At 37.9% G+C, this 144,179-nt stretch overlaps 1 protein-coding gene across 1 annotated transcript; it reads right to left on the reverse strand.

Moving 5' to 3' along the window:
* Window positions 1–9,383: 9,383 nt before the first annotated feature.
* LOC134587161 (CUB and zona pellucida-like domain-containing protein 1) lies at window positions 9,384–120,273 on the reverse strand. The gene is made up of 11 exons (XM_063443348.1): window positions 120,223–120,273; window positions 101,190–101,222; window positions 99,711–99,743; window positions 98,223–98,255; window positions 90,878–90,910; window positions 78,644–78,700; window positions 76,502–76,643; window positions 47,928–48,151; window positions 23,035–23,210; window positions 12,848–13,233; window positions 9,384–9,820 (listed from the first exon to the last, which is right to left on the reverse strand). The coding sequence occupies exons 9-11, from the start codon at window positions 23,182–23,184 to the stop codon at window positions 9,574–9,576; spliced, it is 783 nt and encodes a 260-aa protein (XP_063299418.1). The 5' UTR covers window positions 23,185–23,210; window positions 47,928–48,151; window positions 76,502–76,643; window positions 78,644–78,700; window positions 90,878–90,910; window positions 98,223–98,255; window positions 99,711–99,743; window positions 101,190–101,222; window positions 120,223–120,273; the 3' UTR covers window positions 9,384–9,573.
* Between the last annotated feature and the right edge of the window lie 23,906 nt (window positions 120,274–144,179).

A 144,179-nucleotide genomic window follows, 5' to 3' on the forward strand; every position in this document is an offset into this window, starting at 1 on the left:
AAAATCTAAAAACAAAAATACATGGTCCTAATACGTAATGTAATCGTCAAATAGTGGCTATAAAGTGTATACATTTGTCAAAAGTTTTCCCATCAGGACAGAAACTTAATAACAAAATGTATCTCAAAGCGTGATAATGTCCGTATAAAAAAGCAAAAGGGAGGAAATGCTAGTTTATAAGACTCAAGATAAAACTTGAACTTAAAGTCCATGTATGAAACAAAAACATATGAGAAAGTATAGAAACTCATGTTGGTTCTGCTACTAATTTCAAAAAACTTTGTACATATAAGTGATGTAAAATCTGAAACTTAATGCACATATTCATAATATGTAATATAATTGTCAACCGGTGACTGTAAAGTGTATACATTTGTCTAAAGTTTTCCCCTTGGGACAAAAGCTTAATAACAAATTGAATTTAACATAATAGTAACCATAAAAAAGCAAAAAGGAGGAAATATAAGTTTATAGGATTCGAGCTTTAAATTGAACTTTACTTACATTTGTAAAGCAAAAATCGTATAAGAAAGTTTGGGGACTCATGTTTCTTTTACTGCTCAATGATAAAGCTTTTTACGTATGGACCATAACTTAAATATGTACGTGTAATAATGCATGTACATTAGAAGTGAGTAAATTGTCTTTTGTGGGTATATACGGAGGTGAAGCAATATTATTTAAGGGTTCCCTGTTGGTTGGAAATATGAATCTCTATTGTTTTCTAAACATTGGGAAAGTTGGATAAATTGGTGAACAATTATGTATCATGGTATATGTTATACGCTAGTGCTGATTCTGCTCCTATGTTATAATATGTCCCGCATTGAGACCCAAAGGGATCAAGGTCTTAAGGGTATAGATCCAGAACATTTCCCGGTATGTTAGGGTTTTGCTTAATTTGCCTCCTCTCCATGGTACTTCCACCTTTTCTATCCCACAATATGAGAGGAGTGTAGGATCCCCATTGTGATGTGTTCTGAAGTGATTGGAGAGAGAATGTTGCTCGAAACCCCTTTTGATGTTATAAACATGTTCTCTGAGTCTGATCTTGAGTGTCCTTTTAGTTTGACCCACGTATTGGAGGCCGCAAGGCCACTCCAACTTGTAGATAACTTGCTTGGTATTGCAAGTAATGCAATGTTTAATATCATACGTTTCTTTTGTAGCTGAGGACTGGAAGGTGGTATGGTTTTTCCCTTTAGAGCTCGATTTGCATATATTGCAGTTTCCACACTTATAGAATCCCTTTTGGCCTGTTAAAAAATGGTTAGGTCTCGTGTAGTAACTATGTACTAATCTGTCCTGCAGTGTGGGGGCCCCCCTAAATATTATCCTTGGTCGTGTAGGTAAAAGTGTAGCTAAAACTGGGTCCTGCCGAAGCAGATGCCAGTGTTTTTGTACACTCGCTTTTATGCAATTTGCTTGTGCACTATAGTTGAATACTACAGGGCACATATTTTCCGTATCTTTGTCCCCATTGGCTTTCTCCTGCTTGGTTTGTAAAAGGGTAGTGCGTTCTATGGTTTTTACTTTCTGGAGAGCTAGTTCCAGTGTTTTCTCATTGTAGTCTTTCTCCGCAAACTGTTGTTTTACTTTTTGTGCTTGTGATTCATATACCTCAGGGTCTGTGCAGTTTTTTTTTACCCTTAAAAATTGGCCAAATGGAACCAAGTGACAGCTTGAAGTCCAAATGTAGCTGTTTACGTCCACACTTTTAAAAAAGGTCTTTGACTTTAAAGTGTTCTGTGCATCAATATAGAGGATCAAATCCAAAAAGTCTATGTCTGTAGAGCTGTATTTATATGTAAACGATAAATTATATGTATTCTTGTTAATATATGCCAAAAAATTGATGAGCTCTGTCTCTTCCCCCTTCCACACAAAAAAGCAATCATCAATGTACCGTCTATAGAAGACCAGATTCGCCCCCCACTGGTGTCCTTGCCAGACAAACAAGCTCTCCCAGTGGGCCATGAAGATGTTAGCGTAGCTGGGGGCGAACCTGGTCCCCATAGCGTTACCATTGGTTTGTAGGTATATGTCGCTGCCATACCAAAAAAAATTGTTATTTAAAATGAAGTCAATGCACTCAATTAAAAATTCCACTTGTTCCATTAACATCGTAGGTTCCTCATATAGCGTTTTTCTTATTGCCTCTAGTCCCTGGTCATGTTTAATGACAGTATACAAAGATGTGACATCACAGGTCACCATAAAATAGTCCTGGTCCCACTTTAGGCCTTCTATATTTCTTAAAAGGTCTCCACTATCTTTTAGGTAGGATCTTGCTTTTTTAACAAATGGTTGCAATATGACGTCAATATACTGTGATAAATTGCATGTGAGTGATCCTATCCCGGAGATAATGGGTCTGCCCGGAGGATTTGAGAGGCTTGTATGCATTTTTGGTAACTGATAAAATACTGATTTTTTAGGATATGTAACCATCACAAACTCCAGTTCTTTTTTAGTTAAAATATTTTGGAACTTTCCCTTCTCCAATATATGGAACAGGCGTTGTTTAGTGTCCAGTGTGGGGTCCCCGTTGATCAGTTTATTTTCTATACTTGCGCTCTCTTTTTTATTTTTTATTATAGTTCTGTATCTAATTTACTCCATTTTGTATTAACTTCCAATTGAGTGAAAGCTGTAGACACCTTTGTGGAGAATGATCTATGATATTCATAGAATGCCATACCTCTATATTTATGCCCTAAATCCATCAGCTTGTGCATGTACAAATCGAACTCCTCTCTCCTATTTGGATAAACAGACCATATCACATCCCTATATATTCCAAAAGCTAAGACAAATTCTAGAATGGACAGTTTCATGTTTAGCCTTGGGTGCCTAGCTTTTATCACCACTGGCAAGTCACCATAAGCATAAGTCTTATTGTCCACGATATCCTGGGAGGCAATTAGGAGTGACACCAGGTTTACGTCTTTGCCTTCCAGGATATCTTTCTTAATGTTAGCCGGGATCATATGGGCTGGATTAATATATTTTTGTAACTCCAAAGTGGACAATAAATTACCCTGTTGAGCCCCAGTAGGTTCCGACTGAACTGAAGTGGAAGGCTCGGTTGGTGACAAAGCAAGAGTGACCGATTCTAAATTTTCCAATCGGTCATTGATTTTTTCCATGGAGGCCATGAATGATGACAACATGGAGTGAATATCAGCCAAATTAGAACCACTCTGGCATTCACCTGCATCAGAATTATCCGTAGAGGTGAGCAGTAACTTAAATAGTTCGGCTTTCCTAGCAGTTGCTGGGTACGGAATATAAAGTTTTGGTAATTTAGCTGTGATGCGAGGGATAGTCCAGCTTCTAATAGCTCATGCAGAGAGCCATGTCCCTTCTGCATGAAGGTGTACCGGATCTAGCCGTTCTGCATGCTAAATGATATAAGGTTACTATTAGTATATATATATACTTGTGGTCGGTTAATATCGTATAGTGAAATACCTTGTGATTGGAATTAAGTCGGTGTGGTGTGCCGGAACCGACGTAGGGGGTAGGCCTGTAAAAGAGGGCCTCCCCGAATGAATTGTATAAGAGGGAGAGGTGGGTGGGGTGAACAGCGTGCGTACGGCAGGTAGGAAGGGGGGAGTAGCGTTTATATAGGAACGCTAACTCCTCCCACAAATACAGGCCTTACGGCCTTAAACTTGTGCTCGGTTAATATCGTATAGTGAAATACCTTGTGATTGGAATTAAGTCGGTGTGGTGTGCCGGAACCGACGTAGGGGGTAGGCCTGTAAAAGAGGGCAAAAGGAAATGCAAGAAAACACACTTATTGCACTATAATTATCATATAAAATCTGTTTGCCTTACTTCTTATCCGTTAGGAATGTTCCTGTATAATGTAGCTGATTCCTAGTGACTCTAATTATGTGTACCGGCGTACTGCTACTGGATGCCGTGCTTATTGAAAGGATGTGCTAAATAGGAGCCAGTGGTCCTAACCTACTCTAATGCCAGGAGTATGAATGTAGAATCGTATTTAGAAGTAGTTAGGGAATGATTAGTAGGTCAAGTGTCTTGATTGTCTGGTTTGAATGTTGGCGTGACACGATGTAGTCTTTGTACCTTCTTAAATCTTCCTTGAGGAGACATGATTTGCCAGTCTGATTAGTTGTGATCGTGGAGTTGTAGGGTTCCAGAACCCTTGTACGGTTGCAGGCACATAGATTTAAGACCTGGTTGTGTGGTGCGAATGCTGTTTAGGGAGTCTGATACTGCCCAGAATTCCCATCTGTGGACGTACGTTCCTGTAGAGTGATAAACCAATTATTTATCTTTTGATATCTTATGTTAAGATGGGGTATGGTTTGAAAGGCTTGTCAGAACGTGTATGTCAGTTCGGTATAGTGCGATCGTGTTGTATGAAGGTTTGAATAAAAGGTGGCAAAAAGGCAGAATAGACTACAATTATACAGTATGCCTGTGAATGTTGTGTTCCACTGAGTCTTGTAATAATGTCACGTTCTGTCATACGTATTCTTAGTGCAATTGAAAAACGCTATAGGTGATTACTTGTTGTCGAGTCCCAATAGCCGGGCGACCGAATTAGGATGTTAAAATGCCGATTATGAAATGCGGAAAGTAACCGTGATGACAAGGAAGAGGATGCAACTGAAAGTGGAGCAGACAGAATAATGCTGAGGCGATGTTTATTAGTATATCCGGTGGCGCACATTAAATAATACGTGATTAGCTGAGGAGATATGGACATTTTAGGGTGCACAGTGTGAGTCACCCCCACCTAGTGTAGAACCTGTGTGATGAATATACCACCAAGTGCCGGGCGGACGTGACTCCCGAAAATGTTAAGTTGAAAGTTTTGAACTCATGATCTTCGATACAACGTGTATGGTCAGACGGTCTTGACATAAGCCCCGAGGCATATAGCACATACGTGAAGTAACCCACAGTTGGCAGACCAACATATGCGCAGGTTAAAATCATTGCAAATAAGCGGGTGAGTACCCAGACCGTGAGGGGGTGTGAAAGGTGATGCGGGGGGCCAACTCTGTGGGGTGGAGGGAATGAGCGTGTGTGGAGGGCCTATATGAGTCGGGCTGGTGTTATCTAAGACGGAAAGTCTATTATTGAGCGACTGAATATTGGCCAGAATGGTGTTTAGACTTCCTATTGTGGCAGAAATTTCTCCTTGTGAGACGATCCCCAACACAGAATCCTCCAGGTTCGGTTCAGTAGTCGTACAAGGGAGGAATGGTTTGTCTCCCATATTACCTTCTTGGGATGTGCTAAAAAAAACATCACAACAACAAAGAATTGATTAATAACAAAACGGTTAAATAAGCGTAGAACTGGCTGGCTAACTAGTGCCGAAGTGAAAAGCTCTCTACCCCGTGACAGGTGAGGCCCTGCTAGTTGCCAAGCGGCTGGTGAGAGGCTCTACCTATGATTTGGGCGTGGGGCTCGTGCCACTAGCGTGGTGGCGGGGTGTTGGCCTCTCGGTGACAGTAAAGATCCAAATACCTGTGGCTGTGTCAGGTGAGGCTAATGCGAGGCTCTAACTATGATTTGGGCCGAGGGGCAAAATCTCCGTGTTGAGATTGGGGAGTTGGCCTCGCGGGACCAGATCCGTAGTACAACTAAGGCCAGCAACCTAACCCTAAACAGCCAGTTCTCTAACCCTAGATGGGGGCTTGATGAGGGTGGAACGTAATGTATTCAGCAAACCGAGTCGAGGTTGATAGGAACCGTGAGGTTCAAATTACAGGGAGGTAAAAAAAAGAGATAGGAAGAAGAGGAGGGACTGAGGATGTGGGATAGAAGAGAGAGAAAAGTATGAGCAGCCCAGTGTAGTTGTTGGAGATGTGGATAATAGCATAGTAACCATAGACCCTTAGTGTACTGTAGAAACTCAGGATATCACCCTGAAGGGAGATTTTCAGGAAGGCATTGTGCCAAGAAAAGCATGATAGTATCAGAGGGGGAGATGAGGTTGATAAGAGTGAGGCTTGTGTGAAACAGGACGACTGTCCATAGATAGCGAGTTTGAGTAAACGTATAGCGAGTTATCGAGTAGAACCGTGGCCTGTCGAGGCAAGGCGGTAAATCAAGCCCCCGTAGCACAATACCCCAACGTGTAAATTCGTGGCCTTGATGAGGCAGTAAATGAACGAAAAGTATTTGTACCTGATTGAAACCTGTAGACAAAACAAGACAGTAATTGACTGGTAATAGAATGTTGTCTTGGACCTGAAATCAAGGTGCAGTTTAAAAAAGGAAAAAAGACAACCCTAAAATAGAAGTGGCTTCTAAACAGTATTAGAATATGCTGACATGTAGAAGGGCAACACAGTTGGTTGTACTGGTAGACAATAGTAGGTAATCTATTTAGTGAATTCCGTGATATTGCCTATAGAATTATAATCATAGGTCCTGAGTGTGCTGAAGAGACTAAGGATAGTAATTATTCCCCTATAAGGTTACCCTTGAGGATATTGTGCTAAAGCGTGGTAGGATTTAATGGATGACAATGGTGAAGAAATAAAAGGAGTTAAGGGAGTCTAGGATGGTTATAGTGAGATGTTGGTACCGCATGACGAGTAGTAGTGTGGAGCCGTGGCCTGACGAGGCAAGGTGAGAAATCAAGCCCCTTATGTTAAGAACCCCTATAATGATGCGTGGTCTTACAGGCAGTAAATAGAGACGTGAATTAGGATAGACTAGTACCTGAAAAGCACGAAACCTACGGGAGTAATGGCTTGTAGTAAATGCCTTGTGAAATCTGTAATTGAGGTAGCAGAAAAGGAGGAAAGGAACTTGTGGGTAGTATTGTTCCTATGCAAAATAACCCTAAGATGATACGAAAAATAATATATTTGCCCAATCAATATACAGTGCAGTGTCAGACATTGAGTATTATTACATGGGATGCGCCAATTGTAGATACACCTTTAATAAACCTGAAAACAGGATGTGATGTTAGGCAAATTTAAAAAGGAATGCTCTCCCGCCAACATAGTAATTGCATTATGTCAAAACTTATGCGAAGGAAATAGGCAATAGAGCTGTCAGCTGGGAAGCCTTGATCGCTGTAAAAGAAAGCATTTGCAGGAAACTTGGAAGCAAATCAAATAAAGTTGTATTGAATAAATATAAAATGTAATGGTTTCATGTATGCATAGCTGAATCTTCAGCTTATGGCATTACTTTAAAATCCAAAGCATTGCTGTACATATATGAATTACTGACCCTTATACTCAACCAACAGAGCTGTATGTATATATATTTTATATATGTATGGCAGGCATTGATTAAATAAACAAACAGACAATGAAAGATGTCCTTAATAAACCTCTGGGCAACTTAGCAAGAATATGATATCTAATACAATACATATTATATATTGATTAAAGCAGAACATAGCTTGTGTAAATTATTATTGTAACTGCGTTCGCCTGTTTAATTCGTTCGAGTGTTTTGTTCGTGTGAACAAGAAGAGGGAAAAACGTACAATATGATTTGAAATTGTCGAACGGCAAATAGCCCGAACGTGGCTATTTGCCGATTACCTTGGTGTTTGCATGAAAGGAGGAGCGGAAGAACGGAGAGGACGCCGGGACCGGAAGATAGGGGAACGAGGACCGGAAGTTCGGCTGTCACGGAGACGAGGTGAACAGCGTGCGTACGGCAGGTAGGAAGGGGGAGTAGCATTTATATAGGAACGCTAACTCCTCCCACAAATACAGGCCTTACGGCCTTAAACATATATATATATATATATACGTATATATATATATATATATATATATATATACACCTTATAGATGTACTGGCTTGCTAGCTGATGCCAAGTGGCAAAACAATTATGCTAGGTTGGTGACAGGCTAGATGCCAAACGGCTTGAGAGGCTCTATCTATGAGTTGGCGCAAGGGGATTTCGTGGCCACGAAACATTGTGGTGGGGTGTTGGCCTCTCGGTGACATGACAAGAATCACAAAAATGTGATTCTTTGTTAAACTAATTTGCATATGAGGTATTTTTGTAGATATTTATGAATTTGTGACTGGACACCAGGTATTTATTTTTTCACTGTTGGAGTGCAAATGTTTGGACTTGAGTGCGTGTATGTATGTATAAGTGTGTATGTGTGTGTGTGTGTGTGTGTATATATATATAAAAAATGAAAGCATTTAATATATTATGCATACATTATATATATATATATATATATATATATATATATATATGTGTGTGTGTGTGTATTTATCTATTATTTTTACATAATTAAGTGATTTTAATAATTAGAATTTGAGGGACCTGCCAGACAACTAGGGATGTGCATGGGCAAAAAAATAGGTTTCATTCAGAAATTCAGGTAAGCAAAACAATTTGTTTGCTTCTGCAAATCAGACCAATGGCATTCGGTTCAATTCGTCAATTCAGAACTTTGACAATTTGGATCTTTGGCAATTTGGAACTTCAGTAATTTGGACCCTAACCCCTAACCCAATAACCCCTAACCCTAAACTCTAACCCTAACCCCTAACCATTTGTTTTGACATTTTTCAGAAACCTGAAGCACTTCAGAATTTTGGCACTTTGGAATTTGGGCACTTTGGCACTTTGACAATTCGGAACTTCGACAATTTGGTTTGGCAATTCGAACTTCGGACATTCGTAAGAATCCAAATGTCCGAATTTCACGAAATTCGTCCGAATGTACATTCAGAATGAAATGAATTGTACATGCCTACAGACAACCCAGTCAGAAAGTCCAGCGAATTTAATTTGCAAACCCTATATTTGGCCTTCATTTTTTTCTAATTCTTCACCACAATTCACTGTTTAATATGATTATTTAACTAATAAGCAGCAATTTGTACCACATTATTGCGATTGTTAAAATAATCTAATTAAATTAGTCAATAATGTTAATACAGTCATTAAATGTTTTCAAATATTAAATATTTTAATGCAACATTTTCAGTCATCATAATGCAATTACATATTAATAAACACATATCAGCTATTAATATTCTCACTCAATATTGTTTATATTGTATATCTTCCTTAATATATATATGTGTATATATATACTACTGTTATGCATTAACATGTATATCTCTAGATTTCCCAGCTTGATATGCAAATGACCGTAGACAGGCATTGTATTTTGGACTTTATATCAATAGACACAGTTTAATACACAGTTGTTTATTTTTTTAAATTAAAATAAAGCATGTACTTTAATCCCAAAGGGTCACTGACGAAGAGCCAGCCATGAGATGCAGCATATTGCAAGGTACCAAAGAGACACTATATTTGTATTTGCAAATTTTTTTATTTTTTTATTTCAGCACAAACTCTTTTGATAGATATATATGACCCCTGAGTGCACTCATCTTTCTTGCATATAGTGTGGCACCGGGGCACACACAAGACCTGGGAACCTGAGTGCTATATATATTAATTTAACTGAAAGATAATCAAAATAGAACACAATAGAATTAACAGAATTAACAATAATGCTATATCATAATATGTTTGTGGAATTATTTCAACATTTTTTATACATTTTTGTATTATTGTTCCTTTATTTTAAATGGCCCAACTAAGACATTAGTTTGATCATGTACAGATAACAGATCCCTCTTGCGTCTTGTGAGGCAGCTCTGGGAACACTGATTATTATCCTTTTGACAGACAGTCAATGTGCACTGAAGATATACTGTGGGGTAGAAATTAAAAAATGGCAATGCTCTGAATCCAAATCGAACTTGGTTTGCATGTGGAGAAGGATATATTGAATATGTGGAATCTTTGATACACCTGAAAATATAAAGCAAGTATGATGTATTCTTACAATGTTTCTGAAAACATACTGTTAGTATAGCATTACACATTTAAAGACAATTGTTTAATCAAGTTTTATGTTGACTGGGGTAATGTTTCAGTAGATTTTTTTTTAAAAGATGTAATCATATTATTTTATCTTATGTGTTGCTGCAAAATACAGCAATACTACATTGTGGGATCAATTTCTTAAAGTCAAATTGCCTCCAAACCAATTGGTGCAAAACCATTCAGTACAGTACTGGGCCATGAGACTGCAAAGTCTAGATATTGTTCACAGTATTTAACAATGTCCAGATTTTGCAGAGCATACCCCAAATGAGTCTGAATTCAGTCCAGATTTTAGCCGTACCAAAAGCTGTTGGACTGCTAAAATCTGGACCCAAATGGTTACTATCTGGGCTTAGATTCTTAAAATCTGTGCAATAATTTAAAAAATCCCCAAATTTGCCCTCCCACAGTGCTTGCAGCCAGCAGGCAAGTAGTTAAAAACAATCCTCAGTAAAAAAAAAAAATACCAGCCATGCTAACTTGCATAATAATTTATATATGTGTGATATCTCAGGACACAATGTACATAAGAGAATGAGAACATTTGGAAGGAGAAAATTATCTAAATCACTACTAAACTACTTACAATATGCGTACTTTTATGTATCGTATGACACTGTGTATGTGAGACAGTGTTTATATATACTGTCTGAATGAGTGTGTGTATATTAGTGTTTGTATAGCAGTGTGTCATTATCTAAATGTGTGCATAATGTTGTCTGAAAGTGTGTCAGTATAGTGTGTGTCTGTGTATGTTATTGTCTGTATAAAGTACATACAAATGTGTGTACATGCCATTTATAACAAAGGTTAATATTTTCTGGATCTATTTTGCTTACCTTTCCCCTATCAGACTGCTGAATACTTATACATCCTGCTAAAACACACACAGACTGCTGAATACAAACACAGAGACTGCTAAACGCATACAAACAGATTGCTGAATACAAAAACTCAGACTGCTAAATGCATACAGATTGCTGAATGCACACACACAGAATACTGAATACACACACACAGACTGCTGAATACGTACAAAGACTGATGAATAAACACACAGACTGCTGAATGCACACACACAGATTGTTCAATACTGTCAGGATCCTATCCTGACAAACAATACTTTTTGTTCTGTTTATTCTGTTCCTTTAAAAACCAAGTTCCTACACTGATTTTATTTGCCAATAGTGGCCTCCCTAACCACTAGCACAGATATTTCTATCTCATCCTCACCTGCCTAGACTAATTCAGATCCTATAAAAGGTTATACCCAACTCACCACATGGTATTGACATTGATGATTTGCCTGAAAGGCTTCAAATCCTTGCTCCTGTGTTATAACCTGTGAACTTACCTTATTGGGTTCAAAACCTGCTTTACTCACCAACCTGCTTCAGACTTTCCTGAACAACTCTACATTCCTGCTTGACTTCCAATTTGCTTAATTCTATACTGGACTTTAATGTATTATTACTTTGTGGCTACCTATGTTACTCCTACATTGGATTTACAAACATTCCAGATAATATTGGCTTCTATCATAAAAGACCTGTTATTGCAGTACAACCTCTAATCCAAAGAGACGGAAGAACTAAAACCCTATATAATGTAATCTTTATATATCTGTCTAGTTCTGTTTAATTGTTATTTGTTTTCCTGTAACTTATTATTTCATTAATATGTTTTCATTCTCTTGCTTTACCTCTCTCTCTCTTATAGGTTCCCCTGTTTCTTTATATCCTGTTCTGGGGCATATTGCTTAAATCCTGTTTTCTGTATTCACTCAAGATTCGTACCTATAATTTCTCTTTTAGGTTTATCTTCAATCTCCTACCTATAACTTCTTTTAAAGGTTTACCTATTTTCAACTTTGGGCTTTTTGTCTAAACCCTTTATTTCATAGCCTAGTTATTCTCACCTGTAATCTGTTATTCGGTTCTGTTTTCTCTCTTATTCCTATAATTTCTATTATAGGATATCCTGTTCATACTATGTCTAAGATCACAAATAAAGACCCTGAAGTTAACCCCAGTTTCAGTCTCATCCCTGACCTGCACAAGATCATGACAAAAATACACACACACTCTACTGAATACACACATAGACTGCCCAATACACAAACACAGGCTATAGAATACACACACATACAGCTGCATACACACACCACATAGTGGGTCAGTGGGTGGAGCTTTCATTATTTGGGGGCTAACTCCAGGTGTTTTTTCACCTTAGCAATGCCCCTGTGTTATGTACAGACATTGAAAATATATATATAGTGCCTTTGTTTTGACACTGGGAATGTCTCATATGTCTTGGATCTTTGATTATTTTTTATGTTATGGATACTTTATTAAATGTGCATTATTGATTTAAACATAGGTTTCAATTTAATATTTTTTGGAGGAACGTTTGCAAATGATCACAATCTGTTAGAAAATATTTTCAAATGATAATTTTCTATAAAAGTCACAATTTACATCTATGGGAATTGTTGTGAACTAATCTTCTAATAACCTTTTATAACAGAGTGTGATCATTGATAACCCTATCCAAAAATATTAAATCGTGACCATAGTGTTGTACAAATTGACATATTTATGTATTTCTATTTTTAGAAATTAGACAAAAGACCTTTTTCATGTGGTCATTTTGCTTTCCAGTTGAGTATGGTTTCCTCATCGCGGTAATTATATAAAATATCAACACAACGACCTTGTAATTTAAATACATTGGTAAATTAAATCACAGTACATTATGTTCACCAATTGCAAGATGTGTATATGACCATGCAGATGCTAAATTATTAGCTTTTTAAAAGTTTTCAGTGATGACTAATTAGTAATTATTTCATGATGGTTATGGTAGCTAAGGGAAAATAGAATCAAAGCATTATAATGGCATTTGAAACTCATGAACAGTATGTAGAAGTTGAAATGAAAATCAAACTATTACCTGTTGCGTATTAGAACATAACTCTTTGTATCATGAGAGTTAGGAAATAGCATGCAAGTATCCACAACTAAACTGAGCTCTGGATCTGCACTCTGCAAGGTGGCTTGAACGTACAATGTCTGGTTAAGTTTGATATAATATGGTGTTTGGTACACCAGATCGTTGTAGGCTGGGGATTCGTAAATAAAAAGATTTGCAGAATATAGCCCATATTGAGTTAGACTGTGGGGCACAGTCTCATCACCAGAGTGATACTTGATATCCACCATTGTATTCTGGAACATTTGACAATGCAGATTCAATTTGAGGTGTGTGCTTCGTTCAATGACCTGACCAAAATGGTAACCATGTACAGTGTTTGAATAACTAATTGTGCTACCTTCACCCTGTTAGGAGAAAAAAAAAAAACTAAGTTTTGTAAAATGTTTTCAGAAATAGAAGTCTGCAATAAAAATACAGCTGTGATCTATTATCAAAGTTTGTTGTATTATACCGCTATTTAATGTGCTTTACTGATATTCAGGACACCAAATTGACTATGTGCTAGTCCTCACAAAACAATACGCCATGTATTCATTTACACCCTTTTTGTATGATCTTCATGGTTATCTAAAGTATTTTATATTTCGTGGAACACTTTGATGTTTAAAAAAGAAATATATTTATTTTTAATGTTTGAAGCTTTTTTATTATTATTTTAACGCCATGACACTGCACTTTTAAATATAAAAAGCATGTAAAGGGTTCTCTAATTTAGTTCCAGGACAGTATCCTTTTGGTAGGATGGAATTAATAACAGATATTAGCCTGTCAAATAGCTCTTGACAATTCTTTCACCCACTGGTTGGTGAGGTGAAGGGTAAAATAAAATAGGAGTATCCCAAGCCCCTACCCCAAGACTAACAAAAAGCTCAGTAGGTGCCAAGTAGCTTAGACCAATCTGTCTTGTTATTTAGTAAGTGACTATGAATCCAGAGGGTGCCTGGGAGAGAACCCTGGGTCCCTGGACTTTATATTTCTCCCCATATGCCTGGATTTTATATTCCCCATTGTATGTTCATTAATTTGTTCAGTTAATTTCACTTTCCCTATCACCAGTATAATTCAGTTCAAATATCTGAACAATTTGCACAACGACCGACCACCCTGCATGTGGAGTGTGTTGCTTGTTAAGATCCCAGAAGCTGTGGTTAACCGCAGCTTAATTGACGAATGGCTGGGTGGTTGTCGATCGTATGAATGAACACGTGGCGGCGGCCATCTTAAACTGACGAACGGCCAGCAGTGTTTTGTCATCGAACGCGTGGAACTGTTTTCGGACACTATTTCACACGAACACCACTGGGACTTCCAGACTTCCAGCAATTTGTCTCTTTTCATACTAACGCAGCAGCGTTCGGCACTTTTAAACACACGAACAAGAGATACTGGAGAATCATAGGCACGAACAGTCCTTTTGTTATTTTAATGCATTTCCCTTCCCCTGAAATAGATCAGCCGACCCAGCTGAACTTATGGAACTATTCTGGGTAGTAGCCTCTTGTGTGTGGCCGGGCAGAAATGTGACCTCCAGCTAACTTTTGAACCCCTGAACCGATCTGGATGATTTTTGAGCATGTCATTCCCCCAGATCAGGGCTATCAGGAAATATATATTTTATGGGGGTCTCTTCTGTTTTGGGGGTATTTCTAAAAATGTGTAAAATAGTTGTATTTTTCACTTGGAGATAATTGAGTTGAAACAGTAATTAACTCAATTATCTCCTAAGCAGAGGGGAGGGATTGTGTACACTGTATGGGAGTGACTGAATGTAAAATACTGTTTTGATTGGCTTGTTGTTCCTGTGTCCCTGTGCCCCACAAGGTCCACCTGGGTGGTAACCTTGTGGGTAAAACTGTATAAAAGGCAGTGTGCCACAATAAACCTTTAATTCCTGATTTACCCTCAACACAGAGCCTTGCATCGTGCTTGTAGGGAAAAGCTTCACCTGCTGCAATCCCTGCCTTGGGATTGCTCTATAATCACTAGCTCTTCTAATAGCTGCTCCTGCTTCTATTCTACATCCTCCCTCTCACAACAGGGGAGAAAGGACATCTCCTGGTGGCAAAAATCCCTCACTCTACCAGGGTGCATCTACAGTGCCCAATCCCTTTAGTTCTAATAAAAATTCTAGAAGAGGTCTCCAGTTAATCACTAAAGAGAGAACTTTCCTACCAACCCCCATGTCACTAGCAGTCCCCAAGCTCTTGGCTAACTCCAAGTATATCCTTTAAAAAATAACCCACATTGCACAAGGCATTTTGATACAGCCCCCAACTTTGCGATATAGATGTCACCCTGGAACAAACCTATTGGCTGAGATTTGCATTTTTTTTTATTTAAAGTATAATTTTCTCAAAGGACAGAAAAAACATGTAGAAACATAGAAAATGTAATACAAAAACACTTTCAGCCTGTAGTAAAGAGAAGTATGCTTCTAAAAACTGAAATAAAGTAAAGGTAGGAAAATATCAGGTCAGGGCAATAAATATTTTTTTATATCAGTATGAACAGGGGAGGGGGCGTGACGGGAGAGATGTGAGCGCGCACGCACCGTGAGGAGGAGCTTGTGGGGAGTCGCGAGGCTGGAAGAGGGGATGCCACGAGGAAATGGCGTCCGGGTATAATACATGGATTTGGATTGACTTAACCCGATATACAAGCTGAGTCTGTACGCTGAATTTTCCCTGAGCTGCACGGCGGTATTGGGAGTATTCTCTGTCTGGGCAGGGTCGAACTACAAACTACAAATACGCAAGTATTCTAAAGTCTGTTCGAAGTATATGGGGGCACATAACTAAAGTGTGACCATTTAACAGCGATTCAGAAGGCGATTGTTATTTATGTTTTTTCTCCTAAATACAACCTGCTTGTGCTAGGGAACTTCCCGCTCAGCAGTGACTTAGACGCTGCTAAAAATTTGTTTTTCTTTTTTTTTTGGAACTAGTTAGACTTTGCGAACTGCTAGTTTTTATAACAAGGCTGTAATAAATTATTACTTCGACAAAATATTCAGACGAACACGCAAAACTGAATAGCAAGCTGAATAACAAGGCTTGAGAAGGCAAGTCTGATAATACCCGGACGCCCCACGATATACAAGCAATGATTTAATATATGCCTGTCTGAATCGAGGCACAAATGGGGTTTGCTTAGCAGTGCATAAATACTCAAGTTGTATTGGTGGGCTGAAAAAAGTCCAGCACAGAATCTGCAAAAGTAACAAGCTATAAATTCAGACTGGGCTAAGGAGAAGAAGAAAGAAAAAAGAAGAAGAAAAGGAGAAAGGGAAGGAAAAGAGAGAGGGAGAAAAAAAAAAAAAAAAAAGAGACAGAGATCATTCGAAGTCGGTGAATTGAAGGAGATAAGAGATCTTTCCTCTTTATGGATTATCAGGACTATCTGAATGGGGACATCTTATGGTCCTTAACAGAATAATAATTTCAAACTAATTATAATCTCCAGCGGAAAGAAGAGAGGGGAAGAGAGGAAGGAAAATAAGAAAGGGAAGGAAGAGACACAATAAAAAGTCAACACAAATAAGAGTTATAAGAAACATAAGGGGCTATATCTCTTGGAGTCTAATACCTGTAGAATCAGAAATAAAGGAAAAGAGAAAAAGAAGGAATAAGGGAAAAAGAAGAGAAAAAGGGAAGGAAAAACATAAGAGATAAGAAAATAGTAAAGAAGAAAATGGCTATGCCAAGGATACAAAAAAAAACCAAGGAGACCAAAAAAGAAAAAGTAAATGAAAAATTCCCAACAAACTTTTTCTCTCCTCAAAACAAACAAGGAGGAGAAATGTCTTTCTCAGATGAATCCATACCTGAAGATAAAAGAAGCTCCATGACTAACTTTCAAGATTTTATAAAAATGAGTCTAGACAGCCAAACTGAAATCTTTAAAAAGGAGATGGAGAATATCATGATCCAAATGACAAAGAGTATGGAAGAAATTAATAAAAGGATAACTAAAGTAGAAGAAATGCAAGAACAAGTAACCAACTATTGTAAAACAATTAAAGAGGTACAAAACAAGATGAAATTGGAATTGGAGACAATGGATGATCGATTAAATATGCTGGAAGAAAAAGCGAGAGCTAAAAATATCAGGATAAAGAATATTCCAGAAACAATTACCCAGGACAAAATAAAAGCCTATCTAAATGACCTGTTCCTAACTCTGAATTTGCAAGATAAAGACCTGGTTACAAGTATGGAAAATATATACAGAATTAAAAAACCGCAAGAAATCCAAAACACTGTCCCTAGAGACCTGATAGTCTCTCTCCACTCATTGACCTTCAAGCAACAACTAATTCAAGCTATGCGAATTAAAAGCTTCTCAGAAGACGATAAATTTAAGGACATTCAAATATATCAAGATCTTTCTAAAGCTGTAAGATTGGAGAGAAAGAAATATTTTGACGCGTTGAAACCACTTAAAGAAAGAAAAATAGCTTACAGATGGGGCCCAGGCAAAGCCATCACAATACAGTGGAATGATAAGAAGAAAGTCTTTCTAAATCCAAAAGAATTACAAGAATGGACAAATTATTCCTTGAGATAAGAGTCTAAAGGGGGGGGAGAGAGTGGGTGGAAGAAAAGGGGTTATTATTAATATTTATATATATAAGTATATATATGTGTTTTTTTTTTTTTTTTTTTTTTTTCTTTTTTTCTTTTTTTTTTTTTTGATGGGCAAACTGAAGATGAATATTTTATGCAATTGGTTGGTGGGTTAGGAAATGGTAAAGTTATTATTTTGGTGATAAATACACGTCATGAATATGGCAATCTATGAATAGATGGTGGTAGGAAAGTAATATCAATAAATAGGATGTAACCTAATGTGAAAAATGAGTAAAAGTAGGAAACCCACATAGAATAAATAGAAGGGAGATAAGAATTCCAAGGGGATCGACATAAATGGTATATATGCTCACTGAGTTAGAATGGGGGGTATAATCACGCACTAAGAAGTAGCAGGATTAAAAGGTTAATTCAAGAAATTGATTATAATATAGGTGAATATTAATATTGGAAAATGGTTGATATTGTTGGAAAGGAAAGTAAAGTGGATATCATATGGTTAAACACAGCACGACATACTTAAGGTTGAACAAAGGGAGTTAAATAATAGACAATGAGGGATAAGAGGAGGAAAATCAATTTTATCACAATAATAATGAGACACTGAATATGGTTAAACCCAAACGAAAATGATATATGGAGAATAATATATGGAGATAAGATAATACTGATCTACTATAGGATGCTCAATTAAGCACTAAGGGGTAAATAGATTAAAAGGTTAATAATAGAACGTGTTTAGAACACTGAGGAATATTTTTTTTTTTTTTTTCTGGCTAAGTTTCCTTTTAAAAGCAGGAGATGCTTGGAATTTATAAGGTTATCATAGCACAATAGTTTTAAGAAATAACATTATGATGGGTTGACCCATAAGATAAAATAAGTAAAATAAGTAAAGGTTTTTTTTTTTTTTTTTTTTTTTTTTTTCTTCTTCCTTTGTCCCATCCCTCTTTCCGGCTCTTCCTCTCCTGGGCTTCCTTTTCCCCCTTAGGTTAGAATTAATATGGAGAGACGAGGGGATAGGGGGGAAGACAGGGGGAGGACGGCAGGGAGCAGGGATCAGATAATAATAACCTAGCCTCGTGGGTCCCCTAACGGGTTACCACTTTAGGGTCTGACCTAGACCTTAGCCCTAGACATCTCATGAGAGTTTTTCTAGGCTTACAGACTGAAGAGACGGTTGTAGATATACTGTCTTATCAGCTTGTAAGAATGAGTGTGTATGAGTTTCTCTGTATTATGAGAACTCAGATGTGTGTGAATGAAGTGGGTAGGAAGACAGCTCAGAAAGGAGTTACTTGATACAGGAAAACAATATGAAGTGTATTTCACTTAATGTACAGGGGCTCAACACCCCTTATAAAAGAATTATGATGAAGGAATTACTCAAGAAAAAACAAATAGACCTGGCGATGTTGCAGGAGACACACTGGAACACAGAAGATAGGAGATGGGCATATGAGGGATATGAGATAATTTCACAAGCGTCCTTAAAAAAAAAAAAGAAAAGAGGAGTGGCTATAATCCTATCGAAAAAAATTAATAAAGAAATAATATATGAGGAAACAGATACAGAAGGAAGATTTCAAATATTAATATGTAAGCTAGATGAGAAAATATACACTCTGGTCAATGTATACCTCCCGAATATACTCCCAACTAAATACTTTAGAATGATAATGGGAAAAGTTGATAAGATAAAAGTGGGACTTTTGGTAGTCTCGGGAGATTTCAACTGTATAATGGATCCTGTCCTAGATAAAAAAATCAGAGATAGTAAACCAATATCCAAGCACCTGAACAATCAAGCCAGAATACTTAGAAATATATTATTAGAACATAACCTATTAGATATATGGAGAGTATATAATCCAGAAGTAAGGGAATACACACACATATCAAAAGTTCATTTGTCTCTCGCAAGAATAGATTTAATCCTGGGAGAGGCAAATCTAGTAGAACAAATAACAAACATAAGGATAGAAGAAAATATATGGTCAGATCATAGCTACATGGTCTTTAATATAAAAACAGAAATTAAAAAAAGATCTAACACGACATGGCGGCTAGATGACTATATTTTGAATAACAAAAATGATCAAGAACAAATAAGACAATTAATCACACTGTATTTTAGAGAGAATTGTTCAGAAGAACTTTCAGCAGCCACAATATGGTGTGCTTTCAAAGCGGTCGTTCGGGGATATTTGATTAAGCTAAAAAATAAGATCCAGAGAGAAAAAGGTCTGAGCAGGGAAAGACTTTATATTGAATATTACCAATTAGCAAGGAAAAATACAACTGTATTAAACACAGAGTCAGCTAGACAACTATCAGAGCTTAGAATGAAGATAGAAAAAATAGAAAAGGAAAGAATAGAAAAAAAATTAGATCGGATGAAAGCAAACTTCTATTATGAAAATAATAAGATCAATAAATGGCTAACTAGAAAACTGAAAAAAACAGAAGGAAAAAAAAGGATACATAGTATTAGGAAGGAAAAAACTCTACTAAAGAAACCAGAAGAGATAGCAAAGGCTTTTCAAATATATTACGAAGAATTGTATAATATTCCAAATCAACCAAAAGATCAAATAATAAATGACTATCTGAAGGAAATATGTTTCCCCAAGATTGCAGAAGACCAAAAAGGAAAGCTCAATGCTCCCTTGCAAGTAATAGAATTTCGTACAGCTATAAAAAAATTATTGAGCTATAAGACTCCTGGTCCGGATGGCCTGACTAATAGATTTTATAAAATCTATGGAGATATCTTGGTGGAACATCTGGCCAAAACATATAATTAAATAACAATCAATGGCAGGGGCCCAAAAGAACTTTTACAAGCCAATATAATTCCTATTTTTAAAAAGGACAAAGATCCCCTAGAATTAAAAAACTATCGTCCTATTTCTCTTATCAATGTGGATTCTAAATTATTTTCTTCTATTTTGGCAGAAAGGCTGAAAGGGATAGTAGGAGATCTAGTACACAGCGATCAGATAGGATTTGTCCCCGCAAGACAGGCAAGCACTAACACAAGGAGAATGATTTACGTCCTGGATTGGAGCGATGGCTCAGGGATTCCCCTCCTGACCCTGTCATTGGATGCAGAAAAGGCCTTTGACAGGGTCGGGTGGGGATTTATGATGGGGGTATTGAAGGCAATGGGAATGGATGGCTGGATGCTTTCAGCAATTGGTTCTATTTACCAAAACCCGACGGCAAGAGTGGTAGGAATGGATTTGTGTTCAGAGTGGTTTCATTTAAAAAATGGCACTCGTCAAGGGTGTCCATTGTCACCTATTTTATATATATTGTCTATGGAAGCATTGGCGATTAGAATAAGAAATAACCCCAATATTCGGGGGGTCCCTTCTCTAGACAGAGAATTGAAAATTAGTATGTACGCCGATGATACCATTCTGACCCTTACAGACCCAGCCGAATCAATTAAGAACCTGATGAAAGAGATAGAACTCTATAGTATAGTCTCGAATTATAAGATAAATATAGAAAAAACGATAGTGATGTTCAAAAATTGCAATAAAAACTGGAAAGAGGAATTTCTTAAGACTTATGGCTTTTCAGATGCCAACGGCAGCTTTGAATATCTAGGCATACTTATAGCAGATGATATTGACAAAATAGTGGAGATTAACTATAAGAAGCTATTGAAGTCCACTGGAATAACATTAAAAAAATGGAATTGCCTAATTTTTAGTTGGTTGGGAAGGATAAATATAATCAATTCGTATATAATTCCTAGATGGACCTACTTTTTTAGAATGGTTCCTTTAAAAATTCCCTTGCCCTGGATTGAGATTATACAAAGGTTAATTAAAAATTTTATTTGGAAGGGGAAAAGACCGCGGATCAGTCTAGATCAATTAACTAACACTATAGGACAGGGAGGGGTAAATTTCCCAGACATGATAAATCATTACGAAGCCACTATTGTTTATCATACCCAGTTACTAACAAAAATAGACTCCAGAAAATTGGCTTGGTACTGTTTAGAGACCCAAACATTGAATGGGATAAAACTAACAAGGGCTATTTGGCAACCAAAAAAGCAAGGAGAAGCAATTAGTAATAAAATCCTTTCCCATCTATTGAATGAATGGTTTTTGATTAAAAAAAAACTAAAAATTTTGGGAAACCTATATGGGTTTATGGAGATAGGTTTATTAGAGGTTTTCATAAATGACTTAAAAATTGACTCTTGGAGGGGAAGGAACATCTTAATACTAGACGACATATTATTGAGAGATAAAATGAAAGATTTCCTAACCTTGTCAGAAGTATTTGGTCTCCCGCAGACAGAGATTTTTCGATATCTAAGGATAAAATCATGTCTGGGGAAGAACCTCGCAAGTAGTAACAATAACAGGAACAGTCTTATAATACAGATTTTTGGAAATGAAAATCCAAACAAAAATATGGCTAAATGCTATGCCTTGATAAGATCACCCCCTAAAATTAATTCATCTAAACAGATAAAGAGCTGGGAACAAGAATGTAATCTAAAAATAGACTTATTAGAATGGGGCAATATGTTGACACAAGTCAAAAAAAATATTCATAATACAATTTTATTTGAGACACATTATAAAATCTGCTATCGGTGGTATTTGGTACCAAGCAGATTAAACAGAATCGATCAAAGGGAGTCCAGCCAATGTTGGAGATGTGGATCAGCAGTTGGTAGTTTTATACATATATGGTGGAACTGCAAAATAATAAAAAAAATATGGGTGGAAGTCTTTAGAAAATTATATATTTGGGATACAATTTGGATAGAACAATCCCCAATCACTGCTCTACTTCATTTACATTGGCCGGACCTTTGTCCATACCAACAATATTTAGTGAACCACGCTTTTGTAGCAGTTAAAATACTAATAGCCAGAAAATGGAAAAACTCCACAACAATTGAGTATAAAACCTGGGAAAACCAATTGGTTTTACAGCTTAAAAATGAGAAAACACTATTTAGAACTAAGGAGAATGAACGAAAATATGAATTGAGTAAAAAATGTCTACAGCTGTTAGAAAGGAATCAGTAGCTCCCAAAGACCCTAATTTAGGGCTTCATCTTATTGAATTGATATATACTTAATCATATTTAATGCAACCCAACTAGGCTGTTACCTTACCCTACTATGTCTTATGTTTGTATATGTGTGATGTGCTAGTACGTATAAATGAGAATCCGCAAAACAGAAGAATTATATATGTGTATAATTTTCTATATATATATTTATATTTTTTATATGAGATAACTGTATGTTATATGTCAAAAACCAAATAAAGAAATTTTAAGAATTATATCAGTATGAACATTTTTGCACACTGTGCCAAGTATTATACTAACATTTATTGTTTAACTTTATTCTACCGCACTATCTTTTTCACATGTGTTTTGTGATATTCGGGAGTTGACTGATCAAGTGAGGACTTTCATATTAAAGAAGCATTTTATTGATTATGTGTATTTTTCCACTTGTGATGCTCAATTTTTATTAACAATATGCATTATTCTTATTGTCTTACCTGTCTTAATGTTCCACATTTATTGTACTGGATGTAAAAAGTCAACCAGTTACCCAAATTCTGAGGACGGCATTGTGGGTCATTCAAAAAAATCTCATTTTCTAAATACCCTAATGACTTAAGGTACCAGACTGAAATCTGAACTTCCATGTAGCTTGAGGAACATGAGAGGGTCACTGGATGAATACATAAAATATATATTTGTTAAAATATTAAAAATATAAACAAAATTGTTCCATAACACAGGTTATAATTGTCAATATCTGAAATAAGCAAGAACATAGAGAATGATATTCCATTAAAGAATGATTATAGCACTAAAAACACAAACCAGTATTCTTAATATTATAGTGTCCCTGTCCCTACTTAAGGTTCCCGCCATGCATTAAAATTAAAAATATTTACCAAGGCTCCCCTAGCACTGCTGGCCTCTCTGTCTCACCTGATGTCATGGAGGAGGTGTGGCCAAAGCACAGGTTATAAACATAAATGTAGCAGAGTAGAGATATAATCCACGATATATCCGCTGGTAGTCGTAGTCAGCATACAAATCCAAGGTAGCGTAATAATCCCAATCCCATTTCCCTATAACTGGACGAAACACAGTTTGGGAGTCAACTGAACTTTTATTGAACCACAGCCGATTTTATACACATCCCCATACAAGGGGTTTCTTTAATTACATTCCAGGGGTTTTCCACTGGTACACAAAGTTTTCCACACAGTCTACAATAACATTTCCCATCATCCTTTTCTGTACTGGAGAGATAATTGTGTAAGAGTACACCTTTAATTACATTATCTCTCCGTACAGAAATCACACAATATTGTTTAAAAATACATCATTCAAAAAATATGTGTCTGAACTCCACGAATAGATGGGATCTGAGCGCACAATCTGTCGAATTACCGCTCAGATCCATTCTTTAGAATAGAAAAGCCATTCAAATGAAGTTCTGGACCGGTCTGCCACGAGCCCCAAAATAGTTCCAGGCCATTGCAAGCTTTGACCAGTCTTCTTTCGGGAGTTCATACGAATTAGCAATTGAAAATACACATTAATATACTGCATAGTTGTGTGTAGGAAGATCGTGGGTTTCAATTAGCCGAACGCCGTTCCATTTAGACAAACGGGGCTATCTGCCCGAACAGCATGGAAGACGAGCGGTGTTCGCAAGTTTGAGTATTTTAGTTCCATGCACTCGATGACCAAACACTGCTCGGCGTTTGTGCGCAAAGATCGCCGCCGCCACGTGTTCGATCATACGAACGGCAACCACCCATTAAACCATTAGGGTTTTGCGGTTTTCACTATGTTGCCAGTTGTTAATTGGGGTCACACGACTCCCTTGTGTGGCCCTCCATTTGACAGATTATTCATTTTCACGAACAGTACATCCTTATTCTGTTAGTGAAGTTAATATACAAATGCATATAGTTTTTACATGGGAGAAATAGGCGAATGACCCCAGTTATTGCACAATGAAGTGGCTAGGTTTGCCACAATAAACATGAAGCTTGTTTTTCCATTAACCTCTTAACCCCTTAAGGATGGCGGGCGTGCTATGCCGTCCTTAGGGGCCTGGCTCTAAATGCCGGGGGGCGGCATAGCACATCCCAGCCATCCTTTCTACTTACCCGGTCGCCGGCGATCCAATGCCAGCGATCGCGGTATGGGGATTTACCTGGGAGCCCAGGGAGTCCCCCTCCTTCCTCTTCGGCCCCCCTGGGCCATGTGATCGCGAGGTCCTCACAAGGACAACATAGCCGTCCATGTCAGTGTCAGCAGGGGGAGTGCCTGTAATAACAGGTACGCCCCCTGCTGCCTGTGAAAATAAATGTTTTAAACAGTGTAAAATTAAATAATATATACTTAGATCATATATATTAATATTAAAATACACTTAGACAGTGTATGTGTGTGTATATATATATATAATGATAATTACATATATTTAATCAATATCATTGTACATGTACTTTGATATTAATATATATAATTATATATATATATATATTAATATTAAAATACACTTAGACAGTGTGTGTGTGTGTGTATATATATATATATATATGTATATGTGTGTATATATATATATATATGTGTGTGCATATATATATATATATATATATATATATATATATATATACACATACACACATACACTAAGTGTATTTTAATATTATTATATATATAATTATTATATATATAATATAAAATAAATACGTAAATACGTTAAAAATAATAAAAAAGAAATAAAAAATATATATGTGTAATTTCATTCTAACTGTATTTTAAAATTAATATATATATAAATATAAATTTATATATAGATATTAAAATACACGTAGAACGAAATAATTGATATATATATATATATACACACACACATATATACATACACATACACATAAGTATGTACGTATATACTGTTGCAAGAAAAATTATGTGAACCCTTTGGAATGATATGAATTTCTGCACAAATTGGTCATAAAATGTGATCTGATCATCATCTAAGTCACAACAATAGACAATCACAGTCTGCTTAAACTAATAGCACACAAAGAATGAAATGTCGCCATGTTTTTATTGAACACAACATGTAAACATTCACAGTGCAGGTGGAAAAAGTATGTGAACCATTGGATTTAATAACTGGTTGAACCTCCTTTGGCAGCAATAACTTCAATCAAACGTTTCCTGTAGTTGCAGATCAGACTTGCACAACGGTCAGGAGTAATTCTTGATCATTCCTCTTTACAGAACTACAGTTTCAGTTCAGCAATATTCTTGGGATGTCTGGCGTGAATCACTTTCTTGAGGTCATGCCACAGCATCTCAATTGGGTTGAGGTCAGGACTCTGACTGGGCTACTTCAGAAGGCGTATTTTCTTCTGATTAAGCCATTCTGTTGTTGATTTACTTCTATGTTTTGGGTCATTGCCCTGTTGCAACACCCAACTTCTGTTGAGCTTCAGCTGGTAGACAGATGGCCTTAAGTTCTCCTGCAAAATGTCTTGATAAACTTGGGAATTCATTTTTCCTTTGATGATAGCAATCCGTCCAGGCCCTGACGCAGCAAAGCAGCCCCAAACCATGATGCCCCCACCACCATACTTCACAGTTGTGATGAGGTTTTGATGTTGGTGTGCTGTGCCTCTTTTTCACCACACAGTGTTGTGTGTTTCTTCCAAACAACTCAACTTTGGTTTCATCTGTCCACAGAATATTTTGCCAGTACTGCTGTGGAACATCCAGGTGCTCTTGTGCAAACTGTAACGTGCAGCAATGTTTTGTTTAGACAGCAGTGGCTTCCTCTGTGGTATCCACCCATGAAATCCATTCTTGTTTAGTGTTTTACATATTGTAGATTCGCTAACAGGGATGTTAGCATTTGCCAGTGACTTTTGTAAGTCTTTAGATGACACTCTAGGATTCTTCTTCATCTCATTGAGCAGTCTGCGCTGTGCTCTTGCAGTCATCTTAACAGGACGGCCACTCCTAGGGAGAGTAGCAGCAGTGCTGAACTTTCTCCATTCATAGCCAATTTGTCTTACTGTGGACTGATGAACAGCAAGGCTTTTGGAAATACTTGTATAACCGTTTCCAGCTTTATGCAAGTCAACAATTCTTAATTGTAGGTCTTCTGAGAGCTCTTTTGTGTGAGGCATCATTCACATCAGGCAATGCTTCTTGTGAAAAGCAAACCCAGAACTGGTGTCTATTTTTTATAGGGCAGGGCAGCTGTAACCAACACCTCTAATCTCATCTCATTGATTGGACTCCAGTTGGCTGGCATCTCACTCCAATTAGCTCTTGGAGATGTCATTAGTCTAGGGGTTCACATACTTTTTCCACCTGCACTGTGAATGTTTACATGGTGTGCTCAATAAAAACATGGCAACATTTCATTCTTTGTGTGTTATTAGTTTAAGCAGACTGTGATTGTCTATTGTTGTGACTTAGATGATAATCAGATCACATTTTATGACCAATTTGTGCAGAAATCCATATCATTCCAAAGGGTTCACATACTTTTTCTTGCAACTGTATCACTATATATATATATATATATAAATAATTTAAAAAAATTATATATATATATATATATATATATATATATATATATATAATATTTGGGAGTCCCAGGCCAACTCCTTGGTTTTGCACCCCTCCCTGTTACAGGTGGCTCATTCCAGGACCCTATTTAGCCTTGACTTGCAGAGAGTCCCAGTAAGGAAGTATTTCCCAAGTAAGTGGATTAATCTCATAAGAGCAAACATTAGGCTGCTACTAGGATAGGACCTGCTGAAGATGGGGTACTTTGACGTAGTTTGCAGGCTTATGCAATGTATGATCATATAATAACTAAACCCCCCATCATTTTCTGCCTAGGTGAGATGTTTTTAAATAAAACTATTACAATCTCTAAGATTTGAAATCATTGTTTAGTGAATAAGCGAGTACGCTGGATTCTGTATTATATATATATATATATATATATATATATATATATATATATATATAATAATTCTATGTTTAATTTTCTAGCACTATATTTAACCCTGTAACTTTCCAAGACAACATAAAACCTGTACTTAGGGGTACTGTTTTACAAGACTTCGCTGAACACAAATATTAGTGTTTCAAAACAATAAAATGTATTACAACGATGATATCGTCAGTGAAAGTGAATTTTTTTGCAAATTGGCGTTCAAATTTGTTTTTTGCATTTTACACACACAAACAAATATTAACAATGACTTTAGCTAGTGTTTGTGACCAAGTGGCTACTAAAAAAGACTGGACATACCCCATTTGCAATACCTTGGTTTGTCTTCTTTTGCAAATGGTATGCAATCATGGGGGTAATTCTCCTGGGCTATCATACAGTCTCAAAGGCAACGTAACCAATCTGAAAAATGTAACATGCTATATTTGACCCTGCAACTTCCCAAAACACCATAAAACCTGTACATAGGGGGTACTGTTTTACACGTAAGACATCGCTGAATACAAATATGTGTATTTTATTGCAGTAAAAGCAAACTGTATTATGACATTCACAGTTAGAATGTCACATAGAACAAAAAGCAATTTCTCCTATATATATTTGAAAACCCCATAAAACCTGTACATGAGGGATACTGTTATACTCAGGAGACTTCTCTGAACACAAATATTAGTGTTTCAAAACAGTAAAATATATCACAATCATTTTATCGTCCGTGTAAGTGCCATTTGTGTGTAAAAAATGCAAAAAATGTCACTTTGACGATATCATCATGGAAATACATTTTACTGTTTCGAAACACTAATATTTGTGTTCAGCGAAGTCTTCCGAGTAAAACAGTGTCTTTTTGGACTTTTATTTGAAAAATCTAGACAAGCTAATGAAAAAAAATGCTAAATAGATTAAAAATTTTGTCTTGAGTTTAAAAACACCCAGTGTTTACATGCTTTTTTGCTTTCTATTGCAAGTTATAGGGCTATAAGTACAAGTAGGAAATTGCTGTTTCAAAATATATATAATTTTAAATGTATCAATAGTGATATTGTAACACTGTTATCTGTCATAAATCTCTGAATCACACTTCACATGTACATATTGTTTAAGTAGGGTAACCCAGGGTATTCAATATGAGATATGTCCATTCTTTTTTTTACTAGCCAGTTAGTCACAAACACTGGCCAAAGTTAGCATTTATATTTGTTTGTGTTTTAATGCAAAAAACGAATATAAACTGTCGCCAGTGTTTGTGACTAAGTGGCTACTAAAAAAAAAAGGCTGAACATACCCTATTTGCAATACCTTAGGTTCATTTGCAAATGGTATGCCATCATGGGGGTAATTCTCATTCCTGGGCTACCATACACTCTCAAAGGCAACATAACCTGGCAAATTTCAATGTAAAAAAAAAAAAAGGAAAATCAAGCCTTATATTTGACCCTGTAACTTTCAAAGACACTATAAAACCTCTACATGGAGGTTACTGTTATACTCAGGAGACTTCGCTGAACATGAATATTAGTGTTTCAAAAAAGTAAAATGCATCATAACAATAATATCATCAGTGAAAGTGCCGTTTGTGTGTGAAAAATGCTAATATTTTCACTTTCACTGACAATATCGTCACTGTGATATGTTTTACTGTTTTGAAACACTAATATTTGTATTCAGCAAAGCCTCCCGAGTAAAACAGTACCCCCCATGTACAGGTTTTAGGGTGTTATAGAAAGTTACAGGGTTAAACACAGTGCTGGCAAATTAAATTCCCTGGACTTTCGGCCTGGGTTGTCAGGCAGGTCCTTCAAATTGCAAACAATAAAATTACTTAATTATGTAAAAATATTACATAAATATGCACATAGAATTTAAATATATATACGTATATTTATGTCATTTTGCATATGGACATATGTATATTTCGTATTGTATTTTTATTTATTTATATATATATATATATCATTTCATTCTAATCATATTTTGAGATATATACATATTAATATCAAAATACAGTTAGAATAAAATTATGACTGAAACGTCGACTTGATATGCATTTATTTGCTTAAATAAATCACTTATTTGAATTTGAATTTAAGTCCTTCGAGTGCACTCTTTGTGGATTATATATATATATATATATATATACAAAACAAGAACGGAACCTCTTGCACTCCTACTCAATATATATAACCAGGTGCCAGGTCCCAAATATATAAAAATCAAAAGAAATATTACCGGCACTCTTGGAGTAGATTCATTCAATTTATTTGTTAGTAGAACCAGTCAACGTTTCAGCTCCCGATCGGAGCTTTCATCAGGACACACAAGGCCTTGTGTGTCCTGATGAAAGCTCCGATCGGGAGCTGAAACGTTGACTGGTTCTACTAACAAATAAATTGAATGAATCTACTCCAAGAGTGCCGGTAATATTTCTTTTGATTTTTATATATATATATATATATATATATATATATATATATATATATACACACACACACACACAAATGTAATTTAATTATAAGTGTATTTTTTTATTAATATACAAATATAAAAATACACTTAGTTTGACATTATGTATATAAGATATATATATATATCTTTATGCTTTTTTTAACCTTTTTTAACCTTTTTTTTTACTTTACACATGCACGAAGACTGCCTGTCAGCACAGACAGTCCCGCTGCAGGCAGACACCTATTTCGCCCATGTGACCACTCTGTTAGAGCGATCACGTTGCCGCGGGGTCCTTATTCGCCCCCAGGGAGACTGTTTGGGCTGACAGGCAGTCCCCCCGGACTGGGAGCAACTCCAGTATGACAGTTCAGGACCATCACCTGCCCTCAAGGGGACGTTTCCAGTGACAGTCCTGAACCGTCACTGGTCCTTAAGGGGTTAAAAGAACACTGTAGCGCTAAGAACATAAATATGTATTACTAGTTGTAACGGATCACCTGGCACCCCGATTGGGTACCTCCGTTGATGGATGCTCCTAGTGCTTCCCGAGGGCTCCAAGCACTACACTTGACACCATAAGCACTGCAGACCCCACAAACTGCCGCAGCTTGGTGGGGTCTCACTGTCTCCTACCCACCCTGGACCTACGACAAGGCTCCAGGTTCCAGTGGGTGAACCTCTCTTTCCCCAGAGAGTGAAACAGGAACAGAAACAAGCTCTTACAAGAGCTTAGTGATTATTCAAGGGAGTATGAAGAGAATAGAAATTCCTCGTAGCAGATTCCCCCAATAAGAGACAGGACTCTAGATTGAGGGTGAAGTAGAATTCAATTAACTCACAGCAGAAAAAAAACATACATTTTAACAAACCCCAAAAAGTACCCCAAAATACAGCACATCCCCTAAAAGCCCAGATCTGGGTGAACAATATATCCAAAAATCACCCAGATCGGTTCAGGGGTTCAGGAATTTCCTGGAAGTCTTATTTTTGCCCCACAGTGCACATGGCCCCATGCCCAAAACATATCCATACACTTGACGGCAAAACACTGCTGGACAATTTAAGATGGCCACCGCCAAATGTTTGAATCTGTTCCAGTTAAAAGTCCAAGGGGCAGAAACTGTACTTTTGAACATGGGTTATCACAGTGTCCAAAGTCCCAGGGTAGGAGGCTGGCAAGCAGGCACCTCCAAAAACTCATGGCAAACTCTTTTAAAAAGGGAGTTTGTCACACTAATGATATAGTGTCCCTGTCTGTTCTTGTACTAAGGTCCCTCCCCTGTGCAAATTACATAATTTAATAATTAAGTTTTGCTTTGCATTTAATAATACAGTTTTGCTTAGTTTTTTTTTTCCAGCACAGAGGCTTCCCCGGTGCTTCTGACCTCTCTATCTCACCTGACGTCACAGATTTGACATGACCTCCTCTGCGATGGTCCAATCCAAGGCTTCTCATAGATGAGCATTGGAGACCTTATCAACATGTGCAATGAGCACCATACGGTGCCTTGAAAAAGTATTCAACCCCATTGGCATTTTTCATGTTTTGTTGCCTCACAACCTGGAATTAACATGGATTGTTTGAGGATTTGCATAATTTAATTTACAGAACAAGCCCACAGCTTTGACAAAAAAAACCAGAAAAAGTAAATGTGCATAACTATTCACCCCCTAAAGTCAATACTTCACAGCTCCAAGTCACTTTGGATAAGTCTCTATGAGCTTACCACATCTTACTTGTGGGATTTTTGCCCAATCCTCCTTGCAAAACTGCTCCAGCTCCTTCAAGTTGGATTGTTTGCGCTTGCAAAAAGCAATCTTTAAGTCTGACCACAGATTTAAAATTGGATTAAGGTCTGGGCATTGACTAGGCCATTCCAACACATTTACATGTTTCCCCTTAAACCACTCAATTGTTGCTTTAGCAGTGTGTTTGGGGTCATTGTCCTGCTGGAGTGGTACAGGTTTTGCTCAAGAATATCCCTGTATTTAGCACCATCCATCTTTCCCTCAACTCTGACCAGTTTCCCAGTCCCAGCTGCTGAAAAACATCCCCACAGCATGATGCTGCCACCACCATGTTTCGCTGTGGGGATGGTGTTCTTTGGGTGATGTGATGTGTTGGGTTTACGCCAGACATAGCATTTTCTTTGATAGCCGAAAAAATTCAATTTTAGTCTCATCAGACCAGAGCACCTTCCTCCATACATTTTGGGAGTCTCCCACATGCCTTTTCGAAAACTCAAAATGTGCCATTTTGTTTTTTTGCTGAAAGTAATGGCTTTCTTCTGGCCACTCTGCCATAAAGCCCAACTCTATGGAGCGTATAGGTTTATTGTCGTCCTATGTATAGATACTCCAGTCTCTGCAGTGGAACTCTGCAGCTCCTCCAGGTTTACCTTAGTCTTAGTCTCTGTGCTGCCTCTCTGATTAATGCCCTCCTTGCCCGGTCTGTGAGTTTTGGTGGGCGGCCGTCTCTTGGCAGGTTTGCTGTTGTGCCATGTTCTTTCCATTTGGTTATGATAGATTTGATGGTGCTCCTGGGGATCATCAAAGATTTGGATATTTTTTTATAACCTAACCCTGACTTGTACTTCTCAACAACATTGTTCCTTACTTGTTTGAAGAGTTTCTTGGTCTTCATGGCAGTGTTTGATTAGTGGTGCCTCTTGCTTAGGTGTTGCAGCCTCTGGGGCCTTTCAAAAAAAGGTGTGTGTATATGTAATGACATATCATGTGACACTTAGATTTCACACAGGTGGACATCATTTCACTAATTATGTGATTTCTAAAGGTAATTGGTTGCACCAGAGCGTTTTTTGGGCTTCATAACAAAGGGGGTCAATACATACGCATATGCCAATTTTCTGTTTTCTATTTCTAAAAAATAGTTTTATGTATATATTTTTCTCATTTCACTTCACCAACTTAGACTATTGTGTTCTGATCCATCACATACAATTCAGATTAATAAAACATTGAACTTAAGGCTTTAATGTAACAAAATAGGTAAAAAGTCAAGGGGGTGAATACTTTTGCAAGGCACACTACACGCATTAACATTTTTGCCATAGGAAAGTATTAAATTAACGTATTTAACCCTGCAATGTAAACATTGAAATGAAGTGGCCTGGGTGATGATAGAGTCACTTTAAAATAAGCTTGGCCAGTGAATTGTAGAAGTCCTGATTATTGTAGAACTCACAAATTATTCACAATAAAAAAAAAAAATATATATATATATATATATATATATATATATATATATATTATATATATATTCTACAATTCTGGTTTTGTGAAAAGAAGAAAATGCGCTGAATTTGCTCATCCAAAATAATCAGACCTTTTTGCTGATCATAACTGTATCAACAATGAATTGTCTTAGAGTTGGCACTTTCTGTAGCATATTCAGTGATTTCTGGCTAACACATTTCTGCAAGCAAGAGGAGCAGAAAGTTGCAATGTTGGTTGCATGTGTATTAACATTTATATTTACATTTAGGAACTGTTAGGAACTGTACATGTTTTTTTTTTTAGCTGTTCCTGAGCTATTAGATGCTCTTTCAGGGTAATTTTGAGTATAACATTGAGCTTATACACTTAAAAGGGATTATAGTATAGTCATTATATATACATACTACACAAACACACACACACACATACTTGCTCTGTACAGATGACTAAATAAACATTAGGATGTCTGATTATCTTTATATCTTTATCTGATCAGTGCTAAGTCAATGTTTTTTTAATTAATATTAGTCATGTTACAGATATGATAATTGCACTGGGCATCTTTAGCTGACTAAATAAAAAAACTAATAAAGTACTATTTTGGGACTGTGAATTCTTAGAGATTTCATGATCTCAATCAATACTCTAGCCAACTATAATGTCTTCATATTTCTTTAATTGTCTTCATTCTTTGGCCTCACACAATTAACTTACTCTGCAAATGATTCTCTATCCTCTCTAATATGAAACATCAAATTGACCATTACCCCTTCTAAACACAGTTATGCTACTGCAGTCTTGCAGTACTCTTTTGTTACTTGATCAGCACCAATTACATATAGACATCGTCACTTCTCTGTATCGGTTGGACTAATCTAACCAACTCAAGAACTTCTCTGCAAATTTCCATAATTTTAGCAATATTATAGAATTTTCCATCTAACACCAACACTTATAACATATTGATTCATCCCACATTTGCAACTTCCACCAATCTTGAAGATTCTGACTTTTCAGCTTACTTCTGCTTACTTTCAGCTCAACTCATACCACCCTGATCACACATTTCACCATTTACACACATAACCCCTACTACATTTTGCCTCTAAGCTCCTTGAAACATATATTCCTGATGGTATAGTGTTAAAACCACCATTTAGATGGCTTGCCCCACTTAAAGGGTAAGAAAAATGCACCTTTTTTCAGATCTGCACAGGTTCGCCAGCGCTGACCCTGCCCCCAATCTGCCTCCTTGGCTTACTGCATTAGAATTGATGATCTTGCCAATCCAATGCTTTACCATAGCAAAAGCATTGGATTGTCCAAGATCAAGAAGGAGGCAGGGTGGGGCAGTGCCAAATGTCAGCCTGGCAAATCAGCATCTCCTCATAGAGATGCAATAAATCATGGAAATGCTAAACATCAGTGCTGCACACTGTGCAGCACTGCCCCAGGACGCACCTCTAGTTGTTGTCTGAGGAGTAGGTACTGGAGGCGTTCCTAGAGAGCAATGCAAACACTGCCTTTTCTCTGAATGGTGACAATTTGGGTGGGTAGACAATGGCATGTCCACTCTCCCTTCTATACATAATTGTGGAGGCTGGGGGGCAGGTTATAATAAATAATAGAGCCCCACCCACTGTTCATGGGTTGGGGGCCTGGAGTAGACAAAATGTCCCCCATTTATTTTATTTACAGGTGGAACCAGAGGACACTAAGTCCCCCTTTTTATTATTTAATGAATTGCTCCCGCCCACCAGTACAATAGCTACCCAGTCACTAGATTATTATTATTGTGGGCAGCTTCCATTCACTGATACTAATAAGGGGTCATGCTGATTATTTCTTTATTTTGGTAACTAGAAGGATTAGTCATTAAAAAGGACAATAAATGTGCTTTAGGCACACCTTTTATTGGATGATTTTTCCTTTAGATTCAGCAACTATAATTTTAGCTGGCATTAAGTTCAATTGAACTGCAATAAAAATATGCAATAAAATATCAGCTGATATGATTAAATTGAGACCATAGTGAGATGTCGTAACCAGTTTCTTTAAGTTTTAAGATATTGTTCATTTCAAAACACTAGCACTACTGTCTGTTCATCTATTAGTTTTATTTTTTCTACCCAAGTTAACCAGTGACAAAGCATGAAAGCCAGGGCAGGGATCATTAATTTAGCAACATTACGCAGGTGCAGGGATAATTAACTTAGCGACATTAAGCAGGTGTTTAGATAAGATTATGTTATATTTGAAAATAGAGAGCTTGGTTAAATGTAGCATCATGTCGGATGAAATGGCACATTTTCATCAGCCACAGTATTAATGGTTTTATATACTTATTTGCAGATTGGTCATATAATCTGGCATTCTCAAAGCATATATGTAAAAATAAGATACACCTAAATATATGAACAGAAAAAAGAAAAAAACACATAGTGAAATACCATATAACAACAATTGGCCCCTTCTAACAATATTGCACTTACAGACTGAATGAATTGTTCAGGCCCATCAGTATTGCTTTAGATTTGTCAGGGTGGCAGTCCTGTGCCCGGGACCCAGACAGTGTCCGGGCTGCGGTGCGTGGACCGGGACCCAGTGTCCGGGCGGCGTTGCGTGGACCGGGACCCAGTATGCCTGATGTTCAGAGTACGAGTCACATTGTGGAGGTGGATTAGCAGGGTCTGGTGCAGGGTAACCGCACGCCCCCTGGTGTTGAGCACCAGCGTTTGTGCAGCCACATACCAAGACCCTGAATTAGATTAAGCGCATACCAGGAACTAGGAGCTTGGAAATTAAGCAGACCTCCCAGGAGCTGAATAGGGAGGCTCTGCAGCAAGATTGTATCCAGTACTAGAAACAAGACAAAACAAGGAGAACCCAGAACCAGAGAAGGATAGTAAGCTAAACCCAGAACATATACACAAGACATAAGGAAAACATGAACATGACATGGGCAAGACTGGACAGGACTGTACATGGACTGGGTATACAAACTAAAACAAGACAAGATAACATAGGCAAAACAAGAGGAGAAATAACTAAGTACTACATATGGAAATCATGGGGATTTAGTCACACTATATGATCATACATTGAATAAGCCTGCCAACAACGCCAATGTACCCCATATCTGGCAGGTCCTACACTGCCTAATGTATGCTAAAACAACCAAAAGACATATATAGCACTTACCTGCAAGAAAGGGCAGAAGCCTCGAGGAACTGCCTGCAGGAACACTGAAACAGAGTGAATGATGGAAAACAAACGGGTGTGGCAACATAAAACAAACATTTAAATGAAACCTGGAGACTGGGAATCCCAGGGATGGATTACAGGAATGAACCCAGAAATCCCAGCATAAAGAAAACCCGACATAGAATAGAAAACCAAAAAACCAAGAAAAACTAAACAAGGATAGTAAAAAGAGTACTGGATACCAGAAGCCAAAGCCAGACATCTCCACAGAACAGAGCAGGACGTGACAAGATTTTCATGGATTCACCATCTCTCAGATGTCCATGGATGCATGAAAGAAATATATAAGTGGACATAGTACAGCGCTGTTTGAAAATGGAAATCACACGCTTCAGGTACGCTTTCAGGTACACTTACAATATACAAGGAGTTAAAAAGCCCATCAGTACATCTCTGCATTCCCTCTGCCCAAGTGATTTGAGGTAGAGGTTTCCACACAGGCAAAAGCTTATTAAAATAATTAAACATTTTAATAAAATAACAAACTCTATGTGTTTCATCTACTGCGGTACAATTGAATAGTACACAAATAAGGTGCTGTATTAAGTCTAGAAACGGAACTCTATTTAAAAGTCCCTCCCATTGATGTTAAGATCCACTTGGTCTATGCGCTGTCTTCAAAACACCTGCTTTCGGTTGATCGTCCTTTACTTTCCTTATATGGATTTTCGGCAGACGTCCGTGAAACGCACATGCATTTCACTGATCAGGAAGTTGTCTGTCTTTTTCTTCAATGGGGTTGACGTCATTTTCATGCGACTGGGATGCATATGCGTTCCACTTCGTTCTTCGTTCTCATCAAAGTCTTTACACAGTCAATCCTCATTAAATCGTTAAATGTAAAATAATGGCATGCAAATAAAAAATAAATTAAAAGGGTTAATACTTCATTATCTTATTGGTATTTCACTATGAACAATAATATATTTAATCAGTGTTTTAACAATCAAACACATACGGACAAAGAGTTCAGGAGAACAATATATACAATCAAATAAATGTGAATAAATTTCAGGTTTTACAATAGGTGTTTTTCAAGAACCCAGATGTATCAGAATGTAGTATTAACCCCTTAAGGACACATAACAGAAATATTCCGTCATGATTCCCTTTTATTCCAGAAGTTGTGTCCTTAAAGGGTTAAGTAAAGGGAAGGATTCATATAAGGAAATCCATATAAGGAAAGTAAAGGACGATCAACCGAAAGCAGGTGTTTTGAAGACAGCGCATAGACCAAGTGGATCTAAACATCAATGGGAGGGACTTTTAAATAGAGTTCCATTTCTAGACTTAATACAGCACCTCATTTGTGTACTGTTCAGTTTTATTTCTCCTGAGGAAGTCTACCGCAGTAGATAAAATGCATAGCGTTTATTTGTTTTTTTATTTTATTTTAAAATATTTTAATAAGCTTTTGCCTGATACTCCTGTGTGGAAACCTCTAACTGATATTACTTGGATGGAGGGAATGCAGAGATGTACTGATAGGCTTTTTAACTCCTTGTATATTGTAAGTGTACCTGAATAAAGCGTGTGATTTCCATTTTCAAACAGTGCTGTACTATGTTCACTTATATATTTCTTTCATGCATCCATGGACATCTGAGAGATGGTGAATCCATGAAAATCAAAAGCAATACTGGTGGGTCTGTGAGTGCAATATTCAGTCTGTGAGTGCAATATTGTAGTATGGGGCCAATTGTTGTTATATTGTATTTCCCTATGAGTTTTTTCTTTTCTCTGTTCATATATTTAGGTGTATCTTATTTTTACATTTATCCTTGAGGATTGAGAGGAATCCTTTGTTACAACCTACTAAAAAGGAAATAATTATCTTTTTTTGTTTATTATATATAACTGCACCTGGGTGGTCTAAATTTGTTTGTTTATTGGTATATAATCTCAAAGCATATGTAAGACAAGATCAGCATTGAACCAATATACTCAATTTCTGGGGTGTCATACAAGTATGACACAATTTTATAATCAGTTTTTTGGAGTTTTGTGCACAGAGAATTTGGTTGCAGAGACTCAACATTTTGATCTTTATTCATCAGTGTATGTTCTCTCTAATTATTTCTCCCACCTGAACATGAATTTAGGGGGCTATGGGATACCAGAAGAAATATTTGGTCTAACGTTGAAATGATTCTGGATAGGGGTTCTGCTTGGTACCACAACTTCTCATTTGCTTTGAGTCTAAACACTAGTAGAATTGCCTAAGTTGTTGGTATTTAAAGGGTTCTACATTTAATGTATTTATTAGGTGAAGTAGACCAGCAGAATTTCTAGCAGAAATTGCATGTAGGAGGTCTCATTTCCCCAAGAACTGACATGTCCTAAGGTTGAGACTAGCTGGAAAGTTTGCCTTTGAGTGGATAAAGAAGGCTGGTTAAAATCAAAAAGTGAGTGCATACTTAGCTATCAATAAGTATGTACAGTCACCTCTAGGTATATCTTGCCTATCTAACCATACTGCTGAGGGGATTTTCTGCACTATGAGCCTGGTTTCTAGTAGCAGATAGTGATGTCGCGAACCGCCATAGACTTCAATAGGCAGGCGAATTTTAAAACCCACAGGAACTCTTTCTGGCCACAATAGTGATTGAAGGGGGGGGAGGAGACCTACTCTCCTTACCCCCGGCCCCCACCCCTGGGCGGCGGGTGGGGGCCATAAAGATAATGAGGGGAGGACCTACTGTCCTCCCCCTCTTTGGCCCCCACCCCTGTGCGATGGGTGGGGGCCCTAAAAATAACAATAAGGGGGGGACCTACTGCCCCCCCCAAGGCCCCCACCCCTGTGCGGCGGGTGGGGGCCCTAAAAAGAACAATAAGGGGGGACCTACTGTCCCCCCCTGGCCCCCACCCCTGAGCGGCGGATGGGGGCCCTAAAAATAACAATAAGGGGGGACCTATTGTCCCCCCCGGCCCCCACCCCTGAGCGCTGGGTGGGGGCCCTAAAAATAACAATAAGGGGGGGACCTTCTGTCCCCCCAGCCCCCACCCCTGAGCAGTGGGTGGGGGCCCTAAAATAACAATAAGGGGGGACCTACTGTCCCCCCCAGCTCCCACCCCTGAGCGGTGGGTGGGGGCCCTAAAAATAACAATAAGGGGGACCTACTGTCCCCCCCGGCTCCCACCCCTGAGCGGTGGGTGGGGGCCCTAAAAATAACAATAAGGGGGGACCTGAGCAGTGGGTGGGGGCCCTAAATACAAAGGGGGGGACCCTAGTCACCCCTTCCCCCCAAAAAAAAAATATCCCCCTACCTACCCCCTCACCCTAAAAATAATGAGGGGGGACCTTTAACTAAAAACCTGTAAAAAAAATTAGATAAAAACAACTTACCATTCGATGTTTTCTTTCTTCTAAAATCTTCTCTTTTCAGCCCCAAAAAAGGCCAAATAAAAAAACATAATAACCGACGCAATTAAAAAAAAAAAAAACGAGCGCAAAAAAAAAAATCCATCTTCACCCATGGAGGGCTCCGCGCAGACTGAGCTCTGCAGGGCGGAGGAAGCCTTGCCATGCCCTGCAATTAGGCTAAGAACACTCTGATTGGCTGGTTTAAGCCAATCAGAGTGCTCTGTGTCATTTTACCAGCCTCTAGCGTTGAAGGAGTCCGTTTTTTCAATATCAGAAAACAAGTTATCAGCATACTTAATTCCCTTGAATTAAGAAACCAGAATTTCTGAAATGAATTGAGAAGAGACTCCAAACAAATATTTGGTAGACTTGAGTCAGCTATTCAGCTGAATTCTATGTCTTCAAAGAACCATATGGGTGTATAACTGAGCAAGCAACTAGCCCAATGGCCAACTATGTTAACTTGATCTGATATTCAGAGTTTACATGGTGACAAAAAAAATTAAAAAAAATAAAATAATGATTGATGGGAGAAAAAGAGTATTAGTTGCTAGGGGATAGCCACTAAATGTTGATTTTATACACATATCAAGTAAGAAGTGACAAATATAAAAAATCGATATTTAGAAGTTATATAACGTCAAAAGATCAGTAATCACGGGGGCGTGTCTGACTTCCGGTGAGAGCGGTCGCATGGCTTAGGAGCTCCGCCAACACCCCGACCTAAAAGCGACTTTATTCACAGCATTTAGCAATAAACCTTACTAAAACTCACCTTACATGCATCGAAGAGGGCACAGATATACAATGCCCTCGTCTAAACAATTAAAGCTCTCTGAAACGTCCAGAATGAAGAGATCGGAACGCCGCAAAGACACCCAAGATGGCGACGATGCGCCTAACATGTCGGACGGCCAATCTGACTATGAGTCACACAATACCAAGTACTCAGAGGCCCCTGTCACGGAGCGCAGCCTTCACAAGATGCTGCAGGAACTCCGGGCGACAATAACAGCCGACTTTCATCGTATTAATGGAGAACTACACAGAGAAATCTCCAGCATAGGTGAGAGAACAAATAACCTAGAAAACAAAACAGACGAATTATGTGCGGCCCACAACGACATAGCGGACAAACTCCAGGTGCTTTCGGAAGAAAACGCATTGTTAAAACTCAAAATGGTGGACATAGAGGACAGGTCTAGAAGACAAAATGTCCGCTTTAGGGGCATACCGGATGATGTATCCCGCGATGCGCTGCCAGCTTACATTCTTTCCCTATGCAAGTCTTTAGTCCCGAGCCTGCCCGACTCAGCGTGGGCCTACGACCGCATGCATAGGCTACCACGCCCGGCTCGCTTGGCAAACGAAGTCCCAAAGGATGTTATTGTCAGGTTCCACTATTATGCGCATAAAGAAACGCTACTGCAGGCAGCGAGAAAAATCTCAACTCTGCCAGAACCTCACCAACACATCGCTTTATACGCAGATCTATCAGCGACCACGATGGCGAAAAGGAAGGAGTTCATTACGATCACTAAGACTTTACGAAACAACAACGTAATCTACAAATGGGGATACCCCACAAAACTGGTTATATGGCGACAAGGTCGGAACTATGTGGCGAATGATCCGAAAGAAGGTATGAAGTTGATCACATCCTGGGGCCTATGGACCGGGTCGCCCAAAGGACCAGAACCTGTAGAAGCCGCATCAACTAAGAGGTTCCAAGCAGATTGGCACATGGCTCATTCTCCAGCCAAGGACCCTTGAACTCTCTAAGCATATTTATCTACATGCAGGTTATGTTATTATAAGGTTGCATTGGTGATATTAATTGTCAGTTTGCACATTATGCTTATATCTTTGCCCTAACTGATCACTAACTTAGAGAGCTGGCCCCGCAATACTGTACGCCACATGGGCCATGCCCAGGCCACGTGGTGCCCCCTTAGAGATCGTTAGCATCAAAAATGCGCTCTCTCTCTAGGTAGTGCTATAGTAGCCTGCATTTCCTTTACTTAGTGTGCAACCTCACCATCTCCTGGTGCACCATATTGAATCATTATCACCTGTGAACATACTGTAAACTGTATCTCAATGCTATTTTGATGCTTTAGCAAACCTTTGACAATTCGCTCACCGAGCTCATACCACTTGTGTATCGCAATGTGGTACTCTACAATACCCCATACGTTCCTAGTTTACGTTCATATACGAACGATGTTTACGTCCCACCTGGGTGCTCTTTAAGAGCAGGTTCATACAAGTTGAGGTTATTCAAATTCCACATATGTGGTTATTGTTGGTATTATGTAAAATTAAGGTTGCGAACCATAGGTCGGGAGGAGCCTAAAAGCCCCTCGTCGAGCCACTCATGGGTATATTAGTTTCTACCATGAGTATGGCTACGTTTGTTAACCTTATTAAGGGTTATGTATGTACATACTTTCGTTATTGCTGTTTTTTCTCTTTTGTTTTTGCCCTCCCCTCTCCCCCTCATGTTCTTCACCTAGATGGTTCCCAGGAAACCCCATTGCAGGAAAGGCGTGCTTACTGCCGTCCCCCCGTGACCACTCGTTCTGTCATCACGAACTCAGTGACACTGAATGACCCAAATCTCTCATGGCTCAAGGTACTCAGAGTTCACAATACACCTCTCATCAGACTAGATCACCCCTTAGCATTATTAATACTCACCCTTTATGGCTCCTAAATCAATGACAATCCTCTCCATAAACGCCAAAGGCCTCAACAGCCCTTATAAAAGAAAGCAATTACTGCAAGAAATGCATAAATCGAAGGCAGCCATTGTATGTGTGCAAGAAACTCACTTTGCTAGTAGAAACCCACCCCAAATTCGCTCCCCGAACTACCACACAGCGTATTTTGCACACTCGCAAACTAAATCCAAAGGAGTTGCAATAATATTCAACACGGACTGGGTATTCACATTGCGCAAACAATATACTGATAAGGAAGGCAGGCTACTTATACTGGTAGGTGAATTGAATGGAATACTGTTGACAGTAGCCTCCCTTTACGCCCCCAATGAGGCACAAGTTTCATTTCTAGGCAAGGCATTCAAAAAAATTGAATCCATCAAACAAGGACACTTAATCGTATGCGGTGATTGTAATTGCACCCTAGACCCCTCTTTGGACATCAAACGCACAAACAACAAGTCCCCCATTAAATCCTCCGCACATAATAGCAAATTGCTCTCGCAACTCATTCATAAACACGACCTCTATGATACATGGAGGAATTTATTTCCAAAAGCCCAAGACTACACTTACTTCTCGCCCGTCCACCTGACATATACGCGCATTGACATGTGTTTCATTGACAAATCTACACTTCCCCATCTTTTAGATCAAACCATTGGTCTTAGAACATGGTCAGACCATGCTCCTATACTGATCACACTTGAGGTACCATATTCCCCAAGAGGAAGAGGAAAGTGGCGTCTAAATGAGGCCATTCTGGACGACCCGCAAATAGCCAACAGATTTCCACAACCCTTGATAGCTACTTTTCCCTCAACTCCACCGCAGACACCTCAGTGGAAACCCAATGGCTTGCACACAAGGCGGTTGTCAGGGGGGAATTCATTAAATTAGGCTCCATTGCCAAAAAACAAATCATTTCCAAAGACGCCACTCTCCGTCAAAACCTCCTCACACTGGAAACTTCCAATAAAACATCTCCATCAAAATCTACCTCCAAACAAATCGCTAAGCTGCAAGGTGAAATTCAAAACCTCCAGGCCCAGATGTACACCAGACGCCTACTCAAGACACGCCAATCCTATTACATTCAGGGCAACAAAGCAGGGAAACTTTTAGCTAATCAATTAAAAGTTAAGTACTTGCAGACTAAAATCCCGTATATTCTCTCTAAAGACAACACCAGAATTTACAACCCTAACGATATTGTGGATGAACTGTCCCATTATTATGAGGGTCTATATAATTTGGCCGCCAACAAGACCACGCACATACCGAACTCTCTAGAGATATCACACTATCTATCCCAAATTACGTTGCCACAAACTACAGGACCCCAAAACGATCTCCTAGATGCACCATTCACGGAGGAGGAAGTAGCACAGGCGATACACTCCCTACCCAAGTATAAAGCCCCAGGACCTGATGGCCTCTCCAATTATTATTATATTAAAATGTCTTCATCCCTAACACCGCATATCACTAAACTATTTAATGAAATCAGATTGGTAGGCAAATTTCCCAACGAAATGCTGGAAGCCTACATCATCACCCTGCCTAAACCTAATAAACCACCAACTATTTGCAGCAACCTACGCCCAATCTCCCTACTTAATGCAGATGTCAAATTATACGCTAAACTAATTGCCAACAGACTTAAACCCCTCTTACATACTCTAATCTCGGAGGAACAAGCAGGGTTTGTTCCTGGGAGACAAGTAGGCGACAATACCAGATATTGTATGGACTTGATTGATTGGGCCAATAAACAACACGGGAAAGGCGTCTTAATGGCGCTAGACGCAGAAAAGGCATTTGACCGCCTAAATTGGGAATACATGACTGCAACTCTATCGGCATTCGGATTCTCACAAGCCTTTCAGACCAGTGTTCTGGCCCTTTACTCCGCACCATCTGCCAAAGTTTTCAATTCTGGCTTCACATCCAGAAGTTTCCAAATATCAAATGGAACAAGACAGGGGTGTCCCCTGTCTCCGCTGATATTCATCCTGTGTCTAGAGCCCCTGATTAAAACGATAAAACTTGACACGAATTTACCTGGCCTTGCCACTCCAACAGGAGAGAAAAAATTGGCTCTCTTTGCGGACGATATTGTGCTTTTCCTTGCAAACCCGACTGACTCCATTCCACAGCTTTTAAGTACTTTATCTAATTATGGCTCCATATCATATTACAAAAACAACGTCAGGAAAACACAAATACTCCCTATAGGCATCAGCAAACAAGTAACACAGGATTTGAAAGATAAATACTCCTTTGACTGGAAAACGAAGGCTCTTTCTTACCTAGGGATAAGACTAACACACTCTAGGGCACAGACAATAAAAGAAAACCATATAGCGGTCCTCACAAAAATCACTACACAAATGAACGCGTGGGAAAAGCTTTACACATCATGGATAGGTAGGATTAACTCAGTAAAAATGATGATTCTTCCCCATATACTTTATTTGTTCAGAACACTGCCCATAGCTCTGCCTACTTCTCTTATCAAAAGATTCCAAGCAGCAATTAACGCCCACATCTGGAAAAGAAAGCCACCAAGAGTGGCCTTTCGGTCACTATGGCGTCCACTCCGACAAGGTGGGCTCAGTGTACCAAACATAGCACATTACTACAGGGCTACATTATTGGCGCAAGGCCTCAACCTCCTATTGGGCACGACAAAGCCGGTGTGGGTAAAACTTGAATCCGCCTGTGGTAACTTAGTCTCCCTCCCAAATATCTTGTGGACCTCCGATTCCCCGTCACATCCCTCCATGCTCCCAACAACTCGCTTTTTCCTAAATTCTTGGCAAAAGTGGAGCAAATCACTGTGGCATGCAGGGGAGTCACTGTATCTGGCACCTCTATCAGCCCTCTCCAGTATTTCACCTGACCTCCCAACACACAAATGGATGACACTAGGCATCACCCATGTTCACAATTTATTTGATAAGAATGGGTTACACCCGTTTCAAATACTACAGGCGACATACAATTTACCACCAAGAGATATATTTTTGTATATCCGAGTGAAAAACATACTTCACTCCAACTCAATCAAATATATTAACCCGATGGCATTTAGCCGCTTGGGGAGGAAATGTTACAATGCAACAATTTCACGTCACTCTTGTAAATTTCTCTCCCTATGCTACTTAATGCAAAATGACATCAGCAAAACTGCAAAATTGCCTTATATGCTTAAATGGGAAGAAACATTGAGTATGGCCCCCACTATAGCTGAATGGGAACATACTATTTCATGCACTCAAAAATCATCTAAATGTGCCACACTGTGGGAAGCATATGCCAAAATGCTGATGAGGTGGTATTTGATCCCGAGCAAACTCCACAAAATGTATCCTACCTCCTCTCCATTATGCTGGAGATGTAACAAGGCGGAAGGATCTCTGGAACACATATTTTGGTACTGTGATGACATATGTAATTTTTGGCGAGACATACAAAACTCCATCCACTCACTTTGCAAAATTAAGATACCACTCACGCCCAAGAGTTACTTGCTTCACTTTATTGATGACTTGCAGAGTTTCCCTGCAAGAGATGCGGTAATCAACATACTCTTAGCTGCCAAAATTAGCATAGCATCCCACTGGAAAAGTTCCACCTGTCCAACAGTAACAGAGGTCCTTCGTAGAACCGACACCACGTATTACCATGAAAAAGAATGGGCAAAGCAAGGTCGCTCGGCCAAATTTCTAACCAATTGGCAAAATTGGGAAACATTCAGGGAAACGGTCCTCTAAGAACTGTAATTGTATTAATATTTTACTGTGTTGGGGTATAAAATGACCTTCACAACCCGCCCCTCTGTCTCCCCCCTTTTTGTACCACACTATCCTGAACTCTCACTTTCGCTTTATTCCCCTTGACTACTCATCTTTGCGCATTAAAAAAGGTTCGCAACACTCAAGTGGGAATTTAAGCTTGATATGGTATGTTTTGTGTTTAATGTGCAAGTTCGCAGGCTGAACTGCGCCTGGTTTCTCGGTTATTAATATCAAACGCCAAGGTACCGTTTTTCGTACATGTGATTTTGGCCGATATAGTATAAAGCATTTGGATCACAGCCGCATACACTCATGCACCTTGTAACAAGATAAGATGATGCCACCTCGTAGATGCCCGAAGTAAAGTATCCATGTAGAACAAAGTAGAGGTAATGCGTTGATGCTTAACCTTGCTGGTGCTTATTGATACATGTGTCGTTGACCACAACATTTACCCCAGGCATTGTAACATCATGGTCGAACCTACTAACCTTGCACATTTTCTTCTTCTGTTATTGTACTGTATTATTTTCCCCCTGTCTGTAAAATTGTTATTATTTGTAAAACCTAATAAAACATATACATTGAAAAAAAAAAAGATCAGTAATCACTAAATAAGCTATATCAAATTTGGAGCTATCAATAAATGTCATAGTTACTTTGATGTTGGCTATGTGCCATGTGCTATTATAGAAATTAATATTCTAACACTTCTCCTGGTCTGTTTCATGTTATCTATCCAGATCTCCAGTTACCAGATCTTTGGTTTAATAAATTGACTTTGATACTGTACCTCCAGTCCTGACTTGTTGGCTATTTTGACAACATCTCCATGATTGGTACCAAAAGAGAAAAGAGAAAAGAGGGTTGCATTCAATCATAAAAATCACAGGGTGTTGACTGAGTATGAGTCAGCGTACCCCATAAAACAGGTATCAAAGAAAAAATCTCAGGCACTCACTGTGATAAGTTTAAGCAGGTTTAATGGACACTGCAACATTTCAGCTTGTAACCAGGTATCAAGCTTGATAATGACCTGGGTACAGGTCGAAACATTGCAGTGTCCATTACACCTACTTAAACTTCTCACAGTGCGTGTCTGAGATTTTTTCTTTAACATCTCCATGATTGTCTGCACTATGTTCACCATGTAGGACAGTGGTAGACAACCTTTGGTACTCTAGATGTTATGGGCTATATCTCCTCTGATGCTTTGCCAGCATTACGACTGTAACATCATTATTGGATTAGAGCAGATGTAGCCCAGAACATATGGAGTACTGAAGATTGCCTACCACTGATGTCTGTTTCTATTTTGTCCAGTGCTCTTTTTATGGGTGTGCTTCTCCTTGCTCTGGGATTCCAGCCTAATAACCTATTATAAAAACCTGTTCTAGACTGAATCTAAAAGACTTAAAGAGAAGGGAACTTCAGTGCCCTAAAAAAATTAACATCATCCCCAAATGCAGCCACATTGTAGATAGTCCATTGTACTTATGTTGTTCTATATGTTTATTTTTTTGCATACATGTATACATACCATTTGGATCATTTTGAGATATGGAGATGTAGCTGGCATGAAATCCTCCTGCAAAATCGCTATTACATTCTCTATTGGAATAGACAATGCTTAAACTGTTTGATGAGGAAATAAATGAAAGATCTGATTCTGTTCCACAGATGTTTCCTAGCAATGGAGAACTCAGGGGTGGTCCATCATATACCAACACAAAACCACATGTACAAAATGGGAAATTTTTCAACCTATTTAGAAACAAAAATTCAGATGCTAATAAATACACAAAAATCATACATAACAATGAGATAAAGTAAGGTCAAAGAGGCAATAGTCTCCCTCTGCTCTGGTGGTAGAAAAACACCACTCAATAACATTTATAGGAGACAGCACTAATATTATTAAATTTGGGCTAACCACTGAAAACAATTATGACAGACACTCAACATTAAAAATCATCTCTTGGTTGTTTGGGGGCAATCCCATACTGCCAAAAAGTTTCCTACAGCTTAATGAAACCCCAATTTTGCAGACTCTGAAACTTCCATCTTGGCCCCTAATCCCTTAATTTGGGGAAGTAAAGAGGAATCTATAGGCAAAGGCTATGCTCCTCTGAACATTGTGTTCTTGTAACCTCCCATGATAGCACCCAGAACACTTGTCTTAGCACTGCCGGTACTTCATTGACCCAGTATGGGAAAGCCCGCAAACAACTGGAACATTTACATTCGCAATGATTTGTTTTTTTAAGTTCAGGGTCTGTTTTTTTTTTTTCAATCATCAGGAAAACACATATGTCCTGTGGAAAACACACAAAAAAAGCAGAAAATAGTAGAAAACAATAGTAAAAAGCAGTGGTCAACAATCTATGGTCACACAAGGCTGCCATACCTAAATGTGCTCAATGGGGAGTTCAGAGGATCTCCCCAGCTGGCCAAGAGTGCCTCAGCACATGATGAGCAAAAAAGCCTGTGGTCTGCATGACAGGGCATGCAGACACCACAGGTAACTCTGACACTTCTCAATGATTCAGAGCATTGATGCAAGTTACCATGACAATGCTGTGACTGACAGGTAAAGCACTAGCTTGGAGGGAGAAGCAGAAGGGATCTGCACCCATGGAAAGTGCAGATCTCACATTCCACCCTCCCTGGCCAAAGGTTGTTTAGAGAGTGGGGGCAAAGCATCATAGACAAAACAACCACCACATACACAGATACATGCAAGCAAACCACATGCATACACTTAACATCATAGACAGCACACACACAAACTATCTACAAACATACCACAGGCGGTTAACACACATATACCATAGACAGCCTGCATCAAACACAAAATATTACAAGCAACCTACATACACGCATTATTTTACATCACAGACAGCACACACATAGACACACACGGTGGCCACATAAATGACAACAGAGGTCAGTCTGACTCCCCCAGATTATGTGTAGGAAAACCCAGGTGACATGCCAATGGAACAGGATTTTAAACATTTGTAAATACAAAAATGAGAGGGAGATCCAGACTCTAGGCTCTACAGATAAATCCAACAGTAGAAAAGCTGCCACTCATAATAGGCACACCCCAAAAAGCCTATAAACAAAAACTAGGAAATAGAGGAGGGGAGAGTATCAGTCTCCCCTATTGAGGGCGCTAATCACTGGGACAAAAAGAATATAGTGTAAAAAAATTACAAATTTATTAATAACAATTCATATAAAATTCATGATTGTAAAACAGTACAATTACAAGACCAATATTAAAAGCCACAATCACCAACCACTAGCTCACAAGTATAAAGATGTTACCAAAAAGCCCTAGGTCGCGACTCTATGGGCTGAATATACTTGCTGCTTATTAGTGTAATCGTGATGGTGAAGTGGGCGGTCTCTGGACTGCAGTAAAAACGAAAAACAGGCTCAACGCGTTTCGTCCCGCGCCTTTCGGGACTTCCTCAGGAGCTGTGGATGCTGCTACTTCTCAGCCGGCTTCTCTTTTAAATCTTCGGAAATCTTCTATCTTCGCGCCAAAAACGCCGTCGCGCATGCGCACAACGACACGGAGTTCCGTTCAGCTACGGGTACCCTCGAGGACCAGTAGCTTTCGGGAAGTCATCGATGCGCATGCGTGGCAGATCTTGATCGCACAAAACTTTATTGGCACTGAGTATTCGGACACAATGTAACATAGCTGAAGTTACAAGTGATCCTAAACTCATCACATGTGTGCCTAATTTGCAACATTATAGGGAACCTAGAGATTACCACAAATTTGACAAATAAAATAGATTTAGCAAATAAAGTGGGAGACTAATATCTTAGTCATTAACTACAAAGACTATTTGGATGTTGGGTGTATATTGCATTTGCAGTAATCTTTACAGCCTAGATGAAATGGTATACATAAATCAATCTAACAAATTGTGAGATGCAATAAGTAAGATAAAACAATTTTGATTCCGTTAACCCCTTAGTGGTTACACAAACATAATATGGACCAAAGATAAATGTACTTATAAGAGAGGTTATTTCTCGTAGTGTGAATTAATGAAACACTAATCTTAATAACGTCATTTACATAACGAATACATATAACAAATGCATAAGTAGAAAATTAAAAATAAAAATAAACAACAGTGTATGAAAAAATATATATATGAAAGAAATTAAAATGTGATTAAATAAAATAAAGTAAAAATAAAAATAAAAAATAAAAATAAATAGAAATAGAAGTAAAAATAAATATAAATATAAATATAAAAATAAAAATAAAAATAAAAATAAAAATAAAAATAAAAATAAAAATAATAAAAATAAAAATAAAAATAAAAATAAATATAAAATTAAATGTAAAAAAAATGTAAACGATCATATTGTTAGTACGGTGTATCACATAAAAGCCAGAATATCTAGGTCTGTGTTCAGACCCAGGGGGGTAGAAGACTTCATTTTATAGATCCACTCTGTTTCTTTTCTGGCCAAAGTTTTAGTAGTATCTCCGCCTCTCCAATGTGGAACGACTAGGTCAATACCTATACAGATAAAATTATTCAAAGAAAAAACAGAACAAACATTACAATGTCGGGGTACACTGTGTTTTTCGCTTCTTTTCTTTATACCATTTACGTGCTCTAAGAGTCTTTCATGCAATTTGCGGATAGTTCGACCTATATATTGCATTCCGCATACTAGAATGTGTATGCGGAATGCAATATATAGGTCGAACTATCCGCAAATTGCATGAAAGACTCTTAGAGCACGTAAATGGTATAAAGAAAAGAAGCGAAAAACACAGTGTACCCCGACATTGTAATGTTTGTTCTGTTTTTTCTTTGAATAATTTTATCTGTATAGGTATTGACCTAGTCGTTCCACATTGGAGAGGCGGAGATACTACTAAAACTTTGGCCAGAAAAGAAACAGAGTGGATCTATAAAATGAAGTCTTCTACCCCCCTGGGTCTGAACACAGACCTAGATATTCTGGCTTTTATGTGATACACCGTACTAACAATATGATCGTTTACATTTTTTTACATTTAATTTTATATTTATTTTTATTTTTATTTTTATTTTTATTATTTTTATTTTTATTTTTATTTTTATTTTTATTTTTATTTTTATATTTATATTTATATTTATATTTATTTTTACTTCTATTTCTATTTATTTTTATTTTTTATTTTTATTTTTACTTTATTTTATTTAATCACATTTTAATTTCTTTCATATATATATTTTTTCATACACTGTTGTTTATTTTTATTTTTAATTTTCTACTTATGCATTTGTTATATGTATTCGTTATGTAAATGACGTTATTAAGATTAGTGTTTCATTAATTCACACTACGAGAAATAACCTCTCTTATAAGTACATTTATCTTTGGTCCATATTATGTTTGTGTAACCACTAAGGGGTTAACGGAATCAAAATTGTTTTATCTTACTTATTGCATCTCACAATTTGTTAGATTGATTTATGTATACCATTTCATCTAGGCTGTAAAGATTACTGCAAATGCAATATACACCCAACATCCAAATAGTCTTTGTAGTTAATGACTAAGATATTAGTCTCCCACTTTATTTGCTAAATCTATTTTATTTGTCAAATTTGTGGTAATCTCTAGGTTCCCTATAATGTTGCAAATTAGGCACACATGTGATGAGTTTAGGATCACTTGTAACTTCAGCTATGTTACATTGTGTCCGAATACTCAGTGCCAATAAAGTTTTGTGCGATCAAGATCTGCCACGCATGCGCATCGATGACTTCCCGAAAGCTACTGGTCCTCGAGGGTACCCGTAGCTGAACGGAACTCCGTGTCGTTGTGCGCATGCGCGACGGCGTTTTTGGCGCGAAGATAGAAGATTTCCGAAGATTTAAAAGAGAAGCCGGCTGAGAAGTAGCAGCATCCACAGCTCCTGAGGAAGTCCCGAAAGGCGCGGGACGAAACGCGTTGAGCCTGTTTTTCGTTTTTACTGCAGTCCAGAGACCGCCCACTTCACCATCACGATTACACTAATAAGCAGCAAGTATATTCAGCCCATAGAGTCGCGACCTAGGGCTTTTTGGTAACATCTTTATACTTGTGAGCTAGTGGTTGGTGATTGTGGCTTTTAATATTGGTCTTGTAATTGTACTGTTTTACAATCATGAATTTTATATGAATTGTTATTAATAAATTTGTAATTTTTTTACACTATATTCTTTTTGTCCCAGTGATTAGCGCCCTCAATAGGGGAGACTGATACTCTCCCCTCCTCTATTTCCTAGTTTTAAACATTTGTTCCTGAGATGAAACACATACAGGAATGAGATCTTTTGATATTTTTCTACACATTCAAATGTTGTGTGGAGAGCTGCTGGATCCTCTTTGGCTGCTAAAAGGGTCTTAGCGGCGGGTGGGAATGGAGATGGAGGCGTCCTCATTAAAATATGTAATACCCAAAATTGAAGACAACTGTGTTGTGGATGAAGTAACTTATAAAGTCAGGCACACGTTGGCGAGATCATAAGCTCAATGGGAAGGAGAAGGATACTCCTATCTTGTTTGCAATGAATGGGATATCTGGTGAACCTGCAGAAAAAGCCACATTTACACAGGAAAACTTTGGACCTGGTGAGCTCTCCTCTCTCTCCCTTAATATGTTTTTGGCTAGTTTGGGTGATTACCCCTTCTAACATATGTTGCTGTGGGTCTCAGTATTTTAATATGCCTAAACCTCCAATGAGCTGCTCAGATATAGCGTCCTTGGATGACGTAGGTACGGATGCACGTACCAAAGGGCGGAGTTAAGGAGGGCGGGTGGAGGTCGAGAAAAGGTGCGGCGTGGTCAGAAGCAAGAGATCCCGGTTTGTTCCGAGATGATAAGCGGCGGTTGTAAGCCGAAGAAGTGAAGAGGTGAACAGCAGTGGAAGACGCGAACCCACCCGAGGAGATAAGTGCACTAAAAGTCCCTTTTTTCTTTCTCTATACATGCTGAATATTGCTGTTTAGTTGTTTGACTGGCTTGAAAGCCTGGGCTTTTTCTTCTTTGGTTCCTTTATTTTTTTTTTTTTTTTTTTTTATTGTTTTAAGTGAATGTGGCTGTGGCTATTTAATTAATTAATATCTAACTCTCAACTAAAACGAGAGGCCAAAAACTGTCATAACAGCCTGTTTGCTGCTGGTGCTTTGATTTCTCTCCTCTCCCTTCACTGTGAAATCTGGGTTATAATCTGTGTCAGATAAACTGGTATTATAAATAAATCATAAAATACATCATTAAAGGAGATAATTAAGATAAAATAGGAGGAATAGACAAAAGAGAGAGGAGGAGAGAGGATGAAAAAAGAAAAAGAAGAATAAATAATAAAATAAAGAAGGGGAGAGATTAATGAGAACAAAAAAATAAGGAATAATCAAATTTTAGCAAAGTTTAAGTTTACACGGATAGAGAAATGGCCTCTAGATCCCAGGATAAAACTACTTCAAAAAAGGAGAAGAAAAATTCCAAACCAGAAAGAGAAACTTTTTTTCACCTTCCAATAAATTAACCAAAGAGAAAAAGACAGAAAATACATCTTTATTGACCTCAAGAATAGAAGAATCACCAAGCAGTCAGGAGAGTATATCCAGTACGCAGATAACTGCGGAATTCTTAGAAAGATGCCTAGAATCTCAATCAAAAACTCTAATGAAACACATTAATCAGAATTCGGGAGAGATCCTTGACCAGATAAAGTAAATATGGCAGAAGAAAAAAATTATATCTATGGAATTTCAAGAAAAACTATTAAAATAGCAAAATAAAGAAATGACAAAAAGAATCAATGAATTGGAGACAAAACTGGGAGATTTAGAGGATCGTTCAAGACGGAATAATCTGAGAATAAGAAATGTCCCAGAATCGATCAGTCAAGAGAGTATTCCAGATTATGTAATCAACCTTTGAAAAGCCTGGGGGATTGAATTGGAAAAAATTCAACCAGAACCTGGAAAGATACCACAGGGTGTTTAAACCCAAAAATATACCGGACAACAAGGCAAGATATATAATTAGCTGCTTTCCATCATTTCAATTTAAAGAAATAATATTGAAAACAAGCAGAAAAAAAGAGCCACAAGGAGAAGAATTTAAGAATATAACAATTTTCCCAGATCTGTCTTTTTTTACCAGATCACAAAGGAAAAAATATGGCCCAGCAACAGCTACATTAAGAAAATACAATATAAAATATACGTGGGGCTTTCCAATAGCCATACAAGTTTTCACTGAAGATCACCTAGAGGTTTTTGACTCAGTTGATAAAATAACATCCTGGTTAAAAGAGAAACAGCTAACATAAAGCAACCTGGATAAGAGGCAGAAGGAAAAAATGAAAAGCCTCTTTCATTTTTTATTTTTTTTAACCCCTTAAGGACACATGACATGTGTGACATGTCATGATTCCCTTTTATTCCAGAAGTTTGGTCCTTAAGGGGTTAAACTTGGGTGAAAGATATAAAGGTCTATAGGATGTAAACAAGGCACAGCACTGAAATAAAAAAAAAAGAATAAAACCATTAAAAGATAAGTTATAGTTAAAAATAATAAAAGAGGTAGCACTTATAAAAAGTCAGTAATTGATTTTAGAGCAACTCATAGAGCATTTGAATATAGAACAATAAGAAAGATGTAGGATGAAAAGAATTGAAGAATGACTAGGGTTTTTTTTGTTTTTTTGTGAATGGTAAATAAGGATTTAATCATAGTATTCATAAAGAATAGAATCACCAAATAATAATGCAATATATGACACTATATATAAATAAAAGAAGCAGCACTTGTATAAAATTATAATAGAGGTTAGATTGGATCACGAAAGAGAGAAGAAAAATGGAAGGGAACAGACACAAGAATATAGTAGGATAAATATTTAATAGCAATCTGTATATATATTTTTTCACAGTATTTATAAAGAATAGAATCAATTTAAAAAAGGGGGAAAAAGAAGAAAGAGGCAATCTATGACACTATACACAACTAAAGGAAACAAAAAAGGCAGCACTTGTATACAATTATAAAAGAGGTTGGATTAGAGATCCAAGAAAAGAAGAGAAAAGAAAAGAAAAGTGGAATGGGATAGACACAAGGATATAATATGAGAAATATTGAAGAGTAATCTGTAAATTTATCTATTTATTTATTTATGTGTTTATTTTTTCTGGAAGCCTAAGTACTAAAGAGAGAAGTTAGTAAAAAAAAAAAAAAAAAAAAAAAAGATAGGCAATATCAATAAATGAAAGCACAAAAGGAATTAGAAAAATAAAAATAAAGTAAACAACAGTTATAAAGTTACAGAAATTATCTCCACCTCCACAACATCTGTGGCGAAACCGACCTCGCCACGTGTCCTTGGAGGGGGCTGCTTGCCCGCCTCTTGCCTTTGGACTATGGACCAGACTTTATGTGAATGTGTTAACCCAGATAGCTATGCCATGGAGCCCATTCGTGTAGTTAAAGACTTCGGTTCCATTGCAATTGAACTGTGTGAATAGGATCTGCGCGCTATTCGGTAGTTTTGTGCGCTCACATCCCAGCTATCTGGGGATATGTGAAATGTCTGTGTGTTATGTGTAAAAGGTGAATTTATGTATTTTAAAGTGTTTTACTGTCTTTGTGTCCCCATGTGCTCAATGGAGTCTGTCTCTGGCCTGGGAGGTAATTGGATTACTTCTCCAGGAGAGAAGGCTCTGTAAAACCGGTCTGAGCTGGAAAGCTAGGGGTTTTAAAAGATACTTTACTAACTTTTGAACCCCTGGTCTGATTCATGCCATTTTTTAATATGTTGTTCCCCTGAATGGATTGATTGTGGATATGTATTTTTATGTGAATGTGATGTATGGTTTTGAAGTTATACATATTGTGTAAAAAGTATATTTTAGACTGTATGAATAATGGGATTATGTGTCACACTAAGGGGAGGGGATGTGTGGGTTGCACCCGTGATGCTATTGGATATTTTACACCTCCCCTGTGGGCGGTCTTATATGTGTGAGATGGAAATAAAAGCCAGGCTGGATGTGTCAGTCCAGAGTTCCTGTTTTACCCTCAAAGTGAAGTGTCGTCTCATTATTGGGGGAAGGATTTATTGCATGCTGTTCCAGTTGACTGCTAGGAGTGTAAGCCTATTCGCATGGTTTTTCCTATTCATATGCTAGAGAGGATTCCAATGCTTCTCAGATTCGGTGGTTGTGGTGTCTCCTGCAGTGCTTGACGTCCTCAGGAGCGCTAGGAGCATCCTTTAACGGAGGTACCCAGTCGGGGTGCCAGGCGATCCGTTACAACGTCCAAATTACTCCGCCCATGAGTTCTTAATAGAACTTAGAGATTGCCTAGAAAAAGGCATCTTAAGCTGATGTGAGTGAAGATCTCTGAAATAAAGAGATCTTAGTAGAACACGGTAGAATTGACGAGTGTATGGGAAGTATGAATGAATTAGGTACAGTGGTGGATGTCATTGTGGTTAAGGATAACCGCCGAGGAAGTATGAGAGGTTGGATTATTAGACACTGAATGGTGAACTTAATCTCAATTAACATCCAGGGTCTAAATACTTCTCATAAAAAATGGGCATTTATCAATTATTTAGTATCTGAGAAAATACAAGTGGCCCTGATATAGGAGACACATTGGACCCTTAAAGAAAAAAACAGCTGGTGTGAAAGATTCTTTCCATTAGTAATTAGCGCTTCTAAAAAAGAAGAAATAAGAGCAGGAGTGGCAATTATGTTTACAAAATACATACAAGTAGAAATACAACATCAGGATAGCGATATAGAAGGAAGGTTTTTAATATTAGTTTGCACAATTAATTAGTAAACGTATATCTGCCCAATATCAATCCGATGAAATTATTCTCTCAAGTTCTAGAACGAGTAGAAACAATTTCCATGGGCTTTATACTATTCGGGGGGATTTCAACTGTGCTTTAGACATAACAATGGATAAACACAGGAAAAATAATACAAGTATAGATAAAACAGGCATAAGGAACACTAGAACCTTTTCCAATATTATTAAAAAAAAATAACCTATATGATATTTGGAGAATAAAAAAATCCCACAACTAAAGAATACACTTTTTATTCATGGCCCTACAATTCTTATTCAAGAATAGATTTTTTTCTAGGAGGCTCAAGAACAATAGAAAAAGTAGAACAGATAGAGATTAAAACAATGATCTGATCAGATCATAAGAGTATCATATTGAAACTAAAAGAAGGGAAGATCATTCATGCCAGGACAACCTGGAAATTAGATGAGTCAATTCTATACAATAAAGAAAATCAAGAACTTTTGAGAAAAGTCTCAGAATATTTTTTTGCAGAAAATAGTCCCTTAGAGTCATCAGATCTAATAATATGGCGTGCATATAAGGCAACTATTAGAGGGCATTGTGTAAAGATAAAAAATTACAAAAAACAGAAGAATTAGGGTTAGCTACGTTATATATTCAACTATATCAAACTATCAAAGAATATAAGACAAAGCTAGATAAGGAAGGTCAAATAAAAATAGGAAAAATTAAACAAACCATCAAAAATAAAATATTAGAAAATATAGAAAAAAAATGTTTAAATTAAAGTATTAAGTATTATTATCGACAAAACAGGGCAGATAAAATTCTATCAAATCAGCTCAAAAAAAAAAGCAGATAGTAGAATTGATAAAATCATATATGAAGGAAAAACATGTAGAGCACCAAAGGAAATAGGAGAAGCCTTTAACCATTTCTATAAATCTCTGTATAACCTACCTAAAAATAATTCAGGTGAGAGAATAGATAATTATATTAAAGACGTGGAAATACCAAAAATATCTACAGAACAAAGAGAAAAATTAAACAAAGACATTACAAAAGAGGAAGTATTGGAACAAATAAACAAATTAGTATACTTTAAAACCCCAGGACCAGATGGTTTTAGCAATAGGCTCTATAAAGTAATGAAGGATATAGTAGCAGATCCATTAACTAGGACTTTTAATGACGCTATAAAAAAGGGGGCATTTCCACAAGAAATGTTGAAGGCAAACATCTTGCCAATATTAAAACCCGGGAAAACATCAATGGAAGTGAAAAATTACAGACCGATTTCCTTAATAAATGTTGACGTCAAGCTGTTTGCATCAATTATTGCCAAGAGATTAAAAACTATTTTGCCTGAAATTATCAACCCAGATCCATGCGGATTTATCCCTGGGAGAAATTCAGGAAATAATTTGAGGAGGCTGATAGATGCAATGGATATGTCGGATAGAAATAATGATCCCCTGCTGATCCTGTCTCTAGACCCAGAGAAAGCGTTTGACAGGGTCAGCTGGGGATTCATGTTTAAGGCCTTGGAAGCATTCAATATCTCAGGGTGGATGTTGGACGCGATAGGCGCTTTGTATGCTAATCCATCAGCAAGATCTATAGGCCAAAATATATGTTCTACCTGGTTTAGATTAGAAAATAGAACGAGGCAGAGATGTCCCCTGTCTCCAATCCTATACATAATTTCCTTTAAAAATAAGACAAAATCAGTTAATAGAGGGCCTTAACACATCTAATGGAGATGTAAAAATATCACTATACGCAGATGATACCCTTCTATATGTTAAAGACTTAGAAAATTCTCTTCCTCAATTAATGGCAGAAATCGAATTATACAGTAACGTATCAAACTATAAATTAAATATGACAAAATTGATTGCAATGTACAAAAATGTAGAATCAAGTAAAATAATTGAATACCAAAGCAAATATAGCTTCTCTCAACCAGAAGAATTTGTATATTTAGGGATTAGAATAAATAAACATATACATAGACTAATGGAAACAAATTTCTTACACCTTTTAAAAAATACCAACAAAGATTTAAAGGAATGACGCCAATTAGAAATATCATGGTGGGGGAGAGTCAACACCCTAAGTGCCTATGTCCTTCCTAAATGGAGATACTTATTTAGATGTTGCCATTAACAATTCCTATCCCATGGATAAAAATGATTAAATCTGCATTTGCTAATTTTGTATGGAGAGGTAAAAAGCCCAGGATAAAAATAGATACGCTAAGTAAACATATAAGTAAGGGTGGGCTAAGTTATCCAAATATAGAAAAATACTACGAGGCGGGGATAATTTCACATATAGCAATATTGCAGAAAAAAGCTACATATAAAGAGGGCTGGTTCTGGTTAGAATCTGAAATATGTCAAACTAAGAAGTTAGCTAATATAGTATGGAATAACAAAATATGTGAATATTCTACCTCTTATGTGCTAAATCATCTAGTTCCCATTTGGGAAAAGATAAAAAAGAAATTAGAAATGAAAAACAAAATTTTCGGTTTCCAAAATATAGAACATATTGAAAGAGAAATACTTAATATTTCTCTAAAAAAATGGAAAGAAGAAAATATTATAAAGGTAGAAGATATATATTTGTATAATAAGGTAATACCAGATAATATATTAAGAAACAAAAAAAATCTCAAAAAGCCTTTTCATATTTAAGAGTGAACAGCTATTTAAAAAAGTATAATTTTATGAATCAAGGAGATATGTATAATGCAATCAAAACTATATTTGATAATAATGAAACAAAAAAACTATTCTCAAAGAGTATTAAATTATTAGATACTAGGGTAACAGAAAATTATCCAACAGCAATAAAAAGCTGTGAGAAACTCCTACATATTAACATAGATATAGAAACATGGTATGAGACATTAATTAAGGTAAATAAATATGTGCACAGTATACACTTAATGGAAATCCATTATAAGGTGATTACCCTGTGGTAATGTGGTAAAGTCCCTGGTGCTGCAGGGCTCAGTGACTGATGCCATTATGGTGCCTGACGCTCAGTGACTGATGCCTTGCTCTCGCCCCCTCTAGATGTGGGAGTCCTTGAGAGACTCTGAGCATGACCCATTTGATCAAGGCCTTGACCTATTGCCCTCCACTCTGCGGGGATGGCTATGAGCAAATCTCAGAGTGGTTCCCCTGCCACTGCGGGGTCTACTTTCATGGATCTGTTGAGAGAGCCCATATTCAACCCAGATGATTTCCATCATCCTAGGTTGGCAAAATGGCTTCTAGCGGACCATGTAACATGGCATGTTACCTAGAGATTTGGGTGCTGCGCCCTCTCAGTAAGGTTGCCTGCAGTAAACTTAGGGCTGAATGCCTCCAGCATTTGGTGTCCAATAACGTATATGACACCCCAGTCGTTGACCCAAAAATGACCCAGTTCCTTACTTAAGTGGGATGGAACCAACTTAAGGGTTTGGATTCCAAACTAGAATCATGCCAAGATAAGCACCTGAGCTTGACAAAGACTCCACTGGGAGTCGAAACCTTACAGTGTTCCACATGTTCCAATAAAAGTGCCTGAAGACACTGGAGTCCCTGCAACCTTTTTCTAATACTGGAATTTATTACCTTATGGGCTCGTGCTGGCCCTTGGTTTAGCTAAGCACCCTGCCTTAAGTGAATTGAGTGTGGTTCCTTTTCCTATTTTTGCAAGATAAGCATTTTGACTTCTTTGGTCCTTTGGCAAAGCTCTTTGACCTGACAGAAGACGCCAGAGCTGAGAACAGACAGGTTGACCCAGAAGAACTCCGTGGTTGGGTTCAGAGGGCTATCTGCATTGCAGGCAGTGTCAACGCCTCCCTGTCTATATAATGGCACAAGGCCATTCTTTTGTAAATAGAGCCTAAATTGGCCAATCTCACACTTGCCAAGGCGAGCAAAGATGCCCACAGCCTTTTGTTCAGTGACTCTTTTATAAAAGACCTGAGTCGTTTTGTGGGGGCATTTACAATGCTTGTTAAGGCTTAGTTGTCCACGAGAAAGGTATTTAAGGGGTGGGTCTCTACCAGGGACAGCAGATTCAGGGGTCATCTGCCTGGCCGTAACTACTTCGGTTCCCATGGTTTGGGTCGAGGCTCTTTTCTCCAGCGACCAACCTAACAGGAGGCAAGAGTCCGATTACCTTTACCCTTGAAAGTCCTGGTGGGCGAGGCATCCCGGGACCCCTTGTTGTTTCATTGGAAGGACAAAATTTGGTGCTTTACATGTCTTCCTTTTGGGCTCTCTTTGACACCTTCAGAGTGAGCTTGGGCTAGCTGGTGCCTCGCTAGGGACGTGAATAGCATTTCAGCCCCTGTGATCACGATTCTCCAGTTACTTAGTCCCTATTTGAGGCTGGTCACGTGTATCACACTATTAACTTGTATAGGTCTGTCATTTCTTCAGCTCATGAAGATTTTGATGGTTGCTCCACAGGCCAACTTCCTTTGGTGTGTCATCCATTTTGGAGACCCAACTGTCGAGTCCACCTAGGCTTCGTTACTCCTCTACTTGGGATGTCTCTTGCATTTTGTCTCTTTTCGGTTCTTGGCCTCCTGATGCAGACCTCTTCTTATGACAATTGCCAGCCAAGTTGGTCTCCCTCTTCTGCTTCGTTTCCGGCAAGTGGGTCTCGGATGTGCATGCACTGGATTTCGACACATGCTCGTTCACTCAAAACAGGGTGACTGTTAACGTCACCAGACACACTAAGACTGCTATTTGGACTGTGTCATACCAGGCTTTTCTGTCTTCCTTTGCATCGTGTCCAGTTGCTTGTTTGTTTAAGTATGAGGTTCGGACTACTGCTCATCATCCTTTGTCATCGCCACAGCTTTTTGTCTCTCTTCGCCATGCTTTTTTTCCAGTTTCCAGTAGGAACTTGGCTTGTTGGGTGAAGTGGGTGATGTTGCAACCTGGTATGGACACGTCCATTTTTGGCGACCTCTTTGATTGTGACTTCGGACGCAAGTCTGGAGAAATTGATGAGGACAACTGACTTTACACAGAAATCCACTTTTGATGAATTTTATTTTCGGCCAGTTACTCACGTTTTTTCTACAGTTGTCAATCAGCTTTAAACTTACAATATGAGCCTCTGTGTCTTGACATAAAATGACATGATTTTGCTATTTCATGATGAAAAGTTATGATTTTATGAAAGACATGGGGACAAGTATTGTCCCACCCTATTTTGGTTTGCTTGCTTTGGTTTTGTCCCTCCCTGTTGTTTTTTTCTTTTTGTATTGACTGCACTGTGATCAATTTATTGTTTTATGTTCAGATGTGATTTGGTTTTGTGTTTCATGTTATGCACTACTTCATACTATGACCAGATGCATGTGGTGTTCATGGTTGTCTTGTCTTTGCTGTGCAGTTTTAGTACCGGATCTTACAGTACAGGTCCAGAAACTCACACGGACGATTACATCGCTGGAAGCACAGCACAGACGGCGGAATATCCGCCTTCGCGGAATACCAGAGAGTATCGGAAGAGATGCCTTACTGACCTACATCCACCACCTACTATCTGTCATGGGCATTAAAGAGGGTGCTGAGCCAAGCATGATACTTTCAGTGTTTCTATTCAGCAAAATGGCGACAGTTCCAAGTGACACTCCCAGAGACACTATAGCAATCACGAAAGATGTGACAACCCGCTCCGCTATCATGTCTCGCTCAAGAAAGGTAGGCACAGTGCAATTAGAAGGGAGCAATGTGGCCCTGTATGGGGATATCCCAAATCGCAGCTCTTGCAGCGGGCACCAATGGCTAAACGACTGAGAAAAGTGTGACAAATCCATCTGTATAGACTTATATTGCTGGTTCGTCTGTTTGCCTTGGTTTCGCGGATTTCCTTTCCGTATGCCCTTGTTCGTATGTTTCCCCTAATACCGATTGAAACTACCGAACAAACGGCCACCCAGGAGAGGAGTGTGCTGCTCGTTAACCCATTGACCTCAATTAGAACGTTGCGGTTAACCGCAGACACCTCTCCATTTCATTCGTACGGGTGGTCGTCGTTCGTATGCCGACCACAAGGCGGCGGCCATTTTGGGACACAAGGAGAATCAACGGTGTTCGGTGCAAATCCTATGGAACTAAAAATGGATACTTTATCTGCCGAACACCGCTGGAAGCTGCCGCCCGCCTTCTATTTCGTTGAGGCGTACGAACGTCAGTCAGTTCGGGAGTTTCTATCCTTTGTATGGACTTTACCCAGGTAGCCGTCCCATGGAGTCATTCGTATACCGAAGGACTTATGAAAGACTTTGACTCCATGGCGATTGAACTGTGTACATCAGATCTGAGCGCTATTCGGTAGGAATATGCACTCAGATCCAGGCTATCTGGGGATACGTTACACGAACCATATGCAATCGGTATTTCTGACTTTATGTATTTTATTGTATTTTTCTTATTATGTTTTAAAATGGCGATGGTCTCTATCCTTGGAGATAATTAGGTTTCTTCCTAATTATCTCCCGGATAGAGAAGAAGGATTTATGGGTAAAATGGGAAGGGCTTATATTGAAGCCACTGCGATTGGCTACTGTCCAATATGTTTTACAGCCTTCCACAAGGTCCCCTAGGGGAGTGTCCACCTTGTGGAGACCTGCATAAATACCGGGCAGGTAGCCCCCATTAAACACATTCCTGTTTGACCTTCAAGACGGAGCTTTGTCTCGTTTGTGGAGGGATTTACTATTGGGACAGCGCTTTTGTTTATTTCTAGCTGTGAAAGGATTTCGGATGGATTGCTGATCGGGAGTTGCCGTGTTCGTACTCTCCGTTCGGGAGTTTGTCGATCGGCTGGACTAAAACTGCATTTCTGGAGAAAGGGGATTATCTACTAAACGGTGGCTTCATTCCCCTGGCGGTGATTGTCGTAACAAAAAGCTTCTATGTGCTGACTTTAACAAAGAGACACTCCTAGGCTCTATTTGGCGGCTGTTGCACTCCTCCTGAGGGCCTCTCGCTGCAGTACAGTTGCCGTGCAGGGACTAACAAACTCGGAGAACTTGCTGCCACTGTTAAAGCATTTAGATCCACGATGTCACTGTTATATTTTACCTGTTTCTGTTTGATGATCACAAAGCTGTATAATCATAGCCACAACTCGCAACTGACTGTTACATAGCTATAATTGCAGCCCCCAATAGATGCTTGCAATCGTTGTAAAATGTTTTACACTAATACCATGGCAAAGATATTTATTAATGTATGTTGTACATTGTTATTTTTGTCATGCCTTTTGAGTATTTAAACGTTAATAAAATACAAAAAAAAAGACTTCTAGTCAGCTAAACATCAAGCTATATACATATTGGGCTAGCAGAACTGCAGTAACAGTATAGCTCATTAAAGAAAAGAACATAAATGTTGTAAACTTATAAAAACTTAGGAACCATAAGTAATAATGGTGATTTCAATAGTTGACCTTTGGGCAAGAGGCAGTGTCCTCTACGGGCACATGGTGAACCCATGATGGAGCCATTCAGGTTTCTGCTTGGGTCGTTGCTGAGGCTTGAGCTGAGCGTGGTGTGAACTCCGCGATATTTGTGGGGTCCAGGTGGGATAGATTAGGTGTAGTAGTGGCAGGTGGCAAAGCAGTCCCAGTTTGTTCAGGAGGGTCTCTAGCTCCTCATAGGTTTTTGCTCTATGGGTAGTCTTTTGGTAGGTAAACGAGAGCGAAAGTGGATTCAGTGGGTTTCAGTGACTTGCGCCATGCAAGTGATTTCCTTGTGAGGTCCAGGAAGAAATGTAGACTAGTACCCTCAAAGTGGATTGGTATCTTATCTCTGACTGCAGCAAGAAGGAGGGTCTTGTCCTAAAGCGAATGAAAACTGATGATGAGGTTTGAGGCTGCTGTGGTCGGTGCAATCACCGGTTTTGGTATATGGAACATGTCATCTAACTTAACCAACTTGGCCTGCTTAGGCTGTAGTACCATTGCAAGCAGGGCCATCTTTAATATTGATTGGACCCTGGGCAAGCATCTGCTTGGGCCCCCTGGGCATGAAAGTGCCTTGGTGCAAAATAAAATGTCAGGCCTGCCCTGTAGCACAAGAGTAAAGAAAAGATAGATCCCCATCTGTCATACAACTCCTGTGATGCTATGCCAGCTGGGGATCTACCATCCTTGCAGGGTTGTATTTTTGAGCAGTGTTTGTGCAACTGAATGTCAGCATGTTATTGTATAGAGTGTATATGTGCATCTAGGGGTGTATTTGTATGTACTGTTACCATTGGAATGCAGTGTTGTACTTGTGTGTAGTGTTTGTGTTTGAATGCAGGGATGTGTGATTGACTGTAGTGTTGGCTTTTAAATGCTGGGATGTATGCATTACCACACACACTCAGATGCACACACACGACACATACATACACAAACAAACACACACACAGGTTTTTTTGGGTATCCAACTACTCCATTTATTTAATTTACAAGGTTTCAATACCCGAGTGTGTCTTCTATAATTTATAATCTACTTCCGAGTGTGCTTAGTTTCTTGCAATCAGTATGGCCAATTTTTTGAACCAACTCAAAGACCCAGATCAGTGGTGTATGGACGCTGATAAAGTGTTCACTGATAAGGAGAGTGTGTTTGTTTCTCAGGACACCAGCATTGATTCCAAGTTTAGAGTCATTTCCAATGCATGTAAACAACAAATTAGACTGGGATGGGAAATCTCATCCATCCAGAATTACCTTAACAAATCGATGATCCCTAGAGGCCTCAGAATACAAGTAATGCCTAACATGCAAATGGAGGATGCTGCCCTCCTAAAAGAATGGGAGGAAGCAGCAAATCTATGCTCCCGTACCTTCATGGACATTATCTGTAGATTTGAGAGTCAAAGGTTGGAGCAAATTAATGCTAATGTTAAAGATGCAGTCGAGGCTGTACAAAATAATAAAGACGATCCAACCTTTGACTCCCAAGAGCTTAGACTCCAGCAAAACCTAAATAAATATAAAGATATCATAAAAAATCGGAAACACAAAAAGTTCATAAGGGATAACTCGGACTACAAAAATGGACGAGTATATAGAAGGTTTAATAGGAAAAATGTACGCACTGATTCAGACCAATACTCCACATCAGAGTATGAGACGTCTGACACAGACACTGAGGGTTCGAGTACAGGTTCAATACCCTCTAATACTACCCAAACTAGAGGCATCCTAAAGAAAGGGGTGGCTTTTTTAGGCCAAAACCCCCGAGAGGGGGAACCCCAACCACAGTACAGGCAAACAAGGTACAGGGGGAGGGCGCGCAAACGGTACTAAATACCAGCAGCAAAATCATCAATCTCTCTGATAAGGCACTCACTGAATCTCAGGTTAAAATCCTTGCGAAAGGGCTGTCTTTTGTCCCTGTCCCCTCGTTCAACAAGTTTGAGTGGATAAAGGATATTCATCTTTTTGGAAGAAGACTAGCCCTGCACAAATTCTTTCTCATTGAGAAGGAAAAAAGAGCAAAGGAGTTGGGATTCAGTGTGAGAGAATACCAATGCCTTAATGAACTGGTATCTTTACTGGATGAGAATGATGGTTTACCCTCTCTACCGTACACTGATCTACGATACAAAAGTAAATTTACACCAAACATCAAAGATTTCAAAAATATTGATATGTTCGTAGAATCAACCTGTAATATGATATCTGAGCTGAAGCTGGAGTCCCTCCAACCCCGACCACATAGCAACCTCTCTAGAAACGAATGGCAAGCCTTATGCGCTCTACAGGATGATGATGACATAATCATCAAGCCAGCAGACAGGGGGGGGAACATCGTGGTACTAAATAGAACACAGTATATACGATTAACTCTAAATATACTTAAAGATAGAACCACCTACAGAATACTAAGTATAGACCCCTCAGTTAAGTTTTTGTCGACTTTAAAGAATCTCCTGGACAAGGCCTTTGATGACAAAGTTCTGGGCAAAGATGAATATACATTCATCTACGTGAAAAGTCCGACTGTGTCCACATTCTACTGCCTACCAAAGGTACATAAACATTATGAGACACTGACAGCTAGACCCATTGTGTCCGGTTCTAACAATATAACCTGCAAGGCTAGTATCTACTTAGATAAGATCCTTCGCCCCTTTGTAGAAAAACTTCCCTCCTACCTGAGGGACACAAAGGACACTTTGAAGTGTTTAGCTTCCACTAACCTACCAAGAGATGCCATCCTGTGTAGCCTTGATGTAGAGGCATTGTACTCGTCCATTCCACACTCTCTTGGGTTGAGACACACCAAACATTATTTAGAAACACGAGGGCCTGTACACCAACGGCACACCTCCTTTGTATTGGACTTATTACAATTTGTCCTGACCCACAATTTCTTTTTGTTTGATGGCCAATACTATCACCAGGTGCAGGGTACAGCCATGGGTACATCTTGTGCGCCATCGTACGCCAACCTGCACCTGGGTTGGTGGGAGGAGAACGTGGTCTTTTCCGTTAATAACATCAAATATACCGACCACATTTTTATGTGGAAAAGGTTTATAGATGATGTCTTGGTGGTCTGGACAGGCACAAGGGAATGCTTCACGTCCTTTGTAGAGAGTCTGAACCTTAACGACCTGAATTTAAAATTCACAATGGAAATAGGGGGGTCGTCCATCAACTTCCTTGATTGTACATTCAGCATCTCCCCTAAACAGACCATCAAGACAACCTTATTCAGGAAACCCACCGCTACCAATACAATGTTGAGGTGGGAAAGCCATCACCCGACTACCTTAAAGAGAGGCATCCCTATTGGACAATACCTCCGATTGAGGAGGAATTGCTCGAGTGAAGAGGACTTTATCACCCAAGCTAAGTCACTTAAGACAAGATTTAAAGAGAGAGGATATCCTAATCGCTGCTTAAAACAAGCTTATCAAAGAGCGTTACACAGCGATAGACTGGAACTCCTCAAGGACAAATCAACCCCTACAGAACAAGCACCTACCCGGTGTATTGTTAATTTTGACTCAGGGTGGGATCAAGCAAAAAAGATAATGAGTAGATTCTGGCCACTCCTATCCCAAGACCCCCACCTCAAAGGGACGGTGACCCAGCATGTATCCCTCACAGCACGTAGAGGCAGAAATTTAAAAGAATCGTTGGTACCTAGCCACTTTTCGTCCACAAAACCCTGCCACAACTGGTTATCTGTGCAAGGTACATACAAGTGTGGAAAGTGTGTGGCGTGTCAATATATACAGAAGGACTCCAAGCACCTCACAGACTCAGGTGACCAAGTGGTCTGTGATGTCAAGCAGTTTTTTAACTGCAGTACCAAGGGCCTGGTATACCTCCTGAGTTGTACGTGTGGCCTCAGATACGTGGGCAAAACGATCCGCCCCTTTAAGAGACGTATCATGGAGCATGTACACTCAGTTAGGAACCAGAGGGACACCCCTGTAGCGAGACATATAAGAAATCAACACCACGGGGACCCAGGAGGTGTTAGGTTCGCAGGGATAGAAAAGGTGACCCTAGGTCGCAGAGGAGGTGACCTGGACCACACTCTCCTTAAAAGAGAGTGCTATTGGATCTACAGGTTCAAATTGTTGGCCCCCAATGGATTAAATGAGGGGTTTACGTTTACCCCCTTTATTGATAAACATTAGCACCCGGAAATCATATTTCTGTAATCATTGTATATATGTACATATTGTTTATTTAGACTGTATACACTATTATATATATTTTTAATTCACTTACTCTTAGTCTAAGTTCCGGTGAATCTCCAAATCCCACACACATTTGCTGGGTTACATTGAAGAAGTAACACCCACTCACTGGCATACGACAGTAGCCCCCCTTACCGTAGGGCCAATCCTATACTGTCAACATGACGCCGTGTTTGTGGGCACTTCACTAAATAAATAAATACCAACTCTTTGTGCAGCCATCAAGTTTCTTGCAATAGGAACGAATATGCCCCCTCCTCTCTTTGTGAATTCCTTCTTTCCCTGATACTGTAATCATATATACTTGAGAGTTGGTAACTATGCTTAATAAGCATCCAGATACCGACCCAACATCTCCGTATGCAATGATCTAGGTAACTTTGAAGAAAGGATCACCCCCATTCAGAGACTGCCTTAACTGGAGTCCATTCACTACCAATCAGGACTTTATACTGGACCAGGTACTATTGTGACTATGTTCCAGTTTAATGGAGTTTTTAATTTCACGAGGTGGTTCTCTATCTGTATGTTTGATGGGGATCTCTTCATATCCTGCAAGTATCCGTCTGGACTTTGCTGTGTCTAACCTAACGGCCAGATGATTTCAGCAAGTATATGGTTAATAGACACACGATCCAGACATCCAATCGGAACAGGAATCGTCACTAAGGGCGGGGTTTACCGGTGTTCGACCTTTTTTGGCGCGAACGCTGCACTCATACCCCCAGCATGTACCAAGTATAGTGGGCTATTTAAGGAGCTCCCGTTGACTTGACCCACTGTTTAGCCTCAGAAGAAGGCGCGTTCTGTAGCGCCGAAACACGTGTTAGGTAGCAGTAGGAAGGATAGTTCAAGTCTGGTAACCGACCTGTATAGTTTCCTTGGAAGATTAGCTAGTCAGTTTTTTCTGGGCTATGCACCTTTGAACGATTTGAATAAGGGGACGGGGAAATCGTGGGTGATGGGGTTGTTTGATATATTTTTCGTCAGATCTCGTCATTCTCCATGCCGGTTTATCTCTGTGGAGAACTGACCAATAGATCTGAAGTTTTCCCCTCCCATTGTTTGTTCCCGTCCTCCAGCAACAGCAGTGCAGTAGATGGTATACAGATTGTTACATTGTATCCATCGATCTGCTAAACTCTGACTAGCCTTCGATTACATTGTTGATAAAACCGCTTCTGTCACTATTTTTTGTCACAGGTTTTCCCATGTGTATATATACTTGGTGTTGCAAGCAAGCACCACACTGGAACTGTACATAGTGACTACAGGATTGGTTTAACTTCTTCATTTTTACATTATACAATCCCGTGAAGGATTGCTTCTGTGAGACGGAATATACAGGTTGGGGGGATTTGTAGCTGTACTGAGCTTTACATCCTGTGGGCAACACCCCTAGGATATTTATCCCCAATCCAGACACTCATCCTCCTATTTTAAGTTTATTATTATTTTCTTTTGTCTAAAACTCTTCACAAGGGGTTTTTTTATTCAACAGCCACCATTAAAGGTTACGTTTTATAATTCAGTGTACATATGTATAGCTATGCACTAGGGGGCGCCCTATCTCGTTTGACCTATCTAGGTCTACTTCTAAATGCTGGGATGTATGCATTACCACACACACTCAGATGCACACTTACACACACGACACATACATACACAAACAAACACACACACAGGTACACATACACGCTGAAACACAAGTAAACATACAGAGGTATACATACACACAGAAACACTGACACACAGACAAACACAGCCAGATACACACACTGACACAAACACAGCCAGATACACACAAGGACATAAACACAGCCAGATACACACACACATTTATGTGTACATTTACATATTTTAATCTCTGCTTTCTAGCAGCTCTTGGACAGCAACTCCCAGCAACCTTGGCCAATATAATGTCTCAACTCTGTTCTTACATACCCTGGTCCAGAATTTGTCAAAAGTGACACTTAGAAATGGTGTACAACCAGGGCCAGATTAAGAGCCCAGTGGGCCTGGTGCTGACAATTATGAGGGGCCTAATTACAGAATCTTATCGACCAAAAACACTAAAACAGTCATGCCTCTCAAGCGTAATGTATCTGGTGGAGATGGTGCCAGAGGGAAACTCATAGGATGCAGCTATCAGAAAACACAGATTCTCTTAAAATATCCTAATCTCTCTCTAATTAATCTGTAATAATATAAATACTAAATAAATACTAAGTATTTATATTATTACAGATACATATTGAACAACTTGTACAAGAAGCTCCACCTTATGTATGTATGTTTTTTTTGTATTTTGTAGAGGTGGTTTAGGGGATACCACTTAAGGTGTTTGAGCTTCACTTGAAATTCTGTAGACTCCATATTGTGCACCTATTTATTGATTTTGTTCTCTCTAATTAATGCTTTCATCTTTCAAGTAAATCCATTCCCCCTAACAGCAGTGTCCAGTGAAGCAGGAAGTCAATGGGCGGTGTAAAAGGGTGGCCACTGGCACAAATCACGTGACCAGAACTGTCAAAAGGAGCAAAAATGCCCAAAAAGGGGGCATGTCTGCCCAAAGAATTGGAAGGCCAGCCTGGCATCAGTGTCCCTATGTATCACAGTGTCAGTGTCCCCATGTCACCCAGTCCATTAGTATCCCAGTGTCTGTGTCCTCATTGCTTCCAGTGTCCCTATGTCTCAGTGTGTCTTGTGTCACTAGGATACTAGGGGACACTGAGAGACATGGGGACACAGTGAGGCATGGGGACACTGAGACACTTGGGGACACTGGGAGACATGGAGACACAGACACTAGGGACACCGAGACATGGGACACAGGCATTTGGGGACACTAAGACACTAGGGACACTGAGAAACATGGGAACACAGACACTGGGAGACTAGAGGACACTGGGAGACATGGGGACACAGACACTAGGGACACTGGCTTGGAGGCATGGGGACACAGATACTTGGGGACACTGGGAGACATGGGGACACTGAAACATTTGGGGACACTGGGAGACATGGGGACACTAGGGATACTGAGAGACATGGGGACATGGAGACACTAGGGACACTGGCTGGGAGACATGTAGACATTGGGAGACATGGGGGTACTGGGAGCCATGGGGACACTGAGACACTAGGGACACTGAGAGACATGGGAACACAGACACTGGAGACTAAGGGACACTGGGAGCCATGGGGACACTGAGACACTAGGGAGACTGGCTGGGAGACATGGGGACACTGGAAGATATGGAGACACTGTGTCATTAGTGTCTCCATGTCCCAATGTGTCTCTCAATGTCCCTATGTCTCTGTGTCCCCAGATCTCCCAGTGTCCCCTAGTGTCTCAGTGTCCCCATGTTTCCCAGTGTCTCCAAGTGTCTGTGTCTCCAGGTCTCCCAGTGTCCCTAAGTGTCTCAGTATCCCAATGTCTCCCTGCAGCCTTTCCTCCCATCCCTCACTTCCCTAAGCTGTAGGCTGTCTCTGCAGGTTGGGAGCTGCTGTCTGACCTCTCTTTGCTGTGTAGCTGCTACTCTGCGGATCAGTGAGTAGAGAGAGGCAGGGAGGGATATGCTGTAACTTCCTATCCCTGCCTCTCTCAACACACACTGACCCTTACTGGCCAGTGCTGGTATTGCAGAGTAATCTCTGTTTATACTGAGAAAAATATCTGCATTTGTATTGCCGGTATTACTGCAATACCGTCACGGCCAGGCAGCCTCAAATACCATCTGTGTCAGTAAAATACCAGTCAGGAGGAAAACCTAAGTAGGGTGTAGAAAAAAAAAATGGGGCAGTTGCCTTAGGGCCCCCAGGAGTAACTGGGCCCGGGGCAGCTGCCCCTTTTGCCTCTCCTTAAAGACGGCCCTCTCCTTAAAGACGGCAAGTAGCCGTCGGATGAAGTGTGGTAGATTGTTCAGGCCCACAGCTTCAGATATGCCTCTGATCTTCACATTATAGCGTCTCTTCATGTCCTCCATAGCCTCAACTTTTCCAGAGGTGATGAGCTGTTGCTGTTGTAGCACTTCTAGTTTCCTCTCCACCGAGGTAAGCCTGGCTTCAGTATTGGTGGCGGTGGTTTCCAGCTGGGTGAGTCTGGTGTTTGCGCCCTCGAGCGAGGTCTGGAAGCTGGCTATGTCAGTGGCTGTATTTGCCCAAAGTTTCGCCAGAATGGATTTCAGGAGAGCAGCAGGCACTGGGTCTTGGTCCCCTGGAGCCGGTGGTACAGATCTTGGAACTGTGTCTGTCGGGGCCTCTGCGCCTGTGTCTGATTAGAAGTCATCAAAGGAGAAGGACGATCCCTCCTCTCCCAGTGCTATATCGGCCCATGCAGCCTCTTTGGCTCAGCGGAGAAGATCACCTATATCTTTGCTTGTGGGAATTTTGCCTTTTTTGATTTGCGGCCCATGGTACCCTAGTATCGTAGGTAAGAGTGTTCTGGTCTTGTGTTTACCCAGATTCCGCCAAAAAAAAAAATCATTTTTAGGTATCATTTTTAGGTATCAGGAGCAGGAGCTCTAAAGAGTGTGACTGCTCTGGTCCAGTTGGCTCATCCCCCCACTACAACATTTTAATATTTTTCATATATGAAATGAAATGGAAAGTTTATCCAAAAATGTTAAATCATTAGAAAGGCCTATGCAACAATAATAAATGGAGGTCTATGTTTCCAATAGAAGCTATTATCATCGTAAGTGAGATATTTTTTTTTTTTTATTGAGATTAAAGCAGAAAATACATGACTCTATAGAAGAATGTGACAATAAGAATCATTATTAAACCACATAAGGTAAAGGCCTCACTGGTTGAGGAGTTTGCCTGTTTCTTATTTGTAAGTGAGATATTTTACTGTGAAAGTGATCATAGGCACTATGACAAATGGTTACCTACTAGAAAGCAGTAGGGCACACCATAATTTTAGATAAGTGTAAATTTTATTCAATATTATTAAAATACATTTGTGTAATGCACAACCCTTTCTATACAATTAGGTGTAAAAATGATATGCCAAGAATATAGATAAATGTTAAACAGAAAGAAAATGCTTACAATTTAAAATAAAATACAGTTTCTACTTTTGGTCAGTTACAGAGTTATTGACTAGTTTTAATGGCCCTGTACTGAACTGGGGAAAAATATCTGGCTGCACACAATCCAGACATTGTTCATACAATCTGACAAAACACTTCTGTGCAGCTGAAATTTAGACTGCGAATTCTGCGAATTCAGGCCCAGATGCTTCAAATCCAGGTCTATATTTAAAACAAAATAATAATATTTGCCTTCTCCAGGAAGCAGATAGTTAAAATGGTTAATTATGTGGTGGCTGACTACATAATTAAAAGGAAAGGAAAGAAAAATCCCATGGGGGTCAAAAGGACCCCCATATATTATAGATGTTAAACTTCCCATGTTGATGGGGCCTGTGAAATAATGGAAGAGGGGACATGTTCCTGGGACGGCTCTAGGTTGTGTGCTGAATATATACTCGAGTATAAGCCGACCCGAATATAAGCCGAGGCCCCTAATTTTACCCCAAAAAACTGGGAAAGCTTATTGACTCGAGTATAAGACTAGGGTGGGAAATGCAGCAGCTACTGGTAAATTTCTAAATAAAATTAGATCCTAAAAAAATTATATTAATAATATTTATTTACAGTGTGTGTATATAATGAATGCAGTGTGTGTGTGTATGAATGCAATGTGTGTATGTATGAGTGCAGTGTGTGCGTATGAGTGCAGTGTGTGTGTCACGGTTGTCGGCCTGCCGCGAGGCACGGCTGTGCCCGACTGGCACAGCCTCGCCGACAGCACAAGCTTACCTGCTCGTCGGCGAGCCGACAACCGCTTCCCCGCATCCTCCAGCATTCGTGCCAGAATCCAAAATGGCATTGACCGCGTGGTTGCGCCAAAACGTAGTTCCGCCCCCGAATTTCATACTGACGTGCGCGTGACGTCACAACGTCAACGCGCACGCACGTTTTGGGGTCAGAGGTCGTCCTCTGACCAATCAGACCTTAGAGAGGGATATTTAAATCCCTAGCTCACCCCAGTACCTTGCCCTGTCGTGGTTTCCTGTTTCTGGTTTCCTGAGAGTGCTTTATCTTTGTGAATCTGATTTCCTGGTATCTTGATCTTGGCTTTTCCCTGGTTATTCTGAATTCTGATTTCCCTGACTTGGCTTGTGTACACGGTATTGTGTATTTTCTGGCTTCCTTGACCTCAGCTTTCCCTTTGACCATTCTCTGTCTCTAGCGTATTAGTCCGGCCATTCTAAGGTCCGGTTTACGCTCTGTCCTTTTATTTTCCTTTTCTTGCCTATGTATATGTTTAATAGTTTCTGCGTGCTGGACCACACTAGTAGTCATGACAGTGTGTGTATGAGTGCAGTGTGTCTGTATGAGTGCAGTGTGTGTGTATGAGTGCAGTGTGTGTGTGTATGAATGCAGTGTGTGTATGAATGCAGTGTGAGTGTGTGTGATGCAGTGTGTGTTTGTGTATGTGTTGCAGAGCCTTGGTGGGGGTGGGCCTTTTTATTATTTTTTTTTTAATTATTATTTTAATAATTTTTTTTGTTATAGTTTTATTTTAATTTTATTATTATTTTTTAAATTTTATTTTATTTTATTATTATTTATATTTATTTTTTTCGTCCCCCCTCCGTGTTTGATACATGGCAGGGAGGGGGGCTCTCACTCCATGGTGGTCCAGCATTGGCAGTTCAGTGGGGGGGGCTGGCAGAGAGCACTTACCTCTCCTGCAGCTTCTGTCAGCTCCCTTCTCCTCCGTGCCAGTCCGGTCAGCTCCCCTGTCAGCTCACACTGTAAGTCTCGCGAGAGCCGCGCTATGACCCCGCGGCTCTCGCGAGACTTACACTGGGACTTGCAGAGGTGCTGACCGGACCAGAGGAGGAGGGAGCTGACTGGAGCTACAGGAGAGGTAAGTAAGAGCTTCCTGCCAGCCCCCCTCCTACACAGCCCCTTGTCTGTATTATGGCAATGTACGTTGCCATAATACAGACATTGACTCGAGTATAAGTCGAGTTGGGGTTTTTCAGCACAAAAAATGTGCCGAAAAACTTGACTTATACTCGAGTATATACGGTAATCACCTTTTTTGTACTTGTATATATTACATTGAATAATAATATATTTTTATATCATTTTTACTCACTGTGGTTTTGACACCATATAAGGTTTATGTGGGTTGATTAAAGGGACCCTATAGGCACCCAGACCACTTCAGCTCATTGACGTGGTCTGGGTTCAGTGTCCCTATTGCACTTAGTTTTCCAGAGAAACTGCAATGTATACATTTTAGCACCAAGTCTACCTCCAGTGGAGGGACATGTATTTGTTCCCCTCCGTCCTACACCCATTCAGATTTTAAACATATTTTCCATTTATATCAAATGTATGGTTCCTAACAAAAATTCAAAACTGATAAATCTTTCAGGGATTTAACAATGATTTTAAAAATAAGTTACATTCTCATATGTTACTTACCTAAAATCATCAAAATGGACACGAACAAGATGATTATTTCTGACTTGTATATACCAAACACATTCAGCAGAGTTGTGTGAATAAGGGTAGAATGGGCTTTCAATTACTCCCCAAGGATCAGTCAAAATGCCACCACAGTTAACTGAAAATGTAGGTCAGAAATGCAATTATCTTAAGCATTGGCATTTGAATAAGTGTGTAAGCAAAATATGTTTTAGATTGCATACTTGTATGCTGCACAAATAATCTGCTTGAAAAGCTAGAAGGGCCTTATTATGAAAGTCAAGTTGTATACATTGCAAAAATTACGATTGAAACAATAACAAAAACGTGCGGAAAATGTGGTTGAAGATACTGCAAAACTAAACTTAAAATACAGAAAGACATTTGTGATCCCTTTAAAATTAATACCACTATGTGATATTAGAGTACTACTCAATTTTTATTAAAGGGGAGAACAACTTATCTTATTATTAAGGTTTTCCAGGCTATAAGACTATTTTATAAACACTTGGACATTTTCAGTTCACTTCACTCAAGTATCAGAAAAAATATATCCAGCATTGGCCATTGGATGTATGCAGTTGGACTCAAGGTTCTTAATCTTAATTTAGAACTTACTCAGTGGTCAGTTTTTAATATTTTACCCATATGTAGTAACATACGTTTAGTAAGTGAAACTCACATGATCACAGTTACTAGGAGAAAGCCCTCTTCTATTTAATGATCACTATAAACCCCATAAACATTATATGATGATGTGGCTATGGTTTGACTTCTGACCTGTGGCCTGAAATGCACTGCTCCCAGACTCCACTATTTATTACAGAGATATGGAAGCTCATAAGCCATTCATTACCGGGCAACTTATTGGCTGAAAGTGTCAGCTGATCACTCTCCGCAATTGAGGTAAATCCTGCATCACCTGGCTCAGAGAGAGAAAGTAGTGGAGACAGTGAGTGGTGTCCTGCAGATAGAAAATAAGTCTAACATTCTAAAATGGTTTGATTACTTACAATGGAGGTACCAGCACACTTATGGTGCCATAACTACTACAGGAGATCTATGCTAGGAGTGTTTGTTTAACTGATGTATTACGTTTTCTCAGTTTACTTTTGGATATTTTCTATTTCAATTGGATGGAAACTTTGTTCCAGGAAGAGATAGAAACATTGAAAATGTATTGTTTAAGTGGCATTTTCTAATTCCACATAGTATCTAGTAGGGTTATCAGATGCAAGATGTCAAAAGCTTTTTGTAACGGATCCCCTATACTCCGGCTGAGTATATTCGTGAAGAATCTCCCGAAATCCAAGCATAGAAGAAGTTGTAGTTATTATAACTCCCAATACCCCAAACATAAGGGGTAAAGCATTCTGTTTAATGGAAGCCACAGCTGGCCTTTTGTTTATTGTATAATATGGCCCCCAGCAGCACCCCATTTAAGCATGTTTAGGTGAGTGCAACCATCCCCCCATGTTTCCTACACGTATATATAAATATACACATATGTGAACAAGAAAAGACGGTCCCCAGAACAATCAACCTTATTACTTCAAACTCTTAGTCTGAGCCAGCTTTGCTAAGTGGCTCAGAACCATGTGAGCGAATCTTTTTATGTTTATCTTTTAACTTTTACACAACTATATTACCCTATGTTTTCTTTCTTTTTTGCTTTTAATCCACAGATCCAAAATCCAATAATCGGACTGCGTTAACCATTTTTTGTTTTGTTGTGCGCTCTCACCACTTTTATATTTATTTATAGTTATTTCACAATATATGGCATACAGGCCGAAGATGATTTCATATTACATTTTTAATAACTCACAGTTACCAAATTATGTGCTTCTGCTTTACTGTTTACTAAGTGAGACACTAGCATAATTTGAGTTTTTGCGATAACTCATTTGTTTTAGTCTTCTTTCATTGACAATTGTTTCATATTGATACTAGATACTTACTAGTAATATCTCTTGTGGTTGTAGTTGGCTCATTTATTTAAAAACAAAAGTCATTCCATGACTGACAAAAAAAAAAATACCTTTTGCATGAATATCATAAAGTATTTATCAATCATGTTTTTCAATTCTAAGTATTCAAACATAATTACTGTATGTCTATATTGCAAAGATGTATTACCTGTTTCATAACCAGAACCACTAGATTCATATTCTGTTGTTACACTTGTAGTGAAAGCTACAAAACAAAAGCAGAAACAAAATTCTAGACATTGAAAGGATTAAAAAAAACTATCTTTTGTAACATTTTGCTTCTCTCTGTGAATGCCAAACAAGTTCAAAAATTGGAAGTGTGAAAAAGGAATATACATTGGACTTTCAATTAATTCTGTCCTCAAATTGTTAATTCGGTCTCACTAATTGTTAAATATCAAGACTTAGATCCAGAAGGATGACATATCATTCTAATGTGTTAAATAAATAATAAGCTATTCACATTAGTCAATATCTATGCACCAAATAAATCCACAATAAAATTTATCACAACTATGATTAAGAAAATAGAGCAGATTAAACAAGGGTTGGTATTAATTATGGGGGACTTTAATTGCATAGTGGACCCTCTCAAAGATAGAAAGAGCCAGAATGACAAGATAAGTAAAAAAAAAACAACCAGAAAACAGATTGCAAAACCTATAAAACAATCATAACTTAAGAGACATATGGAGAACATGCAATCCTTCAGACTTGGGTGATACATGCTAGTCTAGAACATTCAACTCATACTCAAGAATCAACCTTATCTTGGGCAACGTGTCCATACTGTATCTTGTTAAAAGAGTAGAGATACAGGATGTAGCATGGTCAGACCATAGTGCAATTATGCTGGAATATAAAGATAACTTCGACATATTCCGAAAAGAGTGGCACCTAAAAAGATTCTTATTACATAAAAAAGCAATGTTAAAAAAATTAAGAATATAGCAAATCATTTTTTCTTAGAAAACAAAAACAAAGGTACATCTGATGTAATGGTCTGGTGCACCTATAAAAGCGTAGTAAGAGGCCATTTGATAAAAGTGGTTGCCACTGCAAAAGGGAAAGGATTACCACCGCTCTCTAAATTGTATATAACACTAAGCAAATATAAGAGGCAAAACAAAACAACTCCCTCCACACAAATTGCAAGGAAGATTGAAGAAATAAAAAAATATTTAAATATCCAGCTAACAAATAAAGCAACCAAGCAGTTAGAAGTACTACAATCCAAGAGGTACTCAAAGGGTAAGAAGCCAGAAACACTAATGTCCAATAAATTAAAAAAAGAGAAGCAAAAAAGAGTAATCACTAAAATAAAAGATAAAGAAACCTATTTAATGTCCCTAGAATAACATAGAAACATAGAATGTGACGGCAGATAAGAACCAATCGGCCCATCTAGTCTGCCCAATTTTCTAAATACTTTCATTAGTCCCTGGCCTTATCTTATAGTTAGGATAGCCTTATGCCTATCCCACGCATGCTTAAACTCTTTTACTGTGTTAACCTCTACCACTTCAGCTGGAAGGCTATTCCATGCATCCACTACCCTCTCAGTAAAGTAATACTTACTGATATTATTTTTAAACCGTTGTCCCTCTAATTTAAGACTATGTCCTCTTGTTGTGGTAGTTTTTCTTCTTTTAAAATAAAGTCTCCTCCTTTATTGTGTTGATTCCCTTTATGTATTTAAATGTTTCTATCATATCCCCCCTGTCTCGTCTTTCCTCCAAGCTATACATGTTAGGCAGAGCGTTTCAAAGATTTTATCAGAATTTATATAACCTACCAAAAGAAACATTTGGCAAGGAAAAAGAGATTGAAAAATTCTTTAAAAATGTATCCATGCCAAAAATCCCACCCAACCAATTAAAACAGATAAACAAGCCCATAACAGAAATGGAGGTCAGTAAGTCCATAGATAAGCTTAAAATAAAAACTGCCCAAGGCCCAGATGGCTTCACAAACAAATTTTACAAAATAATATAAGACCAATTAGAAGGGGAACTCACCAATATTTTTAACTTAAAAATTAATACAGGAAGCTGTCCTGGAGAGCTGTTGAGAGCAAACATTGTCCCTATTCCAAAAGCAGATAAAAATACAGAGTTGATTGGCAACTATAGACCCATATCATTAATCAACACAGATATTAAAATACTATCCTCTATCCTTGTTGATCGAATAAAAACAGTCATACCACAACTAATTAATAATGACCAGGTAGGATTCATACCAGGGAGGTCTCCAATAAACACGCTTAGAAAAATAATAAACATATTGGAAGAAACAGAGAACAATGGTATGGGGAGTAGAGTGATTATGGCAATCCCCAGAGTGTAGGTCTCCAATCCCCCAAACATGATCCAAGACTTCATGAACGTGCAAGATGATCTGATCTTTAATGGCTCAGATACTTTTATACAATTCTCCAGGTCAGAGGAACACCCCCTAGACCTGATGGGGCACAGGAACACAAAGGACACAAACCAATCAAAACAAACATACAGTCTGTTACACGCCCACGTACAGCACACAATCCCTCCCCTCTACTTGGGAGATAATTGAGTAAAGTCCTGTAAGTAACTCAATTATCTCCAGGCAGAAAAAACTAATTTTCACAAAGTTCAGAAAGTACCCCAAAACATAATATACCCCATACATCCCTGGATAGCCCTGATGTGGGTGAACAACATATCCAAAAATCACCCAGATCAGAGCAGGGGTTCAAAGGTTTCATGGAAGTCTCTTTTTGACCGGCTGTAAGCATGGCTTCATGCCTAAAACAGTTCCAGGGAATTAGGACCAGCGGTCGGTCTCTCTTTGTGCAATACAAAAGTACTTACATTACATGAATGGAGCCTTTTAAAGAATATTGGACAAGGTATATTAGAGGGCCCATAGTCACAGGGTAGGAGGCAAGCAAACAGGCCCCTCCAGAAACTCTTGGCAAACTTACAGAAAAAAGGGAGTTTGTCACAAATGGAACCCCACTAATGCTACTGTCAATAGACGCAGATAATGCGTTTGACAGAGTTGGATGGGACTTCATGTTTGCCACCTTAAAACAACTTGGATTTGCTGGACCAATATTACAAGCGATGTCCGCTTTCTACAGCTCTCCATCAGCTAAAGTAACAGGCTCAGGATTCACATCACAAAACTTTAGTATCAAAAATGGGACTAGACAAGGGTGTCCTCTTTCCCCTCTTTTGTAAATAACGCTGTTGGAACCTCTTGCGATTCTAATAAGTCAAAACAAAATAATTAAAGGATTTACAAACTCCTTAGGATAAAGCAAATTAAATATTTATGCAGACAAAAGCTTATTAACTTTGGAAGAACTTAAAACCTCAGTCCCAGAGCATCTAAAGGAGATAAACAAATACTCTATTGTGTCAGGATACAAAATGAATATAGAGAAATCAATATTTATAGCCAAAAACCTGAACACAAGACTAATCAAATTTCTTGTACAAAACCTTGGGCTTTCAGAAAACAAGGACAAGCTAAAATACCTAGGTATACCACTAACCTCAGAATTAAAAGATTTAGTAGAAGCCAATTTTTTACCTTTCATAATCCAAACTAAATCTTAAGGATTGGAAAGGTATGGGATTCTCCTGGTCGGGTAGGATCAATATCCTAAAAGCATATATTTTACCAAAATGGCAGTACCTATGGGGAATGATCACTCTTAACTTCCCAGAAAACTGGTTATCTTTGGTACACTCATAATTTTTTGAATTTGTATGGGGCGGAAAGAAAGCTAGAGTTATAATAAAAGTTTTGGCTAGATCAAGGCAGGATGGAGTTCTTGGATGGCCTGAAATTTTACAATGTTACCAAGTTAGTAGACTTTTCCACATGATGCTTACACATGACATCGCAGGAACCCACGAAATATGGTATAAAATGGAAAAAGCCAAAACCAGGGTAGGAAATTTAACGTCACTATTTTGGGTCCTAGACGGGAACAAAAAATCCATCCAAGTGGAACAAACTAAATCTCAGATCCTCATAGAATTAACGAGCTGGTGGGATAAATTCTCAAACAATATAGGCCTAAGAAACAGAATAATAGATAAGCTCCCTTTGTCTAGTATTACAGATATGCTAGATAACATAAAAATAGACACTTGGAAATCTGGACGGATAAGAGAATTCAAAAATATACTGGTGGAACATAAAATTAAAACCTTCAATTAAATTTAGGAGGAATTCAATATTCCCTCCAAGGAAACTTTCAACTTCCTGCGAATTAAGGACTTTTTAGTAGAACAACTTCTCCAATACGAGGGGGAGAAAATCATAACCCTCAAACATCTATTCTAATTAAAGAACTATAAAAACCTAATGGCAAAATGCACTAAAGTTATATACAAATGGAGACACAATAAACCAACAGAACTTAAGAAGAATGGATAAGTTCTCTAAACAAATGAAATAAACATGTACATTGTCTAAATCGTACAGAAACCCAATTCAAACTCTCAAACAGATGGTACTTGACACCGAAACTCTTAAAAAAAAATCTTTCCAGAATATTCAGACAGATGTTGGAAATGGAATATTAACGAAGGTAACTTAATCCACAGCTGGTGGCATCGCATACCTATAAATAACTTCTGGAAAGAAGTAACCAATATAACATATCAATTAACGGAAATAAAATGTGTTTTTAAGCCTGAAGTGACTGCACTGGCCAAAAATGACAAAAATATTGATGATAATTCTACATATGACTACAGCAGCTAAACTTATCTTAGCACAAAACTGGAAAACAGTGACAATACCAGGCGTTCAAGAATTAATATCTCAAGTCATATGGCAAGCAAGAATGGAAAATGGCATCCTGGTGAATTTAAGGATACACCCAAATAGAAGAAAGGGATACATGGATATGTAAAATGGAAATGATAACCTAACAAATACCATCATGGTTACTTTACGCCCCTTCTTATTCATGCAATAATTAAATAAAGTATAGCTAAGACTCAGAGTAAAAGAGCCGAGGACCAGAAACGAGGAGGGAGGAAAAGAAAAGAAGATACAAGATCGCAACCCTGAATTGGGCGGATAAAAAAAACAAAAACAAAGAATAGAAAACAATACATAAAATATACTGAGCATAAGAGGCTCTCTCTCTCCAAGGAAAATGAAATAAGCAGAACGATAGATTAGAATACATAACAAAATCTACAAAGGTCGGGGGTGGAAGGGTAAAGAGGAATGGGAATTTGGGGGGAAGAGGGTTCGTCACAGGGAGCACAATCCAGACTGCACAAGATATTTATGATGACTAAAGTACCATGGCCTGAAATATAGAAACACTAACAAAAACTATCCAATGTCTGAAATACAAAAAAATATATAAAAAAAATTCTGTCCTCAAATTATTCATGGTTTTGATCATTCAAAATATTATATCATGTCTATCAACTATTGTTTATTATTGTTGAGGAATTATTCAGTAGACTACGTAAAAAAAATTAAATTGTAATGGCAAAATGTATTTATTTATTTAATTTTCAATCATTTTATTGAGTTTTCAATATATGCAAGTAAAGATCAAATATAAAAGCAGAGAGACGCACAGGTCTCAAATATTACTATAATGTGCAGCTATACATCAAACATAACATTTGATTATGCATTACTTAATAATTATCCTGTTAATCCCAATGTCACGACTACTAGTGTGGTCCAGCACGCAGAAACTATGTAAACATATACATAGGCAAGAAAAGGAAAATAAAAACACAGAGCGTAAACCGGACCTTAGAATGGCCGGACTAATACGCTAGAGACAGAGAATGGTCAAAGGGAAAGCCGAGGTCAAGGAAGCCAGAAAATACACAATACCGTTTACACAAGCCAAGTCAGGGAAACCAGAATTCAGAATAACCAGGGAAAAGCCAAGATCAGGATACCAGGAAATCAGATTCACAATGATAAAGCACTCTCAGGAAACCAGGAACAGGAAACCACGACAGGGCAAGGTACTGGGGTGAGCTAGGGATTTAACTATCACGCGGCGGGCCGGCAGCCGCGACACCCTGTTACGTCCCCCTCATCAGGCCTTTTTTAGTCGACTGTATCACCCACTGTCAGTCCCTTCGGGATCCATCCCTCATTCATCTTAATAAACGTGAGGTAATCTAGACTTTTTTGACCTATGCGACTTCTCTTCTCAGTGACAATACCTCCTGCTGCACTGAAGGTCCTTTCTGACAGGACACTTGAAGCGGGGCAGGCCAGAAGTTCTATCGCAAATTGGGATAGCTCAGGCCACAGGTCAAGCCTGACACCCAGTAGTCAAGGGGTTCATCGCTCCTCAGAGTGTCGATATCTGCAGTTAAGGCGAGGTAGTCTGCTACCTGTCGGTCGAGTCGTTCTCTGAGGGTGGACCCCAAAGGTCTGTGGTGATGCGTAGGACTTAAAAAGCTCTGCATGTCCTCGATCAACAACACGTCTGTAAAGCATCCTGTCCTTGCCGGCGTGGTCGTGGGAGGAGGAGGATTACTTTCACCTCTTCCCCTGTTAGATTCCTGTTGTGCATCACCCTTATAAGCATACTTTTTAATTGATTTTGGAACTGCTGCATCCTTTCCGACTTGCCATAATTCGGTAACATTTCAGGCACTTTTTGCTTATACCGGGGGTCTAGTAGCGTGGACACCCAGTACAGGTTGTTCTCCTTCAGCCTTTTTATACGAGGGTCCCTGAACAGGAACGACAGCATGAAAGACCCCATTTGCACAAGGTTGGATGCCGAGCTGCTCATGTCCCGTTCATCTTCCTCAGTGATCTCACTGAGGGTATGTTCTTCCCCCCAGCCACGTATAACACCACGGGTACCAGATAGGTGACAACGAGCACCCTGGGATGCCTGTTGTGGTTGGTCTTCCTCCTCCTCCTCAAAGCCACATTCCTCCTCTGACTCCTCTTCCTCTCTGACTCCTCTTCCTCACAATCCTCTTCCATCGTTACCGCAGGTCCAGCAAGCGATGCTGATAAGGCTATTTCTGGTGGTGATGGTGACCACAACTCTTCCTCTTCACGCTCATCTACGGCCTGATCCAGCACTCTTCGCAGGGCACGCTCCAGGAAGAAAACAAATGTCATGATGTCGCTGATGGTGCCTTCGGTGCGACTGACTAGGTTTGTCACCTCCTCAAAAGGATGCATGAGCCTACAGGCATTGCGCATGAGCGTCCAGTAACGTGGCAAAAAAATTCCCAGCTCTGCAGAGGCTGTCCTAGCACCCCGGTCATACAAATACTTGTTAACGGCTTTTTCTTGTTGGAGCAGGCATGATGTAAATGTAAGTGTCTTGAGACAGGCGTCTCCAAATGTCTCCTGACTGAATTTACATGTTCTCGTATCCTGAGTCTAAAATGACGAAAAGTCTTGCCTACATATTTTAGACCACAGGAGCAAGTCAACAAGTAAACTACTCCTGTTGTATGACAATTGAAAAAGGAACGAGGTTGAAAAATCTTCATATCACTACTGTCAGAGATGTCTTGGATTGTCTACTGATGAATGGGCAAGCGCTGCAGCGACCACATTGAAACATACCCATTGGTAGGTATTTTTGGAAATAGCCGGAAGGAGAGGTAGTCGGGAGATGGCTAGGTGCTAGAATGTCTCTCAAATTTCTACCCCTCCGTGCTGTAATCGAAGGAAAAGGTGGCACAATTTCCTTAAGATGTTTGTCCCCTTTTCCTTATTTCTCTCACTGCTTTTATACCCTGAGCTGTGCATAGTTTAGTATATTGCCCTATCTTTTTTTCTGTGAGGACTTTCCTTTATTAGGCTCATTGTTAGCCGCTTTTCTATGCTACATATCTCTCTCTTAATGAGACTCTGTCTATTTCTGTTCTGTCCCAGTTTTTTAAATAGACTTTAATAAAGTTTTTGTTTTTTTCGCTACTACATTACTATTAAGATTGGGCTGGGCCCTTCCCTTATTGGCTATCTTCTTGTAAGATATCCTTTTGGGCTTTTTTTCATTTCATTCACTGGCATGTTGTTTCACCGCTGGATATCTGAAAAGTACGCCATGGCCGTGTAGGAACGCCTGAAATGGCCACACACCTTCCTGGCCTGCTTCAGGACGTCCTATAAGCCTGGGTACTTAAGCACAAAGCGTTGTACGATCAGATTACACACATGTGCCATGCACGGCACATGTGTCAACTTGCCCAAATTCAATGCCGCCAACAAATTTCTTCCATTGTCACAAACCACTTTGTCAATCTCCAGTTGGTGCAGAGTCAGCCACTGAACCACCTGTGCGTTCAGGGCGGACAGGAGTGCTGGTCCGGTGTGACTCTCTGCTTTCAGGCAAGTCAACCCCAAGACGGCGTGACACTGCCGTATCCGGGATGTGGAATAGTACCTGGGGAGCTGGGGGGGTTCCGTTGATGCGGAGCAAGTTGCAGCAGCAGAAGAGGACTCAGCCGAGGAGGTTATGGAAGAGGATGGAGTAGGAGGAGTAGAGGAGGTGGCAGCAGGCCTGCCTGCAAGTTGTGGCGGTGTCACCAACTCCTCTGCAGAGCCACGCATTCCATGCTTGGCAGCCGTCAGCAGGTTTACCCAATGCGCAGTGTAGGTGATATACCTGCCCTGACCATGCTTTGCAGACCAGGTATCAATGGTCAGATGGACCCTTGCCCCAACACTGTGTGCCAGACATGCCATTACTTAATTTTGCACAATCGAGTACAGGTTGGGGATTGCCTTTTTTTACCTTCCACTGCGGTGTCCCAATAGCTACAAATTTTTTGAACACCTCAGACTCCACCAGCTTGTATGGTAAAAGCTGGCGGGCTAAGAGTTCAGTCAAACAAGCTGTCAGACACCTGGCAAGGGGGTGACTTTGTGACATTGGCTTCTTACGCTCAAACATGTCCTTGACAGACACCTGACTGTGGTCAGATGAGCAGGCAAGAGCCGGAGTGGCGGATGGTTGAGAGGGGGCAAGGAGGACAGCAGTGGTTGACTGTGTTAGCCAGTCAACTATGTCCTCAGAACTTTTCGAGTTCAGGGTACGTGGCCTCTGAACACTGGGCATTATTCTAGGGCCAAAGGGAATGACAGCACCATGACCACGACGGCCCCTGCGGGGTGGCCTGCCTCTGCCTGTCTTTTTTTTTTTCGATTAGTGGTACTATGCGTGCAAGCTACTGTGACAACAGATATGAGTGGCACTGTGCACTGGCAGAAGTTGGCAGAGTAGACACTGTAGGCCTGACACACACGCTTGCAGACAACTAACTGCTATTCATCTATTACAGTCCAAAACATTTTTTTTTTTTATGTACACTACTGTTACATCAGATATGAGTTGCACTGGTGTGACACTGTGCCCTGGCAGGCCCTGAAACGCACACGTGTGAAGGAAACTGACTGCTATTATATTACAGTCAAAAAAGTGTTGTTGTTTTTTAAATGCAAGCTATTGTGACACCAGTGAGTGCGTGGTGGCACTGGGCAGGCCGGGAAACGCACACTCGTGAAGGAAAATGACTGCTATTATATTACAGTCAAAAAAGTTTTGTTTTTTATAAATGCAAGCTATTGTGACACCAGTGAGTGAGTGGCGGCACTGGGCAGGCCCTGAAACACACACTCGTGAAGGAAACTGACTGCTATTATATTACAGTCAAAAAAGTTTTGTTTGTTTTTTAAATGCAAGCTATTGTGACACCAGTGAGTGAGTGGTGGCACTGGGCAGGCCCTGAAACGCACACTAGTGAAGGAAACTGACTGCTATTATATTACAGTCAAAAAAGTATTTTTTTTAAATGCAAGCTATTGTGACACCAGTGAGTGAGTGGTGGCACTGGGCAGGCCCTGAAACGCACACTAGTGAAAGAAACTGACTGCTATTATATTACAGTCAAAAAGTTTGTTTTTTTAAAAATGCAAGCTATTGTGACACCCGTGAGTGAGTGGTGGCACTGGGCAGGCCCTGAAACGCACACTCGTGAAGGAAACTGAATGATATTATATTACAGTCAATTTTTATTTTTTTTTAAATGCAAGCTATTGTGACACCAGTGAGTGTGTGGCGGCCCTGGGCAGGCCCTGAAACGCACACTAGTGAAGGAAACTGACTGCCATTATATTACAGTCAAAAAAGTTTTGTTTTTTAAATGCCAGCTATTGTGACACCAGTGAGTGAGTGGTGGCACTGGGCAAGTGGGCACAGTATACGCTGTGATCCTGACACACAGGCTGGCATGAAGGCAACTGCAATTACATTACACAGATCTAGAAAAAAAAAGAGACTGATATTCTAGCCCTAAAAAGGGCTTTTTGGGGTGCTGTCCTTACAGCAAAGATCAGATGAGTCATTCAGGACTGTATTGGACACTGAATACTACCTAGCTATCAATGTCCCTATCAAATCAGCAGTAGCTACACTGTCCCTACTCTCACTAAGAATGCATCTTCACAATGAACGTAAAATGGATGCTGTCCAGGAGGTGGAAGAGTCTGGGAGGGAGGGTCTGCTGCTGATTGGCTGGAATGTGTCTGCTGACTGTGAGGTACTGTGAGGTGTTTACGCAATGATGACGAATAGGGGGCGGACCGAACATCGCATACGTTCGCCATCCATGGCGAACGCGAACAAGCGTTGTTCGCCAGGAACTATTCACCAGCGAACCGTTCGGGACATCACTATTCATAAGCTGGGAAACAGGAAGCAGAATATTTCAAATTGTATTTTCACTAACTCACATTTACCAAAATATTTTCTTCTTAAAATGCTTTGCTGTTTACAATAATAATAATAAAAATAATAATAATAACGTCTCTTCTATCTTGCCCATTTTAAGATACTAGAATAATCAAAGTTTTGGTTACAAAACACTAATTTTTTTTTAATCATCTTACACTGACAATGGTTGTAAATTGATGCAAGATACGTATTAGTAATATCTCTTTGAGTTGTAAAAAAAAATGCACCTTTTGCATAAATATAAAGTATTTAGCAATCATGCTTTTCAATTCTAAGTATTCAAACATAATTAATGTATATTTATCTTGCAAAAAATGTATTACCTGTTTCTGAACCAGAACCACTAGATTCATATTCTGTTGTTACACTTGCTGTAGTAAAAGCTACAAAAAAAAGCAGAAACAAAGTTCTAGACATTGAAAGGATTAAAAAAAAAATTTGTAACATTTTGCTTCTCTCTATGAATGCTATACAATCAAATTTCCGATTTCAAAATTTGGTAGTATTAAAAAGGAACATACATTGGACTTTCAATTAATTATTTCCTCAAATTATTCATGGTTTTGATTATGCATAATATTATAGCATGCCTATCACGTATTCTTTATTATTAAACATATAGAAACATACATAGAATGCGATGGCAGATAAGAACCATTCGGCCCATCTAACCTGCCCAATTTTCAAAATACTTTATTTAGTCCCTGGGCTTATGGTAAGTCTAGTATAGCCTTCTGCCTATCACATGAATGCTTAAACTCCCTCATTGTGTTAACCTCTACCACTTCAGATTGAAGGCTATTCCATGCATCCACTACCCTCTCTGTTAAGAAATACTTCCTGAAATTATTTTTAAACCTTTGCCCCTCTAATTTAAGACGATGTGCTCTTGTTGTGGTAGATTTTCTTCTCTTAAATATAGTCTCCTCCTTTACTGTGTTAATTGCCTTTATGTATTTAAATGTTTCTATCATATTCATCCTGTCTCGTCTTTCCTCCAAGCTATTCAAGTTATTGTTGATAATCATTCACTAGACTCCGTACAAAATGTAAATCGGAATGGCAAAATTTATTTATATGTATTTTTAAAATATTAACATGTCTAATAAATATATTACATTAAACCTCAACCTGCTCATAAGTAAAAATATGTTTAGCAGTGAAAAAAATAAATATTCGTTTTGCTGCTATCTTAAATGCAAATTTTAAAAGGATGAATACAAATTTTCTTTAGAAACTCATTTGCATTATTTTTTAAAAAACGATTTCGCCATTTCAAATATTAAGGCATTTGAAAATTTATATATTTGATTAGTTATACATTTCGACTTACAGTGCATAGCATAGTTTTCATTAAGCTGGGATACAGGAAGCAGACTATTTCAAAATGCACTTTCACTAACTCACATTTACCAAAGTATTTTCTTCTTAAAATGCTTTGCTGTTAACTATGATAATAATAATAATAATAATAATAATAATAATAATAATAATAATAACAAGGTCTCTTTTATCTTGCCCATTTTAAGATACTAGAATAATCAAAGTTTTGGTTATAAACCCTATGTGTTTTAATCTTCTTTCACTGACAATGGTTGTATATTGATGCAAGGTACTTACTAGTAATATCTCTTGGAGTTGTATTAGGCTCATCTATTTAAAAACAAAAGTCATACCATGATTGACAAAAAAAGAACATTTTGCATGAATATCATGAAGTATTTAGCAATCATGTTTTTCAATTCTAAGTATTCAAACATGATTAATGTATGTCTACATTGCAAACAAAGTATTACCTGTTTCTGAACCAGAACCACTAGATTCATATTCTGTTGTTACACTTGTTGTAGTAAAAGCTACAAAAAAGCAGAAACAAAGTTCTAGACATTGAAAGGATGAAAAAAATATATTTTGTAACATTTTGCTTCTCTCTGTAAATGCTGTACAGTCAAATTTCAGATTTCAAAATTTGGTAGTATTAAAAAGGAATATACATTGGACTTTAAATTAATTATTTCCTCAAATTATTCATGGTTTTGATTATTCATAATATTATAGCGTGCCTATCACGTATTCTTTATTATTAAACATATAGAAACGTAGATAGAATGTGATGGCAGATAAGAACCATTCGGCCCATCAAATCTGCCCAATTTTCAAAATACTTTATTTAGTCCCTGGCCTTATGGTAAATCTAGTATAGCCTTATGCCTATCACATGCATGCTTAAACTCCCTCATTGTGTTACCCTCTACCACTTCAGATTGAAGGCTATTCAATGCATCCACTACCCTCTCTGTTAGGTATTATTTCCTGAAATTAATTTTAAACCTTTGCCCCTCTAATTTAAGACTATGTGCTATTGTTGTGCTAGATTTTCTTCTTTTAAATATATTCTCCTCCTTTACTGTGTTGATTCCCTTTATGTATTTAAATGTTTCTATCATATTCATCCTGTCTCGTCTTTCCTCCAAGCTATTCAAGTTATTGTTGAGAATCATTCACTAGACTCCGTAAAAAATGTAAACCGGAATGGCAAAATTTATTTATATGTATTTTAAAAATATTAACATGTTTAATAAATATATTACAATAAACCTCAACATTAGTGTTGTCGCGAACCCGAAATTTTCGGTTCGCGAACGGCGAAAGCGAACTTCCGCAAATGTTCGCGAACCGGCGAACCGCGCGAACCGCCATTGACTTCAATGGGCAGCCGAATTTTAAAAACAACAGGGACTCTTTCTGGCCACAATAGTGATGGAAAAGTTGTTTCATGGGGACTAACACCTGGACTGTGGCATGCCAGAGGGGGATCCATGGCAAAACTCCCATGGAAAATTGTACAGTTGATGCAGAGTCTGCTTTTAATCCATAAAGGGCAGAAATCACCTAACATTGACACCTGTCCTCAAAGCCCAACCCTGATACACACTGACACAGAGCAGAATAGAGACTGTTCCCCCTACATAGGGTCACTTGGCAGATATGGATTGACACCTGTCCTCAAAACCCCTGATACACACTGACACAGAGCAGAATAGGGACTGTTCCCCCTACATAGGGTCACTTGGCAGATATGGATTGACACCTGTCCTCAAAACCCCTGATACACACTGACACAGAGCAGAATAGAGACTGTTCCCTGTCCACAGAGACCATGATACACACTGACACAGAGCAGAATAGGGACTGTTCCCCCTACATAGGGTCACTTGGCAGATATGGATTGACACCTGTCCTCAAAACCCCTGATACACACTGACACAGAGCAGAATAGGGACTGTTCCCTGTCCACAGAGTCCATGATACACACTGACACAGAGCAGAATAGAGACTGTTTCCCGTCCACAGAGACCATGATACACACTGACACAGAGCAGAATAGGGACTGTTCCCAGTCCACAGAGACCATGATACACACTGACACAGAGCAGAATAGAGACTGTTCCCCCTACATAGGGTCACTTGGCAGATATGGATTGACAACTGTCCTCAAAACCCCTGATACACACTGACACAGAGCAGAATAGAGACTGTTCCCCCTACATAGGGTCACTTGGCAGATATGGATTGACACCTGTCCTCAAAGCCCCTGATACACACTGGGGGGAGCTACTGTCCTCCCCCCTCTGCCCTCACCCCTGCGCGGTGGGTGGGGGGCATAAATCACAATGGGACGGACCTACTGATAGGAGTGGAGTATTGTTCATATCAGTTTAATACCTTCCGCGTCTCCTATCAGTGGACGTGTAAATGGCAGAGATTTTTAATTGTTGAATCACCTCCCCTTTTTAGGCCAAGGTGGGAAGATGCTTAGACCACTGGTATATTGGTGCCATCTTGGAGGATTTTAATTTTTGGTTTGGTTTTTGAAGCCACAGTGCTGCACCAGTGGGCCTAAAAATTAGGCATGTACACATGCCTGAAAAATTTGGTATTGTTGCAGCGGCCAGAAAAGTTGATGTTTGTTTCACAGGCAGAAAGTGCTCTAAAACATGGCGGCTTGAACCCTAGTTGGTGGCGGATAAGTCACGCAAGTCAAACGTCATTCAGAGCTAAAATACAGCAGCGTGTGGACCATTTTTAGCCCAAGGCAGCTCATCTCATCAGGCCTTTTTTAAGCGAATGTATCGCCCAGTGTCAGTCCCTTCGGGATCCATCCCTCATTCATCTTAATAAAGGTGAGGTAATCTAGACTTTTTTGACCTGCTGCACTGAAGGTCCTTTCTGACAGGACACTTGAAGCGGGGCAGGCCATAAGTTCTATCGCAAATTGGGATAGCTCAGGCCACAGGTCAAGCCTGCACACCCAGTAGTCAAGGGGTTCATCGCTCCTCAGAGTGTCGATATCTGCAGTTAAGGCGAGGTAGTCTGCTACCTGTCGGTCGAGTCGTTCTCTGAGGGTGGATCCCGAAGGGCTGTGGCGATGCGTAGGACTTAAAAAGATCTGCATGTCCTCCATCAAAAACACGTCTTTAAAGCGTCCTGTCCTTGCCGGCGTGGTCGTGGGAGGAGGAGGAGAAGGATGACTTCCACCTCTTCCCCTGTTAGATTCCCGTTGTGCTGTGACATCACCCTTATACGCTGTGAGAAGCATACTTTTTAATTTATTTTGCAAATGCTGCATCCTTTCCTACTTGTTGTAATTGGGTAACATTTCCGCCACTTTCTGCTTATACCGGGGGTCTAGTAGCGTGGACACCCAGTACAGGTCGTTCTCCTTCAGCCTTTTTATACGAGGGTCCCTCAACAGGCACGACAGCATGAAAGACCCCATTTGCACAAGGTTGGATGCCGAGCTACTCATTTCCCGTTCCTCCTCCTCACTGATGTCATTGAAGGTATGTTCTTCCCCCCAGCCACGTACAACACCACGGGTACCAGATAGGTGACAACGAGCACCCTGGGATGCCTGTTGTGTTTGGTCTTGCTCCTCCTCCTCCTCCTCAAAGCTACAATCCTCCTCTGACTCCTCTTCCTCACAATCCTCTTCCAGCGTTGCCACAGGTCCAGCAAGCGATGCTGATAAGGCTGTTTCTGGTGGTGATGGTGACCACAACTCTTCCTCTTCACGCTCATCTACAGCCTGATCCAGCACTCTTTGCAGGGCACGCTCCATGAAGAAAACAAATGGTATGATGTCGCTGATGGTGCCTTCGTTGCGACTGACTAGGTTTGTCACCTCCTCAAAAGGACGCATGAGCCTACAGGCATTGCGCATGAGCGTCCAGTAACGTGGCAAAAAAATTCCCAGCTCCCCAGAGGCGTTCCTAGCACCCCGGTCATACAAATATTCATTAACAGCTTTTTCTTGTTGGAGCAGGCGGTCGAACATTAGGAGTGTTTAATTCCAACGTGTAGGGCTGTCGCAAATCAAGCGCCTCACTGGCATGTTGTTTCGCCGCTGGATATCGGCAAAGTGAGCCATGGCCGTGTAGGAACGCCTGAAATGGCCACACACCTTCCTGGCCTGCTTCAGGACGTCCTGTAAGCCTGTGTACTTATGCACAAAGCGTTGTACGATCAGATTACACACATGTGCCATGCACGGCACATGTGTCAACTTGCCCAACTTCAATGCCGCTATCAAATTTTTTCCGTTGTCACACACCACTTTGCCGATATCCAGTTGCTGCGGAGTCAGCCACTTTTCCACCTGTGCGTTCAGGGCGGACAGGAGTGCTTGTCCGGTGTGACTCTCTGCTTTCAAGCAAGTCAAACCCAAGACGGCGTGACACTGCCGTATCCGGAATGTGGAATAGTACCTGGGGAGCTGGGGGGGTGCCGTTGATGTGGAGCAAGAAGCAGCGGCACAAGAGGACTCAGCCGAGGAGGTTATGGAAGAGGATGGAGTAGGAGGAGTAGAGGAGGTGGCAGCAGGACTGCCTGCAATTCGTGGCTGTGTCACCAAGTCCTCTGCAATGCCACGCAATCCTTGCTTGTCAGCCGTCAGCAGGTTTACCCAATGCGCAGTGTAGGTGATATACCTGCCCTGACCATGCTTTGCAGACCAGGTATCAGTGGTCAGATGGACCCTTGCCCCAACACTGTGTGCCAGACATGCCATGACTTCCTTTTGCACAATCGAGTACAAGTTGGGGATTGCCTTTTGTGAAAAGAAATTCCGGCCGGGTACCTTCCACTGCGGTGTCCCAATAGCTACACATTTTTTGAACGCCTCAGACTCAACCAGATTGTATGGTAAAAGCTGGCGGGCTAATAGTTCGGACAAGCCAGCTGTCAGACGCTGGGCAAGGGGGTGACTTGGTGACATTGGCTTCTTACGCTCAAACATGTCCTTGACAGAAACACAGGACTGTGGGCAGATGAGCGGGAACTGCTCAAGGCGGGAGACGGAGTGGCGGATGGTTGAGAGGGGCAAGAAGGACAGCAGTGGTTGACGTGGCTGAAGATGCTGGACCAGGAGGAGGATGGCGGCTTAGAGTAGGCGTGCTGCTTGTACTCATGTGTTGATCCCATAGGCGTTTGTGATGTGAGATCATGTGCCTACGCAAAGCAGTTGTACCTAGGTGGGTGTTGGACCTCCCACGACTCAGTTTCCTTTGGCACAGGTTGCAAATGGCATCACTGTTGTCAGAGGCAGACACACAAAAAAAATGTCACACTGCTGAGCTCTGCAATGACGGCATTCTGGTGGTGGACACAGCATGCGTTGATTGGCGTGCTGTCGGGCTGACCCCGGGTGCCGATGCATGCTGTCTGACTGTGCCACTAGTTCCTTGCGACGACCCCCCCTGCTTCCAACTCGTCTCCTCCTCCTCTCTGTCTCCCCATCTGAACTTTCGCCCTGTTCTTCTTCTTGCCGAGCGGGCACCCACGTGACATCCATGGACGCATCGTTATCATCAACCGCTTCGCTTGTATCTGACAACTCAGAAAAGGAAGCAGCAGCGGGTACAACATCATCATCATCACACCGTACCTCCATGTGTTTAATGCTGCCTGCCTGAGACATATCCCTGTTATCTACATCCTCTAGCAATAATGGTTGCGCATCACTCATTTCTTCAAACGGGTGTGTGAATAACTCCTCTGACATACCAAGTAAAGTGGCTGTGGTGCTAGTTTTGGTGGTGGCAGCAGGCGGGTGAGTGCTATCTTGAGAGGTGCCTGAAGCTAAGCTGGAGGAGGATGGTGCGTCAAGGTTCCGAGCGGAGGCTGTACAAGATTGGGTGTCCTGTGTTAGCCAGTAAACTATGTCCTCAGAACTTTTCAAGTTCAGGGTACGTGGCTTCTGAAAACTGGGCATTATTCTAGGGCAAAAGGGAATCACAGCACCACGACCACGACGGCCCCTGCGGGGTGGCCTGCCTCTGCCTGTCATTTTTTTGGGGATTAGTGGTACTATGCGTGCAAGCTACTGTGAGACCAGATATGATTGGCAATGTGAACTGTAACAGTTCTGCAGAGCACACACTGTAGGCCTAAGACACCCGCTTGAAGACAAGTAACTGCTATTCAATCTATAACAGTGAAAAATAAATTTTGGTTTTAAAAGCACGCTATAGAGACACCAGATATGATTGGCAATGTGCACTGGAACAGTTCTGCAGAGCACACACTGTAGGCCTGAGACACCCGCTTGAAGACAAGTAACTGCTATTCAATCAATAACAGTGAAAAACAAATTTTGGTTTTAAAAGCACGCTATAGAGACACCAGATATGATTGGCAATGTGCACTGGAACAGTTCTGCAGAGCACACGCTGAAGGAAGGACTGACAGAGCCGCTTGAAGACAAGTAACTGCTATTCAATCTATAACAGTGAAAAACACATTTTGGTTTTAAAAGCACGCTATAGAGACACCAGATATGATTGGCAACTGTCAAAGCACGCTGGCACAGGTCTACAGAGCACACGCTGAAGTAGGCCTGACACCCAGACGCTTGCAGACAACTAACTGATCTTCTATTACAGTGAAAAAAAATGATTTCTTTAAAATCTAAAGCTTAAGCTATTGTTAAAACAGATATGAGTGGTGGCACTGACTGTGCAAATGGGCAAGGCATCCAACCTGACACAGAAGCTGGCAGGCAGGCAGGCAACTGCTCTTCTATTACAGTGAAAAAAAATATTTATTTTAAATGTAAAGCTTAACCTATTGTTAAAACAGATATGAGTGGTGGCACTGGGCAAGTAGGCACAGTATCCAATGTGAACCTCACACAGAAGCTGGCAGGCAGGCACCTGCAATTACATTACACAGGAAAAAAAAAAAAAGCAACCTGATGTTCTAGCCCTAAAAAGGGCTTTTTGGGGTGCTGTCCTTACAGCAGAGATCAGATGAGTCCTTCAGGATTGTAGTGGACACTTAATACCCTAGCCTAGCTATCAATTTCCCTATCTAATCAGCAGCAGCTAACGCGAACGCGAACACGCTAATTTCGCCGGGAACTGTTCGCCGGCGGACAGTTCGGTACATCACTACTCAACATGCTCATAACATGCTCATAAGTCCAAATATGTTTACCAGTGAAACAAATAAATATTTGTTTTGCTGCTATCTTGAATGCCAATTTTAAAAAAAAAATTAATACAAATTCTCTTTAGAAACTCATTTGCATTTTTTATTTATTTATTTTTTTAAGATTTCGCCATTTCATATATTAAGGCATTTGAAAATGTATATATATTTTAATTATTTATTTTGACTATCAGTGCATAGCATAGTTTTCATAAGCTGGGATACAGGAAGCAGATGATTTCAAATTGCACTTTCACTAACTCACATTTTCCAAAGTATTTTCTTCTTAAAATGCTTTGCCGTTTACTATGATAATAATATTAATAATAATAATAATAATAATAATAATAATAACAAGGTCTCTTCTATCTTGCCCATTTTAAGATACTAGAATAATCAATGTTTTGGTCATAAACCCTATTTGTTTTAATCTTCTTTCACTGACAATGGTTGTATATTGATGCAAGGTACTTACTAGTAATATCTCTTGGAGTTGTATTAGGCTCATCTATTTAAAAACAAAAGTCATACCATGATTGACAAAAAAAAAGAAAATTTTGCATGAATATCATGAAGTATTTAGCAATCATGTTTTTCAATTCTAAGTATTCAAACATGATTAATGTATGTCTATATTGCAAACAAATTATTACCTGTTTCTGAACCAGAACCACTAGATTCATATTCTGTTGTTACACTTGTTGTAGTAAAATCTACAAAAAAAAAACAGAAACAAAGTTATAGACATTGAAAGGATTAAAAGAAAAATATTTTGTAACATTTTAATTCTCTCTGTAAATGCTATACAATCAAATTTCAGATTTCAAAATTTGGTAGTATTAAAAAGGAACATACATTGGACTTTCAATTAATTATTTCCTCAAATTATTCATGGTTTTGATTATTCATAATATTATAGCGTGCCTATCACATATTCTGTATTATTAAACATTTAGAAATGTAGATAGAATGTGATGGCAGATAAGAATCATTCGGCCCATCAAATCTGCCCAATTTTCAAAATACTTTATTTAGTCCCTGGCCTTATGGTAAATCTAGTATAGCCTTATGCCTATCACATGCATGCTTAAACTCCCTCATTGTGTTAACCTCTACCACTTCAGATTGAAGGCTATTCAATGCATCCACTACCCTCTCTGTTAAGTATTATTTCCTGAAATTAATTTTAAACCTTTGCCCCTCTAATTTAAGACTATGTGCTATTGTTGTGCTAGATTTTCTTCTTTTAAATATATTCTCCTCCTTTACTGTGTTGATTCCCTTTATGTATTTAAATGTTTCTATCATATTCATCCTGTCTCGTCTTTCCTCCAAGCTATTCAAGTTATTGTTGAGAATCATTCACTAGACTCCGTAAAAAATGTAAACCGGAATGGCAAAATTTATTTATATGTATTTTAAAAATATTAACATGTTTAATAAATATATTACAATAAACCTCAACCTGCTCATAAGTCCAAATATGTTTACCAGTGAAAAAAATAAATATTTGTTTTGCTGCTATCTTGAATGCCAATTTAAAAAAAAAATGAATACAAATTCTCTTTAGAAACTCATTTGCCTTTTTTTAATTTTTTTATTTTTTTAAAGATATCGCCATTTCATATATTAAGGCATTTGAAAATGTATATATTTTTTTAATTATTCATTTTGACTATCAGTGCATAGCATAGTTTTCATAAGCTGGGATACAGGAAGCAGATGATTTCAAATTGCACTTTCACTAACTCACATTTTCCAAAGTATTTTCTTCTTAAAATGCTTTGCCGTTTACTATGATAATAATAATAATAATAATAATAATAATAATAATAATAATAACAAGGTCTCTTCTATCTTGCCCATTTTAAGATACTAGAATAATCAATGTTTTGGTCATAAACCCTATTTGTTTTAATCTTCTTTCACTGACAATCGTTGTATATTGATGCAAGGTACTTACTAGTAATATCTCTTGGAGTTGTATTAGGCTCATCTATTTAAAAACAAAAGTCATACCATGATTGACAAAAAAAAAAGAACATTTTGCATGAATATCATGAAGTATTTAGCAATCATGTTTTTCAATTCTAAGTATTCAAACATGATTAATGTATGTCTATATTGCAAACAAATTATTACCTGTTTCTGAACCAGAACCACTAGATTCATATTCTGTTGTTACACTTGTTGTAGTAAAATCTACAAAAAAAAAAACAGAAACAAAGTTCTAGACATTGAAAGGATTAAAAAAAAAAAATATTTTGTAACATTTTAATTCTCTCTGTAAATGCTATACAATCAAATTTCAGATTTCAAAATTTGGTAGTATTAAAAAGGAACATACATTGGACTTTCAATTAATTATTTCCTCAAATTATTCATGGTTTTGATTATTCAAATATTATAGCGTGCCTATCACGTATTCTTTATTATTAAACATATAGAAACGTAGATAGAATGTGATGTCAGATAAAAACCATTCGGCCCATCTAATCTGCCCAATTTTCAAAATACTTTATTTAGTCCCTGGGCTTATGGTAAATCTAGTATAGCCTTATGCCTATCACATGCATGCTTAAACTCCCTCATTGTGTTAACCTCTACCACTTCAGATTGAAGGCTATTCAATGCATCCACTACCCTCTCTGTTAAGAAATACTTCCTGAAATTATTTTTAAACCTTTGCCCCTCTAATTTAAGACTATATCCTCTTGTTGTGGAAGTTTTTCTTTTTTGAAATATAGTCTCCTCCTTTACTGTTTTAATTGCCTTTATGTATATAAATGTTTCTATCATATTCATCCTGTCTCGTCTTTCCTCCAAGCTATTCAAGTTATTGTTGAGAATCATTCACTAGAATCCGTAAAAAATGTAAACCGGAATGGCAAAATTTATTTATATGTATTTTTAAAAGATTAACATGTTTAATAAATATATTACAATAAACCTCAACCTGCTCATAAGTCCAAATATGTTTAGCAGTCAGAAAAAGAAATATTCCTTTTGCTGCTATCTTAAACGCAAATTTTAAAAGGATGAATACAAATTTCTTTAGAAACTCATTTGCATTATTTTTTTTAACAAAAACGATTTCGCCATTTCAAATATTAAGGCATTTGAAAATGTATATATTTGATTAGTTATCCATTTCGACTTACAGTGCATAGCATAGTTTTCATTAAGCTGGGATACAGTAAGCAGACTATTTCAAAATGCACTTTTACTAACTCACATTTTCCAAAGTATTTTCTTCTTAAAATGCTTTGCTGTTAACTATGATAATAATAATAATAATAATAATAATAATAATAATAATAACAAGGTCTCTTTTATCTTGCCCATTTTAAGATACTAGAATAATCAATGTTTTGGTCATAAACCCTATTTGTTTTAATCTTCTTTCACTGACAATCGTTGTATATTGATGCAAGGTACTTACTAGTAATATCTCTTGGAGTTGTATTAGGCTCATCTATTTAAAAACAAAAGTCATACCATGATTGAAAAAAATAAAATAAAATTTTGCATGAATATCATGAAGTATTTAGCAATCATGTTTTTCAATTCTAAGTATTCAAACATGATTAATGTATGTCTATATTGCAAACAAATTATTACCTGTTTCTGAACCAGAACCACTAGATTCATATTCTGTTGTTACACTTGTTGTAGTAAAAGCTACAAAAAAAGCAGAAACAACATTCTAGACATTGAAAGGATTAAAAAAAAAATATTTTGTAACATTTTGCTTCTCTCTGTAAATGCTATACAGTCAAATTTCAGATTTCAAAATTTGGTAGTATTAAAAAGGAATATACATTGGACTTTCAATTCATTATTTCCTCAAATTATTCATGGTTTTGATTATTCATAATATTATAGCGTGCCTATCACATATTCTTTATTATTAAACATATAGAAACGTAGATAGAATGTGATGGCAGATAAGAACCATTCGGCCCATCAAATCTGCCCAATTTTCAAAATACTTTATTTAGTCCCTGGGCTTATGGTAAATCTAGTATAGCCTTATGCCTATCACATGCATGCTTAAACTCCCTCATTGTGTTAACCTCTACCACTTCAGATTGAAGGCTATTCAATGCATCCACTACCCTCTCTGTTAAGTATTATTTCCTGAAATTATTTTTAAACCTTTGCCCCTCTAATTTAAGACTATGTGCTCTTGTTGTGGTAGATTTTCTTCTTTTAAATATAGTCTCCTTCTTTACTGAGTTGATTCCCTTTATGTATTTAAATGTTTATATCATATTCATCCTGTCTCGTCTTTCCTCCAAGCTAGTCAAGTTATTGTTGAGAATCATTCACTAGACTCCGTAAAAAATGTAAACCGGAATGGCAAAATTTATTTAGATGTATTTTAAAAATATTAACATGTTTAATAAATATATTACATTAAACCTCAACCTGCTCATAAGTCCAAATATGTTTACCAGTGAAAAAAATAAATATTTGTTTTGCTGCTATCTTGAATGCCAGTTTTAAAAAATAAATGAATACAAATTCTCTTTAGAAACTCATTTGAATTTTTTTTTATTTTTTTTTTAAGATTTCGCCATTTCATATATTAAGGCATTTGAAAATGTATATATTTTTTTAGTTATTCATTTTGACAGGAAGCAGATGATTTCAAATTGCACTTTCACTAACTCACATTTTCCAAAGTATTTTCTTCTTAAAATGCTTTGCCGTTTACTATGATAATAATATTAATAATAATAATAATAATAATAATAATAATAATAATAATAACAAGGTCTCGTCTGTCTTGCCCATTTTAAGATACTAGAATAATCAATGTTTTGGTTATAAACCCTATTTGTTTTAATCTTCTTTCACTGACAATGGTTGTAGATTGATGCAAAGTACTTACTAATAATATCTCTTGTAGTTGTATTAGGCTCATCTATTTTAAAACAAAAGTCATACCATAATTGACATTTAAAAAAAGAACAGTTTGCATTAATCTTGTGAAGTATTTAGCAATCATGTTTTTCAATTCTAATTATACAAACATGATTAATGTATGTCTATATTGCAAAAAATGTATCACCTGTTTCTAAACCAGAACCACTAGATTAATATTCTTTTGTTACACTTGTTGTAGTAAAAGCTACAAAAAAATGCAAAAACAAAGTTCTAGACATTGAAAGGATTAAAAATTGTAACATTTTGCTTCTCTCTGTAAATGCTATACAATCAAATTTCAGATTTCAAAATTTGGTAGTATCCATAAATAATGATTTCCTCAAATAATTCATGGATTTGATTATTCATAATATTATAGCGTGCCTATCAACTATTCTTTATTATTAAACATAGAATCGTAGATAAAATTTGATGGCAGAAACACTACTTACCCCAAAGTCCATAGCAGAGAGCTTCCGACAGTCCTACTCCTCTCTATATTGTCTACCCCAGAACGCCACACGCATGAGCAAGGGAGATGAAGACTTTATGGCACGCCAAAAAGCATACATAGCACAAAACATGATAACCATGCTGACGCCCCATGACGTCTCCGCACTCTTGGAAGATATCACGAGCAAAGTAATATGCTTGGCCATTAAACTGGCTAAGCAGGGAAAGAGCCCTGGACCCGACGGATATACGGCGAAGTATTACAAAATGTTTGGGGGCATTCTTACCCCCCACCTGCTTACTCTGTTTAACTACACTCATCGTAGGGATCCCCTGGACCCTAATATGCTCCTGGCACACGTCCTGCTATTCCCGAAAGAGGGAAAGGACCCCTCCTCCTGTGCCAGCTACCGACCGATTTCCCTGTTGAACGCCGATCTCAAACTGTTCGCCAAAATGATAGCCCTGCGCCTTCAGCCCCTACTGCCGACTCTCATCCACCTGGACCAGGTGGGCTTTGTGGAGGGCCGGGAGACCAGGGACAATACAATCAAAACACTTAACCTGATTCATGCGGCACGGAGGGGATCTTCCCCACCCTGCTGGTCTCGACCGACGCAGAGAAGGTGTTTGACAGGGTTGATTGGTCGTTCCTACTATCTACACTGGAACTCATTGGGTTAGGACCAGACATGATAGCGTGGATCTCAGCTCTGTACACCAACCCGGCAGCCCGAGTCCAGGTCAACGGGATTCTCTCTGAACCATTTGAGATTAAGAACGGCACCAGACAAGGATGCCCCCTATCACCCCTGCTCTTTGTCATCAGCTTGGAGCCTTTCCTTAACGCAATACGAGCCCAACCCCACATCGCAGGAATAGGGGGAAAGTGAGGCGTTTGCAAAGTCTCCGCCTACGCGGATGACCTTCTGTTTACTATCACCAACTCAGCCTCGTCCCTCAGAGAGCTCAAGCACCAATTCGACATATACGGCACACTATCCAACCTGAAAATTAACTTAGAGAAATATGAAATCCTCAACATGGGCTGCCCCCAAGCACTAGCTACCACACTGCAGAACATGCTTCCCTTTCAATGGGGCAAGGAAGCAATCAAATACCTGGGGATCTGGCTCACAGCGGATCTATCAAACATCTACCGCATAATCTTCCCACCCTTTCTAGAATGGATACAGAAGGACCTGGACTCTTGGCAACTCCCACACGTTACGTGGCTGGGGAGGATCAGCGTCCTCAAAATGAACATACTTCTGCAAATCCTATACCTCCTACAAACCCTACCAATCAGTATCCCCAAAATCTTCCTATCACAAACTCAAAAAACATTGACAGACTATGTCTGACACCGCAAAAAAGCGAGACTAAACTTTGTCACCCTCACCAAGCCCAAACAACATGGGGGACTGGGGCTACCGGACCTAACGAAATACCGGCAAGCCGTCCACCTCCAGCGGCTGATCAAATGGACACATAGCCCAAAAGACAAACTCTGGATCTCAATAGAGGACAGTTTCTCACAGACACTTCTATCTCTCCTACCGAAAGCCATGAACGGTGAACTGCCGACCCGACACCCGACCATCAACGCAACGATGGCCATCTGGAGGAGAATGGCAACACACAAAGACATAGCTCTGGAGCTCTCGCCGTTGTGCCCCATATCGCACAACCCGTGATTCACGCCAGTGGCGGATCCCCATTATGCCTCGGCCCTGGGCCTACCGACCCCTTGCAGACTGAGGGATGTCTGCAGCTGGGGAGTGATAACGCCCCTGGGAGATCTGGTCCCAAACACACCCCACACCTTACTACTACGCTTCCGCTATCACCAACTAACTAGGTTCCTAAAGAGCATTCCTGGCTTAGACTCAGCATAACGAAGGCTCTCCCCGTTCAAGACCATCCGCACAAGTCCCCCCAGCACCCACATGCAATCTCGATCCTCTACCGCATGCAAGTCTCCCCTCCCACGGACTTCACTAAGTATTGGGAAAGGGACCTGGAACACACACTCTCGAAAGAACAATGGACGACAGTGTTCACACTCACACACAAAGCCTCTATCTCCACCAAATTCCAGGAAACTGGATACAAAATGATCTCACACTGGTAGAGGACGCCGGACAAACTAACAATGATGAAAGCTACGAATGACCCAGAATGCTGGAGATGCGGGAAGGAACTCGGAACCCTCTTCCACATTTGGTGGTCATGTCCACTTATTAAGCCCTTCTGGGCCACGGTCCACACAGTGCTAATGACCATCATCAACGCGAACCTGCAACTCACACCTGAAGCATACTTGCTCCAGCTGACCACGATGCCCACAAAATCAGCGATGCCACACCTACTGAACGCGTCAAGTAGCCTCATCCCAGGACACAGGAAGCAACACATGGCCCCGACATTACAGGAATGGATGACCAGAGTGGAGGACATCAGGCACATTGAAGAGCTAATCCACTCCACAACGGGACGTATACAACGCTACCACGATGCATGGTACCACTGGCTCCAGTGGCTCTCCTCCCCCGCTGCGGGCACAGGAGACACACAACACCCGGCAGAGGGCGTCTCTGGCCTTAAGGTAAGTCTAGTATAGCCTTATGCCTATCACATGCATGCTTAAACTCCCTCATTGTGTTAACCTCTACCACTTCAGATTGAAGGCTATTCAATGCATCCACTACCCTCTCTGTTAAGTAATACTTCCTAAAATTATTTTTAAACCTTTGCCCCTCTAATGTAAGACTATGTGCTCTTGTTGTGGTAGTTTTTCTACTTTTAAATATAGTCTCCTCCTTTACTGTGTTAATTGCCTTTTTCCTGGTCATTTATGGCAGCATCACTAATGGGTTAGCTCCGCCCCTAACAGGAACAGGACAGGAAACAATTAACCAATAATAACCAGACTGTAGTTATAAAAGATCCCTCCTCCCTCCAACCCACAGTCTTTTTTTCTGTCCTTAACAGGACAAACAGGAATTATTGCCTATACTATTTTTCTTTTGAGGCCACCTTCCCATGTTTACCATGGGTTCTTACCAGATAACGTTCAGCCTATCTTTATCTGAGGAACTCAGTAATCAGCCTGCATGAGCAGAACTAATTGAGTTAGGTACATTTTAGTATATGTACCTATTCATGGAATAACAGGGCTGTTTTAAAATTATACAATGATGAGGGGTCGGTATATCCTTAAAAATTCCCCTTGCACCATCAATAACCCCCCTCAGAGATTGTGGCATAGGAGAAGCTGGGTAAGTGGCTGGAAAAATCCTTTGGTCTTACCCTAATTTCATTGAAGTATAGCTCCTGTGTTTATTTTCTTCTGTTGTGCCTGTATTTTCTCATTCAGGTAGAAAGAGGTGGCCTAATGGGGCTTGCCAGAGGTTCTCTGCTTGTTGTTTCACTGGCTGGTGTGCTACTTCCAGTTTCGGAATGCAGGGCATGCGAAGTAACATCGGCGTCATGCAGTTACAATTGCGCATGCGCGAACCGCCGGGGCTCTTTTCGAGATTTCGTGCCAAAATTTAAAAACCCGGGAATTCTATAAAATAATGCTCTGCTGTTGTTTTTAGTGTTCTGTCTGAAGCTTAAAACAGTTTTGGTGTGTTTAAGGCTGCCCTAGACTGAAACATTGATCTATAAGGTAATTGTGTTTTTCTCTCCTTTTATTCTTGTGTTCTATTGTTCAGTGATATATTGAATTGATAGAATAACAAAAATATTTTTTTAGTTTAAAATAGATGGATTCACATAGGTGAGCCTCATATACATTTATCCTATAAATGGGGGGTAAAAGAGTGCCACTATGGGCCAGAAATGTATTATTATTAAAATCGCCTTTCTTGCAGCCCGAGCAATCCAAAAGAGGATTCACAAAGAAAGCATGAAGAAAAAACAAATAGATGTGTTAACTGCAATCAAATTGCACCCAGTGGAGAAACTTATGTCAAGATTGTCTGACAGAAGCCGTTGATGTAATGGAGATAAGAAAGTCTCCTCAAATAGAGCTGAAAAAATGGATTACAGAAGCAATTGCAGAAGGATTTAAGTCCACAAGCAACCTAAAAATACAAATGGAGACCACAATAGTGCAGATAAAACAAAAAATAAAAAGTAATAAAAAAAGGGGACTAAAATGCACTCACAGGGTGGCAACATTTACTTTATTATTGATTTTTCAACTGTGGACTCTTTCATCTACTTGGTCTCCATACCCTGAAGGCTACTTTTGTTCCTGGTGGGGAAGACATCGAGTTTAATTTGATGAGCCTTTTAACTACTGTTATTTTGTAAGTGCATTAAATAAAGTTAATCTCTTTAACTCATACAGCTATACACTATGTTTTGTTCTTGTGCTTTGTTCTAAGCCTTCATCTTGGAATAAGAGAAGAAAGGAAGCACTTGAAGAGACTGATTATACCCTGCCTTTTTATTTCTACTTTTGTGAGTGCATTTTAGTCCCCTTTTTTTATTACTTTTTATTTTTTGTTTTATCTGCACTATTGTGGTCTCCCTTTGTATTTTTAGGTTGTGCATTTTTATTATTTTATATTTATGCTATTGAAGACATTTGAGGAGTCTTCGCACTTCCTTTTTAACCCCTTAAGGACCAAACTTCTGGAATAAAAGGGAATCATGACGTGTCACACACGTCATGTGTCCTTAAGGGGTTAAAGGGTATTTATATTTTTGTATATTTTATCCTTTTTTAGCCACAAGGTTTTTTTTGCACTTGGTGCAAATTATTTCTTTAAGTCCACAAGCAAGATGTCCTCATCTAAACGCATGAGAAGAGAAGAAATCTCCTCTGAGTCTAGCGATAATATGGAGATGGAAGATATGTCGGACAAAGAGGAAGGTGAAGTCAACTATGCCCCCAGAAATCTGGATTCGAAATCTGTTACATAGTTACATAGTTACATAGCTGAAAAGAGACTTGCGTCCATCAAGTTCAGCCTTCCTCACATATGTTTTTTGCTGTTGATCCAAAAGAAGGCAAAAAACCCAGTTTGAAGCACTTCCAATTTTGCAACAAGCTAGGAAAAAAAATCCTTCTTGACCCCAGAATGGCAGTCAGATTTATCCTTGGATCCAGCAGTTATTACCCTACATTGAAAGATTATATCCTTGAATATTCTGTTTTTGCAAGTATGCATCTAGTAGCTGCTTGAACATCTGTATGGACTCTGATAAAACCACTTCTTCAGGCAGAGAATTCCACATCCTGATTGTTCTTACAGTAAAAAAACCTTTCCTCTGCCTTAGACGAAATCTTCTCCCTTCCAGTCTAAACGCATGACCCCGTGCCCTATGTAAAGTCCGGTCCGTGAATAGATTTCCACACAACGGTTTGTATTGGCCTCGAACATATCTGTATAATGTTATCATATCCCCTCTCAGGTGACGTTTTTCTAAACTAAATAGGTTTAAATTTGTTGATAAGCTGATCAACATTATAAGAGAGACCCTGAGATTCCCGGAAGAAGAATCTGAAAAAAAGGAATCTGATAGATATTTTGAGGATTTAAGAGCTAATAGGCCTACTTTTCCGGTACACTCTACAATCAAAGAGATAATTTCCCAAGAATGGCAGAAACCAGAGAGAAAAGCGACTCTGAAGAACAAAGCATTCAGATTATATCCGTATTCAAAAGAAGATTGCAAAACCTGGAATTCTGTCCACAAGATTGACGCCGCAGTTATACATATGGTGAAAAAGACAGCTCTTCCTATTGACTCAATGGCTTATTTGAGAGAGCATATAGAGAAAAGGCTAGATGCCAGCCTGATAAAGTCATACCTGGCATTAGGATCTGCGCTACATCCAGCAGTAGCATTAACTACGCTGTCAAGAGCCTTCAAAGAATGGCTAGACAACTTAGAGGAAGATATCGCCAAAGGAGTTCAGAGAGATCATCTTTTGGAAGGACTGAGAGATCTGAAGTTGGCAACAGAGTTTTTCTCTGAAGCATCTCTGGATGTTACCAAAATGGTGGCAAAAAGCATGGGCCTGTCTATAGCAGCAAGAAGAGCATTATGGCTGCACTCCTGGGGAGCAGACTATGCTTCTAAAGCGACCCTGTGTGCTCTTCCATTTCAAGGAGATCTCCTATTCGAAAAGGTCTTGGATGAAGCTATCCATAAGGCAGCAGATGGGAAAAAACCCTTTCTCTCGCAAGTCAGAAAATATGGTTCTTCAGCATGGTAAGATAGGCGGTACAAAGACCATGCCTTTCGTAAAAGCAGGGCATATAAACCTGGGAAAGAGTATTCCAGATCCAATTGGAAAAACACTCAGCCAAAATCTTCCAGAGGAAAAGGAGCAAGACCAGGGAAAAACTTCTGAACTTGTGCCGGCCCAGCCAGGAATTACAGGAGGAAGACTGCACCTCTTATATCCTGTCTGGGTTAGAAGTGTGACAGACTCCTGGGTCCTATCAATCTTGGCTGAAGGATACAGGTTAGAATTCAAGGCCATTCCAACAAAAGATGTGTTTACCTAGTCTCGGGTAGCAAAAGGAGAAAAAGAGAGAGCTATGAGGGACTGCGTCTCGAAACTCCTAAAAGAACAGGTGATAGAATACGTTCCAATAAAAGAACAAAGAAAGGGTCACTAGTCTACGTTTTTTCTAGCCCCAAAACCACAAAAGAAGTGGAGACTTATCCTGGACTTGAAGAATTTGAATTAAAAAATTAAAATAAAAACATTCAAGATGGAATCCATTTCAACTATTGCACCAAACATCAGTATGGGGGATTGGATGACTTGAAATATACATATCACCAGATCCCAATCAACATATGGCACCACAAGTTCCTCAGATTTTGTGTATTTGGAAGACACTACCAGTTCAAGGGACTTCCGTTTGGACTAAGCCTGGCACCGAGAACATTCTCAAAGGTATTCATTGCCTTAGTGGCAGTGATCCAAAAGAAAGGCATAGAGATATACCATCCAGCCAGAAGGTAGCACTCCACAGTCAGTTGGCCTTAGAAATCTTTGTGAACCCTGGTTGGAAACTGAACTTGGAAAAGAGTATGATGATTCCCTCTCAGAATATCATATTCCTGGGGCAGCCATAGATACGGTAATCGGTCGAGTGAATTTGTCTGCAGAAAGAATGAAGAGGATTCGGATGAAGATCAGGAATCTTCACTACAAAAGATGCATTACATTAAGGGAATTCATGAGCCTTATAGGATCTCTTACATCAACTATAGCAGCGGTTACAAAGTGTGGGTCGCGACCCACTGGTGGGTCACAGGGCAATTCCCAGTGGGTCGCGCTGACCCACACATCCAGGGCCGCCGGGGAGTCAGACAGGCAGACTGACACCAGGAGGGAGCCCGGCGGTTTGCCCTGTATGCCGCCGGGCTCCCTCCAATCAGTCTGCCCAGCACCTCCGGTCTGCAGCTCCGCCGGGTGCAGAGCTGCAGACCGTGTGATAGAAGCCTCGCGAGCTCCCAGAGCGTTACCATGGCAACACTCTGGGAGCTTGCAAGACTTTTATTACATGGTCTGCAGCTCTGCACCCGGCGGAGCTCAGACCGAAGAGATAAACCACCGGGCCACCAGGGAGACACTGGACCACCAGGGATGTCTAATGAAGGTAGGGCACAGAGCACAAACAATGCCCCCCCACCCCAATGTAACCCCTTCTCTGCCTGCCCCCCCACCCCAATGTAACCCCTTCTTTGGCTGCAGCCCCACCCCAATGTACATGGTCTGCAGCTCTGCACCCGGCGGAGCTCAGACCGAAGAGATAAACCACCGGACCACCAGGGAGACACTGGACCACCAGGGATGTCTAATGAAGGTAGGGCACAGAGCCCAAACAATGCCCTCCCACCCCAATGTAACCCCTTCTCTGGCTGCCCCCCACCACAATGTAACCCCTTATCTGCCTGCTCCCCACCCCAATGTAACCCCTTCTCTGCCTGCCCCCCTGCCCCAATGTAACCCCTTCTCTGCCTGTCCCCCATCCCAATGTAACCCCTTCTCTGCCTACCCTCACCACTATAACTCCTTCTCTGCCTGCCCCTCTCCCCCACTGTAGCCCCTTCTCTGCCTGCCCCCCCCACCCCAATGTAACCCCTTCTCTGCCTGCCCTCCCCCCACTGTAACCCCTTCTCTGCATACCCCCCACTGTAACCCCTTCTCTGCCTGCCCTCCCCACTGTAACCCCTTCTCTGCCTACCCTCCCAACTGTAACCCATTCTCTGCCTGCCCTCCCCACTGTAACCCCTTCTCTGCCTGCCCTCCCCACTGTAACCTCTTCTCTGCCTGCCCTCCCCACTGTAACCTCTTCTCTGCCTGCCCTCCCCACTGTAACCCCTTCTCTGCCTACCCTCCCAACTGTAACCCCTTCTCTGCCTCCCCTCCCCACTGTAACGCCTTCTCTGCCTGCCCTCCCCACTGTAACCCCTTCTCTGCCTGCCCTCCCCATTGTAACCCCTTCTCTGCCTGCCCTCCCCACTGTAACCCCTTCTCTGCCTACCCTCCTGTTACGGTTACCCTCAGTCTTGCTGAAAGCTGGACCGCTTAGTTAGTCTGGATTCCTGTTGCTGAGAAGAGGAGAGGCTGCTTTCCTTAGTAGTCCATACGAATCCTGAAAATGTAGAATAATCCCACTAGCTATAGTACAGCTAGGATACCCTTCTGCCACAAAACAAGTCAAGGCTGCGATTTGAAGGTCAAACAAGAACTGGCATGCTTTCTCCTTTTATGCAGTAAGGCTCATGCAAGAGCGACACCTACATAATTAACAAAACAACCAATGACATACATGGTACATCCCACACATCTCCTCCCCCCAGATAACATTTAACAAAATTAACAAGTTTTTCCCCAAGTTTTGGATGTACCCCAAATATCTGGGGTACATTCATAAGTTCAGTGTCCCCAGATAGCCCTGATGTAGAGGAGCAATCCCTGAAAAAATCATCCGAATCGGTTGCTGGGTTCGGGAGATATGGAGCTTTAACGTTTTGACCGACCGCACAGGCAAACTAGCCGAAAATAGTTCCATGAGTTTTGGCCTTGCGGTCGGTCCTCTTTCGTGCATAAAATTTATACAAAAGCTTGCCATCCACAGTTATCTGTATATTCGTTATAATCCCTGTTTGTTGCATAGTCTTTCTACCGAACGGCCGATCGTTCGGTAGTTTTGGCACGAATTCTCGGGGTTATGGAGGTCTCAGCGGTGTTCGCCTACTCGAGTGTCCGATTTTAGTTCCAGACACTCAACGGCAAAACACCGCTGTTCGGGAGTTAAAAAGGCCGCGACCACGTGGAAATGTCCCGAAATGGCGGCCACCCCGGTATACGAACAAAGGATTCATGTGTTTCCATTCATGCTGAATCTGCCGATCAGTGAGAAGGATGAATATAGCAATTAAACGAATGATCCACAGGTAATCAATTCGGGGGTTGTGACAAAGGAAATTGTCTATAGTAGGTTCTGTAACATCTCCCCACTGTAACCCCTTCTCTGCCTGCCCTCCTCCCCCCTACTGTAACCCCTTCTCTGCCTACCCTCCACACTGTAACCCCTTCTCTGCCTACCCTCACCACTGTAACCCCTTCTCTGCATACCCCCCACTGTAACCCCTTCTCTGCCTACCCTCCCCACTGTAACCCCTTCTCTGCCTACCCCTCCACTGTAACCCCTTCTCTGCCTACCCTCCCCACTGTAACCCCTTCTCTCCCTGTCCCCCTCCCCCCACTGTAACCCCTTCTCTGCCTACCCTCCCCACTGTAACCCCTTCTCTGCCTACCCCCACTGTAACCGCTTCTCTGCCTACCCCCACTGTAACCCCTTCTCTCCCTGCCCCCCACTGTAACCCCTTCTCTGCCTACCCCCCTACTGTAACCCCTTCTCTCCCTGCCACCCCCCCACTGTAACCCCTTCTCTGCCTACCCCCCACTGTAACCCCTTCTCTCCCTGCCCCCTCCCCCCACTGAAACCCCTTCTCTGCCTACCCCCCACTGTAACCCCTTCTCTCCCTGCCCCTCTCCCCACACTGTAATCTTTTCTCCCCCTGCCCCATGCACACTGTAACCCTTTCTCCCCCTGCCTGCCTACTGTAACCCTTTCTCCCCCTGCCTGCCCACTGTAACCCTTTCTCCCCCTGTCCACCCACTGTAACCCTTTCTGACACTGACCCCACACTGTTACCAGTACACACACTCCCTCCCACACTGTCACCCTCACCTCCTCTCTCTGCGTGTCCTTTTGTGTCAGTGTGTGTCTGTGTGTATCTGTGTACATGAGTGGCTGTGTATCTGTGTGTGGGAAGTGTCATTGTGTGTATAGCTGTGTCAATGTGTGTATTTGTGTGTCTGTGTGTGTGTGTGTATACACTGCACACATACCCCATACAAAAAAACATGCTTAGATTGAAACGCACATTGTGTATATGTATATTTTATAAACACAATATACACACACTGCATCCACTACAAACACACACACACTGCAATCAAACGCAAACATTACATACAAACACACCCCTGCATTAAAACACTAAAATGATCTACAAACACCCCTTCATTCAAACACCAACACTACACACAAAAAGCACACCTGCATTTAAAGTCCTACACTACATATACAAACACCTCTGCATTCAGATGCAAACATTACAAACAAGTACACCACTACATTCCAATAGCAACAGTACATACAAATACACCCATACATGCACACATATACTTAATACAAAAACATGCTTACATTCAAACACTGCTCACAAATATAACCCTGCAATAATGTGCAAATGGTAGATCTCCATCTGGCATATTATTGTTGAAGTTCTCCGACAGATGGAGATTTACCTTTTGGTCACACTTTCACTAGATGGGGTCCCAGAAAACATACTTGCACCAGGGTCCTCTCTACATTAGTTCCACCACTAGGATAACCAACGTGCTTCTGAAGCTGATTGCCATGATGTGTCAAGTTTATGCATCTAAAAGTGATTGCCATGATATGCCAAGTTTATGCATCACTAAAGGGTAATACCCAAGCTCCGCAACAAAGGGAGGGTGAATTAAACAAGACCCCATCATTCTGCTTCAAAATAGATTTATTCATGAGAGTTAACTGAGGACAAAACCCCTCTTCCGAAGGATGAGGAGGAAGAAGCCACATCCAGCTTGTAATGCTTGATGAAAGTTATAGGTGACGATCAGGTGGCTGCCCTGCATATGTCGTCAGGGGGAACCTCTGCCCAGTTAGCCCAGGAGGTAGCCAATGCTCTAGTAGAATGTGTATTGATCTTTTCCGGAGGAGATAGGTTCTTGACTTTATAGGCCATTTTTATGCTGTTCGAAACCCAATGCCTCAAAGTAGCGGTAGAAGGGATAAGAAATAGGTGCTGCGATTTTCTAAAATAGGTTAATGACCTCTATATATTTCTGTACACATTCCTTCACATCCAACTGAAGGAGTTTAACTTCTTCCGAAGATGAAGGGTTTTGGTAAAAGGAAGGTAGAATCACTTCCTGTGCCAAGTGTAAACGAGAAACCACCTTAGGTAGGAATTCCATTCTAGGTCTTAAGATAATTCTATTGTGGAAAACCTGAACGTGATTCGGATCACTTCAGAAGGCTTGAATTTCAGACATTCTTTTAGCCATAGTGATTGCCACCAAGAACAAGGTCTCGTATGTCAGATGTACGATACCCAACTCATCCAATGGAGCAAAGGGGGTGTCTGACAAAACATCCAGAACCAAGGGAAGATCCCAAGGAGGAGCATAATTTCTAGAAGGAGGTCTTATGCATATCGCTGCCTTAAAGAACCTTGCAATGATTGGGTCTGATGCCCAGGAGGTGTTACACAGAGCAGACAAGGCTGATGACTGCACTTTTAAAGTGCTTAAGTTTAGGCCTTTCTCCAGTCCTTCGTGTAGAAATTCCAGAATAGCTATATTCGAAGGCTGTAGGAAATTCTTGGATTTCTTTTCCGTCCATAATCAAAAGATATCCCATATTCTGTGGTAACACGCAGAGGTGGAACTTTTCCTGTATTTTAACAGTGTATTCACCACAGGCTCTGGTAATCCTTGCTCTAAAAGTCTCTGCTTTTCAAGAGGCAAACCACCAGTTTCCATAGGTTTGGATTGGGATGAATCACTGGACCTTGTATTAACAGGTCTGCTCTCTGAGGAAGAGGCCATGGAGGACCTAAGCACATTTTGTTCAGGAGTGGGAACCACGGACTTCTCGGCCAACTTGGAAGTATAGCAATCACTGTCTTCCGTTCCTTCCGAATTTTCCTCAACAATCTGTGAATCATCGGCAGGGGAGGGAATGCATACCCCAGATCGATGTCCCAAGGAAGGGAAAAGGCATCTTGTCCTGCTGATTGATAATCTGCCTTTAGGGAAAAATAATTTGGGACTTGAGCATTCCGATATGTGCCCCACCTTAACGATATCTGATGAAATACCTCTGGGTGCAATTGCCATTCTTCTGATTGAATCTTCGTTCTGCTCAGATAGTCTGTGTAACGGATCACCTGGCTCGCCGACTGGGTACCTCCATTGATGGATGCTCCTAGCGCTTCCTGAGGGCTCCAAGCACTCCAGCCGACAGCATAACCACCGTATACTCCTTCAGAGAGCAGCAGGAACAAGCTCTTAAAAGAGCTTAGGAGTGATTATAGCAAGGGAGTATGCCTAGCATAGCAATCCCTTGTAGCAGATTCCCCCAATAAGAGACGGCACTCCAAATTGAGGGTGGAGTAGAACTGAAGCTTTTAATCAAACACTCTGCTTTTATGGACCATTCTACAAGCATAGTACTGCCCACAGGGTTTTGCAGAACAACCAATCAATACGTACAATACCCACAGACACTCCCACACATAATCCTCCCCTCTGCCTGTGATACAATTACCTTACACAATGGGTTAATGTAATTATCACAGGCAAAGAAATACAGTTTTTACACATGTACTGTAACTTTAAAAATATGCATTCAATCTTCATAAATTCCATCCAGGGGTTAAAAAGTTAGCTGGAAGACCGCAGCACATTTTCATGCCCAAAACAGTTCCATAGATTTGGGCTGTGCGGTCTATTTCACACTGAAAAAAATACTAAGTCCCATTCGAACATGCGTTCGAATCGCCGAACGGGACTTAGTCTCTGCAGCTGAAAATTCAGTGTAGGAGAAGGTAAGGGTCAGCGGTGTTCGTGGAACTGTGTAGCTGATTTCAGTTCCACAAATTTGGCTCCAAACACCGCTGACCGCATTAGAATTAGTCCCAGAAGATTGGAAGTTGGCGAATGTTGTGCCCATTCACAAGAAAGGTAATAGGAAGGAGTCGGGTAACTATAGGCCAGTAAGCCTTACTTCAGTAGTGGGGAAAGTGATGGAAACCATGTTGAAGGATAGGATTGTTGAACATCCAAAAACACATGGATTTCAAGATCAGAGACAACATGGGTTTACTTCAGGGAGATCATGCCAAACTAATCTGATTTTTTTTGATTGGGTAACTAAAATTATAGATCAGGGTGGTGCAGTAGACATTGCTAACCTAGACTTCAGTAAGGCTTTTGACACTGTTGCACATAGAAGGCTTATCAATAAACTGCAATATTTAAGTTTGGATTCCAATATTGTCGAATGGGTAAAGCAGTGGCTGAGTGACAGGCAATAGAGGGTTGTAGTCAATGGAGTATATTCGAACCATGGTCTTGTCACTAGTCGGGTACCTCAGGGATCTGTACATTTACCAATTCTCTTTAATATTTTTATTAGTGATATTGCAGAAAGTCTTGATGGTAAGGTATGTCTTTTTGCTGATGATACTAAGATATGTAACAGGGTTGATATTCCAGGAGGGATAAGCCAAATGGCTAATGATTTAGGTAAACTAGAAAAATGGTCAGATTTGTGGCAACTGACATTTAATGTGGATAAGTGCAAGATAATGCATCTAGGACGTAAAAACCCAAGGGCAGAGTACAGAATATTTGATAGAGTCCTAACCTCAACATATGAGGAAAGGGATTTAGGGGTGATTATTTCTGATGACTTAAAGGTAGGCAGACAATGTAATAGAGCAGCAAGAAATGCTAGCAGAATGCTTGGTTGTATAAGGAGAGGTATTAGCAGTAGAAAGAGGGAAGTGCTCATGCCATTGTACAGAACACTGGTGAGACCTGACATGGAGTATTGTACGCAGTACTGGAGACCATATCTTCAGAAGGATTTTGATACCTTAGAGAGAGATCAGAGAAGGGCTACTAAACTGGTTCATGGATTGCAGGATAAAACTTACCAGGAAAGGTTAAGCTTGGCGGAAAAAGGAGATGGGGGGATGTGATAAAAACATTTAAATACATAAAGGGAATTAACACAGTAAAGAAGGAGACTATATTTAAAAGAAGAAAAACTACCACAACAAGAGTACATAGTCTTAAATTAGAGGGAAAAAGGTTTAATAATAATATCAGGAAGTATTACTTTACTGAGAGGGTAGTGGATGCATGGAATAGCCTTCCAGCTGAAGTGGTAGAGGTTAACAGAGTAAAGGAGTTTAAGCATGCATGGGATAGACATAAGGCTATCCTAACTATAAGATAAGGCCAGGGTACAATGAAAGTATTTAGAAAATTGGGCAGACTAGATGGGCCGAATGGTTCATATCTTCCGTGACATTCTATGTTTCTATGTTTCTATAAGCATGGTTTTATTAAGCAGGGATACAGGAAGCAGATGATTTCAAATTGCACATTCGCTAACTTACATTTACCAAAGTATTAATGAAGCAGTTTTGGTGTATAGAACATGCCCCTGCAGCCTCACTGCTCAATCCTCTGCCATTTAGGAGTTAAATACCTTTGTTTATGAACCCTAGTCACACCTCCCTGCACAGCCTTCCATAAACACTTCCTGTAAAGAGAGTCATATTTAGGCTTTCTTTATTGCAAGTTCTGTTTAATTAAGATTTTCTTATCCCCTGCTATGTTAATAGCTTGCTAGACCATGGAAGAGCCTCCTGTATGTGATTAAAGTTCAATTTAGAGATTGAGATACAATTATTTAAGATAAATTACATCTGTTTGAAAGTGAAACCATTTTTTTTTTCATGCAGGCTCTGTCAATCATAGCCAGGGGAGGTGTGGCTAGGGCTGCATAAACAGAAACAAAGTGATTTAACTCCTAAATGACAGTGAATTGAGCAGTAAAATTGCAAGGGAATGATCTATACACTAAAACTGCTTTATTTAGCGTAAGTAATTTAGGTGACTATAGTGTTGCTTTAAGATACAAGAATAATCAAAGTTTTGGTTATAAACCCTATTTGTTTTAATCTTCTTTCACTGACAATGCTTGTATATTGATGCAAGGTACTTACTTGTGATATCTCTTGGAGTTGTAGCAGGCTCATCTATTTATTTAAAAACAAAAGTCATACCATGTTTGACAAAAAAATAAAATTTTGCATGAATTTCTTGAAGTATTTCGCAATCATGTTTTTCAATTCTAAACATTCAAACATTATAACTATATGTCTACCAAAAAAAATGCATTACCTGTTTCACAACCAGAACCACTAGATTCACATTCTGCTGTTACACCCGTAGTGAAAGATACAAAACAAGCAGAAACAAAATTCCAAACATTGAAAGGATTAAAAAAAACATATTTTGTAACATTTTGCTTCTCTCTGTAAATGCCATACAATCAAATTTCAGATTTAAAAAAACTGGTAGTATTAAAAAGGAATATACATTGGACTTTCAATTAATTATTTCCTCAAATTATTCATGGTTTTGATTATTCATAATATTATAGCGTGCCTATCACGTATTCTTTATTAGTAAACATATAGAAACATAGATAGAATGTGATGGCAGATAAGAACCATTCGGCCCATCTAACCTGCCCAATTTTCAAAAGAATTGAATTAGTCCCTGGCCTTATCGTAAGTCTAGTATAGACTTTTGCCTATCGCATGCGTGCTTAAACTCCTTCATTGTGTTAACCTCTACCACTTCAGATTGAAGGCTATTCAATGCGTCCACTACCCTCTCTGTTAAGAAATACTTCCTGAAATTATTTTTAAACCTTTGCCCCTCTAATTTAAGACTATATCCTCTTGTTGTGGAAGTTTTTCTTTTTTGAAATATAGTCTCCTCCTTTACTGTTTTAATTGCCTTTATGTATATAAATGTTTCTATCATATTCATCCTGTCTCGTCTTTCCTCCAAGCGATTTAAGTCATTGTTGAGAATCATTCACGAGAATCCGTAAAAAAATGTAAATCAGAATGGCAAAATGTATTTATATGTATTTTTAAAATATTAATATGTTTAATAAATATACTACATTAAACCTCAATCTGCTCATAAGTCTAAATATGTTTACCAGTGAAAAAAATAAATATTTGTTTTGCTGCTATCTTGAATGCCAATTTTAAAAAAAAATGAATACAAATTCTCTTTAGAAACTCATTTGATTTTTTTTTTTAAAGATTTCGCCATTTCATATATTAAGGCATTTGAAAAGGTATATCTTTTTTAAGTTATTCATTTCGACTTACAGTGCATAGCATGGTTTTCATAAGCTGGGATACTGGAAGCAGATGATTTCAAATTGCACTTTCACTAACTCACATTTACCAAAGTATTTTCTTCTTAAAATGCTTTGCTGTTTACTATGATAATAATAATAATAATAATAATAATAATAATAATAATAATAATAATAATAATAATAATATTAACAATAATAACAATAATAACAATGTCTCTTCTATCTTGCCCATATTAAGATACTAGAATAATCAACGTTTTGGTTACAAAGCCTATGTGTTTTAATCTTCTTTCACTGACAATGCTTGTATATTGATGCAAGGTACTTACTAGTCATATCTCTTGGAGTTGTAGTAAGCTCATCTATTTATTTAAAAACAAAAGTCATACCATGATTGACAAAGAAAAATAAAATTTTGCAAGAATATCATGAAATATTTAGCAATCAATTCTAAGCATTCAAACATGATAACTTTTTGTCTATATTGCAAAAATGTATTACCTGTTTCACAACCAGAACCACTAGATTCACATTCTGCTGTTGCACCAGTAGTGAAAGCTACAAAACAAGCAGAAACAAAATTCCAAACATTGAAAGGATTAAAAAAAAAAAACAATATTTTGTAACATTTTGCTTCTCTCTGTAAATGCTATAGAATCAAATTTCAGATTTAAAACTCTGGTAGTATTATAAAGGAATATACATTCGACTTTCAATTAATTATTTCCTCAAATTATTCATGGTTTTGATTATTCATAATATTATAGCGTGCCTATAAACTATTCTTTATTATTAAACATATAGAAACATAGATAGCATGTGATGGCAGATAAGAACCATTCGGCTCATCTAACCTGCCCAATTTTCAAAAGACTTGAATTAGTCCCTGGCCTTATCGTAAGTCTAGTATAGACTTTTGCCTATCGCATGCGTGCTTAAACTCCTTCATTGTGTTAACCTCTACAAATTCAGATTGAAGGCTATTCAATGCGCCCACTACCCTCTCTGTTAAGTAATACTTCCTGAAATTATTTTTAAACCTTTGCCCCTCTAATTTAAGACTATGTCCTCTTGTTGTGGCAGTTTTTCTTCTTTTAAATATAGTCTCCTTATTTACTGTTTTAATTGCCTTTCTGTATTTAAATGTTTATATCATATTCATCCTGTCTCGTCTTTCCCCCAAGCTATTCAAGTTATTGTTGAAAATCATTCACTTGACTCCATAAAAAATGTAAATCAGAATGGCAAAATTTATTTAGATGTATTTTTAAAATATTAACATGTTTAATAAATATATTACATTAAACCTCAACCTGCTCATAAGTCCATATATGTTTCCCAGTGAAAAAAATAAATATTAGTTTTGCTGCTATCTTGAATGCAAATTTTAAAAGAATGAATACAAATTTTCTTTGGAAACTCATTTGCATTGTTTTTTAAAAAAAGATTTTGCTATTTCAAATATTAAGTTATATGAAAATGTATATATTTTTTAGTTATTCATTTCGACTTACAGTGCATTGCATGGTTTTCATAAGCTGGGATACAGGAAGCAGATGATTTCCAATTGCACTTTCACTAACTCACATTTACCAAAGTATTTTCTTCTTAAAATGCTTTGCTGTTTACTATAATAATAATAATAATAATAATAATAATAATAATAACAATGTCTCTTCTATCTTGCCCATATTAAGATACTAGAATAATCAAAGTTTTGGTTATAAAGCCTATGTGTTTTAATCTTCTTTCACTGACAATGCTTGTATATTGATGCAAGGTACTTACTAGTCATATCTCTTGGAGTTGTAGTAAGCTCATCTATTTATTTAAAAACAAAAGTCATACCATGATTGACAAAAAAAATAACATTTTGCAAGAATATCATGAAATATTTAGCAATCAATTCTAAGCATTCAAACATGATAACTTTTTGTCTATATTGCAAAAATGTATTACCTGTTTCACAACCAGAACCACTAGATTCACATTCTGCTGTTACACCCGTAGTTAAAGCTACAAAACAAGCAGAAACAAAATTCCAGACATTGAAAGGATTAAAAAAAAAATTTGGTAACATTTTGCTTCTCTCTGTAAATGCTATACAATCAAATTTCAGATTTAAAAAACTGGTAGTATTAAAAAGGAATATACATTGGACTTTCAATTAATTATTTCCTCAAATTATTCATGGTTTTGATTATTCATAATATTATAGCGTGCCCATAAACTATTCTTTATTATTAAACATATAGAAACATAGATAGAATGTGATGGCAGATAAGAACCATTCGGCTCATCTAACCTGCCCAATTTTCAAAATACTTGAATTAGTCCCTGGCCTTATCATAAGTCTAGTATAGACTTTTGCCTATCGCATGCGTGCTTAAACTCCTTCATTGTGTTAACCTCTACAAATTCAGATTGAAGGCTATTCAATGCGCCCACTACCCTCTCTGTTAAGTAATACTTCCTGAAATTATTTTTAAACCTTTGCCCCTCTAATTTAAGACTATGTCCTCTTGTTGTGGCAGTTTTTCTTCTTTTAAATATAGTCTCCTTATTTACTGTTTTAATTGCCTTTCTGTATTTAAATGTTTATATCATATTCATCCTGTCTCGTCTTTCCCCCAAGCTATTCAAGTTATTGTTGAGAATCATTCACTAGACTCGGTAAAAAATGTAAATCAGAATGGCAAAATTTATTTATATGTATTTTTAAAATATTAACATGTTTAATAAATATATTACATTAAACCTCAACCTGCTCATAAGTCCATATATGTTTCCCAGTGAAAAAAAAATATTAGTTTTGCTGCTATCTTGAATGCAAATTTTAAAAGAATGAATACAAATTTTCTTTAGAAACTCATTTGCATTGTTTTTTTAAAAAAGATTTTGCTATTTCAAATATTAAGTTATATGAAAATTTATATATTTTTTAGTTATTCATTTTGACTTACAGTGCATAGCATGGTTTTCATAAGCTGGGATACAGGAAGCAGATGATTTCAAATTGCACTTTCACTAACTCACATTTACCAAAGTATTTTCTTCTTAAAAGGCTTTGCTGTTTACTATAATAATAATAATAATAATAATAATAACAATGTCTCTTCTATCTTGCCCATATTAAGATACTAGAATAATCAAAGTTTTGGTTATAAAGCCTATGTGTTTTAATCTTCTTTCACTGACAATGCTTGTATATTGATGCAAGGTACTTACTAGTCATATCTCTTGGAGTTGTAGTAAGCTCATCTATTTATTTAAAAACAAAAGTCATACCATGATTGACAAAAAAATAACATTTTGCAAGAATATCATGAAATATTTAGCAATCAATTCTAAGCATTCAAACATGATAACTTTTTGTCTATATTGCAAAAATGTATTACCTGTTTCACAACCAGAACCACTAGATTCACATTCTGCTGTTACACCCGTAGTTAAAGCTACAAAACAAGCAGAAACAAAATTCCAGACATTGAAAGGATTAAAAAAAAAATTTGGTAACATTTTGCTTCTCTCTGTAAATGCTATACAATCAAATTTCAGATTTAAAAAACTGGTAGTATTAAAAAGGAATATACATTGGACTTTCAATTAATTATTTCCTCAAATTATTCATGGTTTTGATTATTCATAATATTATAGCGTGCCTAGAAACTATTCTTTATTATTAAACATATAGAAACATAGATAGAATGTGATGGCAGATAAGAACCATTCGGCTCATCTAACCTGCCCAATTTTCAAAATACTTGAATTAGTCCCTGGCCTTATCATAAGTCTAGTATAGACTTTTGCCTATCGCATGCGTGCTTAAACTCCTTCATTGTGTTAACCTCTACAAATTCAGATTGAAGGCTATTCAATGCGCCCACTACCCTCTCTGTTAAGTAATACTTCCTGAAATTATTTTTAAACCTTTGCCCCTCTAATTTAAGACTATGTCCTCTTGTTGTGGCAGTTTTTCTTCTTTTAAATATAGACTCCTTATTTACTGTTTTAATTGCCTTTCTGTATTTAAATGTTTATATCATATTCATCCTGTCTCATTTTTCCTCCAAGCTATTCAAGTTATTGTTGAGAATCATTCACTAGACTCCGTAAAAAATTTTAAATCAGAATGGCAAAATTTATTTATATGTATTTTTAAAATATTAACATGTTTAATAAATATATTACATTAAACCTCAACCTGCTCATAAGTCCATATATGTTTCCCAGTGAAAAACAAATATTAGTTTTGCTGCTATCTTGAATGCAAATTTTAAAAGAATGAATACAAATTTTCTTTAGAAACTCATTTGCATTGTTTTTTTTAAAAAGATTTTGCTATTTCAAATATTAAGTTATATGAAAATTTATATTTTTTTTTAGTTATTCATTTCGACTTACAGTGCATAGCATGGTTTTCATAAGCTGGGATACAGGAAGCAGATGATTTCAAATTGCACTTTCACTAACTCACATTTACCAAAGTATTTTCTTCTTAAAATGCTTTGCTGTTTACTATAATAATAATAATAATAGTAATAATAATAATAATAATATTAATAATAATAATAGCAATGTCTCTTCTATCTTGCCCATATTAAGATACTAGAATAATCAAAGTTTTGGTTATAAAGCCTATGTGTTTTAATCTTCTTTCACTGACAATGCTTGTATATTGATGCAAGGTACTTACTAGTCATATCTCTTGGAGTTGTAGTAAGCTCATCTATTTATTTAAAAACAAAAGTCATAGCATGATTGACCAAAAAAAAACAACATTTTGCAAGAATATCATGAAATATTTAGCAATCAATTCTAAGCATTCAAACATGATAACTTTTTGTCTATATTGCAAAAATGTATTACCTATTTCACATCCAGAACCATTAGATTCACATTCTGCTGTTACACCCGGGGTGAAAGCTACAGAAAAAAGAAGAAACAAAATTCTAAACATTGAAAGGATTAAAAAAATAATATAATTTGTAACATTTTGCTTCTCTGTAAATGCTATACAATCAAATTTCAGATTTCAAAACCTGGTAGTATTAAAAAGGAATATACATTGGACTTTCAGTTAATTATTTCCTCAAATTATTCATGGTTGTGATTATTCATATTATTATAGCGTGCCTTTCAAGTATTCTTTATTAGTAAACCTATAGAAACATAGATAGAATGTGATGGCAGATAAGAACCTTTCGGCTCATCTAAACTGCCCAATTTTCAAAATACTTGAATTAGTCCCTGGCCTTATCGTAAGTCTAGTATAGACTTTTGCCTATCGCATGCGTGCTTAAACTCCTTCATTGTGTTAACCTCTACAAATTCAGTTTGAAGTCTATTCAATGCGCCCACTACCCTCTCTGTTAAGTAATACTTCCTGAAATTATTTTTAAACCTTTGCCCCACTAATTTAAGACTATGTCCTCTTGTTGTGGCAGTTTTTCTTCTTTTAAATATAGTCTCCTTATTTACTGTTTTAATTGCCTTTCTGTATTTAAATGTTTATATCATATTCATCCTGTCTCGTCTTTCCCCCAAGCTATTCAAGTTATTGTTGAGAATCATTCACTAGACTCGGTAAAAAATGTAAATCAGAATGGCAAAATTTATTTATATGTATTTTTAAAATATTAACATGTTTAATAAATATATTACATTAAACCTCAACCTGCTCATAAGTCCATATATGTTTCCCAGTGAAAAAAAAATATTAGGTTTGCTGCTATCTTGAATGCAAATTTTAAAAGAATGAATACAAATTTTCTTTAGAAACTCATTTGCATTGTTTTTTTAAAAAAGATTTTGCTATTTCAAATATTAAGTTATATGAAAATTTATATTTTTTTTAGTTATTCATTTCGACTTACAGTGCATAGCATGGTTTTCATAAGCTGGGATACAGGAAGCAGATGATTTCAAATTGCACTTTCACTAACTCACATTTACCAAAGTATTTTCTTCTTAAAATGCTTTGCTGTTTACTATAATAATAATAATAATAATAATAATAATAATAATAATAATAATAACAATGTCTCTTCTATCTTGCCCATATTAAGATACTAGAATAATCAAAGTTTTGGTTATAAAGCCTATGTGTTTTAATCTTCTTTCACTGACAATGCTTGTATATTGATGCAAGGTACTTACTAGTCATATCTCTTGGAGTTGTAGTAAGCTCATCTATTTATTTAAAAACAAAAGTCATACCATGATTGACAAAAAAATAACATTTTGCAAGAATATCATGAAATATTTAGCAATCAATTCTAAGCATTCAAACATGATAACTTTTTGTCTATATTGCAAAAATGTATTACCTGTTTCACAACCAGAACCACTAGATTCACATTCTGCTGTTACACCCGTAGTTAAAGCTACAAAACAAGCAGAAACAAAATTCCAGACATTGAAAGGATTAAAAAAAAAATTTGGTAACATTTTGCTTCTCTCTGTAAATGCTATACAATCAAATTTCAGATTTAAAAAACTGGTAGTATTAAAAAGGAATATACATTGGACTTTCAATTAATTATTTCCTCAAATTATTCATGGTTTTGATTATTCATAATATTATAGCGTGCCTATAAACTATTCTTTATTATTAAACATATAGAAACATAGATAGAATGTGATGGCAGATAAGAACCATTCGGCTCATCTAACCTGCCCAATTTTCAAAATACTTGAATTAGTCCCTGGCCTTATCATAAGTCTAGTATAGACTTTTGCCTATCGCATGCGTGCTTAAACTCCTTCATTGTGTTAACCTCTACAAATTCAGATTGAAGGCTATTCAATGCGCCCACTACCCTCTCTGTTAAGTAATACTTCCTGAAATTATTTTTAAACCTTTGCCCCTCTAATTTAAGACTATGTCCTCTTGTTGTGGCAGTTTTTCTTCTTTTAAATATAGACTCCTTATTTACTGTTTTAATTGCCTTTCTGTATTTAAATGTTTATATCATATTCATCCTGTCTCATTTTTCCTCCAAGCTATTCAAGTTATTGTTGAGAATCATTCACTAGACTCCGTAAAAAAATTTAAATCAGAATGGCAAAATTTATTTATATGTATTTTTAAAATATTAACATGTTTAATAAATATATTACATTAAACCTCAACCTGCTCATAAGTCCATATATGTTTCCCAGTGAAAAACAAATATTAGTTTTGCTGCTATCTTGAATGCAAATTTTAAAAGAATGAATACAAATTTTCTTTAGAAACTCATTTGCATTGTTTTTTTTAAAAAGATTTTGCTATTTCAAATATTAAGTTATATGAAAATTTATATTTTTTTTTAGTTATTCATTTCGACTTACAGTGCATAGCATGGTTTTCATAAGCTGGGATACAGGAAGCAGATGATTTCAAATTGCACTTTCACTAACTCACATTTACCAAAGTATTTTCTTCTTAAAATGCTTTGCTGTTTACTATAATAATAATAATAATAGTAATAATAATAATAATAATAACAATGTCTCTTCTATCTTGCCCATATTAAGATACTAGAATAATCAAAGTTTTGGTTATAAAGCCTATGTGTTTTAATCTTCTTTCACTGACAATGCTTGTATATTGATGCAAGGTACTTACTAGTCATATCTCTTGGAGTTGTAGTAAGCTCATCTATTTATTTAAAAACAAAAGTCATACCATGATTGACCAAAAAAACAACAACATTTTGCAAGAATATCATGAAATATTTAGCAATCAATTCTAAGCATTCAAACATGATAACTTTTTGTCTATATTGCAAAAATGTATTACCTGTTTCACAACCAGAACCACTAGATTCACATTCTGCTGTTACACCCGTAGTTAAAGCTACAAAACAAGCAGAAACAAAATTCCAGACATTGAAAGGATTAAAAAAAAAATTTGGTAACATTTTGCTTCTCTCTGTAAATGCTATACAATCAAATTTCAGATTTAAAAAACTGGTAGTATTAAAAAGGAATATACATTGGACTTTCAATTAATTATTTCCTCAAATTATTCATGGTTTTGATTATTCATAATATTATAGCGTGCCTAGAAACTATTCTTTATTATTAAACATATAGAAACATAGATAGAATGTGATGGCAGATAAGAACCATTCGGCTCATCTAACCTGCCCAATTTTCAAAATACTTGAATTAGTCCCTGGCCTTATCATAAGTCTAGTATAGACTTTTGCCTATCGCATGCGTGCTTAAACTCCTTCATTGTGTTAACCTCTACAAATTCAGATTGAAGGCTATTCAATGCGCCCACTACCCTCTCTGTTAAGTAATACTTCCTGAAATTATTTTTAAACCTTTGCCCCTCTAATTTAAGACTATGTCCTCTTGTTGTGGCAGTTTTTCTTCTTTTAAATATAGACTCCTTATTTACTGTTTTAATTGCCTTTCTGTATTTAAATGTTTATATCATATTCATCCTGTCTCATTTTTCCTCCAAGCTATTCAAGTTATTGTTGAGAATCATTCACTAGACTCCGTAAAAAAATTTTAAATCAGAATGGCAAAATTTATTTATATGTATTTTTAAAATATTAACATGTTTAATAAATATATTACATTAAACCTCAACCTGCTCATAAGTCCATATATGTTTCCCAGTGAAAAAAAATATTAGTTTTGCTGCTATCTTGAATGCAAATTTTAAAAGAATGAATACAAATTTTCTTTAGAAACTCATTTGCATTGTTTTTTTAAAAAAGATTTTACTATTTCAAATATTAAGTTATATGAAAATTTATATTTTTTTTAGTTATTCATTTCGACTTACAGTGCATAGCATGGTTTTCATAAGCTGGGATACAGGAAGCAGATGATTTCAAATTGCACTTTCACTAACTCACATTTACCAAAGTATTTTCTTCTTAAAATGCTTTGCTGTTTACTATAATAATAATAATAATAATAATAATAATAATAATAATAATAATAATAATAATAACAATGTCTCTTCTATCTTGCCCATATTAAGATACTAGAATAATCAAAGTTTTGGTTATAAAGCCTATGTGTTTTAATCTTCTTTCACTGACAATGCTTGTATATTGATGCAAGGTACTTACTAGTCATATCTCTTGGAGTTGTAGTAAGCTCATCTATTTATTTAAAAACAAAAGTCATACCATGATTGACAAAAAAATAACATTTTGCAAGAATATCATGAAATATTTAGCAATCAATTCTAAGCATTCAAACATGATAACTTTTTGTCTATATTGCAAAAATGTATTACCTGTTTCACAACCAGAACCACTAGATTCACATTCTGCTGTTACACCCGTAGTTAAAGCTACAAAACAAGCAGAAACAAAATTCCAGACATTGAAAGGATTAAAAAAAAAAATTTGGTAACATTTTGCTTCTCTCTGTAAATGCTATACAATCAAATTTCAGATTTAAAAAACTGGTAGTATTAAAAAGGAATATACATTGGACTTTCAATTAATTATTTCCTCAAATTATTCATGGTTTTTGATTATTCATAATATTATAGCGTGCCTATAAACTATTCTTTATTATTAAACATATAGAAACATAGATAGAATGTGATGGCAGATAAGAACCATTCGGCTCATCTAACCTGCCCAATTTTCAAAATACTTGAATTAGTCCCTGGCCTTATCATAAGTCTAGTATAGACTTTTGCCTATCGCATGCGTGCTTAAACTCCTTCATTGTGTTAACCTCTACAAATTCAGATTGAAGGCTATTCAATGCGCCCACTACCCTCTCTGTTAAGTAATACTTCCTGAAATTATTTTTAAACCTTTGCCCCTCTAATTTAAGACTATGTCCTCTTGTTGTGGCAGTTTTTCTTCTTTTAAATATAGTCTCCTTATTTACTGTTTTAATTGCCTTTCTGTATTTAAATGTTTATATCATATTCATCCTGTCTCGTCTTTCCCCCAAGCTATTCAAGTTATTGTTGAGAATCATTCACTAGACTCGGTAAAAAATGTAAATCAGAATGGCAAAATGTATTTATATGTATTTTTAAAATATTAACATGTTTAATAAATATATTACATTAAACCTCAACCTGCTCATAAGTCCATATATGTTTCCCAGTGAAAAAAAAATATTAGTTTTGCTGCTATCTTGAATGCAAATTTTAAAAGAATGAATACAAATTTTCTTTAGAAACTCATTTGCATTGTTTTTTTAAAAAAGATTTTGCTATTTCAAATATTAAGTTATATGAAAATTTATATTTTTTTTAGTTATTCATTTCGACTTACAGTGCATAGCATGGTTTTCATAAGCTGGGATACAGGAAGCAGATGATTTCAAATTGCACTTTCACTAACTCACATTTACCAAAGTATTTTCTTCTTAAAATGCTTTGCTGTTTACTATAATAATAATAATAATAGTAATAATAATAATAATAATAATATCAATAATAATAGAAATGTCTCTTCTATCTTGCCCATATTAAGATACTAGAATAATCAAAGTTTTGGTTATAAAGCCTATGTGTTTTAATCTTCTTTCACTGACAATGCTTGTATATTGATGCAAGGTACTTACTAGTCATATCTCTTGGAGTTGTAGTAAGCTCATCTATTTATTTAAAAACAAAAGTCATACCATGATTGACCAAAAAAACAACAACATTTTGCAAGAATATCATGAAATATTTAGCAATCAATTCTAAGCATTCAAACATGATAACTTTTTGTCTATATTGCAAAAATGTATTACCTGTTTCACATCCAGAACCATTAGATTCACATTCTGCTGTTACACCCGGGGTGAAAGCTACAGAAAAAAGAAGAAACAAAATTCTAAACATTGAAAGGATTAAAAAAATAATATAATTTGTAACATTTTGCTTCTCTGTAAATGCTATACAATCAAATTTCAGATTTCAAAACCTGGTAGTATTAAAAAGGAATATACATTGGACTTTCAGTTAATTATTTCCTCAAATTATTCATGGTTGTGATTATTCATATTATTATAGCGTGCCTTTCAAGTATTCTTTATTAGTAAACCTATAGAAACATAGATAGAATGTGATGGCAGATAAGAACCTTTCGGCTCATCTAAACTGCCCAATTTTCAAAATACTTGAATTAGTCCCTGGCCTTATCGTAAGTCTAGTATAGACTTTTGCCTATCGCATGCGTGCTTAAACTCCTTCATTGTGTTAACCTCTACAAATTCAGATTGAAGGCTATTCAATGCACCCACTACCCTCTCTGTTAAGTAATACTTCCTGAAATTATTTTTAAACCTTTGCCCCTCTAATTTAAGACTATGTCCTCTTGTTGTGGCAGTTTTTCTTCTTTTAAATATAGTCTCCTTATTTACTGTTTTAATTGCCTTTCTGTATTTAAATGTTTATATCATATTCATCCTGTCTCGTCTTTCCCCCAAGCTATTCAAGTTATTGTTGAGAATCATTCACTAGACTCGGTAAAAAATGTAAATCAGAATGGCAAAATTTATTTATATGTATTTTTAAAATATTAACATGTTTAATAAATATATTACATTAAACCTCAACCTGCTCATAAGTCCATATATGTTTCCCAGTGAAAAAAAAATATTAGTTTTGCTGCTATCTTGAATGCAAATTTTAAAAGAATGAATACAAATTTTCTTTAGAAACTCATTTGCATTGTTTTTTTAAAAAAGATTTTGCTATTTCAAATATTAAGTTATATGAAAATTTATATTTTTTTTAGTTATTCATTTCGACTTACAGTGCATAGCATGGTTTTCATAAGCTGGGATACAGGAAGCAGATGATTTCAAATTGCACTTTCACTAACTCACATTTACCAAAGTATTTTCTTCTTAAAATGCTTTGCTGTTTACTATAATAATAATAATAATAATAATAATAATAATAATAATAATAATAACAATGTCTCTTCTATCTTGCCCATATTAAGATACTAGAATAATCAAAGTTTTGGTTATAAAGCCTATGTGTTTTAATCTTCTTTCACTGACAATGCTTGTATATTGATGCAAGGTACTTACTAGTCATATCTCTTGGAGTTGTAGTAAGCTCATCTATTTATTTAAAAACAAAAGTCATACCATGATTGACAAAAAAAATAACATTTTGCAAGAATATCATGAAATATTTAGCAATCAATTCTAAGCATTCAAACATGATAACTTTTTGTCTATATTGCAAAAATGTATTACCTGTTTCACAACCAGAACCACTAGATTCACATTCTGCTGTTACACCCGTAGTTAAAGCTACAAAACAAGCAGAAACAAAATTCCAGACATTGAAAGGATTAAAAAAAAAATTTGGTAACATTTTGCTTCTCTCTGTAAATGCTATACAATCAAATTTCAGATTTAAAAAACTGGTAGTATTAAAAAGGAATATACATTGGACTTTCAATTAATTATTTCCTCAAATTATTCATGGTTTTGATTATTCATAATATTATAGCGTGCCCATAAACTATTCTTTATTATTAAACATATAGAAACATAGATAGAATGTGATGGCAGATAAGAACCATTCGGCTCATCTAACCTGCCCAATTTTCAAAATACTTGAATTAGTCCCTGGCCTTATCGTAAGTCTAGTATAGACTTTTGCCTATCGCATGCGTGCTTAAACTCCTTCATTGTGTTAACCTCTACAAATTCAGATTGAAGGCTATTCAATGCGCCCACTACCCTCTCTGTTAAGTAATACTTCCTGAAATTATTTTTAAACCTTTGCCCCTCTAATTTAAGACTATGTCCTCTTGTTGTGGCAGTTTTTCTTCTTTTAAATATAGTCTCCTTATTTACTGTTTTAATTGCCTTTCTGTATTTAAATGTTTATATCATATTCATCCTGTCTCGTCTTTCCCCCAAGCTATTCAAGTTATTGTTGAGAATCATTCACTAGACTCGGTAAAAAATGTAAATCAGAATGGCAAAATGTATTTATATGTATTTTTAAAATATTAACATGTTTAATAAATATATTACATTAAACCTCAACCTGCTCATAAGTCCATATATGTTTCCCAGTGAAAAAAAAATATTAGTTTTGCTGCTATCTTGAATGCAAATTTTTTTTTTTTTTTTTTTTTTTTTTTTTAAATTCTTTATTTTTGACGTGCATGAGATTTACACGAATTCACACTGCGCCATACCAGTAAAAGCAAGACACATTTTTACATTATGCTGAACAGTGGTGGCATATAAGTAATACTGGTGCACATTTTTTTTTAAAAGAATCAAGATTGGTACATCTGTAAATATAGGTATAATATGAATATATAAGGCAGAGTAGCGTAGTATATATAGCACAGTGCTGGACACTTTAAGACACGTTAAGGGAAATCTAGTTGAGAGGGACAGCTTACACTTGAGGTTATGCATGCTTGATTTAAGTAAGTGTGGCATAGACCTATAGGTAAATGCACAGGGTTTAATACACAGAGATTGCAGCCAGATAAAACTAATGTTGCATGAATATGGTAGTGCCTGAGAGGTCATGGATCTGCCAAGTTGGGACATGCTAAATTAAACATCAATATGCGGTGGATGTAGGAGACAGAGCCCCAGGCAGAGCTTTAGTCCACAGATCATTACAATGTCCCGTAGAGTGGCCAGCTGCTCAAGCATGTCCCCAGCTCCACATAACTCACGTCCCATCTCCTTTCAACTTATGCCCGTGGGGTTTACCGGAGTGTCCAGCATGGTGATGGTCTGCCTGTCCGTGGCTCTCCCGCTTGGTGAGTGGATGCCTAGGTCCGGTCTGCTGAGGGGGAGGCCAGGAGGTGGTCAAAAGCCGTTTAGCAGGGCGTCCGGTGTGGCGGTCGTAGGGCCCGCTGTGGCAGTGGTGAGTGAGGTCCTAGTACAGTCCCTGGGAGTTGTGGATGTCGCAATTCTTGCCTGGTTAGTGCTTGTCCCGGTGGGCTGTTCAGCCAGTGCCCCTTAGTGGGAGGCCGCCGCTGTTTAACTGCCACAGTCCAGTTGTGTTGTCTCCCTTGTTGCAGGTAAGTACAGCAGCATGGCTGAGGGGGAGGTGAAGGGTATGGAGTGGGTCCAGAGGAGGCCTGGAGCGCGCTGCCTGAGCCTCTTTGCTGGTGCCGGTCCTCCGATGTGCTGGTCCACCGTTGGGCAAGGGCTTTTTGTGGCAGCCGCTGCGTGTTGTGCACAGGATGGGTGCTGGACGGCCATCTTGGGATCCTATGTACGGACCTCGGTGCTCGGTGTGGCCGGAGCGAGGGTGGTACGGTTTGCGGTGGCCGCTGCCCATGGATACCGGGATGACCCCCCCGGTCCAGAGGGGGGGGGGGAGCAGCCGACCGCCGGCCAGAGAACCGGGAGAGCGGCCGTCTCTCTCGGCTCAAGCTCGTAGGCCTCAGGCCTCGGCCGGGTTACTGTGGCGCCTTTGTCGGTCCTGTTGGGTATCCCCTGGATCGCAACCGTCTTGGTGGTGCAGTGAGCACGGTGTCAGGTCGGTTTCCCGCAGTTGGCTCCGGTATTCCAGCTCAGAGGCCGGAGCTCAGACAAAACGTGTCTGATCCGACCGGCGGTCAGGCCCCGCCCCCTTGAATGCAAATTTTAAAAGAATGAATACAAATTTTCTTTAGAAACTCATTTGCATTGTTTTTTTAAAAAAGATTTTGCTATTTCAAATATTAAGTTATATGAAAATGTATATTTTTTTTAGTTATTCATTTCGAATTACAGTGCATAGCATGGTTTTCATAAGCTGGGATACAGGAAGCAGATGATTTCAAATTGCACTTTCACTAACTCACATTTACCAAAGTATTTTCTTCTTAAAATGCTTTGCTGTTTACTATAATAATAATAATAATAGTAATAATAATAATAATAATATTAATAATAATAGCAATGTCTCTTCTATCTTGCCCATATTAAGATACTAGAATAATCAAAGTTTTGGTTATAAAGCCTATGTGTTTTAATCTTCTTTCACTGACAATGCTTGTATATTGATGCAAGGTACTTACTAGTCATATCTCTTGGAGTTGTAGTAAGCTCATCTATTTATTTAAAAACAAAAGTCATACCATGATTGACCAAAAAAACAACAACATTTTGCAAGAATATCATGAAATATTTAGCAATCAATTCTAAGCATTCAAACATGATAACTTGTTGTCTATATTGCAAAAATGTATTACCTGTTTCACATCCAGAACCATTAGATTCACATTCTGCTGTTACACCCGGGGTGAAAGCTACAGAAAAAAGAAGAAACAAAATTCTAAACATTGAAAGGATTAAAAAAATAATATAATTTGTAACATTTTGCTTCTCTGTAAATGCTATACAATCAAATTTCAGATTTCAAAACCTGGTAGTATTAAAAAGGAATATACATTGGACTTTCAGTTAATTATTTCCTCAAATTATTCATGGTTGTGATTATTCATATTATTATAGCGTGCCTTTCAAGTATTCTTTATTAGTAAACCTATAGAAACATAGATAGAATGTGATGGCAGATAAGAACCTTTCGGCTCATCTAAACTGCCCAATTTTCAAAATACTTGAATTAGTCCCTGGCCTTATCGTAAGTCTAGTATAGACTTTTGCCTATCGCATGCGTGCTTAAACTCCTTCATTGTGTTAACCTCTACAAATTCAGTTTGAAGTCTATTCAATGCGCCCACTACCCTCTCTGTTAAGTAATACTTCCTGAAATTATTTTTAAACCTTTGCCCCTCTAATTTAAGACTATGTCCTCTTGTTGTGGCAGTTTTTCTTCTTTTAAATATAGTCTCCTTATTTACTGTTTTAATTGCCTTTCTGTATTTAAATGTTTATATCATATTCATCCTGTCTCGTCTTTCCCCCAAGCTATTCAAGTTATTGTTGAGAATCATTCACTAGACTCGGTAAAAAATGTAAATCAGAATGGCAAAATTTATTTATATGTATTTTTAAAATATTAACATGTTTAATAAATATATTACATTAAACCTCAACCTGCTCATAAGTCCATATATGTTTCCCAGTGAAAAAAAATATTAGTTTTGCTGCTATCTTGAATGCAAATTTTAAAAGAATGAATACAAATTTTCTTTAGAAACTCATTTGCATTGTTTTTTTAAAAAAGATTTTGCTATTTCAAATATTAAGTTATATGAAAATTTATATTTTTTTTAGTTATTCATTTCGACTTACAGTGCATAGCATGGTTTTCATAAGCTGGGATACAGGAAGCAGATGATTTCAAATTGCACTTTCACTAACTCACATTTACCAAAGTATTTTCTTCTTAAAATGCTTTGCTGTTTACTATAATAATAATAATAATAATAATAATAATAATAACAATGTCTCTTCTATCTTGCCCATATTAAGATACTAGAATAATCAAAGTTTTGGTTATAAAGCCTATGTGTTTTAATCTTCTTTCACTGACAATGCTTGTATATTGATGCAAGGTACTTACTAGTCATATCTCTTGGAGTTGTAGTAAGCTCATCTATTTATTTAAAAACAAAAGTCATACCATGATTGACAAAAAAATAACATTTTGCAAGAATATCATGAAATATTTAGCAATCAATTCTAAGCATTCAAACATGATAACTTTTTGTCTATATTGCAAAAATGTATTACCTGTTTCACAACCAGAACCACTAGATTCACATTCTGCTGTTACACCCGTAGTTAAAGCTACAAAACAAGCAGAAACAAAATTCCAGACATTGAAAGGATTAAAAAAAAAAATTTGGTAACATTTTGCTTCTCTCTGTAAATGCTATACAATCAAATTTCAGATTTAAAAAACTGGTAGTATTAAAAAGGAATATACATTGGACTTTCAATTAATTATTTCCTCAAATTATTCATGGTTTTGATTATTCATAATATTATAGCGTGCCTATAAACTATTCTTTATTATTAAACATATAGAAACATAGATAGAATGTGATGGCAGATAAGAACCATTCGGCTCATCTAACCTGCCCAATTTTCAAAATACTTGAATTAGTCCCTGGCCTTATCATAAGTCTAGTATAGACTTTTGCCTATCGCATGCGTGCTTAAACTCCTTCATTGTGTTAACCTCTACAAATTCAGATTGAAGTCTATTCAATGCGCCCACTACCCTCTCTGTTAAGTAATACTTCCTGAAATTATTTTTAAACCTTTGCCCCTCTAATTTAAGACTATGTCCTCTTGTTGTGGCAGTTTTTCTTCTTTTAAATATAGTCTCCTTATTTACTGTTTTAATTGCCTTTCTGTATTTAAATGTTTATATCATATTCATCCTGTCTCGTCTTTCCCCCAAGCTATTCAAGTTATTGTTGAGAATCATTCACTAGACTCGGTAAAAAATGTAAATCAGAATGGCAAAATTTATTTATATGTATTTTTAAAATATTAACATGTTTAATAAATATATTACATTAAACCTCAACCTGCTCATAAGTCCATATATGTTTCCCAGTGAAAAAAAAATATTAGTTTTGCTGCTATCTTGAATGCAAATTTTAAAAGAATGAATACAAATTTTCTTTAGAAACTCATTTGCATTGTTTTTTTAAAAAAGATTTTGCTATTTCAAATATTAAGTTATATGAAAATTTATATTTTTTTTAGTTATTCATTTCGACTTACAGTGCATAGCATGGTTTTCATAAGCTGGGATACAGGAAGCAGATGATTTCAAATTGCACTTTCACTAACTCACATTTACCAAAGTATTTTCTTCTTAAAATGCTTTGCTGTTTACTATAATAATAATAATAATAGTAATAATAATAATAATAATATTAATAATAATAGCAATGTCTCTTCTATCTTGCCCATATTAAGATACTAGAATAATCAAAGTTTTGGTTATAAAGCCTATGTGTTTTAATCTTCTTTCACTGACAATGCTTGTATATTGATGCAAGGTACTTACTAGTCATATCTCTTGGAGTTGTAGTAAGCTCATCTATTTATTTAAAAACAAAAGTCATACCATGATTGACCAAAAAAACAACAACATTTTGCAAGAATATCATGAAATATTTAGCAATCAATTCTAAGCATTCAAACATGATAACTTTTTGTCTATATTGCAAAAATGTATTACCTGTTTCACATCCAGAACCATTAGATTCACATTCTGCTGTTACACCCGGGGTGAAAGCTACAGAAAAAAGAAGAAACAAAATTCTAAACATTGAAAGGATTAAAAAAATAATATAATTTGTAACATTTTGCTTCTCTGTAAATGCTATACAATCAAATTTCAGATTTCAAAACCTGGTAGTATTAAAAAGGAATATACATTGGACTTTCAGTTAATTATTTCCTCAAATTATTCATGGTTGTGATTATTCATATTATTATAGCGTGCCTTTCAAGTATTCTTTATTAGTAAACCTATAGAAACATAGATAGAATGTGATGGCAGATAAGAACCTTTCGGCTCATCTAAACTGCCCAATTTTCAAAATACTTGAATTAGTCCCTGGCCTTATCGTAAGTCTAGTATAGACTTTTGCCTATCGCATGCGTGCTTAAACTCCTTCATTGTGTTAACCTCTACAAATTCAGTTTGAAGTCTATTCAATGCGCCCACTACCCTCTCTGTTAAGTAATACTTCCTGAAATTATTTTTAAACCTTTGCCCCTCTAATTTAAGACTATGTCCTCTTGTTGTGGCAGTTTTTCTTCTTTTAAATATAGTCTCCTTATTTACTGTTTTAATTGCCTTTCTGTATTTAAATGTTTATATCATATTCATCCTGTCTCGTCTTTCCCCCAAGCTATTCAAGTTATTGTTGAGAATCATTCACTAGACTCGGTAAAAAATGTAAATCAGAATGGCAAAATTTATTTATATGTATTTTTAAAATATTAACATGTTTAATAAATATATTACATTAAACCTCAACCTGCTCATAAGTCCATATATGTTTCCCAGTGAAAAAAAAATATTAGTTTTGCTGCTATCTTGAATGCAAATTTTAAAAGAATGAATACAAATTTTCTTTAGAAACTCATTTGCATTGTTTTTTTAAAAAAGATTTTGCTATTTCAAATATTAAGTTATATGAAAATTTATATTTTTTTTAGTTATTCATTTCGACTTACAGTGCATAGCATGGTTTTCATAAGCTGGGATACAGGAAGCAGATGATTTCAAATTGCACTTTCACTAACTCACATTTACCAAAGTATTTTCTTCTTAAAATGCTTTGCTGTTTACTATAATAATAATAATAATAATAATAATAATAATAATAACAATGTCTCTTCTATCTTGCCCATATTAAGATACTAGAATAATCAAAGTTTTGGTTATAAAGCCTATGTGTTTTAATCTTCTTTCACTGACAATGCTTGTATATTGATGCAAGGTACTTACTAGTCATATCTCTTGGAGTTGTAGTAAGCTCATCTATTTATTTAAAAACAAAAGTCATACCATGATTGACCAAAAAAACAACAACATTTTGCAAGAATATCATGAAATATTTAGCAATCAATTCTAAGCATTCAAACATGATAACTTTTTGTCTATATTGCAAAAATGTATTACCTGTTTCACAACCAGAACCACTAGATTCACATTCTGCTGTTACACCCGTAGTTAAAGCTACAAAACAAGCAGAAACAAAATTCCAGACATTGAAAGGATTAAAAAAAAAAATTTGGTAACATTTTGCTTCTCTCTGTAAATGCTATACAATCAAATTTCAGATTTAAAAAACTGGTAGTATTAAAAAGGAATATACATTGGACTTTCAATTAATTATTTCCTCAAATTATTCATGGTTTTGATTATTCATAATATTATAGCGTGCCTATAAACTATTCTTTATTATTAAACATATAGAAACATAGATAGAATGTGATGGCAGATAAGAACCATTCGGCTCATCTAACCTGCCCAATTTTCAAAATACTTGAATTAGTCCCTGGCCTTATCATAAGTCTAGTATAGACTTTTGCCTATCGCATGCGTGCTTAAACTCCTTCATTGTGTTAACCTCTACAAATTCAGATTGAAGGCTATTCAATGCGCCCACTACCCTCTCTGTTAAGTAATACTTCCTGAAATTATTTTTAAACCTTTGCCCCTCTAATTTAAGACTATGTCCTCTTGTTGTGGCAGTTTTTCTTCTTTTAAATATAGACTCCTTATTTACTGTTTTAATTGCCTTTCTGTATTTAAATGTTTATATCATATTCATCCTGTCTCGTTTTTCCTCCAAGCTATTCAAGTTATTGTTGAGAATCATTCACTAGACTCCGTAAAAAAATTTAAATCAGAATGGCACAATGTATTTATATGTATTTTTAAAATATTAACATGTTTAATAAATATATTACATTAAACCTCAACCTGCTCATAAGTCCATATATGTTTCCCAGTGAAAAAAAAATATTAGTTTTGCTGCTATCTTGAATGCAAATTTTAAAAGAATGAATACAAATTTTCTTTAGAAACTCATTTGCATTGTTTTTTTAAAAAAGATTTTGCTATTTCAAATATTAAGTTATATGAAAATTTATATTTTTTTTAGTTATTCATTTCGACTTACAGTGCATAGCATGGTTTTCATAAGCTGGGATACAGGAAGCAGATGATTTCAAATTGCACTTTCACTAACTCACATTTACCAAAGTATTTTCTTCTTAAAATGCTTTGCTGTTTACTATAATAATAATAATAATAGTAATAATAATAATAATAATATTAATAATAATAGCAATGTCTCTTCTATCTTGCCCATATTAAGATACTAGAATAATCAAAGTTTTGGTTATAAAGCCTATGTGTTTTAATCTTCTTTCACTGACAATGCTTGTATATTGATGCAAGGTACTTACTAGTCATATCTCTTGGAGTTGTAGTAAGCTCATCTATTTATTTAAAAACAAAAGTCATACCATGATTGACCAAAAAAACAACAACATTTTGCAAGAATATCATGAAATATTTAGCAATCAATTCTAAGCATTCAAACATGATAACTTTTTGTCTATATTGCAAAAATGTATTACCTGTTTCACATCCAGAACCATTAGATTCACATTCTGCTGTTACACCCGGGGTGAAAGCTACAGAAAAAAGAGGAAACAAAATTCTAAACATTGAAAGGATTAAAAAAATAATATAATTTGTAACATTTTGCTTCTCTGTAAATGCTATACAATCAAATTTCAGATTTCAAAACCTGGTAGTATTAAAAAGGAATATACATTGGACTTTCAGTTAATTATTTCCTCAAATTATTCATGGTTGTGATTATTCATATGATTATAGCGTGCCTTTCAAGTATTCTTTATTAGTAAACCTATAGAAACATAGATAGAATGTGATGGCAGATAAGAACCTTTCGGCTCATCTAAACTGCCCAATTTTCAAAATACTTGAATTAGTCCCTGGCCTTATCGTAAGTCTAGTATAGACTTTTGCCTATCGCATGCGTGCTTAAACTCCTTCATTGTGTTAACCTCTACAAATTCAGTTTGAAGTCTATTCAATGCGCCCACTACCCTCTCTGTTAAGTAATACTTCCTGAAATTATTTTTAAACCTTTGCCCCTCTAATTTAAGACTATGTCCTCTTGTTGTGGCAGTTTTTCTTCTTTTAAATATAGTCTCCTTATTTACTGTTTTAATTGCCTTTCTGTATTTAAATGTTTATATCATATTCATCCTGTCTCGTCTTTCCCCCAAGCTATTCAAGTTATTGTTGAGAATCATTCACTAGACTCGGTAAAAAATGTAAATCAGAATGGCAAAATTTATTTATATGTATTTTTAAAATATTAACATGTTTAATAAATATATTACATTAAACCTCAACCTGCTCATAAGTCCATATATGTTTCCCAGTGAAAAAAAAATATTAGTTTTGCTGCTATCTTGAATGCAAATTTTAAAAGAATGAATACAAATTTTCTTTAGAAACTCATTTGCATTGTTTTTTTAAAAAAGATTTTGCTATTTCAAATATTAAGTTATATGAAAATTTATATTTTTTTTAGTTATTCATTTCGACTTACAGTGCATAGCATGGTTTTCATAAGCTGGGATACAGGAAGCAGATGATTTCAAATTGCACTTTCACTAACTCACATTTACCAAAGTATTTTCTTCTTAAAATGCTTTGCTGTTTACTATAATAATAATAATAATAATAATAATAATAATAATAATAACAATGTCTCTTCTATCTTGCCCATATTAAGATACTAGAATAATCAAAGTTTTGGTTATAAAGCCTATGTGTTTTAATCTTCTTTCACTGACAATGCTTGTATATTGATGCAAGGTACTTACTAGTCATATCTCTTGGAGTTGTAGTAAGCTCATCTATTTATTTAAAAACAAAAGTCATACCATGATTGACCAAAAAAACAACAACATTTTGCAAGAATATCATGAAATATTTAGCAATCAATTCTAAGCATTCAAACATGATAACTTTTTGTCTATATTGCAAAAATGTATTACCTGTTTCACAACCAGAACCACTAGATTCACATTCTGCTGTTACACCCGTAGTTAAAGCTACAAAACAAGCAGAAACAAAATTCCAGACATTGAAAGGATTAAAAAAAAAAAATTGGTAACATTTTGCTTCTCTCTGTAAATGCTATACAATCAAATTTCAGATTTAAAAAACTGGTAGTATTAAAAAGGAATATACATTGGACTTTCAATTAATTATTTCCTCAAATTATTCATGGTTTTGATTATTCATAATATTATAGCGTGCCTATAAACTATTCTTTATTATTAAACATATAGAAACATAGATAGAATGTGATGGCAGATAAGAACCATTCGGCTCATCTAACCTGCCCAATTTTCAAAATACTTGAATTAGTCCCTGGCCTTATCATAAGTCTAGTATAGACTTTTGCCTATCGCATGCGTGCTTAAACTCCTTCATTGTGTTAACCTCTACAAATTCAGATTGAAGGCTATTCAATGCGCCCACTACCCTCTCTGTTAAGTAATACTTCCTGAAATTATTTTTAAACCTTTGCCCCTCTAATTTAAGACTATGTCCTCTTGTTGTGGCAGTTTTACTTCTTTTAAATATAGACTCCTTATTTACTGTTTTAATTGCCTTTCTGTATTTAAATGTTTATATCATATTCATCCTGTCTCGTTTTTCCTCCAAGCTATTCAAGTTATTGTTGAGAATCATTCACTAGACTCCGTAAAAAAATTTAAATCAGAATGGCACAATGTATTTATATGTATTTTTAAAATATTAACATGTTTAATAAATATATTACATTAAACCTCAACCTGCTCATAAGTCCATATATGTTTCCCAGTGAAAAAAAAATATTAGTTTTGCTGCTATCTTGAATGCAAATTTTAAAAGAATGAATACAAATTTTCTTTAGAAACTCATTTGCATTGTTTTTTTAAAAAAGATTTTGCTATTTCAAATATTAAGTTATATGAAAATTTATATTTTTTTTAGTTATTCATTTCGACTTACAGTGCATAGCATGGTTTTCATAAGCTGGGATACAGGAAGCAGATGATTTCAAATTGCACTTTCACTAACTCACATTTACCAAAGTATTTTCTTCTTAAAATGCTTTGCTGTTTACTATAATAATAATAATAATAATAATAATAATAATAATAACAATGTCTCTTCTATCTTGCCCATATTAAGATACTAGAATAATCAAAGTTTTGGTTATAAAGCCTATGTGTTTTAATCTTCTTTCACTGACAATGCTTGTATATTGATGCAAGGTACTTACTAGTCATATCTCTTGGAGTTGTAGTAAGCTCATCTATTTATTTAAAAACAAAAGTCATACCATGATTGACCAAAAAAACAACAACATTTTGCAAGAATATCATGAAATATTTAGCAATCAATTCTAAGCATTCAAACATGATAACTTTTTGTCTATATTGCAAAAATGTATTACCTGTTTCACAACCAGAACCACTAGATTCACATTCTGCTGTTACACCCGTAGTTAAAGCTACAAAACAAGCAGAAACAAAATTCCAGACATTGAAAGGATTAAAAAAAAAAATTTGGTAACATTTTGCTTCTCTCTGTAAATGCTATACAATCAAATTTCAGATTTAAAAAACTGGTAGTATTAAAAAGGAATATACATTGGACTTTCAATTAATTATTTCCTCAAATTATTCATGGTTTTGATTATTCATAATATTATAGCGTGCCTATAAACTATTCTTTATTATTAAACATATAGAAACATAGATAGAATGTGATGGCAGATAAGAACCATTCGGCTCATCTAACCTGCCCAATTTTCAAAATACTTGAATTAGTCCCTGGCCTTATCATAAGTCTAGTATAGACTTTTGCCTATCGCATGCGTGCTTAAACTCCTTCATTGTGTTAACCTCTACAAATTCAGATTGAAGGCTATTCAATGCGCCCACTACCCTCTCTGTTAAGTAATACTTCCTGAAATTATTTTTAAACCTTTGCCCCTCTAATTTAA

The sequence above is a fragment of the Pelobates fuscus genome, chromosome 2 (genome assembly GCF_036172605.1).
Source record: "Pelobates fuscus isolate aPelFus1 chromosome 2, aPelFus1.pri, whole genome shotgun sequence".
NCBI lineage: Eukaryota > Metazoa > Chordata > Amphibia > Anura > Pelobatidae > Pelobates > Pelobates fuscus.

What these genes read in the sequence shown, in the direction of transcription:
- LOC134587161 (XM_063443348.1), bottom strand. Translation starts at nt 23,184, where the DNA reads ATGGAAGTTCAGATTTCAGTCTGGTACCTTAAGTCATTAGGGTATTTA. An exon ending in AATGTGGAACATTAAGACAG is followed by an intron (nt 13,234 to 23,034) that starts GTAAGACAATAA and finishes TTCTCCTAACAG; the next exon opens with GGTGAAGGTAGCACAATTAG. An exon ending in TATGTTCTAATACGCAACAG is followed by an intron (nt 9,821 to 12,847) that starts GTAATAGTTTGA and finishes TTATATTTTCAG; the next exon opens with GTGTATCAAAGATTCCACAT.